This window comes from Periplaneta americana, chromosome 16 (assembly GCF_040183065.1).
Source record: "Periplaneta americana isolate PAMFEO1 chromosome 16, P.americana_PAMFEO1_priV1, whole genome shotgun sequence".
Lineage (NCBI taxonomy): Eukaryota > Metazoa > Arthropoda > Insecta > Blattodea > Blattidae > Periplaneta > Periplaneta americana.
Genome location: NC_091132.1, coordinates 163,418,203 through 163,562,381, shown reverse-complemented (window position 1 = coordinate 163,562,381; position 144,179 = coordinate 163,418,203). Strand labels below are relative to the sequence as shown.

At 35.5% G+C, this 144,179-nt stretch overlaps 3 protein-coding genes across 6 annotated transcripts; all 3 read left to right on the top strand.

The window, feature by feature from the left end:
* Positions 1-8,211: 8,211 nt before the first annotated feature.
* Positions 8,212-69,292, top strand: LOC138691722 (jerky protein homolog-like). Of its 3 annotated transcripts, XM_069814021.1 has the most exons (6): positions 8,212-8,307; positions 18,606-18,743; positions 26,184-26,266; positions 53,809-53,906; positions 55,207-55,344; positions 66,696-69,292. In XM_069814021.1, exons 4-6 carry the CDS (start codon positions 53,814-53,816, stop codon positions 68,283-68,285), a joined length of 1,821 nt encoding a protein of 606 aa, XP_069670122.1. In that variant the 5' UTR covers positions 8,212-8,307; positions 18,606-18,743; positions 26,184-26,266; positions 53,809-53,813; the 3' UTR covers positions 68,286-69,292. The 3 variants fall into 3 exon arrangements, with proteins under 3 accessions (XP_069670122.1, XP_069670123.1, XP_069670121.1); XM_069814022.1 differs by lacking the exons at positions 8,212-8,307; positions 18,606-18,743; positions 26,184-26,266 and adding an exon at positions 43,599-43,823; XM_069814020.1 differs by lacking the exons at positions 8,212-8,307; positions 18,606-18,743; positions 26,184-26,266 and adding an exon at positions 43,610-43,827.
* A 12,187-nt stretch (positions 69,293-81,479) lies between these two features.
* On the top strand, positions 81,480-109,409 carry LOC138691714 (zinc finger protein 235-like). Its single transcript, XM_069814009.1, has 5 exons — positions 81,480-81,578; positions 89,186-89,277; positions 94,232-94,369; positions 97,158-97,240; positions 105,496-109,409. The coding sequence occupies exons 2-5, from the start codon at positions 89,191-89,193 to the stop codon at positions 106,664-106,666; spliced, it is 1,479 nt and encodes a 492-aa protein (XP_069670110.1). The 5' UTR covers positions 81,480-81,578; positions 89,186-89,190; the 3' UTR covers positions 106,667-109,409.
* Positions 109,410-119,084: 9,675 nt separating this feature from the next.
* LOC138691713 (zinc finger protein ZFP2-like) lies at positions 119,085-143,758 on the top strand. 2 transcript variants are annotated; one of them, XM_069814007.1, is made up of 5 exons: positions 119,085-120,778; positions 126,625-126,762; positions 129,006-129,143; positions 131,026-131,111; positions 138,929-143,758. In XM_069814007.1, the coding sequence occupies exons 1-5, from the start codon at positions 120,626-120,628 to the stop codon at positions 140,016-140,018; spliced, it is 1,605 nt and encodes a 534-aa protein (XP_069670108.1). In that variant the 5' UTR covers positions 119,085-120,625; the 3' UTR covers positions 140,019-143,758. The 2 variants fall into 2 exon arrangements, with proteins under 2 accessions (XP_069670108.1, XP_069670109.1); XM_069814008.1 differs by lacking the exon at positions 131,026-131,111 and having other exon boundaries at positions 138,929-139,121.
* The last annotated feature ends 421 nt before the right edge of the window (positions 143,759-144,179 follow it).

Genomic DNA, 144,179 nt, shown 5'->3' with positions numbered 1-144,179 from the left:
GGCCTACCAAATCCAAAAAAAATTGAAAAATGAGTTACAGATAGCAGCATTTCCATTTCAGTTATTAGAAGCTGCATATAAAAGAATTTTAAGCATAAAGTAGGTACTAAGGGTCAAATTCATAGTCGCCACTTATAAAATGAGGAAACACTTAAGTAATGAGCATTTGCTTAGCACTTATTTTACACCGTATTGCAGAGATGCTACTCATTCATATGCCCTGAGCATTCCCTTGACACCGAAAGAAGTATGGCATCATGACTAGACGTGAGAGCTTTCCTACATCAATTGTTTTCCAGCGCCTTTAAATTGTTAAATCGGCATTATTGTCATACAGAAGTAAATATTATAGAGATAAAAATTATACAAGATGTCCAGAAAGCATTTTACAGAAAAGAAAGAAGTGAGCTAAGATAACTAGTTATGAAATATGGATATATCGCCGAAAGTAAAAAAAAAAATTTAAATTGTTCTCTCCAAAAGAAGAAATTGACATGGAACAAAATTGCAGTTGAGTTTAATGCAAACTCCGGAAATATTCCTGGAAGTAAATCAATTTATTTTTCAGTTATTTTTATGCTAAACAAAGTGGAAGTGATATAATTACGCCAATTTTAACAGCTTATTCCTTGGGTAGAATACAAACAAAAATGCAAATAACACTTTGTTGGGACGTGAATACTTTTCGAAAAAAAAAATAAAAATACCACTTAAATGTACCTGACATGCTGCTGTATCATAAAATCTCAAAGCAACCAGTACTTTCAGCAGTGGCGAAATCGGTAAGCCTCATGGTTGTATTGTGAATTTAAATGAGACACCAGAATATCCACAACAGTGTTCTTGTCGAAACGGTATCTCCTCTTAAATTGTTGATCATTACACATCGCTAAAGGGTTTTCCATATCTCTGATATACCGGTATCTTTTGCTTGCCGAAACTCATTTTCATTTTAATTATAGAACTCAATAAATTAAATTAAATTAAATCCTAAACCGAATCAGCTGATTACAATGCATACAAGGAAACACTTGAGTAAGTTGACAAGCTGCCTTATTTGAATAAGTGTTCACTTTAGTGGGATTTATGAATTGGAAATGATTATAAGCAACTGCTTAAGGGTTTCCTTACAATAAGTGTTGACTATGAATTCCGCCCTAAATCCCGGCTATAAAGGTTTTGAAGATTCGCATTTTTCGTCAATAAGTACCTACTACATCCATCTTCATGTTGATGCCAAGACGTACCAAATCCATTTAACCAATGATGTGGCTGTTTCTAGACATGTGACTTTCTGAAATCTGTCATGGCTATCTGAGTTTAGTTTCCTGGCAGTTTAAGTGATATTTGTGATAGCTATTTTCTCTAGTTTTTATTCTTCTGATACTGTTATAATAGTATATAATGCTACCTGTAATGAAAATTGTCTCTGATATATCCAATGAATATTCAGAAGAACCGATAATCACTGGTGTCTCAAGAAAACGACAAGAAATGAAAGTATGTGGCACAAAGACGTGAATAAACAAAAGCGACTCTCGGATGTGGCTAAAGTGTCTGCCATATCTTGCAAGCATAATATTAGTTTTGCAAGGAAGCAGTGATGAAAATATAAAGAGTCTTCGAGCAAATTATTAGGTTAATAAAAATTCAACAAGCCAAAGAAACTATTTAATAGGTTTGATCAGGGTGCGATTAAACGGGGGGTGATGGAAGGGATTTCCCCCCCCCCGTTGGAAAGTTATCACCCTCTCATAAATTCATATTAACATCCCTGCTAGGGATAACTTCTATTCTTCCCTCACAAAATATAATAATTGTTTTAATACGAGTATACTTTATAAAGTACAGTATAAAGTAATATAATAATAATAATAATAATAATAATAATAATAATAATAATAATAATAATAATAATAACCCATGGCGCTACAGCCCACGAAGGGCCAAGACCGACCAGGCGGCTGCTGGCCTCACGGTCACATGCCGAAGCAGAGGTGGACGATCATCCAACCAGAATGGAGGTATCGTGTGGTTAGCACGATGATACCCCCAGCTGTTATAGCTGGTTTGCGTAATCGGATTTCGCTAATTATCGTAGCTCCCCAAGTGCATCACGATGCAGGGTGGGCACTGGTCCCATACACTGGCCGAAATTTCATGAGAAATTTTCTTCTCCCATGACGACTCGAACCAGCGCGCATTCCGTAACGCGAGCCCGAGGCAGGATGCCTTAGACCACGATGCCACGGCGTGGGACCAGTATAAAATAAGCAAAGAAAATAATATTGATGTATTATCATCACCAGCAACCTGACAATAATTAGGCCGTGTCTCAAAGCTACATTTTCAGCTGAAGTGAACTCGATAGTTGACTAAATAGCCGGATGTGACGTCAGAAGTTATGATCCAAAGCTACATAGTGCACAGCAATCAAGTCCGTAGTAGCTAGTAAACGAAAATGCTTGCTTGATCGATGACTTGTTCACTAAACAAACATGGATACCTTATCAGCAATTGGGGTTATTAAATCTAAAAATGCTTTGGAAGTGAAATAATGTAATGTAATGGCATTGTTAGTACCTTCTGTACAATGTTTTAAACATTATTGTAATATATTAAGCCCTTATTTTTCGACATAATTCGTAATGAAACTGCATTAGGACACTGCCTTCTTAATTTAGTGCTGCACCGTGATGTCATGGTTTTTAGAAAAATAGTCTATGAAGAAGGCCATGTTTCAAGCATACATTACCAAAGCTCCCTAGTGTATAGTTTACAAGTCAGCTAGTTGCTAGTCACTAGTGTGTAGTATGGACTTGAGCTTTGAGACACAGCCTTAATAACTTAGGAATTACACATCTTATCTTAAGCCTGCTCATGAATATAATTATTAATATTATAATCAAGATGCAAGACAAGCAACTTAGTGTGATCAAGCGTTGACCTGTATCGAATGAGGATAATAATAATTTTATGTATGGTATTCTCTTTCTAGGATTCTATCCCGCCCTCATCAGAAATCTTAATTCGCACCCTGGGCTTCATGTTTCCACATCGCAAAGGAGGAAACGAAATCTATGGAAACAAGAGGACAATTTCCAAGTATATAATATTTTATCCTATTATGGCCGGAATTAAAGGGATAAAATAGTGGTATGCAGATAGGCTACACCTTTCTCAGCATTTTCAGTATTGGTAGGTGGAGCATGCAGCAGGTTGGGGCAAGGATCAGTGACATATTGAAGAATCTGCATTATGAAATTATCGAAAGTGTGTTTTCTGAAGTAGGCGCTTTACATGCTTTAGATTATGATTTCTGGCAGGAATTATCGTAAGTGTGCCAAAAGTGTAGGAGTTTAAAATTAGTGAGACCAAAAGTTTGACAATACGGCCTAACTCTGTTTTAGTAGGACTCAATTCCGCCCATGCAATAGTGTGTAAGCATAGGCTGCTTAAGAAAGGAATAAAATATCAATTAAAAGAGGTTCCATGCATCTGCCACGTGCAGGAAGCAAAGAAAAAAGATTTTGAAGCTTTGCTCCTTGCAGTGGGATACAGTGTGCAGGATTTACCATTTTATATAAATGTCCTGCAATCTCAAGTTATTGTTAAGAACAAGTTTCTCTTGAAATAAAATCCTGTGGTAGGCCTGCTAAAATAACATGAAACAGAGAATATATAAATAAAATGTTTTGAAAAAAAAATTAATACGTGGTGTTAACTATGCTATTCTTATTTTATGTCAAAACGTACCATATACGTTAGAAATTTACTCAAAATAGACAAAGTAGGCTAATTGTCACTAAACAGAAATATTTGGTGTGGGAATTAAGGAATGAGAATAGAACCGGTTTGCATCAATGTCAGAAAAAAAAATATATAGTTGCGGTAGTAGGAGTTAGTTTTTATTGTTTCCTCAAAAAACTCTAAAAGTGGATTTAGTACTTTTTCGAATAAAGCTGCACAATTTCGCGAGATGAAGTGACACCGAGGATTCGACATCTATTACCTGGCGTTTGCCTTACAGTTGAGGGAAAACTTTGGAATAAACTCAACCAGGTGATCTGTCAAAACGGAGATCTAATCTAACCACGGTCGACCGTGATCTAACCCAAACCAGAGCGCAGGTCTGGATCAGCAAGCTAGTTGTCCGAGTCTGCCAACTGAACTACGTCTACAAAAATATGCAGTAGATAGCAAACAGACCATTCAAGCTACAAACTTAAACGATTATTCATCAGGTGAGCTATAAAAGTAATACATAGCAAGTAAATAATTCAATTCTAAAGCATAAACATCCAATTACTTGAGATTTACAAAAATAGATACACATAATGAAACTTAGTTCAATTTACAAGCATGAAGAATACAGATTACTATTCAATTTACAGCATATTATACACTTCATCACTTGAGCTACACAAAAATATAAAATACATAGTACACAGAGTAATTCAACTTAAGAGCATTTATTAGTTGAGTTATACAGAATTGTACAACACATAGTAAACAGGATAATCAAATTTAAAAGCATATATTAGGCCTAGTTGAGGCTGGTGTGGCTCAGTCGATTAAGGCGCTTGCCTGCCGGTCTGAAATTGCGCTCGGGCGCGGGTTCGATTCCTGCTTGGTCTGATTACTTGGTTGGGTTTTTTCAGAGCCTTCTTTAGTTACAAGCCGGGGCATGGGTAGGTTTGGCAACGCAGAGTAGAGGCGGGAGATTTTAGAGTGATATTGTGTTTGCTCATTGCTTTCGTTATACGTAACGCGTATTTTTTCAATATTACTTCATGCATGAAGGTAAGATCAAGATTCAGAGTAGTGATGTAAATTATTACGGGTTCGAAAATAGTGTTTTATTGCAATCAATTAGCTATACTTCAGAATACGGCGTAAGTAGGCTACTTACATACAAAGGCTGTCACTTAAAATAATTACAAAAAAACATGTTTTTATTGATAGTACGAAGGTAAATAAATAAATAAAAAAGATATTCCTTGCACCGAAAATAATAAAATCAATAATGCAATAAAGACGTAAGTTCCTACGCAGTATTCTTAAGTTCCATTCAGTTAACAAATTTGTGGCTAGCAAATTGACAATGTTTTGCGACTTAATGGTGTTTCATCTGTGAAAGGTTTAGGATATATTTTAATATTATCTTCTGCGATTATCTATCGTGTTTTTCTACAAATATTTCAGATGCCTAGAAAGTGCTGTGTGCCTATATGTCGTAGCAACTACACTTATAATTAAAAAAAAAAATAAAAACATACTTGTTTTCTTATTGATGGTACAAGGGAAAATAAATAAATACTTAAAGAAATGTTACTTGTACCAAAAATAAATAAAATAATGACGTACTTTCGCAATACCCTATTCCAATCAATTAACCATTATGTGGCTAGTAAATTGACAATGTTTTGCCGCTTAATGTTGTTTCACCTCTGCCATGAAAGGTGTAGGATATCATATGCATTTTAATTTCATGTGATTATGTCGTGCTTTTCTATAAATATTTCAGATGTCCAGGAAGTCAGTTTTAGTTTGAACCTGGCCAGTCACCATAACAATACTGTTATCCTAAATTATTTGTTATAAACTTTTAAAAATATAATTTTAAATAAATATAACTACAGAAAACAAGCTAAGAATGTGAATTATGCAAATAGGCCTAAAATAAAATTTAAACAGAAGAAACTATTGACATTCCTATTATAATAAAAGTATGAGGATGTAAATACAGTTAAGCCAAGTAAAACAATCTATGAAAAAATGAAAACACACCCCTTCAACATAATATGTAACAAAACGCGGTGAATGTAGAGTATCCAACGCCCACTGAACGAATATTTCACTTTTATCACTGCCAATGTTGCGCTATAATCGTATATGCAAGGTAGGCTATAACAAAAACCTAAACTAACCAAACCTAACCTGTCAAAGAAGCAACAAGTTATACTAAATATGTGTAAAATTGGCCTATGTCTCTATAGTGGGCGGGACATAACTAACATTGACCAAACCAACAAAGTGAATATATGCATGTACAAATTATAGATAGTTCTGACGTATAGCAGGCATTCCGAATCTTCAACAAAACTGCAACATTTATGGGATCACAAAACAGCTGTTTACAATGACTTTGAAAACCAACGGCGTAACTTTATTGATATAGCAGGCGAGACCCAACAATTTGACTAGAATGCTGATACACACAAATCACAAATAAGAATATAAAAATGTGGTTATACAATATTTAATATTTAATAGAATAATCAATTACTTTGTCATCCATAACCGTAAAAATTCCCAAAGACTGCAACCATTTTATTTTCATTTATTGTCTCGTTTTTTTTTTATCACCAACACGCATTTAGTTTATAATTGATCAACAATTAACGTTTGGTACGATCGCAAACATAATTCCATCGACACACACTTACATTGTAACATTAATTTACATTGGAAATCGGCATTAGCACAAACACGTGTACTGTACGGTCAGCCTCCGGGTGACAGATAATTACAGTGTTGCCGACGTATGGCCCCGGCTTGTAACTAAAGAAGGCTCTGGTTTTTTTTCGAAGGTTTTCCCCTTAGAGGATAAAAAAGAGTTTTCCCCAACCGTAAGGTGAATGCCAGGTATTCAATGGCGAATCCTCGGCCTCATCTCGCAATCGCCAATCTCATCGACGCAAAATGACCTCATACTTGATACAGCGTCGTTAAATAACCAACTAAAAATATATGTTAGTTGAGCTATAAAATTTGTACAATACATAGTAAACAGGGTAATTCAATTTAAAAGAATGTATTTATATTTTATTTTATATTTCGAACTATTTTTCATCTGGTTTCCTTTGTCACGGCACTCTTGATCGTGGTGAAATTTGTTCATACTTCATTCATACTCTAGATTTCTAGAACCGTGTATTCTACATTGTGAACGGGAATGTGAAGTTATCGCTATTAAAATTGTGGTTCATTTTAATTTTAATATATCATAGAGGTAATTCTGAATCTGTGAATATTGCCACTTTTTTTTTGTCTTTGTTGTAATTGTAATTGGAATCTTATTTGTAAATCCTCTTATTGTACAGTTACAGGCATTCATTAATTTTGTTTTAATTCTACTTTGTAACATTGAAGTGTTATTTATAGATTGTATAGCTTACACTACTTGAGGGCACTTGTAGAAATTAAAAATTGAAAGTTTGCGTATAGTTTTAGGAATTACTTCTGAATGCAATGTGGCACTTACAAGCTACACAGAAAATTATTATTTTTGGTCGCATCGTAAAATCGCGATACTTTTTTTTTTACACGTTTTCAATGGCATCTATGTGTTAGACTACAAATTTTTCAAACGCACGTCGTATGGTAACTACTGACCATAAGCCTAAGCTTCTTTCAGCAGCTTACATTCTGGAGATAGGCTATATAATTGTTTACACGTGATTATACACATAAGCAACGCGCTATATCAAACTTCGGTGAATCTTTCTTCTGTCCCAGCCACTAGTAAATGAATAAAAAATACCTTTAAAATGCCTTGTATTTATAGTACTGATTAGTAGAAATTGATGTGATCACTGGAAGAGCTGTAAGCCCATCCAACCCGCCGTAAATACGTACTTTACTTATATACGAAAATCGTCGTGCGTGAATGAAGAATATCGCCACATTTCTTTAATGTAACAGTGGGTTTCAGTGTTGCCAACTTAGTAAAAATACTACACATCTAATCAAACCAAACCTAACCTTTCTCATAATACTGCACACCTAATCAAACCTAACCTAACCTGTCACAATACATACCTAATCAAACCTAACCTAACTTGTCACATAATACTACACACCTGTAGTAACATACCTCACATTTAGTATCATTTCGTTTTCATGTATTGCCGGCTCTGCCAATCGTATCGGTTTCCATCTAGTGGATCGTACTAATACTACTAATTCGAAGAAGCAATGGCGACTTTCATAATAATTACATTCTACATGTTTTGTGATTTACTAAATGTGTTAATGTAGTAATAATTCTATATATGGTACAATAACATTTGAAATGTGTTGTGGTTGTGATGAAAGTATTGAAAATTGGTTTATAGCGCCATATTGACAGTGAAAAAAGTGTGAAATATACGTTCAGTGGTTGGTGGAGACTCTGGATTGACCCAAACTTCAATGTTTGTTACAGTCGCGATGGATGTAATCAAGAAGGAACCTGAAGATGACCCTCTTGCTATGCAATGGTATGATGACACTCATACAGCTGAGAAGGAACCCGTATCAGAGGTAAATTCAGAGTCACTGGTGCTAATTCCAATATGCGTCGAGTATAACATAATGGAATAAGATATAGAATTATATGTGTTTATATTCCAGTTTATAGCTAGGGCCTAGTATATGTTCACTATACAAACTAAGAAATTTGAAATATATGATTGTTTATCGTGTTTGCTTTCATGTCACATGTTACATATTTGTTTTGTGCCTACTTTCTCATATAAGAGCTGATAATTGGTTCTAGTTTAGGGTGCGGGATGAATATTACTTATGTCCCAGCCACTATAGGAACTTGATATAATACCTTGAAAATGCCTTGGATTTATAGTATTGATTATAAGAAATTGATGTGATCATTGAGAGAGCTATAAGCCCACCGAACCTCCCCCCCCCCAAATACGTACCTTACTGATATATGAAAATCATCGCGAGTGATGAATACTGCCATGTTTCTTTAATGTAACAGTAGGTTTCAGTGTTGCCAATATAGTAATAATACTACACACCTAATCAAACCTAACCTAACATGTTACACAATACACACCTAATCTAACCTAACCTAACCTGTTACACAATACACACCTAATCTGTTACGTAATGCTACACACATATAGTAACATTCGTCACATTTAGTATAATTTCATTTGGTTGTATTGATGGCCCTACTTGTCGTGTCTGTAACTATCTAGTAGAAGTAGATTGTAGTTCCATAAAGGAAATATGGCGACTTTCGTAATAATTACGTTTAGTTTGTCCAGTGTATTGGGTGATATATTAAATGTTTTAATTAGTAACAATAAGAATTATTGAAATGTGTTGTGGTTGTGATAAAAGTATTGAAAATTGGTTTATAACGCCACATTGGCAGTGATAAAATTGTGCAATATTCGTTCAGTGGCTGGTGGATATTCTATATTGGCCAATTGCGGTATCATACACGGACAACGGCGAAATGCTGCAAAATCATTGATACTACATAGTATATTAATGAAATATCCTATATTGAGGAAAAATTGTCCATTTTCGAAGAAAAAAATGTTCACCCAAACACCTTAGATAACTTCGCAACGGAAAAAAAAATAATGAAATTTTATCTTACATCGTCTCCTTCCTTTCCCTCTAGCTTCCTCGCACACTCTTTCATCCTCTCATTTGTACATTCTTTTTAAATTTTATCTGTGGGCGCGCTTCCGTATAGGGGCAGCAGCATTTCTCTAAAGTTAGAGTCCGGTTTAGGTGAGTGTATTAATCGAAAAAAATGCCATATAAACATGCGTCCTATTCTCAGTATTTTCTTGCCCCTAGTTTTCTAATAATACACACACACACACACACACACACACCTAAACTGGGCCCTAACCTTAGAGAAATGCCGCTGCACGTGTACCAAAGTGCGCCCCTTTATTTACCCTGCCGATGTCGGGACTCAAACCACCGTCCTTTACTTTCGTGCTCCTCATCCATAGCCATTAGGCTGCAGAAAGACTTACGGACTAGGACTAGATGGTTGAAACCTGTACAAACATAAACTTAAATGCCATGTCACTTACGTTTCACACATTACATCATGTCATACAAAGAAAGACCTTTCACTTACCACACAATACGTTAACAAAATTCGCTGCTGTACAAAACACGAAAATCGTTGTTAAAGGGACATTTCTAAATACTAACGTTCACAACAAACCCACTAAAACCCTCATACACCGAACACTTAACATCTTCATTTTCCTGCAGTAAATGCAAACACCACTCGTTAAAGAAAAACGTATCCCACTAGTCTACTATCGTTCTATTTTCAAGCAGTGTCGCCATCACGTAATGTAACAACATAATTCATAACCGCATCGAATATCAACCAAGCATCTGCAAACTTACCAGCACTACCAAAACAATGAACATCACAGAAGTCACTACGTCGATCAATTTAGAAGACCGCACAGCTTTAGCAAGTCTAACACCAACATGCCATGCAGCACAATAGAGAAGCACCAGGAAACATAATTCTCGCGTCAAAAAAGAAAAAAAAACCTACGTCATCTCCTAGGTACATATGAAAAACAATAGCTATGAAAAACAAACACACGCACAAACAAAGAAAACCTAATCTTTCACTAATATATGCCCTTAATAAAACCCCAAACTTTCAGTAATACACATCTTTAACAAACCTCTAACCTTTCACTGATAAACACCATTAATAACCTCACTTTCACTAATACACGCACTTAATAAACCTCTAACCTTTCACTGATAAACACCCTTAATAATCTCCCTTTCACTAATAAACACCCTTAATAACCTCACTTTCACTAATACACGCACTTAATAAACCTCTAACCTTTCACTAATAAACACCCTTAATAACCTCACTTTCACTAATACACGCACTTAATAAACCTCTAACCTTTCACTAATAAACACCCTTAATATCCTCACTTTCACTAATACACGCTCTTAATAAACTTCTAACCTTTCACTAATAAACACTCTTAATAACGTCACTTTCTCTAATACACGCACTTAATAAACGTCTAACCTTTCACTAATAAATACCCTTAATAACATCACTTTCACTAATACACGCACTTAATAAACCTCTATCCTTTCACTGATAAACACCCTTAATAACCTCACTTTCACTTATACACACGCTTAACAAACCTCTAACCTTGCACTAATAAACACCCTTAATAACCTCACTTTTACTAATACACGCACTTAATGAACCTCTAACCTTTCACTAATAAACACCCTTAATAACCTCATTTTCACTAATACACGCTCTTAATAAACCTCTAACTTTTCACTAATAAACACCCTTAATAACTTCACTTTCACTAATACACGCACTTAATAAACCTCTAACCTTTCACTAATAAACACCCTTAATAACCTCACTTTCTCTAATACACGCACTTAATAAACCTCTAACCTTTCACTAATAAACACCCTTAATAACCTCATTTTCACTTATACACACCCTTAACAAACCTCTAACCTTGCACTAATAAACACCCTTAATAACCTCACTTTCACTAATACACGGACTTAATAAACCTCTAACCTTTCACTAATACATACTGAATGAGATGGTGATATGCCGGTGAAGTGAGTCCGTGGTTCAGCACCGAAAATTACCCAGCATTTGCTTGTATAGGGTTGGGGGAAAACCTCGGAAAAAACCTCAACGAGGTAATTTGCCCTGACCGGGAATGGAACCCTAGTCACCTGGTTTCACGGCCAGACTCGCTAACCGTTACTCCACAGGTGTGGACCTCTTATCATATGAAAAGTGAAAGTCGTACTGGCTTTTTGTAGAATTGCCTTTGACACATCTCCACGTCTTGATCACATCTTAAGGTACGGTCACATGTCGCTACTTTTGCAGTGCTGCAGTACAAAAAACTGCGCAACTCTCGCACTGCGATGTGTGAACAACAGTACAACCCGAAAAGTAGCGGCTGCCGAACCTGGTGCCCTCTACTTCTTCGTGCTGCGCGCAGCTTGGAAGTAGTGACGTGTGAACAGGGTTCTCAGGGTTGCAGCCGCAGCATTTTTGATATCGGTTTTGTTGAAACTTTTGCTGCAGTTGCGACCAGTGTTGCCACCCAAATGTGCCAATGATACTTTTATTGTTTGGATATATTTTAGTGTTAGATGTGATGAAAATAAATTATTTGTAACAGTTACTAAATGTTCAACACAATCTGAGTACGTTTGCTGACGAAATAATTCATTTTTTTTAATTTTCCGTAGCGTAGTTTCAAACAGGAGGGTTGCCAATATTGCTTCTATGAATTTTCTGTTGGTTATCATTTAACTATATGGGTGTTTTAATAGCTTTATAGTAAAAATAATGCCAATTTCTGAATACTAGTTAGTGCAGGAAAGAAAATAATATATAAGTAAGCTATCGTATGAGTTTCATAATAATGCGAACCATCCACACCTGTGGAGTAACGGTTAGCGCGTCTTTCCGCGAAACCAGGTGGCCCGGGTTCGATTCCCGGTCGGGGCAAGTTACCTGGTTGAGGTTTTTTCCGGGGTTTTCCCTCAACCCAATATGAGCAAATGCTGGGTAACTTTCGGTGTTGGACCTTGGACTCACTTCACCGGCATTATCACCATCTCATTCAGACGCTAAATAGCCTAAGATGTTGATAAAGCGTCGTAAAATAACCTACTAAAGTAATGCGAACCTAACCACAAAATATATATTGAAAAGTCGACACGGAGATGGAAACCTGCAGCTAGACTGTGGCTACAGAAGTAGCGCCTTGTGTGTGAACAGACTCGCAACTTTTGCAGTGCTCGGGTTGCGCAGCACGAAAAGTAGCGTGCAGTGCACTACTTTTGGCTTATGTGTGAACACGACACGCAACTTTTGCAGCTGCAGTACAAAAGTTGCGCAGCAAAAGTAGCGACGTGTGACCGCACCTTAACCCTCAAACGGAGTTCTGGGGTCTTTTTCGACACCAGGCAAATTGTATACCCCTGACATTCCTTAACCATTGCATTCTTTCTCTAAATCTTTTGTGTACCTTTTCCTTTCGTCAAGTTTAATCCGTTGGCTGTGTCGTTGACCAGCAGGTACCGTTATTTATTTCCAGTAATAGCTAAAATATTGAGTGGTATCCTTTTCGACCCCACAACTTCAGTTGTGTATCTGCACCTTGTCAATGTACAACCAACGAGTTTTCATAGTGGAGTATGGCTACTAATGCGCGTAAAATTGTGTCAGTGCTCGATTCGGGTTTCCCATGCTTTGTAAACAGTGTTGTAGACGAAAGTGAATGCAGTGATGCGAGTTATTGTGGGGACGAAAATGATCCGGACTATAATTCCGAACATAACACGGATTCAGAACAAGATTACGACTCGGATGGAGTGGATGAAGATGTAAACCAATGAAATGGTGATTCATTGAATTTCTACGGTAAGAATGCATGCAAATGGTCGGCTACCGAACCTAATAGAAACAGAAGAACACCAATACACAATATTGTAATGAAAGTTTCTACACTGAAAGGAAAAGATAAAAATTTATGGAATTCATGCAATCCTTTACAGGCATGGGAATGTTTATTCACAGAAGACATGATTACAGAAATTGTTATACACACAAATGAGAAAATTAGTTCCTACAGAGCAAATTTTTCTGCTATAACTCGTACAGAATTGAGAGACACTAATACAGTAGAGTTGAGGGCACTTTTCGGGTTCCTATATTACACAGCAGTTTTCAAATCAAACCATGAAAGTCTCGAGTCCATGTTTGCAACTGATGGTATTGGAAGGGATATTTTCCGTGCCATTCTTTCTGTCAGGCGAACATACATTTTGATATATTGCTTGCGTTTTGATGATTTTGCAACACGAGCAACAAGGAAGGAACTTGATCCATGTGCAGCAGTGTCGTATATTTTTCACAAAATGGTTGAAAACTCTCAGGCTTGCTATAATATATGTTCTTATACTTGTGTAGATGAGATGCTAGTAGGTTTCCGTGGCTGCTGCAAATTTAAGGTTTACATGGCTAGTAAGCCGGAGAAATATGGGCTGAAAATTATGATTTTGTCTGATGCTAACACTAATTATCTCTTGAATGCATATATATATATATATATATATATGCTGGGAAAGACAGTGATGGGATAGGTCTGACTGCACAAGAAAAAACGCTGCAGAAACCAACACAATCAGTACTGAGATTAGTGAAACATATTTGTGGAAGTAACAGAAATGTTACAGCTGACAATGACTTCACTTCCATGCAGAACGTAAACATGCGGAACGACGCATGTAGGGACGATGCGGAAAAACAAGAAAGACATTCCACAAGAATTTCAGGCAGACAGGAAATGTAAAATAGGCTCAACTGAATATGGTTTCCAAAATGACCGCACATTAATTTCTCACGTGCCTAAGAAAGGAAAGTCTGTTATTTTGCTCTCTAGCATGCATAATTCAGTGGACACAGATCCTGAGACAGGCAAGCCTGAAATTATTTCCTTCTATAATAGTACAAAAGAGGGAGTAGTTAGCCTTTACCAAAAGTGTATTACATATAGTAGCAGCAGACGTACCCCAAGATGGCCTCTGGCTATTTTCTATGCAATTCTGAATATTACTGGTGTCAATTCTTATATATCACAGACATCATTCAAGGACTATATACCCATTTCCCGCTTTGAATTCCTGAAAACGCTAGGAAGGCTTGTAAATGACCGACTCCCAAAAGAACTCAGAATGATTGTTTCCAGGATTTTGAAGGAACCTCTGCCAAAGAATGAAGAAACACGCGAGAAATCGAAAAGAAAATGTTGCGCGCTGTGTCCTCATTCAAAAGAGAAGAAGACAAACCAGTACTGTGTTAGTTGTGACCATCCAGTTTGCCAGGCCTGCCGATCGGTTACATGTAGAGAATGTGGAGAATAAAGGAAATCCAGTTTGACAGCAAAGTATGCAACCAGACTGACATTTTTATTGTGATTACTACATTTGAATGTGATGGATATAAAGAAAATATGATAAAATGGAACTTTATCTTTTACAATAATTTTAAATTAACTCAAAATTGTCATACAGACTTTCGGTGTTACATTATGTTATGATCTATTGTTTTTCAAAGTTTTGCACATATTAGTAATAATTATATTGTACTCATATTAGTTATATGTCCTTAATTTATGTAAACAAACTTAATAATAATTGAAATTCCTATTACATCATCTTAAAAAGTAAACAAAATTAATATTTTAACTCCTTTTGTAGTGGTATCGTTTTTGACCCCACAACTCCACTTATGTCATAAAACAGTCACAACTCCGTTTGAGGATTAATAAGAGTTGTTAAAGACTTCGTCGTGGATGACCTAACATAGATTATTCTGTAACTCATTGAACTAGAACATTTAGGTTATCAGTGTCAGTAATATCACTTGTTTCCCTCTTTCATTTGTTATGTGTTTTATAATTGTATCTTGAGATATTTAGATTCAGAGAAAATAAATACAGACTGAATACAGTGATTTTTTTTACACTTCAATTATTATCAGTTCTACTCCAGGCACGTAATTGAAGCACTCAGAAGCAAAGTGATACAAGTGACATTTAGTAAGTTTTGAGATAAATGACTTTGAAGTTGAAAAGGAAATTAAAAAATCTGTTACAGAACTATGTTACAGTTGTGTATGTTGGTACCTATATTTTTTAACTTCTAAATAGAAATTATCTATTCTAAAACATTTTAGGTAAAATAGGGTCCTAAAGTCACTTGTATTATTTTGCCACGAATATATTTTTGTGGAGAAGTAATACAATTGCAACAGTTTTCAGTATTTGTATATTATTTAAAACAAGAACAAGAACATTGCTTACAACATCAAACATTTCTGTCTTAACAGCATTTCAGCTTTCTGATTACCATATTATAACACAAAATGTGTCTGTGTAACCGAAAGAACCCCTCAGTCAATCTTATTAATGTATCTATCTGTTTGCTGACAACATAAAATGCAGTATAGTCTATTCATTTTTTGTTTTTCATGAGAAGTGAGAGGTATTTTGATCGGTATTCATTATGGATGTCTGTTGCTAGTAGCCAGAGTAGTCAATATATACTGCAGAGCTGTGTCTTCTGCAATTGGTACTGATGATTTTAATTTATTTCTTTTGTGGTTTATGGATGGACAGTATAGAAGAATGTGTTCCAGATCTTCATCATGATTATTACACCACAGACAAGTAGGATTATCAGAAAGGTGAAATCGGTGTAGGTACAATTGTGTGACAATGTGACCTGTTCTGGCTCTTGTTAAAAATGTTTGAACATGTCTGGGCAATATTTTTGTACATTTCCAGGTCATTTGGTTTCTTTTGAACAGACTGTAAAATTTTTCCTTTTTCAGAAGAGAACCAATTGTTGATCAATAAGTTTATAAAATGAGACTTTACTGAAGCAAAGACAATGGATAGAGATATCACTTGAAGAGGTCTTGGTAGCAAATATGTTGCCTATTTCGCAACGTTATTGATTTTCTCGTTTCCAGGTATACCACAATGACCAGGTATCCATCGAAATGTTATTTCCTTTTAGAGTTTTTTTTAGTTTAATTAATTGTTTCTGAATTGGAATAATTCTAGGAGTGTATAGGTTTGGTACATGTTTAACTATATTAAATATAGCTTCCTTTTAGTCGGTAAATATGCATATAGACTTTTCAGAGATTTGAGTAACACACTGAAGAGCAGCACCAATAGCTAGCAATTCAGTGTCAAGACGGAGGATGATGAACATGGTATGAAGTAACTTTCTACATATTTTGGAATATAATACCCTGCTCCTGATGTCCCATCATCATCAGGGTTTAGAGAGCCATCTGTATAAATTTTAAGATGATCCTTTATGTGCGGCAGAGTAGTTCCATGGCATCTAACTTAAGAATGTATGGAGGATAATTTTTTAAATGATTTCCTGGAATTTGTATGCTATGTTCTGGAATTACCCATTCCCATGGAAGAATTTCACAACTGAAGTTTTAACAATGAGTGTGTCTGTGATATAGATTGGTATTTCTTCTTTGTTTATTTTGTAGAAAATACACAAGGTATTATCTGACAGTTTTAATAACATCTGAGATCTGGATGAGGCTTGCAATTTTTTAATGTATTTTTAGATCCTTTTTTAATACATAGTGTCTGATAGGTTGAATATTACATTCAATTTCTAGGGCAACAGTTGATGTCGTTTTTAGTTCTCCGAAAGATGAGAGTTAAGAAAATTAATTTTAAATGTTGTTGTTGTTTTCTAATGCCAGGCATTTGACAATAAAGTCATTTGACCTCTTGCACTCCAATATTTTTCAAAGATATTATCATGAACAGCCACTGAAGCACAGATTTTGAGGTGTTCCGAATCCATTTCTTGGTTTGAGTTGCACAATGGACAGTTAGGGGACTGATATATTCCAATTCTATGCAGGTGTTTGGCCAAACAATCATGGCCTGTTGCCAATCTAAATGCAGCTACAGACGATTTTCGTGGTAAATCAGGAATTAACTGTGGATTATGATGCAGAGAGTTCCATTTTTTCCCTTGGGATTGTGTTATCAAATTTTGTTTGTTGAAGTCTAAGTATATAGATTTAATAAATCTTTTCACAGAGTAATATGTAGATTTAGTAACAGGTCTGTAAGTAGCAGTGCTGCCCTTCTTTGCTAAAGCATCCGCATTCTCGTTTCCCAGGATTCCACAATGGGATGGTATCCATTGGAATACAATTCTTTTATTGAGTGATATTAATTGAGAGAGCATTTTAGTTATTTCTGCTGTTTGAGATGAAGGTGTGTGTTTAGAGGCGAATGATAGAATAGCTGCTTTGGAGTCTGACAATATAACTGCATTCCTAAATTTACTAATGTGACATAGAAGATTCCTGAGACTTTCATTTATTGCAATGATTTCTCCAATGCAATGTAATTCAGCCTTAGTCGCAGTTCATTACGTGACTAGCCTCATCTGAAGAACTTGCATCTCTCTCTGCTGCAACATCTATATTTCTGTCATGAAATGCATCTGTAGGACTCCTACCGCGAGTATTCCTTGAACTTTCTTTTCCACTGCCTGCAGTCCTTATTATAGGCCCATCCTTCATGCTTCAGGTCATCAAATAAAGAGTAGTGTATGGGTGGGATGAATTACTTTAGCTATTGCAAATTGCTCCACTTAGCAAAAGTTATCCTTATTGTATAGTTGGTCCAGCTCAATGTGTGTAGGCCTTCCACGAAGATGTTTCCAATATGTAATATGTTACCTCTCTCCATTGTGCCAAATGAATTAGTCATAAACAGAAGAAACGCAACAACAATATGCAAACAACGCACTTGTATTAGTTTGCCTCTCAGCCAAAACTGTGTATGCGTTGTAATACAAGAGTAAGGCCAACATGGAGCAGCACTGACTGGAATTGCACTTATATTACTTTTTCTCTGAACAGAAATGACGTTAAATATTTAGAATATACTTTTCTCAATTTTTAAAAAAATGTCACTTGTATCACTTTGCTTCTGAGTACCTGAATTACGATATATTGCTCACTTCTAGAAGTAAACATTTCCATTTGTGTGTCATATCTGTCTTAATGTCTTGTTTTTGTTTTGCTATCCATGATTTTCAATATACTGTATTTCATATGCGCCTTAATTAGCAATGAATCTCCAATATGAGGACCAAGGTGCAGCTTTTAGTACTTGGAATCACATCCATAACAGCTGTCATATGTTACATATGCACTATGTCTGCAGGCAGGGACTTCATTGGATCTCCACGTGGCTGGAATAAGGACGGAAGATGTGGACCACAGCTGCGATTTCACATCAGATATTAAAGTTGAGGAAATTGGAGTGCCAATTCATTTTGCTACGATAAAGTGTGAAGCTGAGGTATGTGGTTCCCATAGGGTTTGCTGGCTGTTCTTCCTTGAATAGTTATCATTTATTCTTTCTGTCTTATACATTTGCTACATCATTGAATCCACAGGGATTTTAGATTATGTAAAAGCCATTAATGGTTTTATTGTAAAACTGTTTACGTTTCATTTCATTGTAACCTAAATTTAAGGTATGATTATATCTTAACATACAAACAGATATATATACCGTAAAATCTCTCCTTACGGACACCCCCCAAGATACGGACACTCCTCATATACGGACAGAGTTTTATATCCCAACTGAAAAAATATAGAAATAATGATAAATTTAACTCTCGTTTACGGACACTCCCAGACACGGACAGCTGTTTCACAGTCCTAAAGCTTGCTTTACCTCCTGACTGCAGACAGAACTTGGATTTCAAAACCTAATGTGATACAAAAATGGAAAATTTAGTTTTGAGAACTGTACAGAAATTTCTTAACATGAAAGAAGACTAAGGGTCTCGAAGGTTACCACTAACTCAGCTGGCTAACCCTTGTTAGCTGGAAGCGGGTGGATAAACAAACTCGTAAAATTTAACTTGTCTGAGGAGTCTAGGTTTCCGCGATCGTGAAATTGTATTCGACACATGATAGGGTTAGTAGGATTATTCTCTTCACTTCAATCAGTTGTTCTGTTTCGAGAGACATGGCACCTTAACGTAAAGGTTAAGTTGAAAACTGTAAATTACAGTACTGCATAACTGTAGACCTAGAATAAAATTGCATGGCACACTACTTTATTTTCCTTTTTCGGTCTTATCTACTGCAGTTTAAAGTTCCAAAGAATTTACTGTAGTATACTGTATTTAGAATTAAACTACATTTAAAGCGTGAAGGGATACATAATGCATATTATAAATTTACTGTTAGATTGGGGAGCCTCCCTCCCAATAAAGGACACCTCCCAGATTGTTACGTTCGTTCAATGTCCATAAATGAAAGGTTTCACTGTACACACACACGCGCACGCACGCACGCCCGCACGCACGCACGCACCCACCCACACACACACACGCTCACGCACGCACCCACCCCCCCCACTCCCACCCCACCCACACACACGCACGCACACACACACACACACACACACGAGGACCATTTACTAAGTTGTGGCAACTATTTTTTTCCGCGGAATCCCTGACCGCAATCCACATTGTTTGATATGTAACATTTACAAATCTCGTACAGGATGCCCTAGGACTGTTTGTACCGATGTTGCTCATGCCGTGATAGAACATTGCTTAGAGAACGACAGACGATGATCTCTACAGGAGTTGACAACAGAAACAGGTATTGATCAGGCAACTGTACATAAAATTTTACGTCACGATCTGCATATGCGCAGAATTGCTGCTAAATAGGTGCCACATGCCCTAACTGAACAACAAAAGTGGACACGTGTCGTGTGAACCTGAGGGCATGTAGCTCATATGGGCGAATCTAGAAATGCATATATAATCTTTTCGCTGTAAGAAAAATCCTAATGTAAACAATAGGACGTGATTAAAGTGAGGCTTCATTGGCCACTGTTTGGCGCCATAGATTCTCAGTACGTGTTCCCACCTACTGTTGTACATTCTGTTTCATGTTAAACATTTCCCGTTACTCGTCCAGTAGGCCTAACCTCACTACTATGCATTCATTTGTTTAGGAAACATTTACTTTATAATTACTATAATTAAATTATTTTTAAGTCTTATGTCTTCACAATGGACAGTTGAGGATACCGAAGCTATGCTTCAATACTAGCTTACATGAACAACTACGAGCTCAAGTGACGCCAGCTTGTTACAAGAACAGACTACCTTGGTATTACTGTTGGTATTCATTCGCGTTCATAGTACATAACAAAATATAAAAGTAGCTTTTCTTTTACATAGTGTTTTACACATGAGTGAAGCTAAATGTTTCATCGTATTTAACAACTAGAATTCAATTTTTTATTTTCAAATAATACAAGATTGTGGTTTCCAAATACGAATTATATTTTCCTGCGTCATGTGAGTGTTTTGACTGGGAGTCAATCACGGGTATGACAGCAATGTGCTTATGTTTACATTAGAATTTTTCTTACAGCGAAAACAGTATAGAGTGCTGGTTGGAAGACCGGAGGGAAAAAGATCTTTGGGGAGGCCGAGATGTAGATGGGAGATAATATTAAAATGGATTTGATGGAGGTGGGATGTGATGTTAGAGACTGGATTAATCTTGCATAAGATAGGGACTGATGGTGGGCTTATGTGAGGGTGACAGTGAACCTCCGGATTGCTTGAAAGCTGTAAATAAGTATTATTTTTTAATAGAATATCACACTACGTGTTCTCACAGTAATTCAGATAAACTTCGAGAGTCCATGTAACATAACATCTGTGAACGTGTCTACATTTTTGGGTTTCTCTGTATTGTGGTGAAACAAGAAAATTCTTAAGCATTGTGAATCTGGGGTGGTTCGTTATTGGATTATGTAAGTATTTACTGAGAAATCATTCTTACAATACTATGACTTTTTTTATTTACAACACACCCAACAGCAATGGATATTACACTCAATACAGCAACAATGACAATACCCGACGTGTAGCATTGAGTACAACAATAGTGTAATTCTAATTACAATTAATGTCCACAGTGTACTATGTGCAGAATGAAAACATCAGTTCTCTATTCACAGTTCGCTTGTCTTGGATAATTCTTCTAGCTCACGGTTTGAATTCACTGCACGTCGAACCCAGGTCTCTTGAACTGCGGTTCATTGCACGTCGAACCTAGGTCTCCAAATTGCGGTTCACTGCACGTCGAACCCAGGTCTCGGGAACTGCGTCGCACTCGCCTGGTGTACATTGTCACAGTTACGGACTTCCTTGCTCGCTCTCGACGACTCACTGACTCACTTATCTGACGGCGTTATTAATACACCACACTTACTATAGTAAAGGCAGAAGAAATAGGCGGGCTTTTGGTCTTGTGTGGAAACTACTCACTCCACATATTCTGTAGTGGTTTATGACTTGAATAAAGAGACCTTCCTGTCGCTGCGTTCGAATGCTAGTTGTTGACAAGTGCTCGTCTGTGATATTACTGTGTTATAGTTTGTACGAAAAAATATATCATAATATAATAAACAGTATTTTTAAATACTAATTATCCAAGTAATTGCTATCATCTCTCAGTAGAGCCCTGATATCAGAATTCATACAGGCGTTATTTATCAAGTTTAGTGTGTCTTGAAAGAACTTAAAGTTTGTGACGACATTAAAAGTGCAAATCTAGTCTTTCAGGTGAAGCTCCCTGTAAAGCAGATTTGAATAATTTCAAGGGAAAAATTGTTCCGGGTACGTTCAACCAGAGGTCCCGGGATCGATACCCGGCCCCGGAACAATTTTTCCCTTGAAAAAGACATTAAAAGTGTTCTATCATCAATGCAGACAGTCACTGCCAAGGCGTGTAGTGTTTTTCTACGTTTGGTTAAGAGAACTTTTGTAGAACGATTTTTTAGTCATATTTATTGTGTTATTTGTTTTGCTAAGCTAAGCCATTCTTAAAATGTTATGTTTTATTTAACGACGCTCCCAACTGCAGAGGTTATATCAGCGTCGCCAGGTGTGCCGGAATTTTGTCCCGCAGGAGTTCTTTTACATGCCAGTAAATCTACTGACAAGAGCCTGTCGCATTTAAGCACACTTAAATGCCATCGACCTGGCCCAGGATCGAACCCGCAACCTTGGGTACAGAAGGCCAGCGCTATACCAACTCGCGAACCAGGTCGATCTAAGCCATTCTTAAGTGTGCTTCTAATACATAATCATTTTTTTTTATTGCGAAGCTCGTTCATGTTACAATAACGTGTAATTTTCTACACACAGTAAAAATATATTAACTCTTTGCACTTTAATTTTTTAATTTCCTCATGATTCACAAAGTAGATAACTATATAAACATTATTTAGTAGTTACTATGTCAATACAATAATCTGAAAACACATAAAAACAAAGTACTAATTGTGTGTAATGCTAAATATTTTATTTCTCATATTAGGTTCACATTACATAATGATAATCATTACATTTGTGAAATGGCTAAGTTGCGAAATATTATAAACTAGCCATACCCGTGTGCTCCGCTGCACCTGTTATAAATAAATATAAAGTAATTAATAATTAAAATAGGACATCTGCCCCAGGGAACATTCGTGTTTGATAGAAGAATAAATCGTTTAATATGTTGCTTAATTTAAATTGTATTTAAATAATTAATATGCGGTCATTTTTGTCCAGAGAGCAATCATTTGGTGCAATGAAAATTCCTTTAACATGTTCCTTAATTGTTATTACATGCAACCATAGTTTAATAAAGATTGACATATCATTTAGTTTTGATGTGTATACTTTATATTACTTGCTATATGTTTCAGAAGTTACTGTAATAACATAGTAGAATTATGTCCATCTAGAGAAACTATATCTTTCAATGGTGAAATAATAATTAAACAATTAATTAGCTTCCGATATTACTTCCTACAAACACAAACATTTTCTGTAGGCTATGTTTAATATCTTTCAATTGTTGTTGTCCAAGACCCCTTGTAGACAAAGTCATTTGTTTTTATTTCAGTACAGTCCCTTAGATGGTGTTATTGTAATTTTAAAACTCATTTATCTCATTAAATATCAGTCCTATCAAACTATTGTATAGTATAAAACTTATCGGAAATTATTTTTAAAGAAACTTTTGTTATGTAATATTTTTCATGAAAATCAATAATAAGCGAGATATTTCGATTTATTTAATTCAGGGTCCTTATAACCCCCCTTTTAAATAAAGTATTTTGAATGCCATATAGCCTAAAATCTAAGTTACAACGAACTTAATATGTATTCCAATTTTGATACAAATCAGTTCAACCATTATTGCGTGAAAAAGCAACAAACATCCAGACAGACATTCAAACAAAGATTTCAAAAGAGCGATTTTCGGTTTCAGGATGGTTAATTATACATGTTAACATCAATTATTTTTGGAAAATCGAAAATTACCAGAAAAATTTTGGCTACAGATTTATTATTAGTATAGATGATAATACCATCTAAAGTCTAATTAGTGCAATGTGTTACTAATCAGCTGTGTATGCAATGGAGGGAGAAAGAGTACTGGCCACCATAACCCATTATGTCCTGGCTTACAAGGAGAGGACACGCTCTGTATATCACCGAATGAAATAAGATTGTGTGAGATGAAAGTACAAGAAGTACTGTTTAAAGTCATACCTGGTATGGGTGGTCAATGACCCCTCGTTTTGGAAATATTGGCTATTGTTTGTGACGTACTTCCGTTAGGGGCCTAATAGGGAAGCATTGGACCGTGTAAAAGCGCAGCTCATATGGTTGGGTGCTGAGTTGTTATTCAGGGAACTTGAGTTCGAATCTTAACTGGTACTATATTTTTTTTCTTTTAATAATGATCAATAGTGTGATCACAGTAATCTATTTACTTATATCATATTTCTCAATGTCTTGAACGCTTCGTCATGTTTTAAACAAATTACAAATTAACTAACATTGTATTGTAAAGGATAAAGAAGGAAATATTGCTCACGTAGGCAGGTCACTGGTGTCTGTTCTGTTTCTATTCCACTTTATTTTGTACATGTTTCATTATGATAAATATCATAAAAACATACAAAACATACATACTTCCTGCATCATGCACAGCAAATGAAAGAATGTTGTCCACAGTCACACACATTTTTCCGCACTTCTGCGAAACAGACATCCTTCACATTCACAAACACTTCTCGTTCGTTTATTAATTTTGATGCATACCACGCACACTTCAACATGGCTTTGAATATAGGAGCTGACAACTGAAAGTGAATTAAGGAGTGAATTTTGACGGCACCCTACCTTGAAGCAATTTGTCGTCCAGTTTGTAAAAGGAAAGAGCTATTTCGCAAATATTTGATAAAAAATCTTCACCTGCCTAAAAGAATAAACATCGCAGGACTGGCATAATCCAGCAAATTACTTTAATGTTGCACGTTACTTCATTTTCTTCATTTGTAAATATTTCATCATACAAAGAAGGATTTACCTGCCCTTCCCACGAGTCCAGAATTAGAAGAAATGGCTGCTCTTTCACATATGTCTTTATTACTTTCTCCAGGTATTGCTTATAGAGTTGAGATGTCAGCTTTCCTGATGAAGAACGTGTTACAGATATATTTCCGAATTTAGAAGTGAGTTCGTCTACTTGACGTTGCACTCTAGGGCCAAATTGTCCTTTTGGTTCTAATAATAATAATAATAATAATAATAATAATAATAATAATAATAATAATGATGATGATGATGATGATGATGATAAATTTTTATTTATTTATTCATATTTAATGTGCTGTACAACAGCCAGTGGCCAATTACAGTTCAGCACAAGTATAACAAAAACATAATACAAAAATAATTATTACACATAAATACTATTACAATTAATTACAATAATGACGATAATAATAATAATAATAATAATAATAATAATAATAATAATAATAATAATAAAAAAAATGAGAAGGCATTAGGATTCGAACTGGGGCTGCCTGGATGACAACTCAGCACCCAACCATATGAGCTAAGCTGTTACATAGTATAATGCTTCCCTATTAGGCACCTAACATAAGTAAGTCACAAACAATAGCCAATATTTCCAAAACGAGGGGTCATTGGCCACCTATACCAGGTATGACTTTATTATTGTTGTTACTTATAACTTTCAGACCTATGTTCGGACAATTGACTAAAGAAGACAATATTCAGTAAATCAGGTATTGTAATTATTAGAAATCACGTTATTATTTTATTTGTTCTTTTATGTTTTCCTAAAGTGCAAAACATGCGAATGAAGGAGTAAGTTATTTGGGACAGGACTGTACACCAAGCAGGTTCTGAGGGATAAGGAGTGGGGGTAGTGAATGAGAGGGTCGCCATACCCGCCTATTTCTTCTGCCCTTAGTATAGAGTCTTCGATGCTGCGCTAGTTCCAGAGTTTTTGGGGACTGTCCGTTTCTAGACGTTTCCTTGCTGCCTCCCACCATAGCCTTCCCCCTCACTCCGACTGCCGTGTGGAGTTCCCTTCTCCCCCCCCCCCCAAGCCATTTTCTCGCTAGAAGCGCGCGCACACTCCCCAACGCAATCCAGAACGATTTAGAATGCGCCCTTCTTCACAATGCAGTTCAAATCTTAGGACATTAGAAATGGATGATCCATATGAAATGTGAGATCTGTGATGTCTTCTCTTACTGGAATTTATACTTGGACTCAGTAAGATTTAAAAGCAGTTGTTTGGCTTCAAAATCGATTTACTCTAACAGTAAAGTCGCGCCATCTTTCTATTCTACTACCTGTTTATGTTTTAGGAAGGGTTGTGTGACTTGGACAGAGTAAAGGATGAGCTGAAAGTGGAAGTTACAGGAGAGGAGAATGAGAGCGTGACAGATAGGTGAGTGCGGTGTGGGACTCTTCACACTGTTCTTTCTTTTCATTGCTTCATTAATATTATCACATATGGTAGACCAGGGCAATTGTAAACGGGGTTATTGTAAACAAATGCTGTGAGTAATACAAAACTGTGAATATAAAAATTTTAATTCTGGGAATATTTAAATTAACATGTTGGCTGATCTACAAAGCAGTTTGGCGCCAAATAGTGGTAACTGTCTAGTGGTGTACGAATGTTTTGTAAGAGTCTACAAAAGAAGTTGAGAAAGAATTTTGCTTCACCTTCATTTTTGGCTTTGTAAGTAAATGTACAGTGCTATTTTTTAAAGAATATGTTGTTTTTATGAGTAATGTATAGTAGTCAACATTTATTACAATGGTTTTGAGATCTCACATAACCTCAGTTCATTATATTATGACGTGTTTACATTTGCCCCATAGTTTAAATTGTTTTACTATGGTTACATTTCGTAGTTTTCAGTAATCAAAATGCCAAGAGACCACACCTGGGGAGTAATGGTCAGCGTGTCTGGCCGCGAAACCAGGTGGCCCGGAGTTCTAATCCCTGTCAGGGCAAGTTACCTGGTTGAGGTTTTTTTCCTGGGTTTTCCCTCAACCCAATACGAGCAAATGCTGGGTAACTTTCGGTGCTGGACCCCAGACTCATTTCACCGGCATTATCACCTTCATATCATTCAGACGCTAGATAACCTAGATGTTGATACAGCGTCGTAAAATAACCAAATAAAATAAATAGAAATGCCAAGAAATTAAATTAGAAAGAGATCCCTACCCAACTACACTGTAGAGGATTTAGAGAGGATTGTCACGGATGTGAAAAATAGTAACTACAATTATCGTGAAGCTCAGGAGACTGAGTTCCTATATCGGTCATATTCATAGGTTAAAGGGACGAAATGTGCCAGTGACAAAAATTGGAGTGGGAAAGAGTACAGCTCTTTCTTCTGAAAGAGAACAAAAGATGTTCAGTGTCTGATAGCCCCCCTCGAAGGGGTAAATGTAAACAGGTGGGGTAAATGTAAACTATCAATTAAAAGATGTAAAAATAACACAATGTTTCTTTGTCATGCGTACCGTTACTGAGGATTGTGTAATGTTGGAACATATTTGATTCAATGAAAAGTGTTCACAATTACCCTGGTCTACCCTACTACATTAATTTGCAAAGCGTTGATGCATGGGATGGTTTGGCCACATACTAAGAACTAGTTGGAAAGAAGGTCAGCAACCATGTACAAATGGGAAGCACCAGGGTGACAAAGAAATTGCAGATCACGGAAATTATGGAAGGAAGAAGATTTTATGAAGGCATTGCGGGTTAGAGAGTTATATATATAGGAGACACAGGAGATCGAGAAGGCTGAAGATAGGGAGTGTCGATGTGTATAGATTGGTAATGTACTGGTGTGTGATTGCTGTTGATATGAAGGATTCAAGATATTATGATATTAAAATTAATACTACCAGAGAATATCATCGAAATGATAGCCTTCCAAATCTTGGATTTAAAATATCGGCATCCTAAACAATTCAAATGAACAAAAAAGAAAATGTAAATTAATTTTAAAGAAATACATAATGAAATTTTAAAAAATAATATTCTGTGACAAGATGTGGTAGCTATCAAAACGATAAAAATGTATTAAAAATAAATAATATGCATTGAATATTATAAAGATAAATAGAGATGGTGATTGATGATGTTCAATGAAGTTTTTAAAATGGTTGATGCAATTGTCTGAAGAGTCTTATCAGGAACCTTTAATTTTCTGAGAATCTCCAATGTAAATTTGGGAATTGTTCCTCGCGCATCAAACATAAGTCCAGTGACATTCCAATCTTGAATATTATATTTATGACTGAGATCATCACATTATGGAAGGTAAATAGCGCGTTTCTCTTCATGTTTACTAACATTATCACCACTAACTACCACTAATACTGCCACTGTTGACTGTACTTCTACACCATTCATTTGTGGACTTTGCATTCCAACGTCTTCTACTCATCCTTCCTCCCCCCCCCCTTTTTTTTTTTGGTTCCTACTTCGCAAATCTTATCTGGAGTACTCTTCCCAAATTACCATCCCATACCATGCATTGTTATCAGTCTAAATATTTTGTTCAGTGCATCATATATTGTTATTCTCCAAATATGATACTATACTTATTTTCTATTATAATACCAGGAATGTATCCGTGGTTTTCAATTTTATCTGTATTTTATAAATTTAGTTGATGTTGTCTCGAACTATTTGAAGTCATTCCAAATTATTAATTATTATTTTCGGTTAATAAAGTTGACAAAACTACTAAAAATAGTTTCCTCTCTATAAATATATAATTAAAGCTGTTGATCTAATCCATTGATTTAAAAATTTTGGCAAACTGATCCGATATGTTTTAATCAATTAATAGAAAAGATTAAAAATTATCGTGTTGTGAAAGAAACATAGCTGCTTTGTGAAATCTTTGTAGCCCAAAAAATGCAAGTACATAATTTGGTGTTGTAGTCTTAAGGTATGATTGACAGGTTCTGGCCTTCTTGCCATTTATCCCCCATTACTACATATGCTAGTGGATTATGGTGATTTTCTAGTTTGCAGATTGAATTTTCTTTTGCCAACTTCTTTTCTAATTTCGGTACTGAGAAATACCACAACTGGTAGTGATTTTATAACTGTTATGTTGGCAGCAGACACACAAGTTTTCTAGTTTAAATTCTGAAAATTCAAATTTTTCCAGATTTCTGAGCCCATTACTGGAAGCTAGTGAAATTTGAACATACTAATAATTAATTAATATCACTATTAATATTAATACATAATAGTTATTGTATGTGTTGCTTTGTGTTGTGGTTACGATTTCAAGATTAGAGTCAGCAAATTCATACTCATCATTTGACGTAATCAATCGAAATACATTTTTAGGTTAGGTCTCGTGATTCGTAAATTGTTTAATCAAAGCAATGAATTTCATGTTGTCAGACAAAATACATTTTGCAAATCTGGTCTTCCCGGAACAATTTTTCCCTTGAAATTGTTCAAAATACATATTAGATCATACACTAATCTACCAACTACTAACATAATGTGTGAGAGGTCCAGAAGAAAAATATACTCTTTCACAAAATATTGAACCTTTTAGAAAACACTTCCCCAATATAAAGATGTGATGTGATAAATAAGCAAGACATTATTATTGTTAATACTCCATTAGGTAATTATGGAGAACAACTACAGAAGCCATTTTGTTACTTTTGGTGGTTTGGTAGTGTTTAGTATTGAATTTCATTTATTAGTACATGTATATTATGCGTAGGTCAGTTACGGTTGAGGTAGAGTAGATTTTTTTAAATATGGAGAAGAATTGAACTTTGATTTTTTTCTCTTGTTTAGAAGACTGTTGTTGAGTGCATAACTTTTAATGTATTGTGTTTTGATTGGCTGAAATGTTGTGTGTTCTTATTGGGTGATGTGTCTTCCGGTATGATTGGATGGTTGTGGTTAAGTGATTACTGTATGTTACGAGCTAGAATTTCTCTAAGTCGTTGGCTCTATGATTGTAGTTTGTCGTAGTTGATGCGTGTATTATTCTCATCTTGTAGGTGGTTTATCGCTATGAGTTGTAATGGATGAAGAATTTCGTTATCTGTATAGAGTTGAGAGAGGAGGATATTGAATACTATTTCGTGAAACACGGTAAACTTAAGGATTGCATGATTTGCGAAGTGTGTTGCCATGAGTTGAGAGCAAATAGGACGGATCTGAACTTCCGTTGTGGGAGATTATACCGGAAGCATGTGAAACGGAAGAAAGTTGATCGTTGTGGTACCTTTCTGGCACGTAGTAAACTTAGTGTTGTGGACGTTTTTCGTTTGGTTGCGTCATTGGATATTTGAGAGAATATATGTTAAAGTGTAAATATCTAATGGAAGAGAGAGTGTGTGCATTCTTTAGAGCAGCTGCAGCCCTGTATCCTCCGTATTATTAAGGTAAGGTTTATCATGTTTGACATTGTTTGACGAGTTTGTGAAATTGATTCAGTCTTTGTGTGGCTAATTTGGTTAGATTAGTTTAAGTTATTACTGCTTATATTTGTCCTCTTGAAAAAGGAGTGAAAATTAAGGTATGTGATAAAAAAAATGTTTAATTAATTTTTTGCGGTTTACGTTGTTTTCCTACTTTTGGTTTTAAGTTTTTTTGAAAAAGGGGGTAAAAATGTAGGGTTTTGGGAAAGAATAAAATTTGAAATCGCTTCTGTAGCTGTTATGCATAATTACCCTTTATTATTGTTATTATTATTATTATTATTATTATTATTATTATTATTATTATGATCATCATCATCATCATCATCTAGGTTTTGAATATGTTTGCTTCCATATGTCCATGTTCATGTCCCTGTATATTATGTTTGATCTCACCACATTGATTGTCGTGTAGAATGTTACATTTTCGTTTCAGCTTTGTGGTTAATGTTCAAAAGAATGTGTCAACAGAACGTGAAAGCGTGGATCGTGAAGAAGACACATTGACACAGTGTCGTAGCTACAGTCTTGACAAGTTAAGTGGTAGTGACGTTAGCCACAGTTCTAAGTGCGATAATCAGGATTTTGTAATGAAAAACGATTTGCGAAGTTCTACATTCAAGTCATGCAAATGTGATAAGTGTGGGGAATATTTCTTGAGATTGATTGATTTAAAAAGACATGCTCTCCTACATAGTGACAAGGCGCCATTTCATTGCGATATCTGTGGAAAGTCTTTCACAAGGTTATCGAGTTACAATGTTCATACCCGCATACACACAGGCGAAAGGCCGTTCGTATGCGAAGTATGTGGAAAGCGTTTCTCGGTATCGGGAAACCTAAATGACCATGCACGGACACACACCGGTGAAAAACCATTCAAATGCAGTTTGTGTGGAAAGAGTTTCTCTGTATCAGGGCATTTAAACAAACATGCACGCACCCACACTGGCGTAAAGCCATTCAAATGTAATGTGTGTGGGAAATGTTTCTCGGAATCGGGACATTTAATTAATCATACACGCATACACACAGGCGAAAAACCATTCAAATGTCATTTATGTGGAAGATGTTTTTCCGTATCGGGACATTTAAACAAACATGCACGCATCCATACGGGTGAAAAACCATTCGAGTGCGATATATGTGGAAAGTCTTTCTCTTCGTCAGGATATATAAACAAACATGCACGCACGCATACAGGTGAGAGGCCATTCAAATGCGATGTGTGTGGGAAGTGTTTCACGGAATCAGGATATTTCAAGAAACATGTACGCATACACTCAGGCGAAAAACCACTCAAATGCGATGTATGCGGGAAGTGTTTTGCATTGCCTGGATATTTATACAAACATGTACGCACACACACAGGCGAAAGATCATCCAAATGAGATGTGTGTATGGATTTAGAGTGTCAATAGCACCACATTCTGCAGAAAATATCAACACTCATATTAATAATAAAATATTTTCAAGGATCCATATTTTTAACAAAGATACTTCGTATAATACGCTTTTCGTTAAAGCAGTAAGTATGTAGTTATATTTAGTTGTAAATTTATCACTCACTTTTTCATTTTCTCAGCTTATGTATAATGTGGGTTGGGTCCTTTCTGAAAAAAATGTGGTTTAATTAAAGAGTTCAGATCCATAGTGGGCCAAGCGCCATTTAATTAAACCGTAGAAAACAAGGGTTAAAATGAAGTTATTACTATAATTGAATGGAAACATAGCAAGTAATAAAAAGTATACAAATTTAAAACTAAATGATATGTCACTCTTCATTAAACTATGGTATTCACTTAAATGTATCCCTTGCTTTGTCCAGTTTTAATAAGTGTCGCTTGGCCCACTATGGCTGTGAACCCTTCAATTGGTCTCGAGATATTTACACATGTAAAAAGCCGTTCAGATTAGATGTGTGTAGAACAGGCAGGGCATGAGAGCGGCTACATTTAGCCGGCCAGAGCTGCTCTCGCTCCACAAGGCAAGCCAGAGGAGAAGGCTCACGCAGTGGCGGACTCACATTACAGTTACCTTCCCTGTATTAATATAACAAGAACCACTGCTGTTGTTCTATTCATTCAGTACTTAACACTTATTAATTTAATGAAATAAACTTCGCTCTATGCACGCACACAAATCATGAGGCTTATTTACATAACCCATACGCACAGTCCTTTAACAATATTACATAATGGTAGGGTACTATAATATAAACATATGAAGAGTTTGCGGGAAAAACGATGAATGTCACAGTTTTCTTAAGGTTGATGTCATTATCTAATTCAATGAATTATTGCGAAATTTAATGTTGTTCTTATGAAAAGTGGTAAAAAGGAGAATTATCACCACGAATACAGTAGTCCTTTCCTTTATTTTCTATAGAAACAGCACTTCATCTTGCAGTTATAGACTCAATTAGATCATTATGTAATCCTTAATAGAAATGTGACATTCATCGTTTTTCCCGCAAGCTCTTCATATGTAATAAAGGATTATTATTATTATTATTATTATTATTATTATTATTATTATTATTATTATTATTATTATTATTATTATTATTATTATTGTGAATTGAGGATACTTATAGGTCCAATATCTATTGGTTTTGTAATATTTATATAAAGAGTGATGGCGCATTAAGAACTGGAACACATCTAATTCGCCATGACGTGAACAAAGATTGATGAAGTAAGTAAATAAAATATGATATGATATGATATATATCATAAGTTGTAATATACTATGCTATGACATAATACTATATAATTTAAAATTATATATTACTAAATATATAATAACTTATAATGCAATATAAATATCAAATAGATACTCTAATTTAATGTACGTGAGAAACATTTTCTTTAAGTTGTTGTATTAATTTATGTACATTACCAACATATTTGTCATATTCAGTAGCATGTTGTAAAGAATAATGCCATTTGCTATTGAACTTCTTAATCAGTTGGAATGTTTTATGACAAATTAAAGACTTTGCTAATCCACTGCTCTCTACCAAAGAGAACTCCTCTCGTGATACATTAAAAGCATTGGGAATACGGGCTGCTTTAGTGTAGCCTTCAAAGTTCGCCATCATACTGCAAAGTCACAATTGCACCGATACTGAATGACGTACAGTATGCATACGTCACAGCGCTCGGAAGAACCGCTCTTTAAAGCACACAGCGCTCATTTCTCAGAATCAAGTAATGTGCTCAGCCCTGATGTGGAAAGTGTTTCTCAAATTCAGATTAAATCAAAAGATATGCATGCATGCAGACAGTCAACAGGATAGTGATATGCGATATCTCGATTGAAGACCCTGGCAATTTATGGTCACATATTACTTGATCGTAAAATTAATTGAAAAATCCAAATACTTTAGTAACTGAAGCGGATAAAAAAATAGGTTTTGGAGTGACGTCACTGTAGACAAATGCGCCTGTCGGCCAGCTGTGTTTGATACTAGTGAATGTCGATGAAGTATTAGTTTGTAATCAGTCTCTTTGCAATATCTTATTGTGTTCTGTTCGGTTGTAACCAGTCTACAAAATCCTGAACCTATAAAGGGAAGGACGTTTTCACAGATGTCCTAGTCGCGAAAAATCATCTCAAAGATATAGTCATTGGTTGAGAAAAATCAACCATTTAAATTTCGTGCATTCGCAGTACAGCAGTGACTGTTCTGAACACTTCAGAGACGGCGATTATTAAATTAATTAATGAATAATTAATAATTCTTTATTTATACTGGCAGAGTTAAGGCCATAGGGCCTTCTCTTACACTCTACCAGGTCACAAAGTATACAAGCAGTTAAAATTTAACAAAAAGTTAAAGAACAGAATACTAACATATTACAAAATAATAATAATAATAATAATAATAATAATAATAATAATAATAATAATAATAATAGCACAATAAAATCGATACTAAAGAACATGAAAATAATATCATAATAGAGAAAAAAAAATAAAGTAAAATACTTTGGAATATAGTGAAAGCAACTCACTTAATACACATGGTTAATATGGAAAAACGTAAGGAAGAACACATCAAAATGGAATATGGATTATGAAATGCTCTTTAGATTGAAATTCGAATTCAAAACAGGAAGAAGGCGTTAGGAAGACTGATGTACTGAAATTAAATTTGAAAGCATAAATGTAAATTCAGAGTTGAGTCAGGGTTCAGGTCTTCGTGTATTACGAAAAAACAGGCTGAAACAGTTGACTGCCACACTGCGAGCCGTAGTAAGACATCGGGAGAATTATTACCGAATTAATATGAGCTGTAAACTAATGGAGGTAACTAATATAGGAATGCAATGTGAAATTGAAAAGGTTTGTTCCAAACTCCCCTAAGCGAGGATTGAAAAGGTGAATAGAACAAGTTATGAGAATATATTTTTTTTTCGAAGTGTGTTACAGTTTGCTGGTTATTCATACGGAGAAAATAATCGCTTTCATTGTTTAGAAGGTGTTCAAATTACTAGTGAGGTGGCCACGAAACCAGGTGGCTCGGGTTCGATTTCCGATCGGGCCAAGTTACCTGATTGAGGTTTTTTCCGGGGTTTTCCCTCAACCCAATACCAGCAAGTGCTCGGTAACTTTCGGTGCTGGACCCCGGACTCATTTCACCAGCATTATCACATATCATTCAGATGCTAAATAACCTGAGATGGTGACAAAACGTCGTAAAAAACCTACTAAAGTTTAGTGGGGTGAGAAAGCCTGCTTGTGATAAGTTATTGGAGTATGACCTCGTACAATATTTCAATGACAAAGGGAAAACTATTATCACTCGACAGGTATCCAGTAGTGAAACACACTTTTATCAATTATGATAAAAGTTTATGTTGTGCGTCTGTAGAAAAACTGTTTTCTTTTGCAGGACTTGTACATTCACTAGCAAGAGGAATTTACTCTGTAGTTTTTGGATTATGTTTTTCACTAGGCCAGTGGTTCCCAAACTTCTTGATCGCGGATCCCTTTTGACTCGAAAAATGATTCGCGGATCATCAAATGAAATTAAATGATATTAAATTAATCGCTAGATTAATATAAATGTGAATTTAATATGCCTCCATGTTTATATGTGTAGGTATTTAACATCGACGATATATCTAGAACTACATTAATAATTACCATGTATAGCTATGAGTTTATAAACAAATATGAGAATTTATAAACTGTTTATATTTTTTTCAGTAATTACATGCATAATTATAAGTTGATCACCCATTTTTAAATTAGCAGCACTGGGGGTGTAATACATGGCAGGTGATGGACTGGTTTGTGAATTTATAGAACTATCATTTTTGTTGTCTTTTATTAGCCACCAATCCATTGAGACGGCACTGTATAATGTGAAAAATAAAATTATTCCTACCTAGGGTATGAGAACTGCTCACTTTTATAATTTCTTAAGAATTACCTGTGGAGACTGCATTTGTGTACCTTGTTAGTACTGTGACAGTGTGTTTTAGTTTCGTGTTAGGTGTCAATTTATTGTAGGGGAAACTGTTGTACCTCTAAATAATTTTGGGAAATGAAATTTGTAAAATAAAAAGTCATTAAATGATTATTGAAGATTCCTTTACAGCTTACTGTATGTATTCTCCTGTTTTATAGATCTATTAAGGATGCTAAATAAATTAAAGGGATATGTAATATGTTCAAAGGTATGACAGGTTCATGTATCTTGGATCATACTCTCTTTTAAGTTGGAACACATAGAATATAGGTGGGAATGTAGCTGTAAAAACTGATAATCATATTTAAAATGTATTTGCTATCGTAAACCAGAGCAGGCTTCTCTGATCGAGATTTTATTTCCTGGAGGAGCAATAACTGCTTCAACAGCTTTCTTCAAGGCATCCGGATCAATTGGGGACCTCTTAACTCAAGACTTACTTATTGACATGATCTTAAAATAAAAGAAAAACAAAAACCGATAGTATCTTGTACCTTGGAACATGTTCCATGGTACAAAATGTTTTGTGTTCAAAGGTACAAGAGGGTGCACGTTTAAACAAATATGGCTCCCAAAACTAGAGATTCGAATAAAGCATGGAAATTAAAATATGTTATTACTCACCACATGTTAGGGAACACACCATACTTGAAAGATATTAACAAATACAATCTGGTTTTGTGTTAGAAAACATATATCAATGAACGAAATGTTTACTTTTGGTACTAAGAAAACTTATTTTGTCTACAGAACTCACACTTTGCAGTAAATCAAACTGAAACTATGACCGGAGCTATTAGCGGCTTTCTCTACAATCTACTTCACGTTGAGTCCTCTAGGTAGTAGCAAAAATTAAACAACAAAAAATGTTCAGAGGTACACTATGCTAATGGTACGACAGTCTCCCCTATTGCTTGTTTTTAGATTTGAAGATTTTTAGGTAAAGGCGCAAATAGCCAGAGTAGCTGACACGCCCATTTAAACCCCACTAACAAACTAACTAACCAATGCGGGTTTGTCAAGTTATGAGCCATTCTGTAAGTCGGGGGATTATGACACACGTATCCTTAAACTCTATGTCCTCTGCAGCACTACTGACAGCCATATTTATAGAGAAGTTTGACAACCTTTTCGATATGTTTAATTATAACCATTTGAATGGTCCCAAGATGTTTTGTAAGGCAATCAAAGAAAATTCTCTCCATTGGGAATTTTTAGAAAGAATGACAAAATATTTCAACGATCTAACATTCTTAAACAAAACCAAAAGCGTAAAAGGCTGGCTGTTGAATATCAGTGGTCTAATGCAATTATGGAGTGATTTAAAGGAAAATTATAAGTTTTAGTTTCTGCTTACGCGACATCTCACCCAAGATTGTGTTGAAAACGTTTTTTTCTTTTCTAAGGTCAAAGAGTTGGAATAATGTTACTGCAGTCTGTTTCAAATTTAGATACACTCTCAATTTGCAACCAACTTCTCTCTCTTTCTGAAGATGGCAACTATGAGTTTGATCTCGATACTTAATTATTGAAAAAAAGAAGACTTTAAGAAATCTACACGTAATTTACGGTTAGTAGATATTAATAATCGTAATCAGTTCAATCTTTCAGGAGTGAAAGACAGTGTACATGTTCAAAACTTGGATCTTGCGCAGGATAACAGCCATCATTATGTGGCAGGATGGGTGTGTAGCAGAGGCGTGCAGTAGAGTGACGTGAAGGGAAGCAGTGTTTGTATGTATGCCATTGCTCGACTGGGCTTCGATGCTTATTGCCTACATACAGTGTTTCCATGGAATTGCTTCCCTGAAAACGTCACCACCGCACGCCACTGGTGTGTAGTACACTGGTACATGAAGACTGTAAGAAACAACTTGCTTCGAATGAGGAAGCATTCAGTTTAGAGGACATACATATTTCCATGAAAAGATACGACAATGCTGAAATGCTATACCCAAATAAGGACGCTAAGATCTTAACTAAAAAAATGTGTTGAATATTTAATGAATACTTTATTGAATTTTTTAATACCTTACGTCACACAGTGATAGAGAAAATGGTGTGTCTAGTTGGTAAGCCAGTTGAATTGAAAATTTGTAATCAATGTTTTAAAATGTATGTAAATAGGTTTTTCAGTGTTATGATAAACTGTTTTGTAAAAAGTATAAATGATGTTTGTGGAAGACACGATGGCCGTAAAAAGGCAAAAAAAAAAAAAAAAAAAAAAAAAAAAAAAGTAAAATGTAATCCATATGTAAATTTGTAGTACCGGCAAATGATTAAAGTGTTCTTATGCTTGCCAACATGTTCATATAACTACAGGCTTCGCTTAAATAAAATTATATACAGTTCACAGTGAATTCTCAAAAAATTTAATGTACGGAATTAATTTAATTTTTTACATTTAATTTCATCATATATACATGTACGTAGATATCTCCACACCGAAAAGAGCAGAGCTCAATAATTTATTATCAAATATGTCTCCTAGATAATGTGAATTAATTTTTGCTTGTAATGGAAGTCCGTTAAACTTTATATTTATGTTAAGTGGTTTAGTAGCATTCGTATATATTTGATACTTAGTTATGTCTGCATTTACTTTCATTAAGATAATAGAGCACCAATTTAGTCATAGTTGTGTTAATTTGGGTTTCGAATAATTTGAGCTTGTTCTTTGGTTTTGAAACCCAGGTTACGAGATAAGCAGCAAATAATGCACACTCTAATTATTTGCCCAAATATTCTGGAAAATAGATGATAAATATATTAATTGGAACAACTGGATAATATGCACAGTAGAGAAATAATCGACGTTACTTGCTGGCCACTAACTGGGCCGTACCAAGCAGTGTCAAACAGAAGACAATCGAAATGGTGGTAGTAAAATTCGCAACTATATTCTTAAATAAATCACTCCATTGGTCAAGTGCAAGGTTTATGCCTTACAACGACGATGTTTTGAATTCACTAATAGAAGATGCATAGGCGTATGTAGTAAGATCTTAAAGTTGATTATGACAACGAAATAAAGGGGAAAAAAGTGTGTTTCACGGAATATCATTTACGTAACGGAAAGTAAATTTCCGGTTAATGTTCACCGAAGCGTTAAGTAAGTTAGAACACAAAGAAATTTGCCTCAGATATCAGCTGAATGGTACATCAGTGCCATAAGTGAACAGTTGTAAATATCTAGGTATATATTTAAGTAACAAATTGGGTTGGGAGGAACAAATCACTAATACCACAAGGAAAGCCTGGAAAGCACTACATTTCTCTATGCGTTTTCTGAAGAAATCTAACCGAAGGCGAAAAGAATTAGCGTACAAGACCCTTGTTCGCCCAATCATGGCATATGGAGCAGTAGAGTGGGATCCGTACAGACAAAACCAAATCGATTCAATAGAAAAGGTCCAATGCAAGCAGCAAAATATGTCAAAATGGGAAAGGGACATGCTGAAGAGATTGTAAAAGACTTAGGGTGGGAATTTCTCAAATCAAGGCGACGAAAAACCAGACTCACCTCATTGTTTAAGGCACAAATGAGACACAAGGCATGGACCGACATCAATGCTAGATTAGCAACACTGTCATACTTAGGCATGGCAGATCATATTAGGAGTTTAAATGCACAAAACAGAGAACGGACGTGGCAAAATTTTCCTTTGTTAACCACACAATAGTAGACTGGAACAGCTTACCTGCGGCAATCTTTCAGTTCAGGGTGGTCCTCTCAAAATCAATACAGGTTGGGAAGATTAGACTGAAAATGTAATTGTAGGTGCAGTGTAATAACGTAAGTTGTTATGTAAATAATTAAGTTGATATGTAATTAATTAAGATGATATGTAATTTAGTTATGTAAATAAATTAAGGCGATATGTAATTAATTAAGATGATATGTAATTAAGTTGATAGTAATTAATTAAAGTGATATGTAATTACTTAAATTGGTAATAGCTGGGTGATATAGAAGTCCTTATAAGTTAGGTTTACTTTTGCTTATTGTTGACGTTATTATAGAATAGTTTTTATTTATAGTCCTAGGTTCATTGCATCTATTTATTTATAGTTAGGAATAAAATTATGTTTACTTTATTTTATATTATATTTTTATTGCTGTAATTATTGTATTATTGTATATTATATATCATTGCCACCGGGTGTATACCCAATTGTACTTAGTGTTAATAAATACATACATACAAGTACATAATTATGACGGCGTTGCAGTCGTATTTGTAGCCTAGAGAAAATACCTAACCCTTTACGAAAAAAAGAAAATTTTAGGGGCCATTAAAATTATTCAGCACTTTAATTATATTACTGTTTATCAATATTACGAAACATAAACTGGCATAAAGGCCATGACCGACTAGAAACATCGATACCGAAGAGATAAACCCATTCGGCCGTGATGAAACAAAACCTAACCAATCTTAAAGAGTGACACAATATAAAATTCACTTCCTCCTTGCTAATTGTCAGCCAATAAGGGAAGAAGGCGTTACTTACGTAAATTTTCATTGAAATAGAATATTTTTACATTTTGTATATGGTACTTAATAATAAGTACAAAAGTAGCAGTCATTATTATATGGTAAGGTAAACAGCATGCTGAAGAGTATTGTTTGCAGAGTTTGAAAATGTTTGAGTCACCGCAATATAACAAATGTAAGACTTCTTAATTGTGGTTTGTTTTATACTATTGTAAAGTATGGGAAAATATGATTTGAAGTAGAAAAATCAGTCAGAGAATTTTTTTTTTCTTCAAAACATAAGTGGGTAGTCGCAGTGTATACAATCATCTAAATAGATTATGCTTTATGTAACGTGGCATGTACATAAATATTATTTGTCTTCAAAAACCTAACAGTGTTTGAAAAAAACGCATTTACAGTATTGTTTTGATTGGTTTCATTTACTTAAGTGACAGACTAAAGTGTTTAGTCAGTTGTCTCCAGTCTTTTCAAATGAATTTTTGTAACAGAAATAGGGACCCACTTAACGTAAAGAAACGAATGTGTCGCTAGCTTTCCACTAATTGATCTAGATATTATTGACAACAGTGTTGTTTCGGTTTCGAGCTGTACATGAATCAGTGAAAATATACAGCTTTCTCACACTCGGAGCACGTAATGTTTAATAAAACGACCCAAAAAGGAAACAATTTTCATGGGAATACAATGAAACAGCGATGTGGAAGTGAGAGCAGGTGGAGATATGTATACTTGTATTGTTCTGGAAGTCAGCCGCGATCACTACTGTACAAGTATGTGTTGAAAGTCAGAACATCATTATTTATTCATGCCTTTGTGATGTTTTGATTATCATCATTCGAGAAATATGTTTGAAAATGAGAATTTTTGTGCTGTTCTCAATGGCATATGAAAACTTATGACAAGACGATTCCAGTGATACCCATAACTCATATACCGTCAAAATGTGAAATTGTGCTATTTTGGAATTCATGGTTTCATTTATTTATTTAAAATGTCTATTCCCTCTTCCCTAGTTAGGCCTACTCAGAGCTAGAGGGACATGTTTTATTGTTAGGCATTCTAGCTTGTATATGTTGACATCTGTGTGAAAGGTTACAGTCATGACACACTCGATTCTTCGTCTCTTCCCACCCTCATGACTGTTGATTTTGTGTTCAAATAATTCCATTCTGTCTACCGTTGCTTACGAGATTACACAAGCTGGCGCATAGCACGATCGAGAGTAGGTCTCTGTGAGTCATGACAATTTCTGCCGCTAGGTTTGCCTCGCTGCCCTAAGAAATGATAAATAGTACCATTACAAAGCATTATGTATCGTGAAAATAGTTCGATTAATTGTGCATTACTGATTGAGTACGAATATTATAAATATGCCAAGCATATTACAGTGTTATTTGAAGTTTGTTCAGCTATCTTTATAATTTGCTTTTTAAATTACATATTGTCTGTCTTAGTTTTCCAATAAGCTGATTTTGTTTCCTAATTGTCCTAGTAATTTTTTTACGTTTTTTTTACTTTCAATTAAGCACTGTGTGGCTATAGTTTTTTTATGTGCTTCATAGATTTCTTCAATTGAAACATTTGTTTCATTGAAAGCTGATGTACTATGTTCAACATTGGGTTTATTTTTATTAGCAGGATGGATGTTATTCACCACTTCTGTTATCCTTCTTTTGTTGCGTCTACTTATGTTTGAAACATTTTGTTTATGTTTTGGAAAATCATCAAAGACGGATGGTACCACATTAGGAAGCAAACGTTTTAATGTGCTAATGCTAAAATCAGCTTCTTTGAAATGTCTCCTGCAAACACGCGATTTCTTGTTTGGTGTCCAAAGAGTCCTTGGTTTGTCCCCTTCGCGAGAAATGGCTACAGACCACTTCTTTCTTAGTCCTTCATCTTGTGGAAAACAATGAAACGAAAAATCACATTCTTTATTCTGGTTCGATTTGCACAATGGCACACAGCAGTAAACCATTTCAATCACACAAATTACAGGCTAACTTCCTAATTTAATAAATGCTAATTCAAAATATATTTACACGCACTAAAATACTACAGCGTTTACTATTACTATGCTCAATAGATTAATCAGTAGGCCTATATAAATGTTTTCACCACTGCAAGAAAAAATCGCGCAATAATTATACTTCTCAGTTATTGTGACGTTCGTATTTTTTTAAAAAAGAGAGGGAAAAGTTAGGGCTTCTTGCAAATGCTTAATTATGAATTCAAGGAAATTAAAGATAATGCAGTATCTTAATTAGCTGCAATATCTTATTTAATAACAATATTAATAATATTAGGTGAAAAGGGTAGGCTATACTGCTTATATGTAAGATGTCAAGTTAATTTATTTCCGGAAATGTTTGGTGTATGAACTGAAGTACAGGGCAGACCGTCTCTCAGTTTATGTGTAATATGTTTTAATATCAAGAATGACGGCCTTTTATTGTAATATAATAGAGGAGTAGAAGTTTGGAAATTACGTCTATTGTCCATAAAATATTGTATGAAGCATTTAATAAGCAATGGCGAGTCCTTTAAATGTCCCAAATGTCAATGTCATTTAAGTGTTCTGCTATGAATATTTAGGGCAGAACAGCGCTCCGAGCGGCGGAATTGGTATTACGAGGGAACCACTTCAGACTCGTTTTTCAAGCGCTATGCGCCAGCTTGTGTAATCCAACGAGCACAGAATGCTCGTTGGTGTAATCTCGTAAGCAACGCTGTCTACACACCGCCAAGGGTGAATGTTGGTCTAGTTATCTCAAAACGTCTTTGCAACGTCATTTCCCCTTACATTAGTAATAGGCTACCGGTACCTTGCTACTGCATAGGGTTACACAGTAATGAAATATACGTAATATTCGGAAACATCATTTGAAAAAAAATCATGGACTATCAACTATAAAATACACTATAAAGCACAATATAAAGATACGTCGTTTTTCTCTTTCTACAATTTTTTATTCAATTTAAATGATTTTTTTTTCCACTAACTGGAATATGTAGCCTACCGTACAACTTTAAACATTTTTTTTTAAATTTTATTTTTCATTTGTTCTGAAGGCAAGGCTCGGAACCTAATATTAGCAGAGTGGGATTGATTGTGAAGCATTGGTTAAGTGATTTTTGTAATATTTGAGGACAAATGAAACCCGAGAAAAATCTCTGCATTATTCATTTCAAATTCCTTCGCAGGGATAGAACCAAGGTCGCCACGGTGGAAATCAGAGAGACTAACCACTCCGCCAAGGGTGAAAGTTTATTGTCATAATTTTTCAGATCCGAGTTTTGTTATATTTTTGTATAGCGTATTCAGAGCGATTGGATATACATAACTCGTTGAAATGAGTGACTGATTACGTCATCTCTATTCACATCTTGGATCACGGCTGTCTTGATCACAGTATCGCAGAGCTGAATATGCAGTGGAATCGTTGTGCTATTATAATAATGGTGTTATCGTACTAATGTATGAGTTGCCGAAAATACTAATGCATAACGCTGATATTTAACACGTATGTAAGTACATTTATAATACACCATAATCTCTACCGCATTGTTTGTTTATTTTAATGAGCTACAATTGCTAGGAAAACATTTTGTTAATAAACTGTAATGATGTAGGATGCGTTATGTAATACGTAGACGAACACATTAATTTCTCTATAAAAGTTTACAATGTTACTTGTAACCACGAATTGTTCAATAATTTATGGTAATTATAAACGACAGCGCTTAATTTACCATTAATTGTATTACTTGAATGGAGGCCGTTTCACCATTTCTCTTCCCCATCATCGGTATGTTATTCCATGTGAGATCAACACACTGATTCTGGCTGATGTTCTCGGATTTTAATAAAACTTGGAACATGAAGTGATGTTACATTAGTTGTGAATAGAAATCACGAGAATTCCTAAAATGTTTTCGAGGTTAGACGCGCTAACCATTACTCCACGGGTGGGGACTGCATAAGATAGAAAAACGTAGTACTTTTGTAGTATAAAATATTTTTTTTTTTTTTAGTATTTATAATTTATTCGTTTTTTGAGATAATGTACAGATATGAGAATTACTTGCTAGGAAACGGACTCTGACAAAATTGGCAATACTGCAATCATGTGATTTAAAAATAGTGAGGAGGAATCCAGGTTATTGTTGGATGCAGACTTGTTTTAAGAAATTTTATTATCAACTTCATAGCTTAAGTTGATAAGTTTTGTTTATGTAATTCACGGATATTCATGTAGTATTGTGTAACTGTATTGTTCCACACCTAATATTAAATGTATTTATATCGCTAAAGAACGATAACTGAATATAAATATTTTGAATATTATTTGTATGGCTGAAGAAAGATAACAATATAAATAACTTCGATATTATTTATACATGATCACTAAAGAACGATAGCAGAATATAAATAATAAATATCGGTTTGTTTAATGTAAGATATTATAATTGATTATTTAAATAAAATGACCTATTTTAAAAAGAAAAATGGTTAGTTATATTATAATAATTATTTACATAAAATACAGATTAGGCTATTTATATCGCGAAAGAACATAACAGAATATAAATAACTTAAATATTATTTATAACGCTGAAGAACGAAAGCAAATTATAAATGATAACTTCATATTATTTATATTGCTAAAGAACGATAACAGAATGTAAATAACGTGAATATTATTTATATCGTTAAAGAACGATAACAGAATACAAATGATTACTTGAATATTATTTATATCGGTAAAGAACGATAACAGAATACAAAAAATTAGAACATGAATATTATTTATACCGCTAAAAGAACGATAACAAAATATAAATAACTTGAATATTGTCTATATCGATAAAGATCGATAACAGTATATAAATGATAATTTGAATATTATTTATACCGCTAAACAACGATTAAAATATTAAATTAAAACTTGAACAAGGCGAGCGCTCTACCTCTGGTCTACGAGACGCAGCTACGGAACAATTCCATGGTTCCGGAACTGCTTCTACAAGGACATGCATCGTGTAACATAGCCGTGATCCGAAGTGGACTTAAAAATATTCGTTGTTCAGGAGTGCGGCCAATTTTTTTGTTGTTTTTTTTTTTTTTTTACAACTATACACTCACCGCTAACAAATGCTTTTGTGACGTACGTATATAAGGTACGAATGAAACTGTCTGGTTTAATTTCAGCGAAATAAAATAACTCCGTAAATTTAACTTTCGTCATATCGGCTCAAGAACGGGGCTAAAGCTCCCAAAGCCGCTTCCTCGAGTCGCCTGTGTTTCTAGAGACAAGTTTCCATGCTGATCCCCACTTTATGTGAGGAGAGTGAAACGAAAATATCTGTATCTATGGTTTCACTATGAGCTGTATAGAGAAATAATTCCCGTTTTCATTCATATTATCTTTCACTTATTACATCTATTTTCAACACCTGTTCCTTTTCCTTAGAAGAAGTTATTGGGGATCATCAGTGTGGTTTTAGGCGTCATAGATCAACTATTGATCAGATATTTTTTATTCGACAGATAATGGAGAAAAAATGGGAGTATAAGTGTACAGTGCATCAGTTATTCATATATTTCAAAAAGGCATATGACTCGGTTAAGAGAGAAGTTTTATATGATATTCTTATTGAATTTGGTATTCCCAAGTAACTAGTTCCATTAAATAAAATGTATCTCAGTGAAACATACAGCAGAGTTCATATAGGTCAGTTTCTGTCAGATGCGTTTCCAATTCACTGTGGGCTAAAGCAAGGAGATGCACTATCACCTATACTTTTTAGTTTTGCCCTAGATTATGCCATTAGGAAAGTCCAGAATAACAGAGAGGGTTTAGAATTGAATGGGTTACATCAGCTGCTTGTTTATGCGGATGACGTGAATATGTTAGGAAAAAATCCACAAACGATTCAGGAAAATACGGGAATTTTACTAGAAGTAAGCAAAGAAATAGGTTTGGAAGTAAATCCCGAAAAGACGAAGTATATGATTGTATGAAATGGAAATATAAAAATTGGAAATTTATCCTTTGAAAAGGCGAAAAAATTCAAATACCTAGGAGCAACAGTAACAAATATAAATGATACTCGGGAGGAAATTAAACACAGAATAAATATGGGAAATGCCTGTTATTATTCGGTACAGAAGCTTTTATCAAACAGTCTGTTGTCAAAAAATATGAAAGTTAGAATTTATAAAACAGTTATATTACCGGTTGTTCTATAAGGTTGTGAAACTTGGACTCTCACTTTGAGAGAGGAACATAGGTTAAGGGTGTTTGAGAATAAGGTGCTTAGGAAAATACTTGGGACTAAGAGAGATGAAGTTACAGGAGAATGGAGAAAATTACATAACACAGAACTGCACGTATTGTTTTCTTCACCTGACACAATTAGGAACATTAAATCCAGACGTTTGAGATGGGCAGGGCATGTAGCACGTATGGGCGAATCCAGAAATGCATATAGAGTGTTAGTAGGGAGGCCGGAGGGAATAAGACCTTTGGCGAGGCCGAGACGTAGATGGGAGGATAATATTAAAATGGATATGAGGGAAGTGGGATATGATGATAGAGCCTGGATTAATCTTGCTCAGGCTTATGTGAGGGCGGCAATGAACCTCCGGGTTCCTTAAAAGCCAATAAGTAAGTAAGTATGGCTTCTTTTTTAGAATATGTGTTATGTATTTCTTCGGGTTTCGCTGTGCTCAGTTAAGTGAGTAAATGTTGAAATATATGAGGCACTGCTTCGTTTAGAATAGGTACCTAAGAAATAAATTTGTAAATGTGCCAGCAGGTTGTGTATAGTTGTTATAAAGAATCACATCTTTTGCGTCAAAATGGTTGATGCAGACAGCTAATGTAGAGATAGGAACTCAATTTTTTCGATGTACTGCACGATTCCATGCTTCTCATCTTTGGGGAATGAAAACGATGTTACAGGTTTGCCTGATTTTAATTTGTTATTGTAATTAGTCTTGCATTCGGGAACAGAGCACCATCAATGTATCTAAAATGGAATGAAACTTTAACGATAAAAATGTCAAAAATAAAATCTCAATATTTTTAGGTTAGGTAAGTTAAGGACATAAAAAATATAGTTCTTTGCAATTCTTACCGTTATATTTTTCCCGTTGTAGCAACAGGTAAAAAAAATAAGCAGCTGTTAAAAACAATATCCAACTTTAAAAAGACTAATGGCCGGTTTGTCCAAGTATTGTTAGAAGACTTAACGACTGTTAAACCTTCAACAGTTTGTTAAATACAGTTTTTCCATTTGTTCAACACCAGTTTGGCTTAACAGATTCTTTACCGTTTCTTAACTTTAAGTGTAGGATTTCAGGCCGTTAACTCATTTAACAAACAGTTAAACATGGCGGATAACACCACAGCTGTTCAGACAAAAGTTGTGAAAGTAACATGTTATGTTTCTCTTTGAGGAATGTTTAGAGTAAGGGACGGTTTCACCAAGCTTCAGTAAATCAGTCCAAATGAAACATTAACTAGTACTGAACACTGAAATATTTACACGATTACGTTTGTATGTGAGCTGTGTCCGTAGATTTCAAGCCTAGCAGCTATATGTACCTCGTCGCGCTGGTTACGTCATGGTACCCAGATGGAGTAGTCAGTAGTGTGTTGGCTTGCCATCTCAGGGGCCCGTGTTCGGTTCTCGGCGATAACTTTTTTTTTTTATTAACGTAACTAATTTTTATACATGTTACCTTTCTTCATTTTTATAATTTTGTGTAGTGGAACTTATTATTTCGCAACTCTGGCTCCACTAGGAGAATTTAAAAAAACTCTTGGGAGATCAATTTTCTTCCCGAAATAAACAAAGATAAACAAACAAATTAAGAAAAATAAAAGAAATACACATGTGGATCTAATACATTGTCCACATGCCATCGGCGTCTATCACTGCCTGGTATTTTCGGGGCATTGAGTCCACCAGATCGCGGAAATAGTTCTGGCCCTTAGCGAAATCTTCCCAGGTAACCAGAACTTGATCCCAGAACTGATCTGGATTTTGAGGTGGGATGTCTCGATATTTGTCAGTCCTCTTTTTCATGCTTTTCCGTGAACCGTCTTTGAACGTTTATGGCGGTGTGCGCGGGGTGATTATCCTGCTGGAAAATTAAATTTCCATCAGAAAGAAAACGATTATAAGTTCCAAGAATCCAGCTCTTTCGCTTCTGTTTTAAAGCCAGTGCAAACATATCTTATCGCTAGCTATAATATAATTCTAATAAATGAAAGTTAATATACCAATTAAGTTTTGTTATGTTTGAATGCACATTATGTATTAATTTACTAATATTTCTTAGGTACCAGTATGTAGTTATAATAATCACTTTCATGTCTTAAAATAAAACTCAGTTGTATGTTACCTAGTTGAAATAGACCACTTGTTTCAATTCACTAGCTACTATTAACTCTAGATTCTATGTTACTAGCTCTTCAACTATAGCCGATGTCAATAGTGCTTCAAAATACGCAGTGAGTAAATAATAAAATGTTTCAGCAGCAATTGCTTCTTTAGGACGAAATTACATATAATTTATACATGAACCTAAATTAGAGAATTTTATATGATACGGAATTCTCCTCGGGGTTTTCTGTACAGTTGACTACACACACATTCGTGTAATTATTGTTACCTGGTGGTCATAATGCTGAGATTTTTCTAAACAGAAATTCATATTTAGCATTATAAAATGTAACCATACATAATAATTATTATTATTATTCAATAGCAGTCAATGCAACTTTCATTTATCAATTCTCTGTACTGTATGAATCATGGCTACTGTAATAGGTTACGATTTTACACATGTTTCATGACTTACTCCATAGTACAGAATTTAAATAATAATATCAGCCAATAAGAAGTTGTCTTATAAATATATGCAAAATCATTACCAACTACTGTTGAGTAGTTAGAATAGTATTAACGACAGTTAAAGTTAAGTGTTGGTTATTTTAAACAAAATTATGTTGGAAAAATGGAAAATATCTTAACAAAACGTTAAAAATAAACCAGCGGAACAACTGGATAATACGCACGGCAGACCAATATCGATAGTCGACTCTACTCGCTGGCCACTAGTCACCGGGCCGTACCGAGCCGTATCAAACAAAATATAATCGAAATGGTGGTAGTCAAATTCGCGACTATATTCTTAAATAATTCACTCCATTAGTCAAGTTCAAGGTTTTATGTAGTACAACGGCGGTTTTTTGAATGCATTAAAAGAAAATGAAGATGTAATGAGATAATAAACTAGGTTATCACAAGGAAATTAACAGGATAAAGGTGTGTTTCACGGAATACAATTAAAATGACGGAAAGTAAATTTCCGGTTAATGTTCGCCAAAGCGTAAAGTACGTAATTATGACGGCGTTGCTGTTTTATTTCTGGCCTATAGAAAAATACTTAGCCGTTTACGAAAAAAAAAATTTAAGGACCATGAAATTATTCACCGCTTTCATTATAGGCCTATTATTTTTTAACCAAAGCTAATCTAACCTAACCTAACCTAACCTATCCTAACCTAACCTATCCTAACCCAACCTAATTTATTCTAAACTAACCTAACCCAACCTAACCTATCCTAACCTAACCTATCCTAATCTAACCCAACCTATCCTATCCTAACCTATCCTATCCTAACCTAATCTATCCTAACCTAACCTATCCTAACCCAACCTAACCTATCCTATCCTAACCCAACCTAACCTATCCTAACCTAACCTTACCCAACCCAACCCAACCAAACTTAACCTAACCCAACCTAACCTAACCTTCTCCCATTCCTCGACCTCATATCACTTATCACATGCGGCTCGCGACAGGATATTGCCTGTCTGCGCATGCGCGGACTTGGCTAATAAAAACCTAAACTAACCAAACCTAACCTTCGTATATCCAAGGTCTGTAACCGGAACAAGAAGGGATCCCAATCATTTAATCTTCAATGTACACGCGAAAATAATTTCAAGGATCACGCTTCCACTGCATGAGAGGTCCGCGCATGCGCTACAGCAAAACTGTTTCTGTCGCGAGCCTCTCATCTAAGCCACTCGTCATAATTTACCCGCAATATTTGCGCAAATACACCTTGTACCTAACAGTGGTGCTTAACATTTAATAAAAAAAAACAAATATAGCAAAACTGTTTTGTCTCGAAACTCTCATCTAAGTCATGTAATAAGTTTCAAACAATTATAAAATACGATAATTTGGTCCAGGGAGCATCCGTTTTTGATGCAAAGATAATTTGTTTGGCTTGTTTCTTAAATGAAATTACGAAATGGCGTTCCTGTGCTTAAGTCACGTAATCTACTTGCAATATATTTGCGCAAATATACCTTGTAGCTAACAGTGGTGCTATCTCTCAGTAATGTTCAGAACGAAGGAGGCACAGAAAGAAAATAAACAAATTTCTCTCTCTAATGACGCCACACACCAACATCGTGTTCTTATGTTGGCGAGATTGTGTATTTAGTAAAATTTGGCGCTAAACGTAACGGCACGGTTCAATGATACCGTGGGAATTCTCCAGTATAGCGAAACCAGCTGTTAATTTAACATTTGTTAAGCCAAATTAAACATAACTTGGAAAAACTGGCCATTAATCTTACTTAGGTGAAGCTTCAGTCATGTATTGCCAGTATAGGGAATTAAAAACAAACACTGAAAATACCTTAGTACCTGAAAATACCGCCCTAAATAGGTTCCTTACTTATATAGGAAAATCGTCGTACTTGAAGGAAGAAGGCGACCATACTCCGTTGTTGTGACGTTATTTGAGGTGGAGTGGAAGAATGATTGTAGTGTCGCCAACTGTGGTAACCATATTATCTTACACACTTAACAAAACCTAATCTAACCTAACCTAACGTAACGTGCTACACACGTATTGTTACATTCGTAAGGTTTAGCACACCTGTTGTAACATTCCTCACAGTTTGATTTCGTTTGCCGATATTGGCATCCTGCTACGCCTATAGGCTGGAACTCAAGAGACATCTAGTGGAAGTGAAGTGAAACTGCGGCTGTTAGTTCCGTTTCCGAAGTTATTTGTGTTATCTGCAAGAATTATTGTGTCATTGTAGTGATAATTGCATTTATATTGTACAATAAAAATTGAAATGTGTTCTAAATTGATTTCAGCGCCACAATCCCAGTGATAAACGTGTGACTATCCGTTAGGAGTCGGGTGGAAGTGGCCGTAGGGGACCGAAACTTGACCGTTACTTACTTACTTACTTATTACTGGCTTTTAAGGAACTGGGATCATTCTTCCACACCTGACTTTAAACTCGAGCTCAGAGTCAGACTCTGTCCAACGTTACCAAGTCTAACAGACTGCCTTGTTAATTTAAGATGCCAAATATATTCGTGAAACGCGGACAACACTATTTATGTTTACTCATAGCTCATAGTGAAAAGATTGTTGTGCTAATACACCGTTAGTTTAATTCTCTGCTATTGACTGATTGAATAAAATAAAATACGTATTCCTACTAAGAGTATAATAGTGACCTTGAATAGTGCATAATTATACTGTCACGCACTTCCTCATATATAAACACACCTGCACTCTAATTAACATACATTTGCCTAAAGTGTTTATGCGGGATAGGGATCTTAATATGTTAATAGGAAGTGTAATTCATACTGATATGCTCAGTAGCCTAATACTAAATGTATTTTATGTTCTTGTAAACCATTTAATTAGTTCAGCAGAAACTCGAAAATTTAACCATATATATATTACATATGAAGAGTCCACTGCAAGAATGATGGATGTCATTTGGAATACATTTCTCAGGAGAAGCAATTGAAAGTTTGAAATGCTTAGCGCTGAAAGCTTAACTGTGATTTTCCGATTATTACTGGACAGTGACTATCAGTGTTAATGCCATATAACAGTCTTGGTTCATTTTCGACAAGAAAGTGACATCCATCATTCTTACAGTGGACTCTTCATATAAGTATGTACAGACAGTACATCTCATTTGACGATATATGTCAGAGGGAGAACAATTTTATTGTTTCTATACATCTGAAGTCTGATTAGTATAATATGTTACTAGTGAGTAATGTATTCATTGGAGGGGAAAAGGGACTGGCTATGCTACTCCATTATCTCCTGGTTTAGTTGCCGCTTGAGTGTTGCCTTATTGGTGTCACTTTCAAACACCTGTCTTTGGACAGTTGACTGAATAAAAAATTTAAACACTGTCAATAAATGCTATCATTAGAGCCCGGATGTTTTGGTGTTTATAACAGTTAAAATAGGCAGGCAAAAAAGGCAATAAAACGTAAAAAAAAATGCAGAATAAATTTTGAAGAAGGCATTATAAACTTTAAAAAGACGTAATATATTTTAGTAATAAATTTAAATTATATTAACTTAACTCACATTTTTACTTCGTAGTTGACCATGTTTTTTTAAGTAGATTATTTTACGACGCTTTATCAACAGCTTAGGTTATTTAGCGTCTGAATGAGGTGAAGGTGATAATGCCTGCGAAATGAGTCCGGGGTCCAGCACTGAAAGTTACCCAGCATTTGCTCATATTGGGTTGAGGGAAAACCCCGGAAACCTGGTTTCGCGGCTAGACGCGCTAGCTGTTGCTCCACAGGTGTGGACTTGACTTTGTTGACTTATAAAATACTTTTTTTTCGTGACTAACTGTTTTTTCTCAAACCTTACATAACAAAACTATTGCATCTGTTGAAAACACATGGGCATCAAATGCACTAACGTAAGCATGAAGTTTACTTTTCAATGGTTTACTGAATTTAGGCATTCTAGCTAACCAATCTTATACCTTTTGTCACCTGACAGTAACTGGCTGTTCCTCACTCAAATTTCTTTCTCCTACAATAATAAAAACATGTGTAGCACAAAATTGTAACAGTAAGATTTGAAAATATGAAAGCAAACAATTGAAAATGTTACATGACAACTTCTATGAGAATGGGCTGAATATTTAAAATTATAAAGCTTATTCTTAGTATCGTGAAGACATGACAGTATTTTGTAACTGTGTATTATTGATCATTATTCATATTACACCAATAGCAATGTATTAAAACACGGTTATTAGCAGATTAAGTACCCAAATAAATTACTTTTATTTACTATTGTTAGTAAATTGAGTCATTGTTTCATATATTTAAATTTTATGCACATTATATTACAGGTAATTAGAAAATTGCAAATAAACAAGAAATATTGCTTTAAAATGGCAAGAAAATGCATTTATTATTGAATTTGTAAGAAACACCTGAAAAAGGCACTATAGGCAAAATACAAATTGGCCCTGTCACTTACTCAAATCACATTTATATGTATGAAAATAATGATTTACTTCCACCCAGTAAAAAAGGCATTTTGCCAAACATACTGGCTCTAGTTATCATCTTACATTCTGCAGATGTGCCAATCATTTAAATGTCTGTTACAGTCGTGATGGACGTGATCAAGACGGAAGCCGAAGTCGACCCGTTGGCTATACATTGGAGTGATAACACTGTTACAGATGAGAAGAAGCCCTTACCAGAGGTAAATTGAAAGTCTAATTTCTATGGTCCACTTGAATCACAATAATGTCATATACCTCCCAGTTTATAGTTAGCAGACTTACAGTATAACCATCATAGAGTAAGGCCCGTAACACGCTTTCAGAGTTTTTGCCAGCGAGAAATGTGTTGTGGATTCAAATGGACGTCCACATACTGGAGGAGATTCTCGTTCGAGGCAAAAACTTGGCGCGAGTTTCTCGCTGGAATCTGTAGCTCAGCGGATTTTCTTGACACATTTATCAAAGATGTTTGACATTTATACTCTTTATGACGATTGAATGCAAAAAAAGATATCACAGATGGCTATGAATTTGTATTGTTCTTATTTGAAAATGAGAAAAGGTGGCTGATAATTGCAGTCAGAAACTTATCAAACTTGTACGATGTCACCCATAGGCCTATTTATATGATACACGGGATGAAAATTATAAAAACACGAAACTTAATGAAGAAATCTGGAGACAAATATCAGATTATCTGAAAATAAATAAGGGCTATATTTTATTTTGATGAGATTTAAATTAATTAAACATTTGAAATCTTAACAGTTTACATAATTTTAATCAGAACAAAGCAAAGAATCCTTTATTGTATCATGAATAGCAAAAAACTGAGGTCCATTGAACCTGAAATAACGCCTAAAAGTATCATCATTCAAATCGAAACCAGTGTCCAAAACTCGTTCTTATTTTCGTAAGATACAATGTGATATTCACATATATCTGGCTTTAATTTTAGGCCTACTTTTTCTTTTCATTAACAAAATATGTTCATGTAACTCCATTCCCTCATCATATGAATACTCAGATTCAACATAGCGTTCGTACGTAATTTGTAAAGTATGACAATATACTTACAGGTTATATATATAAGTACGACAATATACGTAAATACATAACCTATAATATTTCGCCCAACGAGTCATTACTGTGATCAGAAAAATGCTTTCTGCATGAAGAAAGTGCATAGATGATCCTAGCGAGGTGTGATCTGTGATAGCGTGAACTCGCCAAGTGTGTGGAGGAAGGCTCTTTGCCTCTTTCTCGCAACACATTTCTCACTAGCGAAAACTCTTCAAGTGTGTTACGGGCCTAACGAAGTGAACTGCACTTTGTAAATGTCGGCCAGAGAACCTTAGTGTGGTCGGCCGGTGTGGGTTTGGGAATGCGTCACCAGAGGGCTAGCACAATATATCTGAACAAGGTCGAAGTGCTGGGCCATAATGCCCCCCTCCGTTAAATTGAATTCAATCATATGCATTATGTCTCTGTCTTCTGCAGGAAGGGAATCTATTGGATCTCCACGTGGCTGGAATAAAGACGGAATGTGTGGACGACAGCTATGATCTCATATTAGAGACTAAAGTTGAGGAAACTGCAGTGCCAACTGAATTTGTTTCGATGAAATGTAAAGATGAGGTAAGTCGAGTCCATACAGTGCACTGACTAAAATTCTTGTTCCTGAGTCATTGTTTATAAGTTCATACCAGTTGCTTATGTCATTATTATGAAACACACCACAGTACAGTCCAATCCATAGGTGTGCCGTAAATGGCTTTCGTTCGTAATATTTTACAATACATTTCCTACATTTTCTAAATTAAAAGGAAAAAAGCATTGCATAACCAGAACAAGAAATTATTGCAAATGTTTAATACTTCATGAAACGACAGATGAAAAGTTAGATACGAATTGTGTCGAATTGTCTTCATTAATAACAAACATTCATGAAGTACAAGAATGAGTTGCTGAAGCGACTCGTTTGATTTCAAGGGGAACAAGCATTGCGTAGCCAGAACCAAGAAATTATTGCAAATCTTTAATGCTTCATGAAACGACAGACAAAAATTAGATATGAATTGCGCCGAATTGTCTTCATTAATAACAAACATTCATGAAGTACAAGAATGAGTTACTGAAGTGACACATTTGATGTCAAGACTGCTAAATAACCCAAAGAAGAGACATACTGAAATAAGAAAATACGTAATTCGATAAACCAAGCAAGAAACCCCGTGTTCTAAAAAAAAATAACGGAAACAGAGGACTATGAGAATTTAATTTAATGAATTAATTCTCGCATAGCATGTGTTTACTAGGAATGGTAATCCTTGGAAAATGAGACAGTCTTCGAGAAATAGGTCAAGAGAAAAGTCGTCGATTCGATTCTTGTGTTGTGTTGACTGATAATATTGTCGAGCTTGATGGATGACCTTTGTACGATGGTAATTCCTATACCTATCGCATTCGCCGTTAACAGGGTTAAATTCTTATTTATTAATAAGACTTATGGCCAGTTTCTCCAACAAATGTTTAATTTGGCTTAACTAGTGTTAAATTAACAGCCTGTTTATTTTTAACGTTTTTTTAAATCTATTTCCCATTTGTCCAACATAATTTTGTTTAAAACCACCAACAATTAACTATAATGGTCGTTAATACTATTTTAACCACTCAATAGCAGTTGGTAATGATTTTACACATGTAAGGCAATTTTTATTGGCTAATATTATTCTTTAAACTCTGTATTGTAGAGTAAGTCATGAAACATGTATAAAATCTTAAGCTGGTACAGTAGGCCATGATCGATAAAGAAGACAAGTGAAAGTTGTGGGAGACTACTATTGAAAAATAATACTATTATAAAGTAAGGTTATAGTACTAATGCTAACATGTGACTTCTAACTTTTTACTGAAACATTTTCAATATAATACTCACTGTGTATTTTGAAACTCTACTGATATTGGCTATAGTTGAAAAGAGCCAGTATCATAGAATCAGGACTAAATAGTAGACGCTCAATTGGAGTAAATGGTCTGTTTCTGTTTGTAGGATGTTCAAGTTTGGTTTAAAGTTCTTGTAAAATTTTGAGGCCTACTTGTTTTGAAAATCTATATTGTCACAAATTGAGTATCATGCATAGTATATAAATCATCATACATAGTTCTTGTCACGTTGAGATCCCACATTTTCTAAATATTCAATATATAATAGCTCGGTGTCAAAATAAACAGCCAATATGATAAACAGTTCATTTTTGAAGATTATCTTCTCTATATTTGCTTCCCAATGTGTGTTTTAAGTGTTATAATCAGTCATTCACGAAACATTCCTTAAAGAGAGACATAAAACATTATTTCGAATACTCCTCTGTGTAATCTATTTTTAAATAAATTTATTATTCATATATTAATACTAGAATGCAGGAAGAGAAGAACAGAGCACCATCAGTATCTGCTTCAAGAAATGAAGTTTTCTTTTAAATACATGTGTGGGTTTTCAATAGTTTTCAGTTTTGCCTCCAGATTAGAAACTCTGTGCTCTAGTTTCTCAGCTACTGGAGCGTCATTTTTCTTATTTTTTTTTGTTGGTTATTTAACGAAACTGTATCAACTACTAGGTTATTTATCGCCGATTAGATTGGTGATAGTGAGACGGTATTTGGCGAGATGAGGCGGAGGATTCGCCATAGATTACATGGCATTCACTTTACTGTTGGAGAAAACCTCGGAAAAAAAACAACTAGGTAATCAGGCCAAACAGGAATCGAACCCGCGCCCGTACGCAACTTCAGACTGGCATGCAAGTGCCTTAAGCAACTTTTTATCGTATTGGTATAATATATTAGCATTTGTGTCCTAACTGTAACTTGCAGACTTTTTTCAGCATTTTTCCTGATTTTAGTGAACTTTTTAAAGTGTAGAATTATATTGAACCTTAAAAATGAATGGTGAATTTGCAAAACGACTTAAGTTGCTAGAAGTAGTTTTGAGAAAATAAAAGAAAACTGTTTGTAGCCTCCCTGAACCATATGTTATTACAATATAATTTTTTATTTGTAAGAGATATGTAAGAGAAGAAGTTTTATTATAAAAATTCATACTTTTGTATTCTTCAGGTCGTAAAAAATTTAATTATCTTCAGGACTTAAGTTGTTATGCAAATTAACTTCAATCCTGCATCTTAATTATTATGTTACTGACATATAAACATGTTTAACTAAATGCATTTATACCAAAATCATAAAATAACCTTATTGCAATATAGCTGAACAACATTATTTTGAACAATTTGTTAATCTCAAGAGCACAGACAACTCTTAGGAGTTTTATAACGAGACCACTGCTTAGTTTCATCTTTCAATTCTTTGTTGTCTCCCATGCTATAATGTTTTCGTGAAATGTACGCAAGTCTTCTTCATCACGAATGTACTTAAGCATTTTACGAATATCTTGAATTTTGGTTCATTGATCGGGGATAAACCACTGTGTTGGAAAGTGTGGAGAAAGAATGATGCTGAAAATGATCAAGAAGTAGAAAGGGAATTGGTTGTCACTGGCTGAATAGAATTGCCTACTGAAGGATGCACTGGAATGAATGGTAAACGTGAGTTAAGTTCGGAAAGACTTACCATTGATAACAGACAAAAAACAATCTGTCAGCTGAGTGTATGATTAAAATTACATATTTTGTAAGTTTCTCCAGTACTTCACATGAAAAACAACTTAAGTCCAGGACTGAAGTCGTTTTACTCCTTTACCAAATATTCTGCTGCTAATAAAAATTATACAAGAGATGTAGATTACAGTCATTCTGCTACTAAACGATTCCCTTTGTATACAGTAACATAATCATGCCCTCAACTCAAAACCCCCAAAATGTGGACTTAAGTCGTTCTGCAAATTCACCATTCAATTGTCTCATGACTCAAGAGGATATCCCTATTTGCAGGAAGAGTCATGTAACGTTCACACAGTGGAAGAAGATGTGATGCCACGACCATTCAAATGCTATGAATGTGGAAACTGTTTCTCGGATTTTGGAGATTTCAATATTCATGTGCGCGTGCATACATCCGAGAATCCATTGAAGTGTAATATTTGTGAAAAGAGTTTCTCGAGTTCTTCAGAACTAAACAAACATTCTCAGAAACATACGGATGAGAAAACATTAAAATGTGACATTTGTCAAAAACGTTTCTCTCAGTATTCGAAATTAAAATGTCATGCACGCACACATACTGGCGAAAAACCATTCAAGTGCGATGAATGTAACAAGAGCTTCTCGAAATCTCATCATTTAAAACAACATGCTCGTGTACATACGCGTGAGAAACCTTTCAAATGTGGTGAATGTGACATGAGCTTTACGAGATCGGCTCATGTAAAACAGCATGCACGCGTGCACACAGGAGTCAAACCATTTCAATGCGATATCTGTGAAAAGAGTTTCACCCAGTATTCTCATTTCAAAGTTCATGCACGCATACATAACGGCGAGAAACCTTTCAAGTGTGATGATTGTGACATGACCTTTTCGAGGTCTGATCATTTTAAACAACATGCTCGCGTGCATACGGGCGAGAAGCCTTTCAAATGCGATGAATGTGACATGAGCTTTTCGAGATCTGATCATTTAAAACAGCATTCTCGCGTGCATACTGGCGAGAAACCTTTCAAATGCGTTGACTGTGATGCGAGCTTTTCGAGGTCTGATAATTTGAAACGACATCATTTAAGACATCATGTTCGCATGCATAGAGGGGACAAACAATGTAAAGGCGACGTCAGTGAAAAGAGTTTCTCATAGTATTTTTTTCTTCATTGCATGTACGTGTAAATACGGGCGAGAAACTTTATGAAGTGCAATGAATGTGATAGATTTCGAGATCTAATCGTTTAAAACATCATGTACGCGTGCAGATAGGTTTTAAAGCATTTACGGGGTTAGGTACAGCTTTCAGCAGTAAAATTTAGAAATATTCAACATGATTGCCTTTATTTACTGTATGTTGTACAATAATGAAAAATAGTATGTGTAAAACACTGTCCTGCTGTCTGAAAGAAAAAAAAAAAAAAAAAAACATGTTTACGATTTTTTTTTTTTTTTTAAATAAATATTTTTTTTTTTTTTTTTTTTTTTTTTTTTTTTTTTTTTCAAAATATAGTTCACTATGCAGTGATGAATCGTGTCGCACATAACTAAAAAACTATCCAACATTCTGTGATTATATTTTTTGTGTTATTTATACTTGTCATGTCCACACCTGTGGAGTAACGGTCAGCGCGTCTGGCTGCGAAACCAGGTGGCCCGGGTTCGATTCCCGGTCGGGGCAAGTTACCTGGTTGAGGTTTTTTCCGGGGTTTTCCCTCAACCCAATGTGAGCAAATGCTGGGTAACTTTCGGTGTTGGACCCCGGACTCATTTCACCGGCATTATCACCTTCATCTCATTCAGACGCTAAATAACCTTAGATGTTGATAAAGCGTCGTAAAATAACCTACTAAAATAAATATACTTGTCATATCTACAATATGATGCAAGATTACTTCTCTACCTTTGATAGATGGTCTGATAAAAAATAAATTCTACTAGAACGTACATTTGTGACAACCAGAGCTACATCAGCGGATATTAAACGCATAAACATATAAATGTGTGATGATTTAGAGACTGATCCAACAATGTCGTACACATGTTTTGCTCCTTTTGTTCTCAATACACGATGAGTATGCATCTCTTTCTGGAATCTGCTTTGGTCAGGATTGAAAAATTGAGAAGGGTTGACAATGTGACTATCACGTATTTGTCTGATTTCTTTTCGAAAGCAGTTTACCAATATGTTCAACTCGTTCTTCTTCCAGTACTATCTCCCTACTTTGCGTGATCGATCGTTCGTACACCAGTATTATATCCAGGGGCGGATGCAGGGGGGGGGGTTAAGGGGATATATACCCTCCCGAAATTTTTAGAAAAATACGAAACAAGAAACAAAAATAATATTAATTTTAATTCGTGAATGTACATAGGAATTAGAGAGTTTTCCACGTAAATTCTCTTTGCTAAAGTGGTAAATTCCAAGTACTGCAGGAAGACAATCACAGCTTTCTTACTTCGAGACAGAGAGTCATGAAGAGTATTTTAGGCTTTTAATTTTCCTTCTATTCTTAGACTATTTCATTGGTCAGCTCAAGGACAGGTTTTTAAATCATAAGGGAATCCTAAAGTCCATACAAACTTTTCTGCCTTAAAACATAGCGCGAGCATCAGATGAAGATTTAGAAACTGCTGTTCAGGCTGTAGTAAATCAGTGGCCCAATGATGTTATGCATCACCAGAGTCTTTCTTCAATGAATTGAAGATGTGGAGAAGAAATTTCCTTGATCAGAAAAATCTTCATCTACTACCTACTGACTTTATATCATCTCTGTACAGGTGCAATGAAATTATTTTTCCCTGCACTCACAAGACGCTGAAACATTTCTACACATTGCCTGTAACTACAGCAACACCAGAACGATCGTTCTCAACATTGCGGTATTTGAAGACTTACTTGAGGAGCAGACAGATTAAATGGACTGGCCTTGATATATATACATAAAAATGTAGAAGTAAAAGCTCATGAAGTACTGGATGAAATGTCTAAGAAGCCTCGTCGCCTTCTTCTGCAAATGTCATTCTGTCATTGTTTTTGTATTGCAGTCATTGTAAATGTTAAAATTGAAAAATTATGGTTTATTTAACAATGCTCGCAATTGCCGAGGTTATATCAGCGTCGCCGGTGTGCCGGAATTTTTTCCCTCAGGACTTCTTTTACATGCCAGTAAATCGACTGATATGAGGCCTGACGCATTTAAACACACTTAAATGCCATCGAGCTGGGTTGGGGCAGAACCCGCAACTTCGAGCACAGAAGGCTATACCAAGTACGCTACTCAGGCCAATTTGTAAATGTTTGTGACTCGAAAACAAATTGTGAGTATATAAACTTATTTCTCATTACTCCATATTTACTATCTCCTCAAGTCCCTCCCCGAAAAAAAATCCTGCGTCCGCCCCTGATTATATCGTTTCTTGAATTTATTAACTCAAGATTAAGCCTGCTGTTTGGATCCATGATAGTCTTAATGAGAATGGCCCATACTCGTGATGTCTTGTGATGTATCCTGGCAGCCAATTCTTCTTTATTCGTGAAATAGCGGAAGACTTCTGTATTGCTATGGGTCACAGTTACGGTAGGATAGAAATATTTTTTAATTCTTGTAAAACCGGATGCTGATTTGATAAAGCGTTAATTATGCATAATAATTTTCAATGGCATTGGCATTTTGCCATTAATATTACCATAGCAGCAAAACAAATAAGCCTTATTCTTCTTGGAAGTAAAACTGCAAATATCCGTAAGAGTGATTTTACCAATTTTGGCAGAGACGAAACCAACTCATATTTTGCTCCTCGTTGATTCTTGGTCAGGAAACAAAGACAGCAACTTTCTGCAACAAAGTGTCCGGCCGAATGTGAACTTCAAGGCTGATCCCACCTGGTCGTAAGTCAAGATCCAGCTTCTTGATGTCTATTTCTTCATGCCTAATAAAAACGTCTTAAAGTATGAGACAGACGTTGCCATATCGAACGAACATTGAAGAATTCAATATCTGGTCCTGAGAGAATTTTCTGAAACTTACAGTCTTGGCACATTACCAGTTTATGGCAGAGATCTTCAGGCGATTAATCAGGTTTGCTTTCTTCAGATGCGGTTATCTGCATGAAAGACCAGGAAAGTGTCGGACACCGCTGGAGTATTGTTTTGAACTATTTACAAGGAATCATTGTTCGATGTGTAATGGATTGAGAGTATTCAGATGTGCTCACTGCACTTCTACGTTTGTGTTTACAGCACTGTCTCATCAAAGAATTACCAGTGTAATGTTGAAAAGCATCAGTAATTATATTAAGTGTCTCAATATTTCAAAATTTTCTTCAGTGTATGGGAATATTAGTCAAAAGTACTTTAATATACCGCATGGCATATTTATAGCCTTATATTTCTTCAACCCCTTGACATAGGCAGCTAGTTTTTTTTTTTTTTTTTTTTTTTTTTTTGGGATTGAATATGTCTTTAGTAGATCTTTAAACTGGAATAAGTTACATTCTTCACTGTGAGTTGCATTTTCGAAAGGTTCCCTTGTTAGAGGCAAGAGGTTTCTAGATATAGCATCAGTGCTTAATGCAGTAGGGTAGTCCATCAAAGAGATCAACAGAAACAACATCGCATACGGCATTCAACGGTTACCTCGTATTTTCCAAAATATACAGGAACACGCTGTGGTTATATTGAAGGGATGTTACCACTACTTCATTTGCAAACCTCGTATTACACGCCTTGTATCAGACTTAATTTTATACGCTATTTGTTGCTGTGCAGGAGAATTTTATTTTAACAAATTATTTTTATTCTGATTTGTGTTTATTGTCATAAAAATATCTAGTCCACACCTGTGGAGCAACGGTTAGCGCGTCTAGCCGCGAAACCAGGTGGCCCGGGTTCGATTCCCGGTCGGGGCAAGTTACCTGATTGAGGTTTTTTCTGGGGTTTTCCCTCAACCCAATGTGAGTAAATGCTGGGTAACTTTTGGTGCTGGACCCCGGACTCATTTCACCGGCATTATCACCTTCATCTTATTCAGACGCTAAATAACCAGAGATGTTGATAAAGCGTCGTAAAATATCCTACTGAAATAAAAAAAAAATAAAGATAACTATGATTTTGGAAGAAAATTAGCAAATATTTCATTAAGTTAATCTATTTTGGTGTGCCTTTCTGTTGTTCATGTGCACTACGATAGTGTTTTTTTTTTTTTTTTTTTTTTTTTTCCCGAATCACGTCAACACGAACATGAATGCTTGGAATCTGCAAACTCTCGTTCGCGTTAGCGTCTGTCTCTATTGTTAATTTTTATGATTCCGTTAGTAATTGTGAATCGATCCTTTAAATAATCTGACCGCACGCTTTTGTGTTCGCATTGCGTTTTTCTTTACTTTTCACTATGAATGCTTCCTGAATGCAAAGTTATTGTTGCTGTTATTATTATTATTATTATTATTATTATTATTATTATTATTATTATTATTAATATTAATATTATTCTGCGGGCTAAAGCAGGGAGATGCACTATCACTTTTACTTTTTAACTTCGCTCTAGAATATGCCATTACGAAAGTTCAGGATAACACAGAGAGTTTGGAATTGAGCGGGTACATCAGCTTCTTGTCTATGCGGATGACTTGAATATGTTAGGAGAAAATCCACAAACGATTAGGGAAAACGCGGAAATTCTACTTGAAGCAAGTAAAGCGATAGGGTTGGAAGTAAATCCTTGAAAGAGTGAGTATATGATTATGTCTCGTGACGAGAATATTGTACGAAATGGAACTATAAAAATTGGTGATTTATCCTTCGAAGAGGTGGAAAAATTCAAATATCTTGGAGCAACAGTAACAAATATAAATGACACTCGGGAGGAAATTAAACGCAGAATAAATATGGGAAATGCGTGTTATTATTCGGTTGAGAAGATTTTGTCATCTAGACTGCTGTCAAAAAATCTGAAAGTTAGAATTTATACAACAGTTATATTACCGGTTGTTCTGTATGGTTGTGAAACGTGGACTCTCACTTTGGGAGAGGAACAGAGACTAAGGCTGTTTGAGAATAAGGTTCTTAGGAAAATATTTGCGGCTAAGAGGGATGAGGTTACAGGAGAATGGAGAAAGTTACACAACGGAGAGCTGCACGCATTGTATTCTTCACCTGACATAATTAGGAACATAAAATCCAGACGTTTGAGATGGGCAGGACATGTAGCACGTATGGGCGAATGCAGAAATGCACATATAGTGTTAGTCGGGAGGCTGGAGGGAAAAAGACCTTTAGGGAGGCCGAGACGTAGATGGGAAGATAATATTAAAATGGATTTGAGGGAGGTGGGATATGTTGATAGAGACTGGATTAATCTTGCTCAGAATAGGGACCGATGGCGGGCTTATGTGAGGGCGGCAATGAACCTCCGGCTTCCTTAAAAGCCAGTAAGTATTATTGTTATTTATTATTATTATTATTATTATTATTATTATTATTATTATTATTGTTATTACTATTATAGAAAGGGAGCCTAATTTGGGGATGTATCCTATTATGGGGAGATAGTGTTTTTCTACGAAGGAAGTGCTGCCATCGTGTCAAAAGCATGTGAAGCATTTCTCGGCAGCCTTCCCGTTACCTGAATCTGTTTGGCTTTAATCTGAGCCAGCTGCTTTATCCGTGAGGACGTGTTCTAATTTTGTTACAGAAGTTACGTTTCTGCAAGATTGACAATTCGAAAAATTTGTAAATAGAGGTAAGTATTTGTCCTTATTTTAATATTAATAATATGAGTTACAAAGTCTGAAATATCGAATTACGTATTGTGTTGCAATTCCGAGATCACTATGGTGCTCATAAGTATTAATTTATTTGGTAAATGTACGTGTCCCAATTTGGGGAGTTGTTGGTTTCCTAATTTGGGGAACTCCATATTAGGATTCATACTGCTTTTATTGTTCGTATACAGTCTCGTGTGTATGTAAAATTATTTTCGTAACATGTAAGATATAACTAAATCGTCAAACGCTTGTGATTTAATAGAAAAAAGTAAATAGCTGTATCCTGTAAGATTCGGTGTTCGATGATCAGCAAAATGGCTGGCAAAACATTAATTCGGCCAGAGATATGCACCAATAATGTCTTATGTCAAAGATTGTCAATGTTGAAAGAGGAAGTGATAACTGAAGTCCCAGAATCGAGTTATTGCTAATGTAATTTGTGATTTTTATACCAAAGACCACTAAAGAGCGCAAATAAGGTGCATATAATGATATGATATGATATATTTCGTCACAGCACTTCTTTACATGTAATGGTGTACCTCACATTTCTGTATCCGGTGCCACCATTAACATATTATTACAATAACACATTATTTGCAGTACACGTCTGCACAAATACTCCCAATTACACTATGTACCTTTTTTTGTTACTTGGTCAATCTCCCCTTTACTGTTTCTTCTACATTTCATTTGCTATTCTCTATTTGTTCATTAATCCTAATATATCTAATATTATATACTCCTTTCAAACCCCTTTTTTCCTCTAACTACTATTCACTAAAATCTCAATTTCAATTTTTCTCTATAAATTATCATATTGAATTATTTGTCCTATTTGTTCTTTGACCTTTTCTCCTATCTTTCTCGTATATTCATTTACTGTTCCAACATTCAAATATGCTGTCACTTGTTCACTTCTCTTAACCCTTTCTCACTATTTTCACTCATTCCTATTTGCGGTCACTTTCACTTTCCCACTATTCTGCTTACACCTAATCCTTTTTCACTATTATCACTTCCTATAAATACTTATATTTTATTCTACACATCTGCTTGTATACCTACTTCCTCTCTCCCCTATACTTCTCGATCTTTTACAATTTGACTTTACTTGCACTTTTTGATCACATCCCCACATTTTGTAATCATATCTAATACCTCTGCCATATCCTCATCTGTCGTAGGTTCTGACCTTTCTTTACTGTTCGTCTCTGCCTTATTTCTATCTCTGTCTTTCTTTCTAAATAGAGTGCATATGACATTATACAAGTTTAAATTACAGAAGACTTTATCATGAGAGGATATAGTAGTTGTAAGTCAGTATCTTAGGTACACTTTCTTTAGATATGATTTCTTAGCATTTATTTATCTGACTTCAATGTAATTTTTGGACCTAATAAGCCTATATTGTAAAAATGCACACCATTTCCGCTCTTGAATAATTTCATACCTGCACTGTCGTAATTTATTTTTAAGTATCACTGTGGAGACTTTGTAAACTATTCTTAAAAATTATAACTTGTATTTATTAGATGGTAATTTCAATATTGTTCTTTACTTCCAGATGTCTGGTAGAAAAAAATGGGACCCTCAGCGAATGAGGGCAGCTGTTGAGGCTGTTAAAAGCAAAGAGATGGGAAGCTTCAAAGCATCTCGAATATTTGGTGTGCCTCAGACCACGCTGGAGAGATATGTCAAGAATGAGAAAAGGCCTGAGGAAATTTTCAAGGAAAAATTAGGACGAAAACCTGTTTTTGACCCAGAAATGGAGGACGAGCTGGCAAGACATTGCCTTACGATGGAAGAACGTTTCTTCGGTTTATCGAGAAGAGACGTCTGTCAGCTGGCCTTTCAACTGGCAAAACAAAATGATTTGCCGAATCCATTTTCGAAGGGGATGGAGCAAGCGGGAAAGAAGTGGCTGAAAAATTTTCTTCGCAGGAACCCACAACTTTCTGTTAGGACTCCTCAAGGACAGTCATTCGCGAGAGTGAAAGGATTTACTCCGGACGCAGTTGGCAAGTTCTTCGACGTATTCGAGCCTGCAATGAACACCATCAACTATAATCCATCGAGATTGTTCAACTGTGATGAAACAGGCATCACTGTGGTCCAGCATAAACATACAAAAGTTGTAAGTCTCAAGGGAAAAAAGCAAATCGCTTCCCTCCAAGCGGCAGAAAGGAGTGCATTGATCACCATTGTGACCTGCATGAGCCCTTGTGGACAGTTTATACCACCCATGATCATTTTCCCCAGGAAAAATATGAAAATGGAGCTTATGAATGGTGCACCACTTGGATCCATCTATGCCTGTCACCCCTCTGGCTGGATACAAACGGACATTTTCACCGAATGGTTTCGTCACTTTCTCAGGAACGTAAAGCCAACTGAAGATGACCCCATTGTGCTAGTTCTGGACGGGAATTTCACTCATGTGCGGAACATTGACGTCATCACATTGGCCAGAGAAAATCATGTTTCAATTGTGTCGCTCCCACCTCACAGCACACACAAAATGCAACCCCTGGAGGCGTCATTCATGGGACCCCTGAAAACATTTTATGCCCAGGAAATCGAAACATGGAACAGAAATCATCCGGGGAGGGTTGTGACAGTGTATCAGATTGCGGAGCTTTTTGGCAAGGCATATTTGAGGGCAGCTACAGGGGAAGCAGCGACAAATGGGTTCCGAAAAGCTGGCTTATTTCCTTGTAACAGAAATATTTTCGGATCACAAGACTTTCCACATCCAGAGATATCGACTGAAGATAATGCTCTCCAGCCAGATGGCAGCATCATGCCTGGAACTTCCAACCAGACATCTAAGAAAAGACACATAGCAGAGATCAGTTTTATACCGGAATTAAGGACTCAGCAGAGCTCGATGAGATCTCAGTCTGATTCTACTAGGCTTGTTACTGGCCACCCTTGTAAGAAGCAGTTAGAGGATTCCCAGAAAAGGAAAGAAAAGACTTTGGACAAGCCAACCTGCCGAGGAAGAGACCCGTTAACAAAACAAGCATCTCGTCAGAAGAGGTCACTTCCAGAATCGCCATCAGATTCAGATACTGACAGTGATGTGAAGTACTGTGGCACTGACAGTGAAGATGTTGAGTGCCTCTATTGTTCCGGTTTATTTTGCAAGTGTTAGACCTACTCTTATATCTCTTTAAAATAGGGGTCCAGAAAATTGACCATATAAAAACAATGTTTACTGTTTTCACTTTCTATTATAAATTGATCAATGTAGAAATAATTTTTATGAAGGAAATACAGGGTGTACATAAAAGAATATAGCGATTTTAAAGGTGTTTAATGATACTTTAACTATAACAATAACAAAACTCTTGTTAAATGAAAGACTAACGTCTCAAGTTTACATTATAAGTTCATAAGTGTTTAATATAAACCCCGTTTGTTACACGGCACGCATAAAGCTTTGGATGGGAAAGAGCGCAAATCACAGCAAGTTTTGAGGAGTCTCGTTCGGATTGTATGTATCATGGGGTTTTTGAGATCCCCGGATTCTGACATTGTGCGTGTTAACCTTTCCACTAAGATGAAATGTTGATTCATCACTGAACACAACACAATCAAGAAAGTCATCATTTTCCTGCTGCAACATTTCAAGCACACAGCATAGTCAGTAGGCTTTGAAGCCTGTAACAATTATTGTAAACGGTAGGGATGCATATGTAGGCGTCTTCTTAAGACTTTCCATACTGTCATCACTGGCATTGCAAGTTCCTGACTAGCCTTCCTAACAGACTTTTTAGGACTTCGTAATAAAGAGTTCCGAACGTGTTGAACATTCTCCTCAGACACTCATGGTTGTCCCCACACTTTTACCTTTACACAGACAACCGGTCGTTACCAACTGGTTATGCCATCGACGGATATTGTTGGCATTTGGGGGATCACGATTAAACTGCCTATGAAACGCACATTGAACTGTTATAACCGATTTACAACTCTCAAACTTCAAAACACAAAATGCTTTCTGTTGATGTCTTCTTTTCTCTTTTATTTGAGCCTATAAACATTTTTCTATGCTTAATCTGAGTCATAATATAACGAATATAAACTGCTATATTCTTTTAGGTACACGGTGTATAATCTGAATTAGTGAAATAAACAAAATATTGTACTTGAAAGTTATTCTGTTTGTTTATGTTTTTACAGAGTATTTTAACAAACCTCCCCTAGTTAGATTGCTTTCATCTATGCTACTACTACTACTATTATTATTATTATTATTATTATTATTATTATAAGTAAAAGTGACGTCATGAATTGAAGACCTGCCACTTCTTCCATTACTAGTACAAGAATCTGCTTCATTGATGAAAATATCGGACAAGTAAACATGAAGAGGAGCTGTTCACTCAGTTATACAATTCCCATTTTTTGCCTCCGACCGAATCTCAACCTACAAACGAAATTGTAATACGACTCCTAATATTGTAGCTATGGCAGCAGCCCTAAATCTTCTCATGCCAGGTAACCTTCCTGGCTGACAGCTATATCCTGAGTAACCACCACTGGCACTAGGTCCTCTCCACGAAAATGTCCGACGTTTAGAAATGTCCACATAGAAAATTCGTCCATGCCATAAAAATGTCCTTACCTGAAAAGGTCCACTGTCAGCAAGTCCTCGTCTTAAAAATGTCCTACGTTCGAAAATGTCCACATATAAATTCGTCCATTTCCCTAAACTGTCCGACAAGGAAAACTACAAGGAAAGTGTCGAGGAATTTATTGTCATTTCAATTATGTTATACATATCACATATGTAATAGAAAAAATACATCTATTGTTCATCTTGAGGGTCACTATATTATTTCAAATCGCATGATATCGCTCTAAGAATCGAAACATTTCATTCCTATCTTTGTAATCTTCGTAATTACCGACAATGTTGAAAATTCTCGTTTGATTATTTACTAGTTGCTTATTATTTGTATGCCCACCAAGGACCTAGGTTACTAAATGTTCTGTTTCCGATTGCTGTTGTTGCAAATGGCTAATGAATCGCCAAATGTTCACGTGATGTGCCTCCACGTCGTTGGAATTGAGACTGGAATCCTTGAACCACATTATTCGTACGCTGTCTGCATTAATTACTAATTCATAGACTCCATGTCTCAAGAGAAAATTAGGGGGAACTGCTCGCCTTCGCCCTCTTGTCGGATGACCAGTAATATATTTAGCCCTTAATTATTATTAATACAGTTAGTAACTCATTTCTGTTGAACAGCTTTGTATGTTGGACCTTTTTGTATGGACCTTTCGTACGATGGACTTTTCCGTATGATGTGCTTTATCATATGGTGGACCACATAGACGTTGGGCTTTTTCACTCCATAGACGAAATGTATGTAGGACTTTAAATGTTGAACTATTTAGTTTGTGGACATTTTTTTGTGGACCTTTTGTACTTGTGGACATTTTGTTATGGACCTTATAACCTGGAAGCACCGCCACTAGCAAGGGATGAAAGCAAGAAACTTTCTCCCCCCTCGCCCTTACTTGTCTGACGGTGCTGCTGTGACGTAGGAAGATAGTGAAGGAACTACCCTAACTACTAGATGAGCCGACGTACCTGTGTCAACATGAACCTCCTGAATGGTTTCTTTTATTTATTTATTTGTCTGATGACTAGTACACGATATTTACAATCATTGACTGAGGGAAAAACAAGAAAGTGAACAAAACTACGAGTTAAGTAATCAAAGACAATCAGGCTCTGGCTTCCCAGTAGCGGTCGACTTCCTTGGAGGATTTTAGAGCAGAGCATTTTGCAAGATGTTGTCTATCCATGTCTTCCTGTTGATGGCACAAAATGCAGGCTGATGATGGCAGGATGCCAAGACGATTGAGGTGTTTACCCAGGATGTCATGTTCAGTGTTAAGGCCAAAGCCTGCAAGTGCCAGTCTTCTGGGTTCAGGAGGTATATCCTTCAGTAATTTCCTACGTTATTGCGAAATGTTTATGTCCAATTCTTGTTGGTGATTATTTTTTTGTAGTTGCTTGATATATTGTTTTACTGAGCTAAATGACAAAGATTTCCGTGGGTTTATTTTGAGATTGGCACCCTTCTTAGCTAATGTGTCAGCTTGTTCATTCCCATGTAGATTACAATGTCCTGGGATACATTGTAACACAAATGTTTTGTCATGTTCTTTTAAAGTTGCAAGTATATTTGACAATTATTGATTTGTTCAATGTAGGGGTGGTCAGTTTTGTTTATGGACAAGATGTCTGCTTTTGAGTCCGAGAGGATGACGATAGCATTTGTGAATTTATCCATATGGAGTAAAAGCTGATTTAAGGCAACATGTATAGCTTCAATTTCTTCATCATAGGCAGATAGATTATAACCAACTGGGAGATAGAAGCAAAAAAGATTACAAAAAATACCAGCTCCTACATATCCTTGCGGGTCTGTTTCTGAGCCATCGGTATAAATTATTATCCAATAGTCTTCCGGATATCTGATGTTGACGGTTTCAAGGGCCATTTATTTTAAATGTTCTTTACTGTGTTGATTTCTGGCGATTTGTTCTAGGAGGTCTACTTCTGACTGGATTATATGTATCTGAAGTGGGTTTTGTGGGAGCATTAGAGGTTGAAGTAAATTGGGTATATCGATTTCTTCTTTTATTTTCTCTGCATATTAAATGAATCCGTGTTGCGTTTTTAAATACTTTTCTGTGTTAAGGTATGTGGACCAATAGTCGTCATTACTTCTGATCAGTTTTTCATGAAGAATAATGGCTCTTTCTTCTATTGTCTCCGAAAGTATAAAAGGTGTTATTTTCAATTTTTAGATGTTACTCTACATGCTCTTAAGATTATATTGGTGACTAGCCGTACCCGTGTGCTCTGCTGCACCTGATAGAAATAAATATAAAGTAATTACATAATTAAAATAGGACGTTTGATCCAGGGATCATTCGTGTTTGATTGAAAGATAAAGCGTTTAATATGTTACTTAATTAAAATTGTATTTAAATAATCAAAATGCGATCATTTTAGTCCTGAGAGCACTTATTTGGTGCAATGACAATTCCTTTAACATGTTTCTTATTTGTTATTACATGCAACCATAGTTTAATGAAGATTGACATATCATTTGGTTTTAATGTGTAAACTTTATATTACTTGCTATATGTTTCCATTGAATTATGGTATTAACTTAATTTTAACCATTGTTTTCTACGTCTACAGTAAATGGCGCTTGGCCCACTATGGTTCTGAACCCTTCAAATAACTTAAATAGTGATACAGCATATATAGTGATATGTAATTATATTTCTTTCTTTCGAAAATGTAAGAATTCACGATCTCCTATCTACCGATGCCATGGATTGAATAAATGTGTTTTTTCTTCCTACTCAAAAATTTTATATTTTGCACACAGGAGTTACTGCAGAAACAACAACGCTATAATCTGAGGCGGCGTACTGTATTGTTGTTTTAAAAGTCTTGTATATCCTAAAATATCAGTCCTATCAAAATTTTGCATAGAATAGCACTTATCGAAAATCATTTTTAAAGAAACTTTTGTTATGTAACATTTTTCACAAAAAAGCAATAATAAGCGAGATATTCCGATTTAATTGAGGCCCCGTTAAATAAATTATTTTGAATGCCATATAGCCTAAAATCTAACTTATAACGAACTTTAATCACGCTTGGACTGATCACCTGGTTGGGTTTTTCCGAGGTTTTCTCCAACCGTAAAGTGAATGCCAGGTAATCTGTGACGAATCATCGGACCCATCTCGCCAAATACCATCTCACTGTCACCAATTCATCGACGCTAAATAACCTTGTAGATGATACCGAAGTAAAAAAAATGAACATTAAGTTCTGACGCACCATTATCATTTTTCTTTTTCTTATTGGCTTTCATTGCTTCTTTACTTGTTTGTAAGATTTCTTATTCTGTTCACTGCCATTGTTTGTCTGTTTGTTTATATGTTTGTCATTTTTCTTACTCTGTTATCTTTCATTGTCTATTTGTTCTTTGTCTAATGGCAGCCTCTAATTTGAGGAAGCTCTCGTAAATTAGTAATAATAATAATAATAATAATAGATATAGATATTACTGCTGCTCTTCTGTGTAATATCTATACATATAATTTGAACTGGTAATGGATATTACGGGAAAACGTCTGAACGAATTTTAATGAATGACCCCTCATTTTGAAGCTTGGAACTCAATGTTTTTCAGAAAAATAGTAGTTTTCAGTGAAATGTCAATTTTTCAACATAATTTTCTTATTTTTCAAAGTCCATCTGTCGTCAGTTTTGAGAACTAGCTAATTGCATTTCAGAATAAAAAAAAACATACACTAAAGTAAGAGTAAATATTACACGAAGGCCATGATCTGCAAGAATGCTGAAATATTTAGAGCTCAAATTAAATTGGTTATTAGAAACTTAGCTTACTAAAAGTAACTTACAGGTTCGATTCTGTGGTGTGTAATTTTCTGGGTACAGCTGTGTATTGGATATTAAAATCTACAAAACTTGAGGTGGTTTGATGACATTATTACCATTAAAAATGAAATATTATTGTAGTTAATGCCATGATGTGACTATTTTCATTAATTATACATATTAATGATATGAAAGTGAAACGATTTGGGGTTATATAAGTAGATGTAGAGAATAACTTAAATTAGATTTTGATTTCTATATTTTACTGAGTGGCGGCTATATAGTATATGTTACTGAAAGCTATAAAACTTAAGTAAGATAATAATAATATTATTAAAAATCAAATATTTTTATAGTGTATTAATCAAGTGGGGTTGGGTCTTTTTCATATATTTAATGGAGGTGTGGTGTAGATATTTATATGCGTGGTTCTCTTCAGTAGTGGCTCGAGAGAGAGTATCTTTCATTATTATGGAAGCAAATAACTTTAAGAATGTCTGGTATTCTTCATTGAAAATAAATCTGAAAAATGTTTATTTGAACGTCTAATGAACTTAGTTTCCAGCATTTGCTGCACAAGCCACTATTACTTTTATATAAACTGATGATTCATACACAAATACTGGAATGCTGGAAGGGAAGAGCAGAACACCAACAATCTCTGCTTCAAGAGATTAGGTTTTCTTCTAACTATTGTGTGAATTTCAATAGTTTTCAGTTTCGTCTCCAGATTAGAAACGCAGTGATCTAGTTGTTCAGCTACTGATGCGTGTTTTAGCCGTACCCGTGCGCTCCGCTGCACCTGTTAGAAGTAAATATAAAGTAATTACATAATTAAAATAGGACGTTTGGTCCAGGGATCATTCGTGTTTGATAGAAGGATAAATCGTTTAATATGTTACTTAATTTAAATTGTATTTAAATAATTACAATGCGGTCATTTTGGTCCATAGAGCAATCATTTGTTGCAATGAAAATTCCTTTAACAGGTTTCTTATTTGTTATTACATGCAAGCATAGTTTAATGAAGATTGACATATATCATTTAGTTTTAATGTGTATACTTTATATTACTTGCTATATGTTTCCATTGAATTATGGTAATAACTTAATTTTAACCCTTGTTTTCTACGTCTTCAGTAAATGGCGCTTGGTTCTGAACCCTTCAAATAACTTAAATAGTGATACAGCATAAACAGTGATATGTAATTATGTTTCTTTCTTTCGAAAATGTAAGAATTCACTATCTCCTATATACCATTGTCATGGAATGAAAAAAATGTGTTTTTTCTTCCTACTCAAAAATTTTATATTTTGCACATAGGAGTTACTGCAGGAACAACAACGCTATAATCTGAGGCAGCGGTGAAAATGTATTGTATTGTTATTGTAAAAGTCTTGTATATCCTTAAATTTCACTCAGAAGTTACTGTAATATCATTATAGAATTATGTCCATCTAGAGAAACTACACTTTCCAATGGTGAAATAATAATTAAACAATTAGCTTCCGATATTACTTCATACAAACACAGAAACATTCTCTGTAGGCTATGTTTAATAGCTTTCGATTGTTGTTGTCCAAGGCCCCTTATAGACGAAGTCATTAGATTTTATTTCAATACAGCGCCTTAGATGGCGTTATTGTGATTTTAAAACTCATTTATCTCATTAAATATCAGTCCTATCAAAATTTTGTATAGAATAAAACTTATCGGAAATAATTTTTAAAGAAACTTTTGTTATTTAGCATTTTTCATGAAAATTAATAATAAGGGAGATATTTCGATTTAATTCAGGCCCCCTTATAACCCCTCTTTTAAATAAAGTATTTTAAATGTCATATAGCCTAAAATCTAAGTTACAACGAAGTTAATTTGTATTCCAATTTTCATATAAATCGGTTCAGCCATTATCGCGTGAAAAGGTAGCAAACATCCAGACAGACAGAGAGAGATACAAACAAAAATGTCAAAAAAGCGATTTTCGGTTTCAGGATGGTTAATTATACATGTTAACACCAAATATTTTTGGAAAATCGAAAATTACCAGAAAAGTTTTGGCTACAGATTTATTATTGGTATAGATATGCCTGCATTTGTGCGCTAGCTGTAACTGCAGGATTTTTCTGATTTCCTTGACTTTTTTTTTAAGTCTAGAATTATATTTATCTTTAAAAATAAAACAACAAATATCTTAGGATTCACGAGGGTCTCCTTATTTGCAGGAAGAGTCAGTTGACGTGCGCACAGTGGAAGAAGATGTGACGCCGCAGCCATTCAAATGCAATGACTGTGGAAATTGTTTCTCGCATTTGCGAGATTTCAATACTCACGTGTGCTTACATACATCCGAGAAGCCATTCAAGTGCAATATTTGTGAAGAGAGTTTTTCGAGTTCTTCAGAACTAAATAAACACGCTCGCAAACTTAACCACGAGAAAACATTTAAATGTGACATCTGTCCAAAGAGTTTCTTTCAGTATTCTGAATTTAAACGTCATACACGCACACATACCGGAGATAAACCATTCAAGTGCGATGAATGTGACTTGAGCTTTTCGAGGATGCATCATTTAGCACAGCATTCACGCGTGCATACAGGGGACAGGCCTTATAAGTGTGAGATCTGTGAGAAGAGTTTCTCCCATTGTTATAACCTCACAATACATTTACGCGTCCATAATGGAGACAAACCTTTCAAGTGTGATGCATGCGACAGGAGTTTTTATAGGTCCGATTACTTAAAACAGCATATTCGCATGCATACAGGCGAGAAGCCTTTTAAATGCAATGCATGTAACTTGAGTTTTGCGAGGTTACATTATTTAAAACGACATACACTCGTGCACACAGGGGACAAACCAATTAAATGCGAATTTTGTGAAAAGAGTTTCTCTCAGCACACTCATTACACATTACATGCACGTTTACATACAGGGGAGAAACCTTTCAAATGCGTTGATTGTGACTTGAGCTTTTCAAGGAAGGATCATTTAAAACAGCATGCTCGCGTTCACACTGGCGAGAAACCTTACAAATGCGATCAATGTGACATGAGTTTTCCGAGGTCGCATCATTTAAAAAGACACATGTCGCGTGCACACAGTGAACAAACGATTTAAGTGCGACATCTGTTAAAGTCTCTCCAAGGTTTCCTATCTCGCAGACTTTTCATGCATACATACGGGCGAGAGAGAATTCAAGTGCGATTATTGTTTAAGGAAAGAGGATGGTATTTTTTGGTGAAAAATGAGTAAATGAAAAAAAATCTTTAAAATACTGTGTGATATGTGTGGAATGCATAGCATAATATCTTGTGGGTATTTGTGCCCTTATCAGATGCTGAGACGCTATTTTTAAACTTCCTGCGTTATGAATTTTTAAATCACTCGCCCCTTTTTATTGTTGTTTCCTGTAATTTGAATTAAAAAAATTTCTTTAAAATACTCTTCGATATGTGTGGAATGCATTGCGTAACATTTCGTTGGTATTTGTGCCCTTATCGGATGTTGAGACTCCATTTTTAAACTTCCTGCGCTATAGATTTTCAAATTACTCGCCCCCCTTTTATCGGTTTTCGGTAACTTCATTTTTTTGCTATATTGCCAGACAAAAATGAATATAATTTCTGAACTATTAAAGATACATGCATGGAATTTAGAACACACATTCTTGACACGTAAATAGAATCGTGCGTTACGATACCATGTCAATTCGTTACTATTCTTTTGAATGACGATTCGTTACGATTCTTTTGAACGACGATTCGTTGATACCACGAATCGATTCTTACGATTCTTTATTATTAGTCGTTCGAATGAACGATTCGTTCACGAATCGACCCAATTCTACTCTCAGTAGCTTCGTTGCATTGGTTGAAGATGGACGCTACTATTACAGCTGCCGCCGCATGAAATGCGGTCAGTGATAAAGGTTTTGATTGCACCGATTGAAATTGATCGTATAAGTCTCTTTTCTAGTTGTCAGATACATGAAAACTGCCAATTTACGTGGTATTAATTCCGATCCTTTTGATGTATAGGTTTGTTGTTTGATTATTCTTATATTAACTATACACATCTATTTCAAATTCATTTCAATTGATTCGTTGTTATTGTTGTGTTTTGAGTTATTGTGTATCGTGTATTTTACAGTTATTTATTCATTTCGTCATTTTTGTTTATGTGTATTTGTCTTTAATTGTAATAATTATTTTTATGCACTATATTTGCATTGTAATATGAGCATTAATTCTGTCCTTTTCGCTTGGGAAAGCCCTCCTGCATTCCACTGCAAGACATTTAACTTTATGGGTCCATTCTTAAAAGAACGATTTGATGTGAGGTTGTGTGTCATTTTGTAGATCTTTTTGTCGCTAGTAAGCGTCCAGTGTGCACCACGAGGAGATAGATCTACATCGCACCCCATCTACAGTGGGTCCCCGGGCACAGCAACTTATTTGGCAATGAGCAGGCCGATGCCTTGGCAAAATAAGGTACTAAAATTTTACAAACATCTCCTAAACCAACACCCTTCCAGACAATAAAATTATACATCAAAGAAGTTGCCCACAACATCCACTCCCATGAGATTGCCGAAAGAACATATGACAAACACTGGAGAAGGGGCCTTCTATCAATACCTAACGGACCAAGAAGATTGGCAGTCGCGCATTTCCGCCTTGCAACTGGTCATGAATGCTTGGCGCAGCATCTCCACCGTTTCGGTGTTTATCAACATCCAACCTGTACCCTATGTGACCGTCAAGAAGCGATGAATGGGATCTTCTCCAATGCTGCCCAGCTCTAAAATCACTGACTGAATGTGCCAGATACTGGGAAGCGAGAAGCCTCATGCCTCTGTTTAGTTCTTAGTTTTTAGTTCTTTAAGGATTTTGTTTAGTTCCTTCTTTAGATTTAATTTTAAGTTAATTTTTTTAATCTTGAGGTTGTGTTAAGGTAAAAGATAAGTTATCTATGTACCTGTCATTCAAATAAATAAATATTTGCAACTTATTGTTTACTATAAGTCTTGTACTAACTGTTTTCTTGTGCTGAACTGTTATTTGCCTCTGACTGTTGTACAGCACAATAAAATGTTAGTAAATACAATATAAACAGTCTTACTAATAAACAGTGTATAGTTTTTATACGAGACTTATGCAGAGTTGAGACAGAAAATGTTAACAATAAACCGTGAATAAGCTATGGACGTATAAACAGGCTGTAACTATACAATGGGAATTGCTTTGCAGTAGTTATATACACGAAACCCCTTGTTTAAGCGTTGTATATAGCGAAAAAATGGCCGCCCCTCTAACAGCTGTTCGTATCGACTGTCATTTTATGATGATGGTTACCTTGTAACCACAGAAGAACAAACCAAAGATCATAGAATTATTAGAATAATATTGCTGTAGCTTGTACTCTTTGACCAAAATGTAGTGTGGTAATCGATTAGAGCCAGTTGTACTATCGATATTTAACACGCCACACTAGAGCGCCCTACCGGATGCAATAGAGAACCTCAGATATTCTATTACCTTTCGTAACGAAGTAATGACGAAACTATGACGTAGCTGTGTAACAGTTATACTGTTATACACGACGTATGTGGTGATTATTAGTAAGGAATTTACACACGACTTATAAACGAGCTACTCATTGTATAAGTACAAGACAGTTAAACGTCTATATATAGGGTTTTTATTAGTAAGACCAAAATGTACTAATAATAATAATAATATTATTATTATTATTATTATTATTATTATTATTATTATTATTATTATTATTATTGTAATCTCGATGTCACATGTTACACACTCTGTCATGTATGGAATAAAAAGTTTTAGTTTTGATATGGAGCTTCTTGTGTTAGAGGTATTTAGCCAGTTTTCAGCATACGCCAAAAAACGAAAGAGCTTAACACCAAAAGGACCAGCCGGTCATCTTGACCCAGTTTCATAACATATCAGTACAACAAAAATATGGGTGGAGTCCATGGTGCTGATAAAAACATCAGTCTATACAGAACATCTATTAGGGGCAAGAAATGGTTATTTAGTCTATTGACCCAGTGCATTGACGTAGCAGAACAAAATTGTTTGGCAGGAAGATAAACTCCAAAGAAAAACTCGATCATCTTGCATTTTGCAGACGTATTGTCTTATCTGTTCTCGAATCCAGTCCTCGATATGTATAGTCAAGAAGTAGATCATCTAATACTGAGCACAAAGATTCAAAGTTTGACGGAATTAATCATTTTGTGATATCTCAAAAATCACAAACTCAGTGCAGGCAGTGTCACACAAATATGTATGAAGTGTGATTTTGGTGTAGGTAACTTATATATAAAAATGTTTTCTCACATGTGTGAGTGATTATTACAATTTTTTATTAATTTGATGTATTGTTAAGCGAAACAATTTATATATGTTAGTGCTAAATGATTTATGTCTTATAATGTTTTTGTATGCAACACTGAAAATCTCGGATACTATCAAGATAAAAAAATATAAAAACAGCTTTGCTATATTATATCAATTACAATTAAATAATTAATACAGAAATAGTATTTTTAAGCAAAAAATAATTCAGCCTTACCTGGGTTAATTTAGGAGAAGGCAAACAGTTCTACAAGACATCTCAAAAGCTCTCAGTTACATGATGGTTGTGTCAGTGATGTAATGAAAAAGTTTTTAGGTCAATGGCTGAAGTTAGCTACTCATTTCAGTTTAGTAACACTTAAATGCTACATATTAAGAATGCTGAGGAATATCTTCTGAGATGAAACAAATAAAGCATATTTTATCTTTCCGAAACCAATCCTTTATCAAATTAATTTTCTGAATTTAGCCTTTCAGAGAGAGAACTTAGATTTACAGTAGGAAGGGTGCATGAAATGTTAATTATGTGCAATTTCTGTCATTTACAAAAAGGAATCTGAAACCTACATTTCTTAGGGAAACCAGAAACAAAGATTTAATTGTACAAATAATTGAAGCTGTAGGTAATCCATTAACACTCCTTAATTTCAACTGTGTAGACTATGGTATTTTCAGATTTGTAGACCAAGGTGTGCATTTTACAAAATTCTAAAATGGAAGCAATGTTACTAATAATAAATAAAAAATTAATGCATTAATTTTGAACGAAGAATAATGGCTACCTTCAGAACGCCATTAAATATAATTTTAATATTGGTGTTGTACAGCTGTAAGCTTACTCAAGTAGAAACAGAGACAAAAAATATTTTGCAGGTTAGCATAAAGTTAAAAATTTTTTACAATAGGTTTGTTCCAGCACGGTTCAGAATCGATTCAGAACTGCCTGCTCATGCTCAGTAGCTCAATGTGCGTTCCAACAACAGTAGATAGAACTGATTTCGAGCCGATACTGAACTCGTTCCAACGTGCTTTAGAACTCGTTCTGAACGAGTGAAACTTGTTCTTGATAAAAAGCAGTAACTGGAAATTCTGAACGGCTGACGGATTCGCAGGTAGTTTAATCAAGTTGTGGTTAAAATGCCTCGAGACTAGGCAGGTTGAAATAAAACCATAGTCGATCATGAGTGATTTGGAAGGTGATAACGATATATTTCACGAAGAATTACGTTCGGAAGATTAATATAAATTTAATATGAGAAGAAACTCCGAAAGCCGTGAAAGAAAAGTTAAAAAAAAAAAAAAAAACGTTAGAACAACGTAAAATCCCGAACTAGTTCTGACACCGTACACAACTTACGCATGCGTCGAAATTTCGGAACGCGATCTGAAATTTGTTTGCTGGAATAAACCAGTCCACTGGGGCAAACATATCCTATTATTAATTTTTTTCATAAGTCCCACGTAATTACTGTCACGGCTTCCTTGATCACTTAATCCTGAACATGTAATTAAAATAATAAAGTTGTAACTATGTACTAGGTATTATAGAGTTAGGAAATCTAACTCGTTGGACGTGATTACTGTTACAAACTGACCGCTGAAACAGGTAGGCCTATATAAATCCATTATATTTACCATACAAGTAAGTATATTATTAAATTTTATTACATTATATACAGTAAGTTGAATGATCTTATTTTATTTTATTGGGTTATTTTACGACGCTGTATTAACATCTGAGGTTATTTAGCGTCTGAATGATATGAAGGTGATAATGCTGTGAAATGAGTCCGGGGTCCAGCACCGAAAGTTACCCAGCTTGAATGATCTATTCTTGACAGAGTTTGGCCGAAACATGATAAATCTTTTGAAGTAAACAGTACCCAGGAATTTTCCATCTGCATTCCAGTCCATCTCTCCTTTGTGGTGCAATTACGTTTACTCTTGGCGGAGAAATTTATTTCCTTCTTTGCACTCATGTGTAAAAATTGGACAATACGAAGACATGTTTGCAGTAGTAACTTTGGATAAGGTAGAGTATCCACCGGCCACTGTACGAACTAAATGTAATTATTATGAAAATCGCCATATTTTTCTTTCTGGTATTACGATCCACTTTCACTAGATGGCTCCCAACACGAGTAGCAGGGTTGGTAATACATGCAAACGAAATAATACTAAGCGTGAGAAATGTTGCTACAGGTAGTATTATGTGACAGGTTAGGTTAGATTAGGTGTGTATTATGTGACAGGTTAAGTTAGGTTTGATTAGGTGTCTAGTATTTTGTGAGGTTAGGTTAGGTTTGTAGTATTATTATTATGTTGGCGACACTGAAACCCACTGTCACATTAACGAAATGTTGCCGTATTCTTCATTCACGCACGACGATTTTCGTATTTAAGTAAGATATATATTTAGGGCGGGTTGAGCGGGCACATAGATCTCCCAGTGATTACATGAATTTCTACTGATCAATACTATAAATCCAAGGTATTTCAGAACGTTACATAAATTTCTACTAATCAATACTATAAACCCAAAGCATCTCCCAATGATCACATCAATTTCTACTAATCAATACTCTAAATCCAAGGCATTCTCAGGTATTTAGCACGTTCTTATAGTGCCTGGGACATACGTAATTTTCACCGTAACGTTTATGCCATGTTCCCTACTGTTTTGCATTATTGTTGAATTGCTAGTATATCATATGTCGGCGGTTAATATCTCTCCCACTTCCACAACTTCAGTCTTCAATTCTCCGGCTTTGTAAAGTAAATACTTTAATCAGCCCTAAAGTCAGCATACATATAAATATGCGTGTTTGCATGTGTGGAAATGTGGAATTGACAATTATTTCACCAAAAGATCAGTATATATACAGAACAGAAATAGTGATACAGACTTAAAATAACACTATGAAAATTATTCAAAAATATTACAGAAAGTGATAGAGAAAGCTAAAGAATTACATTAGAATACAATAATACAAAACTCTTATGAAATCAAAAGAACTTGGAACATAATTAAAGAGGAAAGTGGATGATCAAAATGTGAAGTAACATAGTATAGGCCTATGCTTACAAGTACGAGTCATAAAAACATCAGACCCGAATGAAATTGCAAATATATTTAACAAATACCGACTCAGTCGGTGAAGTTGCACCCTGTTTTTAAACGCCATCTTTTCCACGTGGTATTCCTGACATTTCCTTACGTTACAACAGCTAAGAATTTGGGTAGGCGAGGAGAGGGGAAGTAGATTTCTTGGATACCTAAATTTTTGATACAGACTCTCGGAAATTCGTTCCCTTGGGGTATAGACATGAAACTCGGAAGTTCGTTGCGTTTGAAACACAGATTGGAACTTCGATACTGCAGGCACATATCAGCGAGTTACAATTTTGGAAGGTTCCAGATTAAGAATAGAGATACGGTTTAATTATATTGAGATTCGTCTGGTGGTAAAGTATGGACTCTTGTATTTATTAAATTGTTAGAAATACTCCTCTCGTTTATCTATCTCATAGCTGAAAAGATGTAAAACTCTACAGATACTTGTGGCTGTTTTTCTTTGCTATGAGCAGAGTTAGTCCGGTATATTTTATTGCTCACAGTTAAACGTAAATTCAGAGAGTAATGCTATGCGTATTGGCTGTTGTATTTCTATTCTTAGTTTCTTTTATACCTTTTTATATTGTTTAATTATTATTATTATTATTATTATTATTATTATTATTATTATTATTATTATTATTATTATTCTCTTATTTCATTTAATTACACTTATATGTAAGTTATTTGTATTTTTTATTTAATTATATTTTGTTATATATCGTCTAATATCCAGCCTTCCTTTATTTGTATGCTTTTACTGTATTACGTTTATCAAGTCTGTAATCACCTTTACATCTGACCCAATAGACGTAACCAATATGGTCTGAGGCGTTTCATATATGGTTTTAGAGATGGAGTTCATAGATGAATGGTGTGAACATTTCAGTTCATAGCATAAATACGCGTGAAAAAAATTACTTTCATTCTCCATCGGCAAGTCTATCATGCAGTCAAAAAGGAGTGCGTTATATGGCTATAAAACGTTTCAATAGCCTCCCAATGGATATAAAAAAAAAAACAAACTCGAAACATAAGATTATTTAGGGCTATATTAAAGAAATACCTAATTTCTGACGTCTTCTATTTTGTAAGTGAACAATGCTACATGAATATTTCTATGTTGTATGAAGTATTGATGTTACTGTAAATGTACGAAGACCAGTAAATCTTAGAATTTGCCAGTATAATCTACCATTGACCGTTATAGTGCGGTAAAACCTTGAAATATCTTATTAGATTTTGAACTTTTACCAAGAGATGTTGGTAAATCTCAGGATTTACCGATCAGTTGTGGTAAAATAGTATTAATTTAACAAAAACCTTTACCGTTCTTCGCACTTTTACATATCTCCGATTCATCTTTTTATTGTTGTTTTATGATTGTTTTAAAACAAATAAGAATCACCTCAGCAATGATTGAAATAATTTGTATTTATTTTAAATTGAAATTATTTAAATAGTCTTACATTCCAATGTGAGTGTAATGAACAATATTTCATATTAAAAATAGTGAAAAATATTATAGTTTAACCACTGTCTGTTATTGTATTCCATACAAAAATTAACAAAGCCTTTACATCCCGTCAAACGGTCCAGGTCCACAAATAAAGTAAAACAAACATTATGGATGTTAATTCTTGTTACAACAAGATTGGTTCTTATGACATTTAGAATTACACAACATGAAAGATGATTTACACAAACATTTTTTTGTTGAACACTTTTTTAACAATTACACTTTTTGAACCCTTGTTCTCCAACGAAAGATAGTTTGCTGACCACTTCCCATACACTAATTTCTTCTTTTCCTGCTTTGATGCTGGTAAAATTTTCTTTGTATAATGTAAATTGGTTTCTAATGTACAATGACTGTTTGTCAGCTTTGGTACAAAATTTATAAAACTCGTCATCTTGAATATGTATGACCACTGCTATTATTGATTTTGCTCAATTTTTGCCCGGTCTATGTCCGGTACTTTGATTCTCAAATTCTGTCCGACTGAAAGTTTTGGAATTTTGTTACAAGTGGATACTTTCATTTTCTTCGCTTGCATTTCAAGAACTTCTTTGGCAGCCTCTCGGAACCGCTTCACTTTATCGATCCTGCAAATATGTCTGTACCTGCACAATGCAGGCAGGATTCTTCGTTCTGTTTCTTCGATCTAGCTTTTACCACCTTGCATCGGTAAATCCTGAGATTTACCAACATTTCTTGGTAAAAGTTCAAAATCTATGAATCTAATCAGATATTTTGGGGTTTTACTGCACTATAACAGTAAATGTTAGGTGTTATACTTGTAGAATATATTGTAAAAATCTTCTGTGTAAGCCTATATTTAAGCTAAAGACTGTGAATATAATTAGGAATTTATTGTACTATTAAGTTTTTTTTTTTTTTACATGTTCTGTATTCTAGCTGTGAAGTGATGTATGAATACCATGCAATGTAAATGAATACAGTACAATACCTGCTATGGGTTAACAACTGGCAAACTCCGTTATGGGGGGCAGGGGTTATTAAACCTTACCTCTATGCTGGTGATAGAGTCGTCGCAGTTTCCTTCCATTAATCTGAACCATTGTCGCTACTGATTGACAAGTGATCTGATGCATCACTGCTATCAGTTAAACATTCTCCTAACGAAATTATTCTGTCAGTTCCACCGTCTGTTACATTAGCACTAGAAAAATATTGTTCTTTGTTATTTTTAACGTGATCAACACATTTCTTTCACTTGTCTTTTCCATACTCTGTGGAAAGGCGGCGACACAATTGTTCCTTTACATTAAATGGGGACCTAATTTCTGTTACAAAAGTCCAATTTCAAAAAACTGGAGACAACTGACTGAACATTTCAGTCTGTCCCTTTAAGTGAATGAAACCAATCAAAACAATATATAGCTATTTTTATGCTCGACCATGCCGAAATGTACTAATTATACACCTGGTAGCAGTCCTTTAATGCATGTCATTAAAGTACACCTACTCATTAAAGTACAGGTCTTCAGCCAATGATAACTCAGCTTACATGTGTTCAGCCAATGACAAGTCAGCTTTGTACCGTTATAAAACCGCAAGTATCGATTATTCTCGGATATGCAATCGAAAGAGAATTAGCGAAAAGCCACGGAGGCTGGAAATCCAATACTGTCGCAGAAGGTTATGTTCTGTTACTATAATAATTAGCGTTAATTGTAAATAATATTCAAATAAATTAAATTTGTCATCTCGTTTTTCAATGTCGAATTCAATAATCAAGGTTATAATATTATAATATCAAGTTTAACGGAACTACGTCAAGATCAATGACATTATTCTTCCTCGGAAAAAATCAATACTTTCGCGTCTGCGCACATCTCACAATTCACGACCTAGAACAAGGTCACTTCCGATCTTTTCAGATACAAATAAAATTTATACATCTGAATACCGGTAATTTCAAGTTAGAAATATGGTCGAGCATAAAAAGTCGTATGAAACTCGCCTATAATGGTGATTAAGAAGCTCGTATGAAAATTATGAAACAAACGCAACCGAGTTTCATAAATATCCATACTCGATTCTTAATTACTATCATTATAGGCTCGTTGCATAATATACTATTAAAGCATGGTTGGGTTTTGAAGATAAATAATGTTTATGTATGCACTACCTGATGGACCACAAGCAGTCAGACATAAATTTAACAAGTGATGATATCTTGTTGATTCATTCTATGAATATGGCTTTTTTTAATATAAAATAGAATCTATTTAGACGATTTCATACACTGCAACCACTCATCTCTTCAAGAAAAGAATATTATCGCTGATCGGTTTTTCTACTTCAAAAACATATTTCCCCGCACTACATAGTATAAAACAAACCTCTATTAAGAAGTCTTATATTTGTTATATTGCGGTGACTCAAACATTTAAAAAATCTGCAAAAAATACTCTTCAACATGCTTTCTTTCCATATCAGAATCTGACTACTAGTTTTTGAGTTATTATTAAGTATAAAAAATGCGAAAATATTCTGCTTCATTGATAGTCTACGTAAGTAACGCCATCTCCCGTTTTTGGCTGACAATTAGGAAGGAGGAGGTGAATAATATACAGCGTGATTCACGAGGATTTACGTATCTTATTTCCGAAGATATTCTGAGCAAAAAATTTCATATGAACATTTGTCCTAATCTCAATATTTTCAGAGTTACACTGATTTGAAATTGTTTGTAAAATACCGTTATTCTTCAGTTTTAAGAGTAAAAGAATATTACAGATAAAGAATGAACTATTCAGGAGCATCATTTCTTTAATTAACTAGTATTCTGAAGCTAAATATGTGTTGTGAGTTCCATAGTTGCTTCGCACAGAATTTTTTTTTTCCCCCCGATTTTTAACTACAAAATTGCATTTTCTTAAGCATTTATCACAATTGTTACAAATCACGGCACTCTTATAAATTCAAGACTGTACGTTAGGATGCATAATTAAACTGTAAAGAATCAAGTTCTTAAAGTCGTATGATTTGTAACAATTTTTGTGATAAGTGCGTAAGAATGTTCTCATTTTTAGTAAAAAATTGAAAAACAAAATCTGCACCATGCAACTAACAACATATTTTTATCTTCAGAATACTAGCCTGTTAAAGAAATGATAATTCTGAATAGTTCATTCTTCTTCTTCTTCTTCTTCTTCTTCTTCTTCTTCTTAATTCATCTATCCACTTTTCAGCGGTTGGTTCTAATTCCTGCCCGCCATAAGGATCTGTCATTCGACTGTCCATCTTCTAAGTCGAATTTAGTCATAACTTTTTATCATACTACCACACAACTTAAACAAGTCCTTCCTCTTTTTCTTCTTCCTGTGGGGGACCAATGAATTATCCTTCTGGGTCGTCTATCCTCCTCCATTCTTTGTACATGTCCGTGCCACTGCAGTATTCGTTCCTCAATTCTGTTTACTACAGTTTCTTCTGCTTCCATCTCTGCTCTAATGAAGTCATTTCTTACATGCTGCAACCGAGACACTCTCATACTTCGACGTAACTCATCCATATAGTTCATTCTCTATTTGTAATATTCTTTTACCCTAAAAACTAAAGAAAAAAGGTATTTTACAAACAGCTTCAAATTAGTGTATCTCTGATGGCCGGTTCTTCCAAGTATTGTTAGAAAATTTAACGACTGTTAAACTCTAAACAGTTCGTTAATCAATAAAATTGTATGTTTTCAACACCAGTTTGGTTTAACAGATTGTTAACAGTTTCTTAATTTTAAATGTAGGATTTCGGGCAGTTAACTTGTTTAACAGTTAGTTAAATATGACCGATGTCTCCACAGCTGTTCGAACAGAAGTTGCGAAATTAATATTGTGTGTCTCTCTGTAGGGAATGTTTAGCATGTGACTGGTAATATAACATTTAAAAAATACTTTGGACTGTTTAAATACATCATTGTTATTTTATTTCTTTCGTATTTCGTATCCATAAAGGCAATGAGGAAATATAACCTTACTTTGTAATTATTATTCACCACGTCACCTACAACTTTCATTTGTCAACTGTTTGCTTATGGAGCGTGGCCTACTACAACAGGTTGTCATTTTATGCAAGTTTCATGACTCACTCTATAATATAGAATTTAAAGATTAATTTTAGCCAATCAAAAATTGTCTTACATGTGTAGAATCATTACCAACTGCTGTTGAGTAGTTAAAATAGTGCTAACATACGTTATACTTAAGTGTTGGTTATCTTAAACAAAATTATGTTGAACAAAAATGGAAAATACATTAACAAAGCCTTAAAAATAAACAGACTGTTAATTTAACATTCGTTAAGCAAAATTAAACATTACTTGGACAAACTGGCCATGAATGTATTGGCATTAGGACACATGTTTATATGACACTTTTTGCTCAGAATGTCTTCGGAAATAAACTCCATTAGTGACGGTAAATCCTGGTGAATCACCCTGTATGTGTCACTCTTTAAGATTGACGCATGCGCATAGCAACTGAGTTTATTAGGTTGTTCCCCTATAGTAAGTATATCCAAATATCTGACATATTCCTTGTCAATTTAAGTTTGCTATTATTTTCTTTTTCAGCCGTGATGGACGTAATCAAAATGGAATGTGAGATCGACCCTCTGGCAATAGAGAGAAGTAATAACACAGATATAGAAGAGCAGAAACCCCAGGTATCCTATATTGAGAGTGATTACTTATTACTATTTATTTTCTACATTCGTCGTTTATAACAGTATAGGTTATCATGTGGCGGAAAAAAACATCCTGGAATGACTGGGATCGAGATATCACACAGGGAGGAAGCCGATCAGCTGACTGCTGACCTCAGTTTCGCATACCAACCAGTACAGGGGTATCTTATGGTTATCATGATGTTTTTTCCTGCCACTATAGCTGTTCCATGGAACCAGACTTCGCCACCTGCTGTAGTTTCTCAGACTCATCAGAATGCTGCTGGGTGGACTGCGGTATTATACAGCAATTAAAGTGTTATGACAAAGTTTCTACCTGATTAAAACGCATCGGCTAGTGCGCCTGACAAATTCAGTTCTTAAACTGAAAGAATAGGTTATTTGTGATCCATTGCTACCGGGTGGATGAGACGAAACGCCACCGCTTAACCGAAAGTCTAGCAGCCCCAGCATGCTATAGTACTGGTCTTCCTATGTCAAAGTGTGATGATAATAATATGCGGTACAATGAATCAATCAATCTTCTTAATGTATCCAGCTGTTTGCCGACAACATAAAGTCCACTATAGTTCACTGTAGTCTATTCAGTTATTGTTTTTCACGAGAAATGAGGGGTATTTTGATCGGTGTTCATTATAGATGACTGTTGCTAGTAGCCAGAGTTGGGGTGTAGTCAATATATACTGCAGGGCTGTGTCTTCTGCAACTGGTACTGATGATTTTAATTTACTTCTTTTGTGGTTTATGGATGGACAGTATAGAAGAATGTGTTCCAGATTTCATCATGATTACTACACCACAGACAAGTAGGATTATCAAAAATGTGAAATCGGTGTAGGTACAATTGAGTGACAATGTGACCTGTTCTGGCTCTTGTTAAAAATGTTTGAACATGTCTGGGCAAGTTTTTGTACATTTCCAGGTCATTTGGTTTCTTTTGTACAGACTGTAAAATTTTTCCTTTGTCAGAAGAGAGCCAATTGTTGATCCATAGGTTTGTAAAATGAGACTTTGCTGAAGCAAAAGCACTGGATAGAGATATCACTTGAAGAGGTTTTGGTTGCAAATATGTTGCTTGATTTGCAATATTATCGACTTTCTCTTTTCCAGGTATACCACAATGACTAGGTATCCATTGAAATGTTATTTCCTTTTGGAGTTCTTTTAGTTTACGTAGTTGTTTCTGAATTGGAATAATTCTATGTGCATATAGGTTTGGTACATATTTAATTATATTAAATATAGCCCCCTTTGAGTCGGTAAGTATGCAAATAGATTTTTCAGAAATTTGAGTAACACACTGAAGAGCAGCATCAATAGCTAGCAATTCAGTGTCAAGACTGGAGGAGGATGAACATGGTATGATATAAAAACAATAGCTGCGGTACAATAAAAAAATAAAAAGCTTACCGCCAAAGCGATAGTAATATGCGATACGATAAAAACAAAAGCTTACCTTATTCTTGTAAATGCTGGAAATGGTGACCTTCTGCAATCAAACAAGCTTCACATCTTTTGAGCACATTTCCTGACACTTTTTGAAGTTCATTTTCACTAATGTTCCGCACTTCTTGTTGGATATTTTCCTTAAGTTCATTCAAGGTGAGAGGATTGTTTCTGTATGCTACACTCTTTAATGTCCCCAACAAATAAAAATCAGAAGGATTTAGATCAGCGGATCCTGTCTCTTTGAACTTCTTTATTAATCAGTATATTGTTGTTTCATCCAGCAAGGGGAAACGGGAAATTGACGACGGAACTTACGGCAACACCTTCTCCACAAACATTTTTTTTTGCGAAAGTATTACAAATAAACGTTCGCTGTTCTATACTGTAGAGCTGAGACGAGATGTTATGGCACCATCCTGCGCGAAGTTTTAATTTGCCGGCCAGCAGGGTAGAGGAATGGGGGTTGTTTGGGTTACGGTTCTCAAGCTCAGAGCGGCAGGCATATCCGTTTCATCTCTTTCTAAAAACATTCGTCTTACCTTAGTATCACCACTTTCCTACTCAAGAGTCCGAAGGTACCTAATGGAATTACGCCCGCTATTCCATCTTTATATTCTTATTCTCCGACCGAATCAGACAACTGATCTGTGCTGGAATCAGATGTCCCTAAGTTTATGGAAATGTTCTCCAAAATACTGTCCATCACGTGCTCACTTTCAATGTAATTGTTCTCTACTTTCTTCACATAATCATACACTGATATCCATTCTTGGAAGAAGCGATTACAGAGTCGGCCTCTGCTTATGCGTAGCCTAGAAATTATAGATGAGTCTTCTTAGGACTTCCTGATCAAAACTGTCTACAGCTGCAACAATCTTCCTCTTGGGCTGTGATTTTTCAGGACTGGAGAAAGAATCTGCTGTTCCTGCCTCAATATTTTTTCCTTCTTTCCTGATTCTTGCCTAGGTTCGATTTGAAGTACCAGTGGCAGCCAATATTCTTGCACACACGCTTTTCAATGCAATTGATATTCCATGTACAGCCTCTTCTGACATGAATTTCCATACATTGTGTGCTATTTCATGTCCTCGACTATGAACTACTCTATGATTTCACACCTTAGACAATGCCATAATGAGGGCACTCAGAAGGACAATGTTTTCAGTATTAGCAATAGCGGTAGTAGCAGAACGATCTGAACACTAGGAATGCTAGTAACCAACTAGCCCAACACCCCTCCAGTTGAGTGTGAGGGCGAGTTCAAGCACACGAACTAAAATGCGTCCCTTGCGCTGGTCCATAACTTTTCGTCCGGACTCTACCCCACGACACAACTTATACACTCGGCACTCAGCACAAAATTGAAAACTGCTTTCTGCAATATTTTGTTGTGCGGGATCTGGTAGTCCGAAAATATTCTCTCGATTGTTGCACACGTCTGAGTAAATTGGCGGACTCATTATTACTGCACACAAGAACGGTTAAAGAAATTATGAATTATTGCTAGATTTCTGTTAATCGTTCAATTACACCTTGCGAACTAATTCATATTTACTTTGCGCGGGATCTAGTCCGAGAATAACAGGGCCATTAACCTGGGAGGAGGTAGTGGCATGCCGGCGACTAGTTTTCTGCTGCTTTGGTGGCATTTCGTCTCGTTCACCCTGTACTAGTTTCATTAGTAAGGAGATGTTGCTGCTTAAAACATGGGGTTAAACGAGTGTTGAGTGACTTCCTTTCCTATTGCAGATATATGCATCTTCAGCTGTCTTACATGTCGTACCAACATAACTTACGAAACATTACGAACGTTTCACGCTAGTTTGCAATGTTCCAGCGGGATAGAAATTCGGCCGTTTTCATACCTCAGGGAAGTGTGTAGGGGTAAGAAAATGGAGTGTTATGACAGATTAGGTTAGTTTTAGACTTTTATTATGTCTTACGTACTTATCTGGACAGTAGTTTAGGGTTTTGTTGTGCCTTACGTAAGCAAATCTATGAGAGGTTAGGTTAGGTTAGGATTTTAGTGACAGGTTAGGTTGGGTTAGGTTAGTTTAGGATTTTATTATGCTTTGCATATACGAAACTGTGACAAGTTAGGTTAGGATAGTTTAGGCTTTTCTTATGCCTTGTATAGGCGAATCTGTGACAAGTTAGGTTATGTTAGGTTAGTTTAGGATTTGATAATAATGATGATAATAATAATAATAATAATAATAATAATGGTTTATTTTAACTGGCAGAGTTAAGGCCATTCGGCCTTCTCTTCCACTCAACTAGTATGATAGAAAATTACTACAATGCTATGAATATAACATAATTAATACAATACAATACAATTCAAAGCAATACAATACTACAATACAAGACAATATAATACAATTACAATTCATTTCATCTTCACAACACCAATAGAATGATTATATAATAATAATAATAATAATAATAATAATAATAATAATAATAATAATAATAATAATAATAATAATAATAATAGTAATGATAGTCATACCTAAATTAAATTAAATTATTAAATTCGATTTTAGTGACAGGTTAGGTTAGTTAAGGCTTTTATAATCAAGATGAAGGTGAACGCGATTGAGTGTGACGCCCTTTAACAGGTAGTGATTTTTTGTTTCCTATGTTGGCAGTTCAAGTCAGTCGGTGTCTATTCCAAATTTGGCTGAAGTCACTCAGTGCTCGTTTCGCCAAACATGGCACTCAATTATTACTTACCACGATCATAGCGTTGAGTTACAAATTAAATAGTCTCCATTCGAACTTGTCTCGCTGTATAATATAATGAGAGATGCCATAGTTCGTAGATAATTGCTACTCGAATCAACATTTCAGAGAACAACTCTGCTATTTTCTGCCACTGATTCCCCTCGGAAGAAATATCTAAAGCAATAAATAATTTTAAACATGTTTCACATTTCTCGGCATACATTTTTAAAAGTAAATTAAGTCTTTCTGAAGTGCAGTCTATGTGTATGTGGAAATATAGAAAGACGTAACATGGACTTCAACAAAAAAATATCATTTTATATATTTTTTCTTTTACATGCTGCATTACGAGACTTTTCGTACAAATTATACCACTACTGACTCTGGAGTGTGTATACGTACCGTAAAGTGGGGATATTTCGGACGCAGGGGTAACATCTGACAGTAATTCAATTTATCATATTTTATGTTGGTAACACCAGTTCACCAATGGGTCTTTAAAAATGTGCAGAAACATACGAACATAGTAAAAAGCGCGGAAAAGATGCTAAGAACTGGTGTTACCAACATAAAATATGATACATTGAATTACCGTCCTATGTTACCCCTGCGTCCGAAATATCCCCACTTTACGGTACGTACTTCTGTTGACATGAGATTTAATAATATAGTAGAGACACATTCAAAATAGTCACAGGTTTTTCGTGAACAACTACTTATGGCATGTTTCATAATTATTACATTTTGTGTGTTGCAGGAAGCAAATGTATCAAATCTGCAAGTGACTGGAATAAAGACAGAATGTACGGACCACAGCTCTGATGTAAAAACTGAGATGCCATTTGATGAAACTCATGTGCCAATTGAGTTTATTAACGTGAAAAGCGAAGTTGAGGTGAGTGCAGATTATGAAGTAGTGTAGCTCGCTGTTTCTCTCTGCTGATGTGACTGCAACATTCGTGTGACCAGGGAGTACGATATTTGCTTTCGTGATGTACACGTGATGTACATTTCTTCTTATATTTATCGTGAATCTTTTGCACTCCTGTTTTATCATACAAACTGCAATGCAGAACGTTCACAAAATCATATACATTTTGATGAGTTCATCCCCAATGATCTTTTTGACCATGTCTGCTTTTAATTTAAATAACAGTCCAGTATGGAATGCTGTTTACTCTCAGTTAATCCTGTACTAGATACCAATAACTTAAGTTGTACTTTGCACCTGGCTTAGGAAATAATCTTAATTTTTTTTCTTCAAATTAGTTCATTAACGAAAATTCACATATTTGATATCTATTTCTTGGTACTGTTTGTTTATAATTACGTAATAAAGTTATATCACTACGTCATACTTCATGACGCAGAATATCTGCATGGAAATATCATATGTACTTCGGTACAAATAACATATATATGATATGCGTAAATCACTTCGTGATTTAAGACGGCGCTTATTCCGTCGGATCCCGGCCAACTAGTCACTCATAACTCAGCACATGTGTGGTCTTCAGTCCTATGTTCATAGTCATCTATGACGTAGTGCAGAGGGCGGCCACTAGAGGGAACCCAAGAGTTGGAACTTAAACTGAGACAATTCTGAATAATTTCAAGGGAAAAATTGTTCCGGGGCCAGGTATCGATCCCGGGACCTCTGGTTGAACGTACCAGCGCTCTTTCCAACTGAGCTACCCGGGAACTCCACCCGACACCGTCTCAACTTTTCCTTTTATATCCACACAACTCTCGTGGGCTGACGAAATGCCAGAGACTCACATTGAATGCACACATTCTCTGTGTGACTTTGGAATTGTGGTTTTCTGTTAACGTACACAGTGACGTATATATTATGCAAATCTAGTCTTTCAGGTAAGGCTTCCTTTAAAGCAGATTTGAATAATTTCAGAGGTCCCAGGATCGATACCCGGCCCCAGAACAATTTTTCCCTTGAAATTATTCAAATCTGTTTACAGGGAGCCTTACCTGAAAGACTAGATTTGCATGAGACAATTCTGTCCGATATCGGGATGGGTATCCAGTGTGGCTTAGTGGATAAAGCATCAGCACGTAGAGCTGAAAACCCGGGTTCAAATCCCGGTGCCGGAGAGAATTTTTCTCCGTTCCATTACTCTTTCATCGTTTGGTCATTAAGTTTAGTCGTATGATTGCTGTAAATTCAGAGATATTTTAAATAGTTTCAAATTCCCTTAGCAAAAACTTTCCATCACAACTTTACTGTAACAATTTGATCACTTGTCAACTTGGTCTTTCTGAATTATGCTCAACTATGGGCATTTCAGAATATGATTTGAGTGTCTTTCTTATTTACTCTTCGAATTGCCTTATAGTTTACGTAATTGCTACAAAAACAGGATCTTGCCCACAAAATGCCATAGTATTTTGTTTTCGTATTGCTTAAATTAATCTCCATTCTACTTGAAATGTTTACTGGATTAAGTATGATTTAAAATCAAGCCATCTGCATATATTCCTCAACTGCAGACGTTGACAAATTATTAGACTAAAACGTTTTTCTTGGAAAAATAATACAAATCATCATTTTATCAACTATCAGTATAATTCACAGAGTCTCTATTGTTATAAATATGATTGTTTACATCTTCTAGTATATTTTCCCAGACCAGCCTCGTGGTCTAGTGGTCAGAGCTTCTGGCTATAGTTCATGAGGTCCCGGGTTCGATTCCTGGTTAGAGCGCAGGAATTTTTCCTTAAAGGGGATTATTCCTTTGTTCGTTCATGGTCTGGAATTTAGGTTAAGTTTAGATATAAGACCTCTCCTGGCACCACATTATCATAATCATCCTATCACATCATCGGGGTAATGTAACTCCGCCTTCCAGGTGCCCCAACCTCAGAAATGGGTTACAACTAAGCCACGGCCAGGAGAGAAGACCAGAAATGTCGAAAGGCAACATGGTGGCATTGGATTAAAAAAAAAATATATTTTCCAATGGTTAAGTATATTTTTCTGACTATGTTGGTACTACTGGTGTTTTAATTATATACTGTAGAAGATATTCTCCCATGGCTGTTATGTTTTATTTAACGACGCTCGCAACTGCAGAGGTTATATCAGCGTCGCTGGATGTGCTGGAATTTTGTCCCGCAGGAGTTCTTTTACATGCCAGTAAATCTACCGACATGAGTCTGTCGCATTTAAGCACACTTAAATGCCATCGACCTGGCCCGGGATCGAACCCGCAACCTTGGGCATAGAAGGCCAGCGCTATACCAATGTGCCAACCAGGTCGACTCTCCCATGGCCTGCAAGAAAACTGGACATGAACGAAATTTAAAATCTTTGATCTGTACTGAACAAGAAAGTGAACAAAAAGAGGCTTACTACAAAACATGGACTCATTTAAGCACTGTCTGATTTCTGGCTAAATGATGCTGATATTCAAAGAAAGTGTCAAACTTTGGATTCCAGCATCCCAACAAAATCAGCGTGTTAATAAAGAATAAGGGAATGTTCACAAAATATTACTAACCTCCAGACTCAATTTTCTGTTCATTATTTCTGTGCGAAATACATTTTTGTTCATTATTTTTACCGATAAATACAGCTTCGTTGCACATATAATTGATTTAGTTTAATAATTTGTCCATATCTCTATTATTATTTTTCTGTAGCTTCTTTTCACATACTATTATTGCAGGACGAGGCATGTGAGATAATTAAAGGGGAGGAGGACTTCAAACTGGAAGTAACCACAGAAGAGCACGAAGTCTTTACTGAGGGGTGAGTAAAGTGTGTGAGCATTTACTTCGTTGTTGCTTTCACTGCTTTATTTAAATAATGTTGAGGAATACAAATTAATAATTAGTAGACAGCGGAAAAAAAGTCATTCTTAAGTGAAGGTAACTAGAACGCGACTAGTTTGTCTCGTCAGAGGGTTGTTAGAGAGTTGGGTTATTTTACGACGCTGTATCAACATCTAGGTTATTTAGCGTCTGAATGATATGAAGGTGATAATGCCGGTGAAATGAGTCCGGGGTCCAGCACCGAAAGTTACCCAGCATTTGCTCATATTCGGTTGAGGGGAAACCCCGGAAAAAACCTCAACCAGATAACTTGCCCCAACCGGGATTCGAACCCGGGCCACCTGGTTTCGCAGCCAGACGCGCTGACCATTACTCCACAAGTGTGGACAAGAGGGTTGTTGTTTACGTAAGCACAGCAGGTACACTAGAGGCACATGCAGGTATAGGCCGGAGAAAATGTAAACTGACACATGGAATAATCACTTATTATTGTTTGGACGTTGATATAACTATTCTAATGGCATATTTTGTGTACTTTTCTATAAACCCTCGACATAAATCCTGGCAGAAGTCATATTTCATATTTGAGGCGGAATTTGAACTTAAACTCTTATTTTTTTCTAACATAGAATAACATTTTTCATGTATTTCTGTGTATTAGAGTGATGTTCTATCGATTGTTTTGTTATCTTTTTTAACCACTTCCCTGATTAACCCGAGTTAACACGGGTTGCGGGATTCGTCCACAAGAGCGTCACAACATGAAGTTTTACTCACCCAGTTGAGGATTGGCCACTGTCATCAGACACATGGTCATCTGATACGTGGCGAGCTTCAGCCGGTTTGTGATCTATTCCATGTTCCACTTACGGTGGAACATTTTTTATTGCATTGTAGAAAATATACCGTGTCCGTCGGCAATATGGAATTCGGCCGACTCTTCGTGACACTCTTGGAAATGATTTTAATTGTACAAATGCAGTCCTGAGATTTTTATCGAGTGCTGGACTTGACAGGGTGATTTAGTTTTTTGTTTCTATTGACCTGTTTTCCTGTCCTTCGGACCCTTTACATCCGGAGGTTACATTTGTTATTTAGTATATAAGTTTTTTTTTTTTTTTAACAAACTTGACATTCGGACCTTTTAAATCCGAGTATTTTAGAAATACGCCAGATAACTTATTTAGTGTAGCATTTGTACTGTTATTTTGTTGTCTCTTTTTAAATACTAGTTAATGTCTGAGATTTTTATAATATTTTATGCATCACCCTATTGAAACTGCATTTGTATACCTCGTTTTAATCGTGACAACGTTTTTTAGTTCTTTTAAGCATTCTGATTATTGTATTGTGTCTCTGTTGTGTAAAGAATTTTAGGTAAGGGCGCAAATTGCCATAGTTGCTGACGCGCCCTTTTTAAACCCCACTAACTAACTCGGGTTGCTAACTTGTGTCAAAATTTATTAACCCGAGTTAACTCGTCTGAGTCCCGTTTTCGCGTCTAAGGATTATATCCCGAATATATACGTTTCAATTCTTTCATTAACCTTTTTCTCACTAGATGGCTACAGAAGTTAGTGATATTGCTATATCTGGTGGTGTTTTTTGTACTTCTTCCTTGCGAGTGGAATTCTATGCCCATATAGAATTCACACACAGTAGTGAGTAGATGCTAGTTAGTTTTGGTGGTTTCTGTTTGTGTTTAGTGTTTTTTGTGCTGTTTTGTGTAAAGATGGATCAAGTTAATGATTCCGAAACTTTTGATAAGGAATATATTCCTGTAGAAGATCAGGAAATGAAACATCGGTATCAGAAGACGAAGTTATAGACCAACAAACAAATTCAGATCAGTTGATGTCGCGTCTTTTCGACAGTGGTTTGAATAGAAGACATCTGGCACCATTTCTTCTGCACCTCCGAGGTCCCCATTCCCTGAAATTTTAACATTGTTTCTGATAACGATAATTCTCAATTTTTTTAATTATTCTTTAATAATGACCTCATCAACATTATATTCGAGGAGACGATTCGGCATGCTAATAAGTGTTCACAGAATGCTGAAAATAATTCGTGGCGGCCTACTACAGACTCTGAAATACGTGTACTTTTGGGCATAGTGATACTGCAGAACATTATTCACAAACCTGAAGAACAGATGTACTGGTACAAACATTCAATGACTGCTACACCATTCTTCCCAAAACGCTCTCATATAGGAGAGCAGATACTACTGTCCGGAATGCAATGTGCCACTGTGCTTAATATCCTGCTTTGGAGTCTATCACATGACAAGGAACATTTAACGCCTTGATAACAGCACTGGTATTGTACCTCATAAATTAATCCATAAAAAGAACATAAGTTGGTAAATAGTTCAGGAGAAAATCAAAGTGGGACAACTACCAGAGCTGAAATCAAGGTGCACGAGATAACTCTGGATAATAATTCAGGTATGAATATCTGTCTATTTCATAGTGATTTTTTAGGTATGTAATAAAATTAGTGATGTACAGTGATTCTGCAATATTAAATGACCTCTATACGAAAATAAAAAAGTGACACTTTTTTTCACAAAACTGGTAAAATATATAGTAAGGGAAGAGGTTAATGTATACATACATAACCGATACTTGATTGTTTCACCAGTATCACTACTAAAAATGTGGACACCATATTCTAGTAGTAAAGAATACACCCTATGTTTTTTAACATCTGTCTTCGGCATTATGTTCACTTCACTGAACACAAGTGTATAAAATGTTTACATATCTCAATGTTCGCTGTTCGCTAACTATCAAAATCAAATGACAATGGCACCAATATAGAGTAGTTGCAAGTTTGTCCCTGCCTCTAGCTGACTATGTGTTCGCTATTACCTGTGAGAAGAAATTTATTCGCACAAAGCATGGTACTCTGTGAAGTAAATATTTGTCAGACAGTAGCTTACTTATGACGGAATAATTATTCTTATGGTTTTATAAGTTCAGTGGACTTCTAATCCTATTCTTGATTATTAGTTCCAATTAAAATTTCCTATTTTTTTTGTCAATCTAGGTATTTCGCCAGACAAGTTATCCTCTTGTAACATATATATATATATACTTACGTACTTATTGGCTTTTAAGGAACCCGGAGGTTCATTGCCGCCCTCACATAAGCCCGACTTTGGTCCCTATCCTGAGCAAGATTAATCCATTCTCTATCATCATATCCCACCTCCCTCAAATCCATTTTAATATTATCTTCCCATTTACGTCTCAGCCTTCCTAAAGGTCTTTTTCCCTCCGGTCTCCCAACTAACATTCTATATGCATTTCTGGATTCGCCCATACGTGCTACATGCCCTGCCCATCTCAAACGTCTGGATTTAATGTTCCTAATTATGTCAGGTGAACAATACAGTGCGTGCAGTTCTGTGTTGTGTAACTTTCTCCATTCTCCTGTAACTTCATCCCTCTTAGCCCCAAATATTTTCCTAAGAACCTTATTCTCAAACACCCTTAACCTATGTTCCTCTCTCAAAGTGAGAGTCCAAGTTTCACAACCATAAAGAACGACCGGTAATATAACTGTTTTATAAATTCTAACTTTCAGATTTTTTGACAGCAGACTGGATGATAAAATCTTCTCAACTGAATACTAACAGGAATTTCCAATATTTATTCTGTGTTTAATTTCCTCCCGAGTAACATTTATATTTGTTACTGTTGCTCCAAGATATTTGAATTTCTCCATCTCTTCAAAGGATAAATTTCCAATTTTTATGTTTCCATTTCGTACAATATTCTGGTCACGAGACATAATCTTTTCGGGATTTACTTTAAAACCTATTTCGTTATGTGTCAATCCATCTGGAGAAGTCCAAGTATATTTATGTATATCCCTATGGGGGAATGTTGTACTTTTGACAATTAAATTTTTTGATGCGGCCAAGTTAACTAACCTAACTCCATCGTCATTACTAGTTATGTGTAGGCTCTTTTTTCCAATAGTAGGTCTAAAAATATCCTCCTGTCCTACTTTAGCGTTGAAATCCCCCAATAAAATTTTCATATGATATCTAGGTAACTGATCAAAAGTATGTTCCAATTCCTCATAGAAGCTATCCTTTATATAGTTGTCTTTCTCTTCTGTAGGGGCATGAGCATTTATAACTATGATATCGCACCATCTACCCTCAAGTACTAAATACGATAACCTGTCACTGATAAATTCGATCTTTTTACTGCTAATTTTATTCTTTTATGAATAAAGAATCCTGTTCCTAATTGGTGATTATCGTTTCCTTCCCCATTATACAACAAATAATCTCATATTTGTGTTATGCCGTTCCCATCTAACCTGACCTCCTGTACTCCCACAAAGTCTATTCTATATCTAGCTAGTTCTATTCTACTACAGTATATATATATATATATATATATATATATATATATATATAAATTCAATATGGCTGGAAAATATTAAAACAGGTACAGACATTCTATTCAAAAATTACTATAAATAGTGCTTCATTAAGAAAAATCGTATTATAACTTCAACTCGCCATATCTTTCTTAATAAAATTTTGGACCGACCTATCTACATTAGAAAATTGACACAGGGTAAACATTTCGCGAAAATGATCCCCTACGTATGGAGAATATTACCCACCAAAATTATTTATTTATCGTGAACCATTCAAAAGATATACCACAGTATATTAGTACTTTAGAAAAAATATATATCCATATATTTTTATATTTATGGGATACAATAATAATTATAATCGAATCAAAATTATAGTTTTAGGTTACAATATAGCAACATGTTTAGACTTCAATTTTGTACCAACATGTTTAGACTTCAATTTTGGCCCAATTGGAAGTCTATTTTTTGTCCGTAGAAAGAATAATAAATATCGGAAAGTGTGATATAGGAGAAAACAGACTTGAAGATGGTGTAAGGTATAGAAAGGTCCACTACTGTGTAGTAATGGTAAGCATGCCTGATGTTGAAGCGAGCGGGTCCTGGTTCGAATCCTGGTTGGGGCATGTTACCTGATTGGAGTTTTCCTTCAACTAATTGAAGCAGAATTGCTGGTTAACTTTCGACGTTGGACTGCAGACTCACTTTGGATCATTAATTAATATATAATCGCCATCCGTTTAAAATTCCTGGTTACGTTCACGATGCGGTGTGCTTCATATGGCTGTTCGGCTGCCTAATCATTCACAGAATAGGAGTGGTAACCACAATGAGCCTCAGGCTCTAGTACAAGACTTCAGGGGCCTGTTTCTCAAAAATACTAGTTTAGTAGTTCAGCAGTTACTAGTTACCAGAATATATTTCACCAGCTCTAGTAGATTCTGTTTCTTAAACTATTTTACCAGTCTAGTAACTTGTGACAATTTTTCACTAGTCACATAATCTCTTTCACTAGTCAGTCAGCTGATTGAGTTCATTTGTTTATACCCATTGGTAGGTATTGTTATTTGAGGTTAGAAGGCTAAGTGGTTTGTGTTTTGGTTCTTACTTCTATCTTCTCTTGAAATTCCATCAATTGAAAGCAAATTAATTATACTCAATATGATTAATGAATCAAAGGATGTATCATTCGGTGCTTTTTCAAGCATAATAACAAAAAATGATAAAGTAAACAAATGGGCAAAAAAAATTTGTAATGTGTGAGGCAAGAGGAGTAGAAACTCCTCTTGATGTGAGGCTATGGAACTGATACCTCAGAACAAAGATTATGCATACGTTAGGGGCACTTACTGTCCCAACATTAAGAAAGCAACTTTGACGAAGGGTACCAATTCAAGTTCACAGTATCATAATATGAACACATTATGTAGCTAGTGGGTCTACTGGCGACATGAATGCCACTTATGACTTGAAAAATTCGCAATTTTTTTTTTTTTTCAGTTTTACGTTTGATCTATTCGTAAATTAGTGTCGTTTTGTATTTAATTTGTATTCTAAAGTTGACAATGTCAGAAGAACTGGCAGTGGAGGAGGAAAGCCAGCAAAAATTACTGAAGTTGATGAATTGGTATCAGATTATTAGGAAAAAAATTCTGCATGTGTTGCTGGTCTAGGGCAGAAAAACCAGATGGCATTGAAAAATAATCAACATCCCGATTTGTAGAGCAATTTGTATTAGAAGCTTTGCTGATAATGCATGACTTCTATTTGTTTGTCTTGTTATGGCAGGTCCCACTATTTTTCGATGGCTCAGAACGAGACTGTTACAACTCAAAAAATTCACTTTTTGAGTTATTATCATTCGAACACTTGAATTGAGAACTGTGCTATGTGAAAGTGTTAAAACTCTAAAAATTTCCTAGTGGGACATAAATGCACATTGTTGTGCCATGATTCTCTGCTTTGCCATATACAATGAAAAACTTTAAATGGCTCTACTGAAAAATCTCTATTTTTGAGGTGTAATAGTTTCGTTCTGAGCCATCGATTTAACAACTCTCCAAGCTTTTTAGCACTTTATTTACACAGTTCATTATATTTAAGCAATGCTCCTGTAAAGGAATAATAATGGTTCCTTCTCGATATAGTTTTAGCTCTTCTCACAACTACTTCTTTACTACTTCAACCGGAATCACTAAACCACATATATTAAAAAAAATAACTACAATATTTTGTTTTGATTATCTGAGAAAGATTGCCACTGGTAACTGATAATATAGAAATCACCAGTCTTTAGAGTCTTGTAGGAATATTCCTGTTGAATACTAGTATAATCAACTAGATTAGCATTTTGAGAAACAGAATCTCTTAGGAACTGGTGAAATCGACCAATATTACTAGTCTGTGAACTGGTAACTACTACTTTACTCTTGTAGTTTCTAGAAACACAGACTTGTAAAACGAACTATTAATACTAGTACAGACTAGTATTACTAGTCCGAGAGTTTTGAGAAACAGGCCCCAGGTCTCCCTTCCGTACAAGAGAAAAAAAAAAAGGTAGTCCGGGTCAGCTTACTTAATACATTAAGAGTGAAACCTAACCATTTTCTCTCCATTACTACATAAGCTAGTGATTATGGTGATTTTCTAGTTTGCAAGTTAAATTTTCTTTTGCCAATTTCGTATCAAACTTCGGTACTGAGAAATACTACAACTGGTAGTGATTTTATAACTGTTATGTTGTCTCCAGTGACACAAGTTGTCAGTAGTTTAAATTCTGAAAATACAAATTGTTCTAGATTTCTGAGCTCATTACTGGAACCTAGTGAAATTTGAACATACTAATAATTAATATCAGTATTAATATTAATAAATAATAGTTATTGTATGTGTTGCTTTGTGTTTTGGTTACAATTTCAAGATTAGAGTCAGGTAGGCTAAGTGTAAATAAATATATATTTCGTGTGATACATGCCCCTGAGTGATCGATGGAAATACCATTTCACATTTTAATTATTTTAGACTTTTATTATAATCAGCGCACATTTCAAGTGGCATTCGTTTTCGTAAGTCATGCTAATCATTTCACGTTATCAAACAAAATACATTTTTAGGTTAGGTTTCGTGATTCGTAAATTGTTTAATCTGAGCAATGAATTTCATGTTGTCAGACAAAATACATTTTATTATTAGATCATACACTAATCTACTAACATAATGTGCGAGAAGAAAAATATACTCTTTCACAAATTCTTGAACCTTTTAGAAAACACTTCCCCAACATAAAAATGAGACGTAAATAAGCAAGACGTCGTTATTATTATTATTATTATTATTATTATTATTATTATTATTATTATTATTATTATTATTACTACTATTATTATAGTACATGGCATTGTGTGATTTTATACTCTCTTGTTGATATTTAGTATTAGTTGGCTACACTGAAGAGACGGCCAAATTAGTCTTCTAGAAATTATTCTTACGTGATCCTCAGTATATACAAAGTATAGTGCGCTTATATTATAAATACCCAAATAACTATGAAATTATTGAAGTAGTGTGTGCAAGTTACAGCATATAAAAATTTTTAAACCAGAAGAAATGAGTTAGATGAGGCAAAAATATTATTTATCGGAATTTTGACATTTTTAGAATCCATGAATACCTAAATTTGAGTGAAATTGTATACTTCCAATTATTTTTCGACATGTGCTTACTAATTACTACGTGCAATATATTTGTCTTGGATGTCGTTTTCTTGTTGATAATTTATTCTGCTTTATTCTTCTTATTCTAACTAAGAGCACATTCTCTTCACAGCACTGGACTTCCACTTTCCTGTGACATTATTACAGAAGATACGTGCCTGGGTACAGATGAGAAGACATTTAAATGTGATGATTGTGAAGAGTGGTTTTACGATTCGACAAGCTTCAAAAGCCATGCTGTTCTATACAAGCACAAGAAACGGTTTATTTGCGATGTTTGTGGAAAGGATTGTTTGTACTTGAATCGTCTCAAAAGACACTTACGGGTACACACAGGCGAGAAGTTATTCAGTTGTGATACATGTGGAAAGAAATTTTCTGATTCTAGTAATCTAAGACAGCATTTACTCCTGCACACAGGAGAGAAGACATTCATTTGTGAGATTTGTGGAAAGGATTTTTCGCAATCTGGTGGTCTAAAAAAGCATCAACTCGTACACACAGGTGAGAAGCCATTCGGTTGTCATATATGTGGAAAGAAATTTTCGGATTCTAGTACGCTAAAAAAGCATGCACCCGTACACACAGGGGAGAAGGCATTCAGTTGTGATATATGTGGAAAGAACTTTTCGGAATCTAGTACTCTCAAAAAGCATACACTCGTACACACTGGAGTGAAGGCATTCAGTTGTGATGTATGTGGAAAGAAATTTTCGCTCTCTGGTACACTGAAAAGGCATTCAGTCGTACACACACGGCAGAAGGCATTCAGTTGCGACGTATGTGGAAAGACATTTTCAGAATCTGGTAATCTGAAAAAGCATGCACTCGTACACACAGGGGAGAAGGCATTTAGTTGTGATATATGTGAACAGAAATTTACCCAATATTTTAGTTTAAAGAAACATGGACTCTTACACACTGGGGAAAAGCCATTCAGTTGTGATATATGTGGAAAGAAATTTACCCAATCCGTTAATCTAAAAAAGCATGGACTCGTACACACAGGAGTGAAAGCATTCAGTTGTGATATATGTGGAAAGAAGTTTTCGGAATCTGGTGGTCTTAAAAAGCATGTACTCTTACACACAGGGGAGAAGGCATTCAGTTGTGATGTGTGTGGAAAGAAATTTTCGCAATCTAGTACTCTAAAAAAGCATACACTCGTACACACAGGAGAGAAGGCATTCAGTTGTGATATATGTGGAAAGAAATTTTCACTCTCTGGTACTTTGAAAAGGCATGAACGCGTACACACAGGGGAAGAAGACATTCAGTTGTGATATAAGTGGAAAGATATTTTCGGAATCTGGTAGTCTAAAAGAGTAGACACTCGAGAGGTTCATTTGCGATGATTGTGGGTTGAGTTTTTCGTTCTTGCTTGATCTCAAACAAAATGTAACCACTTATGCAGCTGAGAATTGATGTGAGTGCAATTTTTTTTTAAATGTTTGTGCTTTTCGTGAGAACTGAAAGACATATAGAGGCAGACACTTAATGCCTGGTTTCTGATACACCTCAGTTAACTGTCAGTTACTTAACTGCATTTATAAATTTGATTACACTGATAACTTTCATGAGTTTCCAAGAAGTTAATTGTAGATTTATCAGATCTTATAACTAACAGTTGAGGTAACTTCAAGTTCAGTATCTTTTGTTGTCCATATATGTCTCTACTAGTATTATGTTAGTGATTTTTTTAGTTTTTTTTATTTGCACAAGTTTTCAGTAGTAATATGACAGTGAGTTCTGAACTAGTAGGAGCACGCGTTTTAATTAAGTAACCGTGTGATATATGATAGTGTACATGTAACTTCCATCTCAGTCGTAATATGATTAAAAAGGAAATGATTGTTGTTATTTGGCGTGATCATCGACGTAAATAATGCTAGTGCAGAGAGGGCTAGATGTAATATCTGCTACAAAACTGCAACCGTATTCAGCTGTGGTGGTTATGGCAGCCATATTGGTATTGTAAATTTATGTTACAATCGTCCATATGAATGCTTTAATGCGTTCAAATGGACTTTTTGGAGATCGAAATACATTGGCATTGGTAGAACACCCAAGAATAAAATATTCCTTGACTGACGACATAGAGTCTGAATTTTATGATGAAAATTAAGCTTAAGATATTCGAAATTGTTTTTAGGCCTTGTCTCAAAGCTACAATTTCAGCTGAAGTGAACTAGATTGTTGACTAAATAGCCGGATGTGACGTCAGAAGTTATGATCCAAAACTAAATAGTGCATAGCAATCAAGTCGGTAGTAGCTAGTAAACGAAAATGCTTGCTCGATTGTTGACTTGTTCACTAAACAAACATGGATACCTCATCAGCAATTGGGGTTATGAAATCTGAAAATGCTTTGGAAGTGAAATAATGTAAATATAATGTAGAATAACACGTTAACTTTGAACAATGACATTGTTAGTACCTTCTGTACAATGTTTTAAACATTATTATAATATATTAAGCCCTCATCTTTTCCACATAATTCGTAATGAAACTGCATTAGGACATTGCCCTCTTAATTCAGTGCTGCACCGTGATGTCATGGTTTTTAGAAAAATAGTCTATGAAGAAGCCCATGTTTCAAGCATACATTACCAAAGCTCCCTAGCGTGTAGTGTACAAGTCACCCAGTTGCTAGTCACTAGTGTGTAGTATGGACTTGAGCTTTGAGACACGGCCTTACAAACACACATTATTATCCTAATATGTCATAGAAACTAAAACATTTACCGTAAGTTACGTAAATAGAACGCCATTTTTTTTTTAAATTATACCGATAATATAGTAAATTAATTAATTCCGGTTTAAATCATTATTATTTAATATCAGTTATTATAGTTTACCTAACAGTAATGCAGTATGTCGGTTGAAGCACTGATAACTGTAACGATGACGATAACTGTTGTTTCGGAAACTCGTTTGAAACATATCAGCGCGTTAAATCTTAGATAACTCAGTATGTACAGGTAACTGTATTTCCAGAAACCGGGCATTAGAAGAGTAAACATTTAAGTGCTGTTTCCAGTCTCCACGAAAGAAATGCACTCTTAAGGCTGGCACACAGCCAGGCTTTTCGATCATTTTGCTTGTGCATTCTGAAGTTTTAATCTAATATGTAACCCGATTGAGACCCCAGACATTTAGTTCACTAGATATTATTACGGTTACTTAAAAAAATAATATTTGCTAACGAACAGAAATTATCGCTACAACAATGGTTTTTGTAATAATGAAAAGGAACATGAAGGAAATAATTAGAACAATTCTGAAAACGGTGGTAGTTGAAGGGAACAGTGTTAGTTACATTAAAATGCTGACTTGATGATATGTGTCAGAGGAACAGTAATTGAGGGGTTGGCTGGAAAAAGGGCGTAATTCGAATTACGGCGTTTATCCGTAAAATGGCTGTATGCGTTCTCTGGCGGCGTTTCTACCAACCACCACAATATTATGTCTCTACTCCCAATAGATTGCAATAGAGGTATTATTGAATTGCGTCCGTCTTCCATCCCTCTACTGTGGTTCGTGGACTGGCGAAGGTAACTGCAAGACGAATGTTTTGATCTATTCCATCTTTTGCCTAATGTAAACAAATATAACATTTCTGATGTTGAAACTATCAGTGAGAATGAACGGCTGAACTATGAAAGAATAATCTAGCAAGCGACGACGAAATTACGGGAAAGTTTACACAAGTTGGTCAGGAAAAATGGCGAAAGAAATACAGTATTACTATTTACCTTTGTCAATGGAGAACGAATATACATGATATATGATATATTTGGTCACAGCACTTCTTTACATGTAATGGTGTACCTCACATTTCTGTATCCGGTGCCACCATTAACATATTATTACAATAACACATTATTTGCAGTACACGTCTACACAAATACTCCCAATTACACTATGTACCTTTTTTGTTACTTGGTCAATCTCCCCTTTAGTATTTCTCCTACATTTCATTTGCTATTCTCTATTTGATCATTAATCCTAATATATCTAAAATTATATTCGCCTCTCAAACCTCATTTTTTCTCTAACTACTATTCACTAAAATTTCAATTTCACTTTTTCTCTATGAATTATCATATTGAATTATTTGTCCTATTTGTTCTTTGCCTTTTTCTCCTATCTTTCTCTTATATTCATTTACTATAATGGAGAACGAATATAAGGTACTAATAATAACTTATAAGCGTATGCAGTGCTATCAAATTTTAGATCCAGGCTAGCAGTCAGTCATTTAGGAACGACCATATTTCTGACAGGTTAGCAGCAAATTACTTAAGCCAGTTACTACAGAAGAAATGTGAGATGTCTACAGAGGAACAAGCCATTTTCTATTGAGGATTTTAGGAAACTGGAATCAGAAACCAACACGATAAATTTCTTAAGGGCTATTTGGAGAGGAGGACCATTAAGCAACGTCAAACAACTGTAAAACCACAGCACCGAGAATGTTCTTGGGTATATAGTATCATGACTGAGAAGAATTTGTATGCAACTCCTTTATTCTGTCATTGTTTAAAATATTTAACAAGGAAGTGATAACTGTACAAAATACAGTGAAACTAGGTGATACTGTAATGACAGATATGAGAGGCAAACACTCCAATAGGCCTCAAAAGTTTGTAGATGTTGTTTATGTCAGGTTATTAGATCACTTAAAGCCTATATTCTAGGTACGTTCAGTTAAAATGATAACGTGAAATAAGTGGGATTAATTTTTTTTAATGTGATAATTCAATAAAGGAACATATTATATATATTTATTTTTTGTAATTATCTTCATTATTGTAGTATAGACCTAGATCTACCCTTTCCTATAAAAATATAGAAAGGTTAACAGGTATTGCAGTATTTTCAACCCTCTTCTATGGAAGAAGGGCGTAATTAAAAGAAAAATTAATGCTTCGTTCTCTTACAATATTTAGGCTAAACATTAAGCATGGAACATTGTAATCACAATGTCATATTGCAGCAAGAGATGCAGGGTACAGATAGTTTTTGTTGACTATCTCAAAACTATGTTTTATGAGTTACGCCCTTCTTCCAGCTCACCCCTCAGTTGTTTGTATACATCTCAAGTCTGATTGTGTAATATGTTACTAATGTCAAATTACCACCGCTGATTCGATATATCAGAATACCGCGAAAATTCTTTTCATTTCAGAGACTCCATTTGATTACATTATGATTTTGCAGTTATTCCGATGACCCCTGATTGGAATATTATGATGGTTAAAGAAAAGAGGACAAACCACATTAAGTTCCGTTAAATTGACGGCTTTGTCCTGATGGTTGTGTGCAGGGCCACCGAGAAGGGGGCACAAAGGGGGCGAGTGCATATGGGCCCTTGAGCAATAAGGGTCCGTCAGGTCAAGTGAGTGTGATTACTTTTTATTATCATGAATAATGAATGATTCGTAGATACACACAGGTACTATAAAATTTTGTAACAACATTTGTTACATAAATTTGACATATTAACTTAACCATAGTAGAATTAATACAAATTACCACTTCATATGTAAATATTTGACTTTTATATAATAGAATATCGGTTTCCCGAATTAACATTCACTGACACGACAATTGAGGGCCCTGGCATTTGCCTGAACTATGTTCCCGTCACTTGCACTGAACACGTTCAATTATTTATTGGCTTGTCCTTTTTAACTACCAAACCCCCATTGGCCCAACACAATAGTTGGACTCTCTCAAACCGAAGTCGCAGGATACATTTCTTTTTCAGTACATTGTATGTTTCCTGTCGAAACTTTCGTCTTTTCATTGTCGTTTGTCTAGTAAATTCTGTTCATTAGTGTTACTGGTTATAGTTTAACTGCACAATGGGCAAGTACAGGCATAAGTCGGGAGCTGAGAGGCACAAGGAGAGACAGAAAAAATTGGAAGATATTAATATGGGTGCCAGACTGCGTGAAAAATATTATGGAGATATTAATAAAGAGATCAGTGAAGAGCGAAATATTTAAAATCAATTCATGCCTCTAATTTAGGGCCAACTCCACTGAAACCTATGAATCTCCTAAATAGTCTGAGGAAATTAAAACTGGATACTTTATTTCCAAATACCTGTATAACCATTAGAATATTCTATACAATTCCTGTGACAGTTGCTGATGCTGAAAGATCCTTCAGCAAAATGAAGGAAATAAAAAATGTATTCAGATAAACAATGTGTCAAAAACGATTGAGTAACCTAGGCTCCTTAGTCTGGAGAGCGATCTTGTGAGATCTTTAAATTTTGATGACATAATTGATGATTTTGCATCAGTGAAATCAAGGAGTGTTGTTTGTTGATGTTGGGCTGCAAGTTAGAAAATACAGCTGTTTAAGAATAATGTTTTATGAATATAATATATTGTGCTAATGTGAAGTTTTGCTAAAAGTTTTCAACGTAATAAAAGTGTACATTTTTAAGTTCGTATCTGTGTATGGGGTTATCTTTTTATTCATTTTGCAAATAATTATTATGGTTAGAATAACTGGTAACTTGTAATTGTTACTTTTTTCAACTGGGGTCCGAGTACATTATTGCATAGGGGCCCATAAATTCTGTCGGTGGCCCTGGATGTGCGTATTTTTGGGGGCCAGTACACGCGATTATGACGAATTGCAGTACCATTCAATTTGAATTATGGCTCGTCAGACTAGACAATGTTCCTTGCAAACTCCCCATGTTTTCAAAACATTCACAGTACTCAATTCGCCGATCAGGGTCCTCCTCATTCATTGTATGCAGCAGTCTTGGAATGTATACGTCTTCAAAATTCGCTGTACATTCATCATTGACTGCGGATTCACGTGCACACTGCTTCACAGACTTGTGTGGTAAACGGGTGAATTGTTACTGCTGGGAAGGTAACTGCAGTTGCTGCTGTTACATAATGTACCTAGATGTATTAATTATATGAGTTATATTTCCGCTGTGTCGACTGCTAGCTGGTGTGATGTCAGCGCCAACTCTAGGGAGAAAGCAGAATCTCACGCTCTAGCTGGCTTGAAGGTCATTGAAATTAGTCCGGCTACATCAAAGGTACCGACGCGAAGTGTCCATTCTTTATAATCCCTATTCGCAGGTATCACTGTCTCCAAATTTGTGCCGAATACGTGCAATTGTTTGACGTGTCGGCGGCATTGCTTGAAACTCGTTCTGCCATTGTTACCGTACCTCGCTAATGTTTTCAAACCTAAAGTACTATTTTATGTGACAAATGTGACGACAATTCCTGTTGTAAGCCGCACCTGTAAATACTATGTGCTTATTATTATTTTTTTCTTTATTTACTACGCACCAACGGGACACAAGTGTGCATAGGTGCTTATTTAGGTTGTGGGAAAAATCTCAGTTGTGTGAAAAAATCAAGCCGTGTTTCCTATCGACACTGCCGATGTCACGTCTTCCTTGATCACCTCACCCTAACCAAAGTGTTGAAACAATGAAGTTGCAACTATACAGACTTGTTTGTTATTTCATCTACTGTCCGAACACAGGTCTGAACCTCGCAAGTGACATCAAGAAGACACCACTTGTGAGATAATGCGGGCAAGGTGGCCAGATCCAGACTGACATCTGAAAAAGGGATATAACTACATTATATTATGTTCCATAGGCTACAGGTAATTGCATTGTTAAATTTTATTACAATCTTGGCTATATAAAGGTAAGCGTTCACTACATCGTATCGCACTCATCGGACTAATCGCACGGATCGGAAAAAGACAATCTTTGCTGTAATTCTTATGTAACCGCGTTCACTACATCGTATCGCACGCATCGCATCTCGGCAAATTCGTCCACGTTTCTCGGATGAGCAACTTTTCCGATGCGTGCGATCATGGCCTCCTTTAATGAGTCAATTTCAATTGCTGAACTGTTACTATTATGTTTTGTCATGTTCAGTGTCGCGCCAAAATGACAGACTGAAAACTTATTTTTGCTTGTAGAAAATTGCGAAGAATTATACAATTTGAGGCGTTCCTATTACAGTAATCAAGTCATTTCTTACATATATATATTATAACCAATATTTCTTTCGTTTCTTCCTCTTCAATTAAGACGCATGAAACAATTACAAATTCTTATTCGCTAACAGTCATAATTAATAGACCTAACTTCAACTCCTCTGTTTCCAGCAATGTCAATATCGTACGACGTCTTGTTTCAAACAGCTGATAGGGGAGTACGATGAGATGGAGCCGTTACAGTGAACGCACTGCACTTAAAAATAATATCCGTTGCATGCGATTCGTACGAGGAGGGCAATACGATGTAGTGACCGCTTACCTTAAGTGTAAGCTGTGATCTAATCTTCACAAATGAAGTTTGGGCGAAACAAGATTGAACTTTTGGAGTAAAGAGTACCCACACATTTTTCTACCTGCTTTGGATTCCGTCTTTCCTTTGTGATGTACGTCTGCTCATTCAGCTCGTATGTAAAAATTGGACAACAGGAGGACTTATTTACATTTAACTTTTATGCTTTGTTGATTGTTGTTTTGCATTTTCGTTCAATTGTTAGTACAACATATGTTGGTGGTTAATGTCTCTCTGACAACTTGAGTCTTGAATTCTCTGACTTTGTGTGGTAAATACTGTAAAGGTGCATCTACACAGTTCAATTTTTCTTTCTGCTTTAAGCATTGAATTAATGCAAAAGTGCGTGCAATTGTGCGTGCATTTTTTCCACTACAAATGAGAGAGGCATTTGAAAGCTACCCATCGTCGGTAGCTGTGCTTACTTCGTTCAACAGTAGCATGTAGCGAGCTACCGATTATTTTAGGTGACCGTGAATAAACTGAAAATTTCTTTCCTCGCTGATGATGGACCTTACAAGCTCAAAATGGCGGCAAGCGCGATCAGCTTTATTGAAGTCTATGAAGTGTAAAAGGTAAAAAGGTAAAGGTATCCCCGTAACATGCCATGAAGGCACTTGGGGGGCATGGAGGTAGAGCCCCATGCTTTCCATGACCTCGGCACTAGAATGAGGTGGTGTGGTCGGCACCCCGCTCTGACCGCCTTTTACCCCCGGGAAAGACCCGGTACTCAATTTTATAGGAGGCTGAGTGAACCTCGTGGCCGTTCTGAAAGTTTGGCAACGAGAAGAAATCCTGTCACCACCCGGGATCGAACCCCGGACCTTCCAGTCCGTAGCCAGCTGCTCTACCAACTGAGCTACGCGGCCGCCGGCTATGAAGTGTTCAATGACTAATTTGAGAATCAACTATCCCACGTATTGGATTGATACGGTATTAAGACCGTGTCTCAAAGCTCAAGTCCATACTACACACTAGTGACTAGCAACTAGGTGACTTGTGAACTACACACTAGGGAGCTTCGGAAATGTATGCTTGAAACATGGCCTTCTTCATAGATTATTTTTCTAAAAACCATGACATCACGGTGCAGCACTAAATTAAGAAGGCAGTGTCCTATTGCAGTTTCATTACTAATTATGTGGAAAAGATAAGGGCTTAATATATTACAATAATGTTTAAAACATTGTACAGAAGGTACTAACAATGTCAGTGTTCAAAGTTAACGTGTTATTATACATTATATTTACATTATTTCACTTCCAAAGCATCTTCAGATTTCATAACCCCAATTGCTGATGAGGTATCCATGTTTGTTTAGTGAACACGTTAACAATCGAGCAAGCACTTTCGTTTACTAGCTACTACGGACTTGATTGCAATGCACTATGTAGCTTTGGATCATAACTTCTGACGTCACATCCGGCTATTTAGTCAACAATCTAGTTTACTTCAGCTGAAAATGCAGCTTTGAGACACGGCCTTAATATTTGTAATATCCAAGATTCACTCGCTACTTTTCCAGGCAAATAGAAGATCGATGACGCGATCTATGGCATCATGTACCATGGTAATACTTGAAAATATGATTTTAATCGGGGGCTACTGCCCCCGACACCGCCACTACTTCAGCTTTTCTTTCTCCTATCCTACATCATTTCACTGCTCTCCCTTCTTCACATATTTTCTTAATTAAATTGAAATACCTGACATCCTTAAATACGTCGGGATTCAATCATACGACCTTTTGTTTATTGAACCACTATCATAGCCATTACGCTACGATTTCGTTGATGTACAAGTCCGTACAAATTATGGCATACTTACGCACAATTAACATAAAATACTTCCAAATATATTAAACATATTACTGTTTTTATTATATAATAGAACTGAACTCATTGTTTCCTATTAACCTTATTACAGTTAATATGGCAAGCAGATCACGAATTAATTAACTTTATATCGTACAAGGAACTAATATGATAATATGACGGTGTTGCTAGGCTTATCCACTGCCAATTTTGTTACCATACCCGATTCACTATACTTCTCCCTTTAGGGTTTTATTAATCTTATTTAGCTAAGTTAAATTGTCACATTTTTAGTGAAATAGTTTTCCAACTTGCAGTGTACTGTAATGTGCGGACATTCGTGACGTCATATAGGCTTACTACATAATCCATCATATTGTTCGGGAAAACAGCCACTCTTCCTTGGATTGTACCTTAATAGGCTACACTGTGTCCCTTTCTAACCTCCCACATGTTAATTTAGCGTTACTATGATACTGGTATTAAAAGAAAGAGACACTCAAATAATTGTTATTTCACTTGTTTGGAGTTAATTCATCTGTTACATGTTGGGCAACAATGGCATAAAACAAAATGGCGACTTCGCAGAAGATAAAAAAATTGTTATTTCATTCGTTTGAAGTAATTCATTTGTTACATGTTGGGTAATAATGGCATAAAACAAAGTGGAAACCCTGGAGTAACGCGTACAAACTGTTTCCTAGCATTCAGAGACGAAATAAACAATAATTACAATCCAAAGAAATTACCGGAGAGAATATGGAGGAAATACATCTGATGTGAAAGCCATGTGAAATTTCTGACGACTGGAAGTGTGAACAAACAATCTGGAGGTTCTCGTCGAGTGTCTCACTGTCAGAAGAGAAGATTGAAGAAATTAGAGCAGGATTTCAGAAAAGTTCTTAAAAATCAATTCGTAATGTATCCCGGCAGTTCAATGTGCCAAGATGAACTATGCATCGAGTGCTTCATAAGCAACTTCGTTTGTACCCCTACAAGGTTCAAATTATTCAAGAATTAAAACCAGATGACAGTCCACAATGACAGACATTCGCTATTGAAATGCTGGATCGTATTGACACTGATCCTCAATTTCTTGGAAACTTCTTGTTTTCAGACGAGGCAACGTTTTATGTATCAGAATTTGTCAGTTGGCACAATGTAAGGATCTAAGGTACCTAAATCCACACGTCAACCGTGAATATTCCCAGGATAACCCAAAAGCAAACGTTTCGTGCGGCCTGAAGAACAGGATTATCGGTCCTTTTCTCTTCCATGAGGAGTCAATAACTGGCCCAGTATACCAAGACATGTTGGAATAGATTTGTACCACCAGGTAGCTGCTTTGCAACCTCATGTAATCTTTCAACAAAACTGAGTCCTCCCACACTGGAGCCTGGATGTTCAGAATTCCCTCATAGAAACTTTCCAGATTGCTGGATTGGACTGGCGGACCAATTTAGTGGCCACCACGTTCACCAGACATCATTTCATTGGACTTCTTTCTCATGTGTTTGAGACCCCAGTACAAGATATTCAAGATTTACAAACCCTCTATCCATGACACAATTGCAACAGTATCAGTGGATATGTTGGACAGAAAGTGGAACGTAATTGAATACAGACTTAACATTGTTTGTGTTACCAATGGTGCACATGTAGAGATGTATTAGTGTGTGACAATGAAAATCCTTTGAGTTTATCTTTCTTTTAATACCAGTCTCATTTCATAATTCCGCATATTTTGTTAGCAATGATTAATTAAAATGTGAGAGGTTTGAAAGGGACACATTGTATTTTAGTAATTCATGTATATATGCGTAATGAAGATGAAGTTCAACACTGCGCACCATGTAGACAGAAAATCTGCATGCATCTCAATTGAACCTGCCATTTCAACTTGATTCTTTGAATATTTTCCCCGGATTGCGTGCTTAAACACATGGAAAATTGAACCGTGGAGTTGCACCTTATAGGGTTAGGTACAGCTTACAGCGGTAAAATTTTTAGAAATATTAAAAATTTTTTCCTCCATTACTGTATCTTGTACAATAATGAAAATGGGTATGTGTAAAACACTGTCCTTTTGCTATACGAAAAAATATATTTTTACGATTTAAAAAGAATTATTTATATATATTTTTTCAAAATTCAAAATGGTGCCAGTTCTGTGTGCAGTGATGAAGCGTTTCCCTCATAACTCATAAACTTGTTAACTTTTTCATGTTCTCTCTTATTTTATTGCTGAAACTCATGTTTACAATATCATGCTCTTTCAACAACATTCCTTAATCAATAATTTTTTTTTATTCTGTGTTATAAGAAAATACTGATATTTGACCATTTTTTAAAATTAATTAATTTTTTTACCAGACAGTCTATCGAAGGTAGAGAAGTGATCTTGCATCATATTGTACATATACGAAAAATTAAAAGCATCATTTATTGACAATCATGACTCTCTATCTCGCCAAATGTCACCATATCACTGTAACAGAAGTCAACCATTCCACTTCACTCACCAACAACATTAGCACAGCTATTATCGTCATCTTCTTTGTACCTTACTTACAAATTACAGTTCAAAACGAAGCTTATAAATCAGTGCATTTACTTTCGAACTGATCCGTTTGCATCCAGACTTCGAATACAAGTTATGTGGCTCAGGTCCAAATGTTAAATCTTTCAAAATTTCTCTAACATGCTCTTCAGTTGGAGACAACATATTTTGTCGGCGAAATTCTGCTTTAATACACTGTCTTACATGTGATTCTTCCAGAGGCAGAAATGGTATGTAATGATCTATTAGGTCACTTTCTATAGTGTCACTGTGATTGAAGCCACCGTTTTCATTAAATGCGCCTTGTCTAATCAAATCTTCAAAATCTCTAAGTTTTAAGTCCTCTCTTTTGATCCCTTTTTGCCAGAGTTCTAGAAGCCTTTGTACAATAAGGCTACTTCCTGTATTGGAAAGAAAGATGAATACTGCCTTTCTGTAATCCACTCCATTTATTTCTTCATGATAATCCAGAAAAGGTTTGATAGCATCAAGCACTCCGCTTGGCATTTTGTCAACTTCATCGAATACAAATAATGACATTGGGCACTGAGTAACATTTCCCCTAATCCAGTCCATTAAATTTATTTTATAAATGTCAGTATTCTCCGCAACTGCAAAATCAATTCTTCCTGCAAAGAAATGTGCAAATTTGCTTTTAGATCCTAATTTATATACATTGTCTTTAATAAAATGACTAACAAATGTTTTTCCACTTCCTGGATAACCATGAAAACTTAAAGCTAGTGCTTTTTTGGGATTTACATCCTTCCGGAAATGTCCTCTCAAAGCTGCTACAACTATCTTCTGTGTAAGATGTTGACCAAATAGTTCCTCCCTCAGAGAAGTTTCCAGTCGGTTAAAGTTGAGAGGTATCCACTTGTCATCACAACATTCAACAAATGGGCACCGTATCTTATCGAAACCTGCGTAGAGAACTGCTCCTCCTACTGAGAGACCAGCTCCCAAGGTACTGAAGAGTTCAAAGCTTGTTACAGTAGTCGAGCAGAACAGAATTACTACCGCATAAATTAAGTTTTCAAAAATCTTCATAATGATGATTCTGATGATGAAAATTTGGATCCAAAATTTGCTTTTCTTAAAAATCAGTCAGACAACCGGCACGCAAATAAACCACATTCATTAAAAAAAAATAGAAGCCTAGTCAATCTTCAATGTGAACTTTCGGAAAATTATTTTCTGATCCAATTTGAAAACTTCCATAGATAATCCTCAGTAAACAATGAAAATGGATTATCAATAACAGTAAAAATATAGTTACACAAATATCACATCTTCAAGTAATTCCCCATTTTGCCTATTACATAGATATGACGTGGATAAATACCACTGCCGCTGGATCCCATCGCCCAGCGTCTCCAGATGGCGGTGATAAATACACTCTAAAAATTTCATCACAAATGAATAGTTTTTTTAGTTATGTGGGAAACGCTTAATCACTGCACAGAGAACTAAATATTGAAAAGAAAAATATAATAATTATTTTAATCGTAAAAATATATATGTATTTTTTTCATATAGCAGGATAGTATTTTACACACACTAATTTTCGTTATTGTACAAGATACTGTAATAGAGAAAAAAAAAATATTGAATATTTCCAAAATTTTACTGCTGTAAGCTGTACCTAACCCCTTAACAACCCTAGAATCAAAATGCTCACCTGTACTCGTTTCTATTTGTCTGCTAGGGAGATGCAGAATTATTATTACACATGCTAGTAAGGCCGTGTTTCAAAGCTCAAGTCTATACTATCTTACATGCTAATAACTAGGAACTAGCTGGCTTGTAAACTACACAATAGAGAGCTTTGAACATGTATGCTGGAATCATGGCCTTCTTCATAGACTATTTTTCTCACAGCCATGAAATTACGGTATAGCACTAAATTAAGAAGGCAGTGTTCTAATGCAGTTTAATTACGAGTTATCAGCTGTTATTTTTTTTGGAAATTCGAATTCTTTGTTTATAAACAGTTTTCCAGTAAACAGTTCATGAAACTTAAGTCTCAGGTTTATGAACTGAATGGTAATTTCCTGAGACGCTAGAAAAGAAACGTAGAAAGATGTAGAATTGTAAAAGATGTTCAAAATGTATTTATGAAAATTACGTTTGGCTGTCAGCAATCGAAATAAATGTGAAAAAGGTAAGAGCCTGAAATATTACAATATTAAAAAAATGTAATGCAAATACCAACAATGTCCATGTTCCAAGTTAACGTGTTATTCTACATTGGACTCACATTTTATTTCCAAAGCATCATCGGGTTTCATAACCCCCAATTGTTAATGAGGTATCCATTTTTGTTTAGTATACAAGTCAACAATCAAGGAAGCATTTTCGTTTACTAGCTACTACGGACTTGATTGCTGTTCACTACGTAGCTTTGGATCGTAACTTCTGATGTCACATCCGGGTATTTAGTCAACAATCTAGTTCACTTAAGATGAAAATGTAGCTTTGAGACACGGCCTAAGTAGCATATATCCCAATGGCTGACATAATCCTTGTCAATTTAAGTTTCCTTTTTTTTTTCTCCCTTTCTTTCTCAGCCGTGATGGACGTAATCAAGATGGAACGAGAGATTGACCCTCTGGCATTAGAAAGAAGTAATAACACAGATATAGAAGAGGAGAAACCCCAGGTATGTCTATATTGATAGTGACTACTACTTGCTATTTATTTTCTAAATATGTCGTTTATAGCATAGCTTATCGTGTGGAGGAAAAAACATCCTACAATGACTGGGTACACAGAGAGGAGGCCGATCAGCTGACTACTGACCTCACGTCCGCATACTTCAGTGATTGTACACTATCTTTCAACCAGTATAGCTATATCTTATGGTTATCATCAGGGAACGGATTTATATGGACTAAAAATATATGAAATATGTAAATATATATGTAGTTATTTTTACCAAAATATGGAATTAAATATGGATTTTTACCAAAATATGGAATTAAATATGGACTTAAAATTATAAAAAAATGACTATGTACGTTAAATATTGGTACATTTTAATCAAACTAAACAAAAAATATAATGGACGTACCTTATCTTCCAATGTAGTTTCAACAAAACACAATTTTTATTGTCTGTTACCATAACAATAGGTTACAAACATTTCTTTCAAGTGCTGAAAAGTGAATCTTCTTCTATTGTCTCTGAGGATAGATTTATACTGACTAAAAGAGCGTTCGACGTCACAAGAAGTAACTGGTACATAATTCAATTTCACAATGTCTGCTGGGGATAAGTCCAAGTTAATCTTCACTGTTGATTCACCACTCATCACAGCAACAACCTTTTGTAGTTCTTCATATCCAGGGTTTTTTGAAAGTACAGTGTCCACCTTAGCTCTTACTGCATCTGCAACTTTACCTCTACCACGATTCAGTTGTTCCACAGTACTATTTATAATTTCAAAACTTTCAGATAGTGAAAGGTGCCTATTTTGGAGACTTTTGAGCGTTTTTATGATGCATGAAAATGTATGCTGAATGTGAGCTAAGTCATTCTTCACACTTATGTCACAGGTAACTGTTTTCGCAGTATCAATTGAGACTGCATCTTCAGAGTCCAATGCAAGGAGAACATTGTTAATAGAGTCTATATGTTCGGCATAATATTCAACTGCTTCTAGCCATGTACCCCATCTAGTTAAAATTGGCTTTGGTGGCAATGGAATTTCAGGGTACATTTCTTTCAACACGTTAACTCTACTGGGAGCTTTGAGAAATACTTTTTTCACTGATGAAATCAACAAATCTACTTTAGGGAAATTGTCTCTGACCACTTCTGCCACACGATGAAATGCATGCGCCACACAAGTAAAATGAGTCAATTTAGGATATACAACAGATAATGCTTGTCCAGCTTTGACCATATAAGGGGCAGCATCGCTAATAAAGAATAACACATTATCGTACATAATACCCTTTGGCCACAGGATACCCATAGCTTCGTTGAACAGTTTAACTATAGTTTTGTTATTGCACTTTTCTAGAACATCACAATGTAAAAGAATTCGTTCAGAATATTGTTCACTTAACAAACCGATAACTACATTACCAACAAGTCTACCTTCTTTGTCGGGAGTCTCATCAATGGAAACCCAAATTGAACTATCTTTAATTTCATCTCTTATCTTCTGTATTGTCTCATCGTAGATGGATGGAGCATACGTCTTCCTAAGTGTTGACTCATCCGGGATTGTATGTTGAGTATATTTTTCAAGGAATTCCCTGAAGACCTTATTCTTTAGTTTGTAGAGAGGAATATCAGCAGAGATGAGAGAACGGCACAGGTCGATGTTAAACTCAGATCTTACATTCGATGTTGTTGGTTGTGTTAAAAACAATTGTCTCTGCTTGGAATTTAGTTGTTTGTTGGCCTGATGTTTACTAGTTGTAATGTGTTGTTGCACCAGGAACTTTTGTGTAGATGATACTGCACACTGACACAAATTACAAAATAATATTTTATTGTCAGTTGATAAACCATCTTCTTTAAATTCTGAAATGTAACTTGTTAGTTTTGATTTTAAATTGACTGAATGACGTACTTTTGGCATATTTACCGTCTTTATAGTATGATTTACAAAACTGAACCTATGTGTACTCTGACTGGCATTTAACTGTTGAGCTGCACAACTGAAGTCTGTTAAAAATTTTAAATTAAATTAATACAGTTTTGTAACTTACTTTCCCATTGTTGATAGGACTGCTAATTTTCAAATAACTCTGATGTTAAAGGGATTACTGAACATGTGTTTAAATCTCTATTGTTGAAATGTATTTTTAAAAGTTAATGGAATTTTGTTTTGTTTTATTGTTAAACCTAATATAATATGGACTGTTTTATATGAAATATGGAAAATATATGGAAATTAACGAAAATATGTACTAAACTCTAAAATATGGAAAAATATGGAAAATAAAAGTAGGATTTTTCAACCCTACACATTGTGAAACATAAAGATAATGCAAAATATAAATTATATTAGCTTTATAAGTAAATATGTATTTACATATAAATCCTTTCCCTGGTTATCATCATGTTCTTTGCTGCCACTTTAGCTGCTCTGCGGAACCAGACGTCACCACCTTTGTAGTTTCTGCTGAGTGAAATGCGATATTATACAGCAATTAAAGAGTTACAACAAAATTTCTACCCATTGAAGACGCATCGGCTAATACACCTGTATAATTCAGTTTTTAACTGGAAGGATAGGTTATTCATTCATTCATTATCTTCCGTAGAATAAACGATTGGGCAATAGCCAACAAAATGAAAATAAATTCTCTAAAGAGCAAAGCCATCAACTTTACAAGGAAAAGAAATAAAATAGTCGCATCGTATACATTAGGGGGTGAAACCATTCCGGAAGTTAACAAATGTAAATACCTCGGAATAACACTTAGCAGCGATCTCGGCTGGGGGGAACACGTTACAGACACAGTGGGAAAAGCATGGAGAGCGTTACACTTTGTGATGAGGGTACTAAGAAAAGGTTCTGATAAATCCAAAGAGATTGCATATAAATCACTAGTACGTCCAGTAATGGAATATGGTGCTGCATGTTGGGATCCTTACAAATTAGAACATATTAAGACACTGGAAAAGATAAAAAAAATGGGCTCTTAAGTGTTGTCGAAAAATTCACCATTAAAATGGGACACACTCACGGACAGGAGAACGCGAATTCGATTATGCGCACTGTTCAAAACATACAGAGGTGAGCCTGCCTGGAAATAAATAAAAAATAGGTTGCAGCCGCCAAATTACTCTTCAAGGAACGACCACTCATATAAATTGAGGGAAAGAAGGCAGAGGACGGACACTGTAAAGTTTTCTTTTCTCAATCGTACTATTAGGGACTGGAATGCTTTACCTGCAGACTTACTAAAGGCTTTACCAACAACCAAAAATGTATTTAAAAATAGGCTTAAGGACCTTACTAATAGACGGTAATTATACACAGTATTTAAAGGGTGTAAATGATATGTTGTTATTGAAGTGTTGTATCAGTGAAGAATTATGTTGTGTCAGTGAAGTGTGTTGTATCAGTGAAGAAGTATGTCGTGTCAGTGAAGTGTGCTGTGTAAGTGAAACATGTTCCTGTCAGTGAAGCTTTATAGTTTATAGTGGCAGTGCATAGTATTTGAACAGTGAAATGTTTTTGAAGTGTTAGTGAAATCAGGATAGAATCAGTGAAATGTGTCGTAGTTCCATTGCAGTGAGTGAGTTGACAGCGAAATGAGTGTAATTTGAAGGGTACTTGTGCAGTTATGAACATATGATACTCATGGGTTTTAGTTCGATCTTAGTTTTAAGATACAAATTAGATTTATTTCAAATGTTATTTTAAGTGATCGTTTCATTTAATTTGGTATATTCCCTGTTGTTGTTATTATTATTATTATTGTTATTATTATTATTATTATTATTATTATTATTATTATTATTATTATTATTATTATTATTATTATTATTGCACATAGAGTGTTAGTTGGGAGGCCGGAGGTAAAAAGACCTTTTGGGAGGCCGAGACGTAGGTGGGAAGATAATATTAAAATGGATTTGAGGGAGGTGGGATATGATGGTAGAGACTGGATTAATCTTGCTCAGGATAGGGACCAATGGCGGGCTTATGTGAGGGCGGCAATGAACCTCCGGGTTCCTTAAAAGCCAGTAAGTAAGTATTATTATTATTGTTATTAATTATTGTTAGTATTAATTATTAGTATTATTATTAATTGTATTTTTAATTAATAAGTTTATTATTGTCATTATTGAGTGTAATTAGTTACCACTGCCACTGGGTATATACCCACTGCAGTGTGAATAAATACATACACATACATACAGATCTTACATGAGCAATGAAGCTTTAAGATGTGGAACATGTCAAAATTTTACAATATTACAATTACATTTTTACAAATTTTTGCAATATTTTACAATTTTTACAGTTTTACAATGTAGTAATTTTCTACAATGATGAGGTGAGGTCTGAGGATTCGCCAAAAGATTACCCGACATTTGCCTTTTGGTTGGGGAAAACCTCGGAAAAACCCAACCAGGTAATCAAATCAAAGGGGGAAATGAAGTGATGCCGAGGACTCGCCATAGACCATCCGGCTTCAGTCCCATGGCTGGGGAAAACCTCGGAAGAAACCATTCAATGAGACCAAATGGGAATCCTACCCAAGCCCAAACGCAGCTCCGGATCAGCAGTCCAGCGAGTCTGCCGACTAAGCTACATCGATGGCTCTACTAAAATTATACAATACATAGCCAATCAGATTATTAAATTTAAAAACACAAATGATCATTCATCAGTTGAGCTATATGTATAATACAAAACAAGTAATTTTGATTAAATTTAAGGCATAAACAATTCCATCAGTTGTGATATACAGAAATTGATAATACATATCATGAAAACTACTTCAAATTACAAACACAAACAATTTATCAATAGAGCTATACAGATTACTATTGAATTTAAAGCATATACAATTCATCGGCCAAAACTACACAAACATATACAATACAAAGTAAGCAGATTAATTCAATTTACAAGCATACTTTCATTAAGCTATGCAAATTTGCACAATTAATATCAAGTAGATTAATTCAATTTATAAACATAAACAATTCATCGATTGAGCTATACAGACTACCATTCAATTTACAGCATATACAATTCATCAGTAGAGCTATGCAGACGACCATTCAATTTACAGCATATACAATTCATGAGCCAAACTATACAAACATATACAATCAAATTAGTTCAATTTACAAACTTATTTTCGTTAAGCTATACAAAACAGTGCAATTCATATGAAGTAGTTAATTCAATTTATAAGCTTAAAAAATTCATCAGTTGACCTATTTGTGATACCTTGCTACTAGTTTCATCGGCAAGGAGATGTTGCTGCTTAAAACAGGCACTCATTTCTTACCGTGGTCTTAGCTTTGAGGTACAGTTTATATAGCCTGCATTCTAACTTGTCTCGCTGTAGTAATATAATTATAGACGTCAGTGTTCGCAGATAATTGCTCCTCGAATCAACATTTAAGAGAACAACTACTATTTTCTGCCACTGATAACCTTCGGAAGAAATATCTAATGCAGTAAATCATTTTGAAACATGTTTAACATTTCCCGGCATACATTTTATAAATAAAATAAGTCCTTCTGAAGTGAAATATATTTCTATGTGGAAATGTAAAACGACATAATAATGTACTTGAACAAAGCAATATAATATTATACAGCTATTCTTTTATATGCTGCGCTACCAGGATTTCCATATACCATAATTTATATCACTTCTGACTCTTACGTGTGTACACTTGCTGTCGTTGACATCAGGATTTAGTAATACAGTGGACGGCCATTAAAGATTGTCACTGGTTTATCGTGAACAACTACATATAGTACATTTCATAATTATTATGTTTTGTTTGTTGCAGGAAGGAAATGTATTAGATCTGAAAGTGACTGGAATAAAGACGGAATGTGTGGATGACAGCTATGATGTAAAATCTGAGATGACATTTGATAAAACTGATGTGCCAATTGACTTTGTTTTCGTCAAAAGTGAAGTTGAGGTGAGTGCAGTTTATTTAGTTTGATGGTCACTACTTGCCTTTGTTCTTCACTAGCTGATGTGGCTGCTACATTCGTGTGACAGGGGATACAATTGTTGTTGTCATGCTGTCCATTTCTTCATCCTACATTTTTCGAGATTCTTTTCCGCCCCTATTTTATCATAGAAACTGCAATTCTGAACATTTCCAAATTATATACATTTTAATGGTTTCATCCCTACTGCTAATTTTTATCACTTCTGCTTTTAATTTAATTGACGGTCCATTATGGAATGCTGGCCACTCTCAATTGATCCCATAGTAGGTGACTAAAGTCGTACTTTGCACCTGGTTTAGGAAATAATCATAATTTTGTTGTCCTTTTTTCTTTTAAATTCTTCTTTTTAAATTACTTATCACTCAAACTTCACATATTTGATGCCCATTTCTTGGTATCATTTGTTTATAATTACGCAATAAAGTTATATCACAAAGATTACATTAGAGATCCTTTCTCCATCCTCCTCCATTCTGCAGTACATGCTTCCTCACACTGACTTATAGAATTGGAGAGGAAGAATTAATCGTGTCTTCATTCCCAACCCTTCAGTAAACCAACATAGACATTTGTGCAGACGAGGCTTTTCGGTAAAATCCAAGATTCAGTCTCTGTTCTTCCAGATGAATTGGAAACTCTTTACATCCAGAGATTACATTTGTTATTTAGTATATGTTTTTAACTAGACATTCGGCCCTTTTACATCCGACTATTTTACAAATGCGCCAGATAATTTACTTCTGGTGGCATTTGTTTTATTGTTTCTTTTTAAATACTAGCTATGGTCTGAGAACTGCTCACTTTTATGATATTTGTGCATTACCTTGTTGAAATTGCATTTGTGTACCTCGTTTTACCGTGACAATGCTTTTTAGTTCTTTTAAGCTTTGTGATTATTGTATTGTGTTTCTGTTTTGTGAAGGACTTTAGATAAGGCTGCAATAGCCATAGTAGCTGACGCGCCCTTTTTAAACCCCACTAACTAACTAATTGGAGATCGATGAAGTAATATGTGACATTATGGACGATGATAATACTTGAAAATATGAATGAATTCAGGGGCTCACGCCTCCCAAAACCCCCACTACCTCCACTTATCTTTCTTCCACCCTACACCACTTCACTACACACTCTTCCTCACATATTCTTCTTTTTTTCACCCTGTACCCAGTTTATTGTACAAACTACTGGATCCTGATTTGGAAGATATGATTTACGTGTGAATACCCCATGATTCGATTCTAGGATGCTTTCATTCAGTGAACCACCATCATAGCAATTAAGCTACTAATTCGTTGAAGAACAAACCCTTAAGAGTTAGACTTAGACACAATTAACGTCAAATACTTCCAAAAGCATTAAATATAAAATTTCATTATTATATAACACAATTGAATTCATTAGTTTGCTATTAACCTATTTCCATTTAACCTCCAAGATAAATGATAAATTAATTAACTTGTATTATAGAAGGTAGTAAACTAATATAAGTATCCAAAAGATGGCGTTACTGCACTTACCTACTATCAATTATCTTATTTACGTATATTAAATCGATTGACTACACTACTCCATTTAGACTAAAGGCTTTAGTATTCCAGTAATCTTACGATGACTAGTGCATCACGAAAGATCTTTAACTCTTGCGAATTATGTAAACCATCGACACAAGTAACGAAAGTAGTGTAAATTGATCTATCGAAAAAGGATTGTTTGGTTACCAGATAAAACACCAAAAACTGGCGATCTATAATACTGTGTATTTGAGTTCCTATACTGCCATTCCGAGAGGACACACGGAAGAACACAAGCTCATCAAATGTTTATCGATTTTATAAACAACATTAAAGAAGCATACCTGTGCTATGGACAAACACAATCAACACCCAGAACCAACAACAACTTTGAGGTAACTTAAATTACCAATATTTTATAAAAATAATTTTTCGTACTCGCATAGTAATGTGTGACGTGACGTCGTATAAGCCTCTTACGTCATCCAAATTATTGATCGGACAACAGGGACTCTTCATTGGATCCTTCCGACTTTTCATACAAATTATTTCACTACTGACACTGGAGTGGTACACTTGAAATCCTTGACATCAGGATTATTAATATAGTGAACGCACTATAAAAACAGACAGTGGGTTTTCGTGAGAGACTTACGTTATATGACATAATTATTATGTTGTATATTTTGCAGGAAGGAAATGAATTAGATCTACACGTGACTGAAATAAAGACGGAATGTATGGATCACAGCTGTGATCTGAAATCAGAGATGACATTTGTGGAATCGCCTGTGCCAATTGACTCTCCCATCATTAAAATCGAGGCGGAGGTGAGTGCAATTTATAAAGTTTGTAGGTCGGTATTTATCTCTCTATTAATTACTGGCTGATGTGGCCATTAGATTCACCAGGAGATACGATTTTAGCTCTCATGCTGTTCAATTCCTTGTCCTGTAGTCCTTCGTGAATTTTTTCCACTCGATTTTTCTGCTCCTGATTGATGGTGAAGTTTACTAAATCATATCAGTTTTGAATTTTTTAATCAATATTGATAATTCTTACAATATCCACTTCTAATTTAATTGACAGACCAGTTTAGAGTTACTCTGGTGATTGGTGTATAAACTTGTATTTTGTGCCTGGTGTAGGGAATACATTTAATTTGGGTTCCTTGTAATTTTTCTTCTTAAATATTTTGATAGCTGAAACCCACATGATTGCTGTCTATCTTGGGACGTCAGTTGGTGACAAATACGCATGAACGTCACAATTCACGATGACTACTTCAGAGTAATGGTAGGGTGTACTTTGTAGTCTTGTGAATTTGTTTTATGATAGGTTTGGCACTGTATTTAACTGTGAATACAGTTCCAAAATCACAGCCCCAAGATATCGACATCTCTGCCCGATATGCGACTCACAGTGGTGTCCATTGATGTACCTATATTTGACAACTTCAGAATCCAGACAGTTACAAGTTAGAAGTTATGTTGAAGGTCAATATAACTGAAATGTAATTAGTACTTGTCCAACTCAAAAGCTTAACATCGGCAACCCTTTGTTAGTGAGGTTATTGAATCATTCGAAAGTATTCTTGAATGAATATACATGCCCATACATCACGATAACAGTTCAGAGCGTATTTTTTCTTCAGTATGCATGCCGTGCTAATCACTATTGTTCATATAAGCGATGGCACTAGGATATGAATTCAATTTGCATACGAATGTTAAAATAAACATTTTTCTGCTCGTGACAAACATGGGTATTCCCCGTGGTTAGTTCAGAGATACGTTGATTACAGTGATATTCAGTTCTAGATGACTTGGAAATCTGTAGACAGGAAACAGAGCCAAAACTTGGAAAATTATTTGAACACAAAAATCACATTGTGAGAAAAATGCAATTATCTATCACAGAGGTTTTTTTCCGAGCTTACACAGTTGGGATAGCAAAACCCCACATCTACTTCAGAGTTTCTTTGCCATCCCCCTGCACTCTGCAGTAGCAACGTCACACTGTTACGTAGGGAACACCATTTAATCATTTCATCGAGTTCAAACTCTCGCAGTAAACCACAGACAGGATTGGGATCAGTAACATGGAACTGGCTTCTGGAAAAATGAAAAGGTGAAGGCCGTAAGTGAAGTAAAATAAACATAATAATAATAGTAGGAAATTCTCCTTGAATATTCACAATTGAGGTAATTTGTTCCGTTGTTGTTTACACTGCGCAAATTACTATTCCTCCATTTTCAAATCGTTTTAGACTTTTACTGACCTTCGTTCATTTAGTTTAGTCGTATGGTTGTTATAAATCCAGAGATATATGAAATAGTTTCAAACTACCTTACCAAAAATTTCCATCACAATTTTACCGTAACACTTTGATCACTTGTCAACTTGGTCTTCCTGATTCCTACTCACCTATCACCATCTCAGAATCTGATTCAAGTTTCTTTCTTATTTACTCTTCCAATTGGCTTATAGATTACGTAATTGTTATTTAAAACGTGATATTGTTCACAAAATGCCATAATATTTTGTTTTTATGTTTATTAAATTCATCTTCATTCTACACCAATAATGCTTGAATTGTTTACTGGATTAAGTAGGCCTATAATTTAAAATCTGGTCTGCTGCATTTAAGCTACCATTCATTGAGACTTTAACTATCATTTTTGTATATCTTCTCTTGACATACTCTTGCAGGACAAGGTATGTGAGATAAACAAAGTGGAGGAAGAGGAGGTCAAAATAGAAGTAAATGCAGAAGAGAATGACGCCTTAACTGAGGGGTGAGTGAAGTGTGTGGGCCATTACTTTGTTGTTGATTTCACTGCTTTATTGTAATAATAATGACGAAGGAAAGAAATTACTATATTAATTAGTTTCATCATGATTGTTGTTCAGAAGAAGGACTGAGAATTCTGAATTGCCATGTCCACCTATATATCTGTCTGTATGTCTCTCTATTTTCTATATAATTTTATGTCTGTCTCTTTCTGTCTGTCCGTCTATTCGTCTGTTTATATGTGTGTGATTGTATAGGTATCCATCCTTCTCCCTATCCATCCATACATATTGTACACACACCCATTCATCTAAATATAAATGATATGATAGGAGATATGATATATGATATGATATGATATGATATGATATGATATATGATATGATATGATATGATATGATATGATGTCCACACCTGTGGAGTAACGGTCAGCGCATCTGGCTGCGAAACCAGGTGGCCCGGGTTCGAATCCCGGTCGGGGCAAGTTATCTGGTTGAGGTTTTTTCCGGAGTTTTCCCACAACCCAATACGAGCAAATGCTGGGTAACTTTCTGTGCTGGACCCCGGACCCATTTCACCGGCATTATCACCTTCATATCATTCAGACGCTAATTAACCTAGGTGTTGATACAGCGTCGTAAAATAACCCAATAAAAAAAAATGATATGATATGATATGATATATATGATATATGATATGATATGATATATGATATGGTATGATATGATATGATATGATATGTGATATGATATGATATGATATGATATGATATGATATGATATGATATGATATGATATGATGTCATGCGATGCGATGTGAGACAGGATCGTCACGCATTGCCTGGATTTACAGTATAGCTCATTGTCTAGGAATCACTAACCCTACCTTTGTGAGTAAGAAACTTGGAATATTGTTATCGAGACATTCTTTCAAATTTATACAAGAAGGTTTTACTTCAAATAAGAATTTGTCAAGATACAAGGTTCACTATAACCGAAGCAAAGACTCACTACAAACGGAAAAATTAATGTGCAGTACTTTTTGATATATGAGGGTCGGGACCAAAGATTTAGGTTCACTATAGCCGAATGTTCACTATATCCTGAGTTGACTATATAATGATTCAGTTGATGGTGCAGGTGGAACTTGTGAGCTATTCCTCATTTGTTGTGATCCTGGACATTGAAGAAGAAACTGTCATGGAGAAATTCACACAAAGACAGCCGCGAAGAATCTATTAATTAAAAAAATTCGTTTTCTGAAATAGTAGTTCTGTCTGGATGCTATGCTGGTATTCAAGACATATCCTGACCCATAGCTGAAGCAAAAAGCTACTCTATAAAATTACACACACACACACACACACACACACACACACACACACACACACACACACACACACACACACACACACACACACACACACACACACACACACACACACACACACACACACACACACACACACACACACACACACACACACACACACACACACACACACACACACACACACACACACACACACACACACACACACACACACACACACACACACACACACACACACACACACACACACACACACACACACACACACACACACACACACACACACACACACACACACACACACACACACACACACACACACACACACACACACACACACACACACACACACACACACACACACACACACACACACACACACACACACACACACACACACACACACACACACACACACACACACACACACACACACACACACACACACACACACACACACACACACACACACACACACACACACACACACACACACACACACACACACACACACACACACACACACACACACACACACACACACACACACACACACACACACACACACACACACACACACACACACACACACACACACACACACACACACACACACACACACACACACACACACACACACACACACACACACACACACACACACACACACACACACACACACACACACACACACACACACACACACACACACACACACACACACACACACACACACACACACACACACACACACACACACACACACACACACACACACACACACACACACACACACACACACACACACACACACACACACACACACACACACACACACACACACACACACACACACACACACACACACACACACACACACACACACACACACACACACACACACACACACACACACACACACACACACACACACACACACACACACACACACACACACACACACACACACACACACACACACACACACACACACACACACACACACACACACACACACACACACACACACACACACACACACACACACACACACACACACACACACACACACACACACACACACACACACACACACACACACACACACACACACACACACACACACACACACACACACACACACACACACACACACACACACACACACACACACACACACACACACACACACACACACACACACACACACACACACACACACACACACACACACACACACACACACACACACACACACACACACACACACACACACACACACACACACACACACACACACACACACACACACACACACACACACACACACACACACACACACACACACACACACACACACACACACACACACACACACACACACACACACACACACACACACACACACACACACACACACACACACACACACACACACACACACACACACACACACACACACACACACACACACACACACACACACACACACACACACACACACACACACACACACACACACACACACACACACACACACACACACACACACACACACACACACACACACACACACACACACACACACACACACACACACACACACACACACACACACACACACACACACACACACACACACACACACACACACACACACACACACACACACACACACACACACACACACACACACACACTCTCTTTAATGATAATAAATAAGTTGCCCCTCCAAACATTCCCTCACACTACTCAATTTTTGGTACTGAAAGTGCAGAAATGCTTGCCACGCAAGAATCTCTTATTAGTCAACCAGGAAATGCGGTCCAATGTAACTTTTACCTCAATGAAAGGAGTGTAATGGTTATATGAGCATTTTGCTAAGTATCAAAATCAAATGACAATGGCACTAATATGGAAGTAGTTGCAGCTTTGTGCCTGATTCTAACTGACTTTTTGTTATTACATGTGAGAAGAAATTTATTCGCACAAAGCATGTTACTCTGTGAAGAAAATATTTGTCAGACCAGTTGCTAACTTGTGACGGAATAATTATTCTCATGTCTTTATAAATTCACTGGGCTTTTAGTCATAATCATGTTCATTAGTTCCATTTAAAATTTCTTAATTTTTTCTTGAATCCAGACAAGTTGTAAATATATATGTATATACTTTGCAGTACAAACGACAGTTGAATTTTATATGGCTGGGAAATATTAAAACAGGTACAGACATTCTTTAAAAAAATACTATAAATAGTGCTGCATTAAGATAAAACGTGTTATCATTTCACCTCGCCATGTCTATCTTAATAAAATTTTGGAAAGACCTATTGTAGGGGAGACTGTTGTACCTTTAGCATAGTGTACCTTTGAACATTTTTTGTTTTTTAATTTTTGCTGCTACCTAGAGGACTCAAAATGAAGTAGATTGTAGAGAAAGCTGCTAAGTAGCTCTGGTTGTAGTTTCAGTTTGATTTATTGCAAAGTGTGAGTTCTGTAGACAAAAGAAGTTTTTTTAGTACCAAAAGTAAACATTTCGTTCATTGATATATGTTTTCTAACACAAAACCAGATTGCATTTGATAATATCTTTCAAGTACGGTGTGTTCTCTATCATCTGGTGAGTAATAACATATTTTAATTTCCATAATTTATTTGACTCTCTTAGTATTCGGAGCCATATTCGTTTAAACGTGCACCCTCTTGTACCTTTGAACACAAAACATCTTGTACCGTGGAACATGTTCCAAAGTACACGATACTATCGGTTTTCGTTTTTGTTTTATTTTAAGATCATGTCACGAAGTAAGTCTGGAATTAAAGAAGTCCCCAATTGATCCGGATGCCTTGAAGAAAGCTGTTGAAGCAGTTATTGCTTCTCCAGGAAATAAAATCTAAATCGGAGAAGCCTCCTCTGGTTTATGATGGCAAATACATTTTAAATATGATTGCCAGTTTTTACAGCTATATTCCCACCTACATTCCTTGTGTTCCAACTTACAAGAGGGTATGTTCCAAGGTACATGAACCTGTTGTACCTTTGAACACATTACATATCCGTTCATTTTATTTTTTCCATCCTTAATAGATCTGTAAAACAGGAAAATACATACAGGAAGTTGTAAAGAAATCTTCAATAATTATTTCAAGCATTTTTTTCATTTAAAAAATTTCATTTCCCAAAATTAAAAAAAATAAAATGTAAAAAGTGTTTGAAGGTACAACAGTGTCCCCTACATTAGAAATTGACTCAGGCTAAATCATTTGCGAAAATGATCCCTACAGATGGAGAATATTAAATACCAAAGTTATTTGTCTTCAACCATTCCAAAGAAGTAATTATATTTGATTGAAAATAATGATTTCAAATATAGCGATATGTATAAGCTTCAATTTGGTACCTAAATTAAGTCTTTTGCCCAATTCGATCTCTACTTTTTGTCTGTCGGAAGGATAATGAATGTTGGATAATGCGAAATAGGAGAAAACAGACAATGGAGATGGCGTAGAAAGGTCCACCAATTTCGAGTAATGGTTAGCACGTCTGGCCATGAAATGAGTAGAACCGGGTTGGAATACTGGTTGGAGTTCTTTTCTGGGGTTTTCCTTCAACCAATTTTAGCAGAATTGCTGGGTAGCTTTCAGCGTTGGACCTCGGACTCATTTTCTCGCCATTATTTCACATATCACCATCCATACAATAGCCCAGGTTAAGTTCACGGCACACTCTTCTGCTACCCATTCATTCACAGAATAGGAGTGGTAGGCACGACAAGCCTGAGACTGCAGTGCCGGCTTCCTGGTTCCTCCTCCATACAAGAAAAAAAAGGTATAGTGGAAATATATTATAAATGGCCAAAGAATTATGAAAATAGTGATACTGTGGATACAAGTGATATGTTTTTTATCTAGACGAATTGAACTTCTAGATGAGGAAAAAATATTATTTACCAAAATTCTGAACAAATCTGACACCTCTAGAGTCAATGAATACCTAAACACGAGTGAAATTTTATACATTTAAACATTTTTCGACATTTCTTACTAATTAGTAACAGAAAAAGATTTACATCTGAAAATTTGGAGAAATATATTGTAATCCATTGTAATACCAATAAGCAATGAAGTTTTAATGTTAATGCAAATCCTCCAATATATGGACGAAACTTATTCAGTCATTACTTTATTGTTGTACAATAAAATACTTCTGACTGAATGTTTTCTAGTTTTAATGCTTAATATCTTAATTTTTTGAGCATATTTGCATGCATATTTTCACGATTTTTAGTGCCTATAAATCCACAGCCTACTAATTTACTGAGTTTAATATACAGGGACATCATTTTATTTTTACTTTAATTTTTATTGAACCTGAGTTATTTAATGTACTTCACTCCCACCCCTTCTACTGGTAAACTTCCAACCGTTCTCCACACAGAACCAAGGCCACGTATAGAGTCAATGTCGCCTTACGGTCATAGTGAACAGTACTGACAAGGGAAGGGTCTCAGCTCGAACAGGAATTTCGTATCCAAAATTTGTATACAGGCCCACCCTTACAGCTCTGCAAAGCTCCCAAAAGCATTCGTTTGTGTAATGTGTGGTTTGTCTGTTAGAGCACTGTACAAGTTGAGGGGTGGGGAGAGCACTGCACAAGTTAAAAGTATGGGACGCCTTACCCGTAAGCCTAGCCAAGCCTAGAAGCTAGTGTGAGTGGTAAAATGTCTAAAGCCCATTAAGGAATATTTTTCTCGAACGTTCTGTCTGAAAATATTGCACCTAATCAAAAGTGTACACTGTTGTGTGATTTATTGAATCCACACAAGGACACAACCTTAATAAATGACTCATGTCAAGTCTAGGACGTAGAATGTATGATCATTCCACCTAAAAAAAAACTAAATATATCCAGCCTCTGGATATCTATTTCCTTAGACAATACAAAATATATGCTCGGAGGTTAACAGATTATATAAGGACTCTCGCTGGGATTCCAGAATTTAAATTGGGAAATCGAGTGTTTATAATGAAAATGCACTCTGTTACTCATAACCAGTTGTCTGCTGGAGTATACCGCCCTATGCTTCAGCATTCCTGGCAGTCAGCTGGTTACGTGAATCCTGAACAAGTCTCGGACTTCAAAAATGTAATTCAGGTAGCATTTGATTTTTCAGCACTGGAGTGTGGTTCAGAAGATTGTTCAGGTGTTGCTTTCGCGTGTTGTGCTTATTGCTCTGCTCCATGCTGTTTCATGCATTTTATTGAGAATCCTCATGTACATTTTTAAAGAAATGTATTGACCAATACGAACCGAACAGAGAGTTACACAAATGAATGCTTTTACGGTCTTCATCACCATTGTAAGGCAAGCCTCTGTACAAATTTTTAACCAAAAATTCCTGTTCGAGCCGAATCCCTTCCCTTGTGAGTTAGTGAATATAGTACATTCCAGAAATATTTTCGAGTTTTCCAGTGACGAAAGAGCTTTTAATATTGAATCATATTTTCGCACAGATACTGTCGTCCGTTTGCCTACGTCGCATTCTGGTTTCCTCCACCTGTTTCTGCTCGCCCCTCTATAAAGTCTAGTAGCTAGGCTGTCTTAGCTCTTTTCTGAAAACATTAATTTCTGTTAAGAATTGCACGTCTATGTAATATTATACAACTGTTTAAAATAACTTAATTAAAAGGGCCTCGTTAAGTAATTAACTGTCACGTGATTTCCCCATTTTCTACGACTCTGCAACAAATCCACTTGGACGGACAGTAGTAAGCATGTCTGAGTAATTTTATCTTTTCGGATCGGGCAGAAGTGAAGATTCAGTTTACAGTACGTAAGGTACTCCTTTATAGAGCAGATACAGAATTATTTCAACACAAGTTGTTAGTACGAAGGACGAAACTGGTAATTGGAATTAGGTACAATAGTCTATAATGCGATAATATGCACAAAAGAACTGAATCATATATCAAAATGAACGGCCACCATTTTCAGAAATGTGTTTAAATTTCCATATTATGATTATTTTTCAATTTAACTTCATTCTCTATATTGTACGCTAATGTGCTGTAGACAGTAAAATATACATTGCATAATGAATACGTCCGAATGGATAGCTCAGTTCGAGAGTAAAAACACTTATTGTTAATACTGTACTGTATTTTGATTAAACTAAAACCTAATGAAAATTATCAATTTCAAAAACGCAATATTTCCTAGTTTACGTAAATGGATGAACTACTTTTCTTCCCTCCTATACCTAGTAAAGTGATTTGTTTGTATTTTACGCCAGTATCTTCGAACTCCAGTCGTGGAAACGGGTAGAAAACGGTGTTTCCGGTTCTCAAAGGTATAGGCAGGTTAATATTAAAAATGTTAGTAAAAATAAAATGATGTCCCTGTATTTGTGTTGCATGTAGTTTTATTGTTGGTGATATATTCTGCTTTAGCCTTCATGCTCGAACTAAGAGCTCATTTCCTTCACAGCTCAGGAGTTCCACCTTTCTGCGATACTATCACAGAAGATGCGTGCCTGGAGGAATGTGAAAAGACATTCAAATGTGATGATTGTGGAAAGTCGTTTTTCGATTCGACAAGTCTCAACACCCATGCTGTTATAAACAAGCACAAGAGACCATTGATTAGCGATGTCTGTGGAAAGAATTTTTTGCACTTGAATCGTCTCAAAAGACACGCACGAATACACACAGGCGAGAAATCATTCGGTTCTGATTTATGTGGAAAGAAATGTTCGCTCTCTGCTAAACTAAAAAAACAAACTGCCGTACAGACAGACCAGAAGGCATTCAGTTGTGTTACATGTGGAAAGAAATTTTCGCAATCTGTTAATCTAAAAATTCATGAACGCAAACATACGGGTGAGAAACCATACAGTTGTGATATATGTGGAAAAAAATTTTCTTGCGGCCATAATTTAAAAAAGCACACACGCATACATACAGGGGAGAAACCATTCAGTTGTGATATATGTGGAAAGAAATTTTCGGAATCTGGTAATCTAAATAAGCATACTGTCTTATCACATACAGAGGAGAAGGCATTCAGTTGTGATGTATGTGGTAAGAAATATTGGGAATATCGTAGCCTAAAAAGGCATGCACGGGTACACACAGGGGAGAAGGCGTTCATTTGTGACATTTGTGGGAAGAAATTTTCAGAATCAGGTAGTCTAAATAGACATGCTGTCATACACACAGGGGAGAAGGCATTCTGTTGTGACATATGTGGAAAGAAATTTTCGGAATCTGGTAATCTAAAAAAGCATTCACTCGTACACTCAGGGGAGAAGGCATTCAGTTGTGATGTTTGTGGAAAGAAGTTTTTGGAATCTGGTGGTCTGAAAAAGCATGCATTCATACACACTGGGGAGAAGGCATTCAGTTGTGATATATGTGGAAATAAATTTTCGCAAGCTAGTTCTCTAAGAAGGCACAAAATCGTACACACAGGGGAGAAGGCATTCAGTTGTAATATATGTGGAAAGAAATTTACACTCTCTGGGACTCTGAAAAGGCATGCACTTGTACACACACGGGGAGAAGGCATTCAGTTGTGATATAAATGAAATCTTTTCGGAATCTGGTGATCTAATAGAGGATGCATCGTACACAAATGTGAAAGGTTTTGTTGTGACGATTGTGAAGTGCGTTTCTCGTTCTCGGAAGATTTGAAACAGGCTGTAACCACATACGCGGCTGAGAATCGATGTGACTGGGATGTCTGCTGAATGTTTCTTCTTTTCGTGGGAATTTAAAGACTTGTAGTGGCAGGTGCTCATGCGACTAGACATTTAAGTGTGGTTTGCAATCTTCGCGAAAGATATCCCCTCTTAATGGTGGCACACAATAATGCTTTTCGTTCATTTTACTTCTGAATTCTGAAGTTTTAATCCAACATTGAACCCGATTGAAACCACAGACATTCAGTTCACTAATTTTTCTTACGGTTACTTATGAAGAATAATCATTGCTAACGAAAAGGAATCATCGCTACATCAATGTCTTTTGTAATAATCAAACAGAAGGGGAAGGAAATAAATGGAACAATTCTGAAAATAGTGGTAGTTGAAGGGAACAGTGTTAGTCACATTAAAATGCCGACATGACAATATGTGTCAGTGGCACAGCAATTGTTTGTATGTCTGGATAGTGTAATATGTTACTAGTGAGCGATGAATGCAATTGAGGTGAACTGAAAAATGCCACTCTGCTTTTGGAAATGAATGTGAAATGTGTAAAGGAAATATTATGCACCTTCCCTTATAATAATTGTCAAAAAGGTAATGGAAGAAGAATGTGATAACAGCATTAGTGAAATTACTGGATAATTACTAGAAAGATCAAATGTTGTGAAACACCAAGTATCAAATGAGCTGTATAAATAGTGTCGCAAAAGTATGGTAGAAGGCTATAAACATTGAAAACAGAGATATCAATTTTAAGGTAGACAGGAAAACGGAAGTGAATATATTTCGGTTTAGAACAGTTACTATCGGTAGTTTTAAGTACGAGACAATAATTTGAAGAAAAACCGATATTGCCTCACGCATTATTGTTCAGATTTCTAGTCCAAATCATTTGTTTTGTAAGCTGAAACTTTGTAGTAAATAGTGTGAGAAAATGGTAAGAATTTGTATTTGTAAGGACTAAAAAACAGGCCTTTGTAGGTTTGTTTCGTGAAGTGTAGGTGGATTTTGTTTTCAATTTGAAAAATCTCTTCCAGATGAAAAGTAAAATGTTATTATAACAAAGACATATCTTTAGGATTAGGTAACTACAAACATAGGTAAATTTCAGTTAGAAAGAAAGTGCCACACACTACCAGTGGTAGGCTACGTAGAAGAGTTGCTTTGCTAGTTAGGATCACACTCAGACAAAAGATATGTGATGTAGAAGATTAAAAATAGTAGAAAATGTTTACGTGGTGTAGAAGTGACGAGATAAATCGATGCCATGCTGACGTCTATATCATAGGTTTACTCATATATCGTGAACTGATAAACCAATATTACTAACAATAATTGTTAATGTGGTGTTTGTTTCTTGTCCTACTGTTAAGTCACTGATGTTTACATATCCAACAATATCTTACTTTACTGTGTTACCTGGCATTTCTACATTACTAATGCACAATTTCAATTGCTCACATGTAGACCTGCTTTCATCAATTGTCTCATCAACTGTTATTGCAAATACCATTTTCTACACGATCTTGAACTTTTTGAAGTATTAAGTCTCCACGATATTCAATTAACTCTTTTTGGGTGGTTTTGCTGTGGGAGATCCATTTTTGGGAGCTGTTTCTAAATGTTCACTTCAGTGCTTCCAACAACTAGAAAAGACATGAAACAAAGAATCAGACTGTGGGTCTCTTAGCTGTGCTGTAGTACAATCACGGATGTTAGGAGGTGACCAGAACATTGTTTAGCTCAGGATGGCGTACATTTTGAACATTTACTATGAAGAGTGTATGTACATAAACAACATAAAGCATTTCTCAGAATATACCATTTTTGTTGCTTTGTGAGTAAACAATAAAAGTTACACTATGAAGTTTCAGTAAAAGTTGTTTCTTTTTAAAAGTAGTTTCCAATTGTACCTTCAATGACCCATGTTTTCATTTGAAATTTCGAAGTTTACCACAGGTTACTTCCAGTTTGTTACGGGAAATGGTACTATCACCAATCGATTCTTTATGTGTGTCATGGCGGCTCGCAGCTAAACACAGAAAAATCGCGCTCCTGATTATCAGTTCCTTAGCAGGTGCATAGTGAGACTAGCGACTATCAATTGTTGTAGAAAATAAGTCTAAAGGTACGGTTTGTTTACGGCGATCATCGCCAGGCGCACATCGCCAGCGATTGTCGCCGGAATTGCTAGCAGTTAAAATGAATGCGCATGGTTTCTTTACAGTGATGATCGCCAGCGCAGTTCGTTGGACGCGACGCAGATCACTGAAGGTTGCTTCTGAAGCAAATTCAGGACGCACATCGCCGCATTCGTTTCAATAATCGATATTTAGAGAAGGTCATGTTGTAATATGGAATATCTAATCTGTACGCGTTACTCACGATAAAACAATATGGCTTCAAAACGTATATTTAGCAACTTCTCAACAATAAATAATGATATTTTAATTAATTTTGTTTCCAATCATTCTGTTCTGTATGATATGGGTTCGAAAGAATATGGAGATGCCCATAAAAAAGAAATGTTGTGGAAGGAAGTTGGTGAAATTATAGGGAAGAGTGGTAAAGTATCTTATTTTCAAGATAGGCTATAATGCAAATACATAAGAAAAACAATATTACAAATGAACTTTTTAATAACAGTGTTTATAAAAATGCTGACTGGGTGTTTTTAAAGCAGGAACATATAAATAGGGTGTCAAGAGAATCTTTTCCTTGAAATTTCAATCTTTAATGACGATTACAGTAATATATGGCTAATTAATTAACCTACTTGAGACTATTTTAAAATTCAAATGAAGTTATCTTATCACTAGATTTAAGTCGAATAGCTTGGCCATAGCTTGAATATTTAAACCACTAAAATTTATAACGAACGATGTAATTTATGGTTTGCTCGCTCGGAAAATAAAGATATTTTTCTAGAAAAGCTGCAACAAAGAAGACATAATATTCTTTCCCTTCACTAACTTCTGTGAGATATGGCTACATATATTGATACATACGTGGTTTTAGTTTGTAGCCACAAATATTTTCAATACGGAACCATATAAAAGTCATTTAATATCTACCTATACATTCTAATGCACTGTTGTAGCTCCACCCCACTTGTTAATAATTACCAACATAACATGACAGGACGTAACTGTACTAGGGAAGTGGTCAGTTTCCTTAGCATTGCTCCTGGACCTCTCGAGTATTATATTTGTAACAAGTAGACGGAGGGAGGCTACAGCAGTGCATTAGTCTAATTTACAGGTAGGTATCAAACGATTTTTGTGTTGAATGTATGTGGCTGCAAACTAAAACCAAGTGTTTATAAATATATACATCTCAAAGAAGCCAGTTATGAAAGAGAAAAGTATGCCTTCTTTTATGTAGCTTTCTTAAAGAATTACCTTCTTTCCCAAACGATCCTACATCAATAGCAATAAACCTATATTTAAAATCAACCAATGCAAGCAGTACTAGTGAGTGAAAGTTTTTATAATTGAAGTACAAAGATCCACTATTATTGGGACACACAATACGACAGTGTTTACCGACCAATGCTCCACAACAGTTAGGAAAGTTCCACATTTCATAAAAGTCACTGGCAATAGTTTTCATTTTATCTTTAATTGGGTTGGCAGATAAATTGGTGTTAATTTCTCTCGAATTATTCTGCTGATGTAGGAATGTGAAATTCTGAAAGTGAAGGCCAAAGATCGAAATGATTCCCCAGTAGCCATATACCCGAAACAGAAAGTAGGCCTAATTGTATTTTTTTATTTCAGTAAATGAATGCAAAACTAGGTGGAAAAGTCTCAGTGATACTTATAATAGGAAAAAAAAAAATCTGAAGCAGGGCACAGGTTCGTCAGCTGGTCCCAGTAGCCAATGGGAACACTACGAAAGTATGGCATTTTTGGATACAGTTGAAAATGAAAGATGCACTATAACCAATGTTTCTGTGCCATTGGCCATAGACGAAGAGAGTACTGATTTAAGTCAACCTCAAGAAACTGATGTAGGCCTACTGCTAATAGA

Coding starts and splice junctions, on each gene's coding strand:
- LOC138691713 (XM_069814007.1), top strand. CDS start 120,626: ATGGCTGACATAATCCTTGTCAATTTAAGTTTCCTTTTTTTTTTCTCC. Junction 126,763..129,005: donor TCGTCAAAAGTGAAGTTGAG/GTGAGTGCAGTT, acceptor TATATTTTGCAG/GAAGGAAATGAATTAGATCT. Junction 131,112..138,928: donor AATGACGCCTTAACTGAGGG/GTGAGTGAAGTG, acceptor TTTCCTTCACAG/CTCAGGAGTTCCACCTTTCT.
- LOC138691714 (XM_069814009.1), top strand. CDS start 89,191: ATGGACGTAATCAAAATGGAATGTGAGATCGACCCTCTGGCAATAGAG. Junction 94,370..97,157: donor ACGTGAAAAGCGAAGTTGAG/GTGAGTGCAGAT, acceptor CTATTATTGCAG/GACGAGGCATGTGAGATAAT. Junction 97,241..105,495: donor CACGAAGTCTTTACTGAGGG/GTGAGTAAAGTG, acceptor TTCTCTTCACAG/CACTGGACTTCCACTTTCCT.
- LOC138691722 (XM_069814021.1), top strand. CDS start 53,814: ATGGACGTGATCAAGACGGAAGCCGAAGTCGACCCGTTGGCTATACAT. Junction 53,907..55,206: donor AGAAGAAGCCCTTACCAGAG/GTAAATTGAAAG, acceptor TGTCTTCTGCAG/GAAGGGAATCTATTGGATCT. Junction 55,345..66,695: donor CGATGAAATGTAAAGATGAG/GTAAGTCGAGTC, acceptor CTTTACTTCCAG/ATGTCTGGTAGAAAAAAATG.